The sequence below is a fragment of the Seriola dumerili genome, unplaced genomic scaffold (assembly GCF_002260705.1).
Source record: "Seriola dumerili isolate Sdu_G_001 unplaced genomic scaffold, Sdu_1.0 BDQW01000025.1, whole genome shotgun sequence".
Taxonomy (NCBI): domain Eukaryota; kingdom Metazoa; phylum Chordata; class Actinopteri; order Carangiformes; family Carangidae; genus Seriola; species Seriola dumerili.
The window spans coordinates 1,179,547-1,323,725 of NW_019174280.1; the positions used below are offsets into that span (position 1 = coordinate 1,179,547).

The window sequence follows — 144,179 nt, forward strand, 5'->3', positions numbered from 1 at the left end:
AAAAAAATGTATTGTGTGTATTTGTCCCTTGTGTCCGGTGGGGGGCATCACTGACAAATTGATATTCAGTAGAGATGAGTCCAATGATAGCCTTATTAACAAAGATACACTGTAGTAATGTAGTAAGTGTATTTATTATTTTGATAGCTATGCCTTGAATAGTTCTCTTGCTCTGTGGTCACAATTATGTGGACACTCACATTTACTTAGTATACATTCTAACCCAATGAAGTAAACTCTTTAGACACTGATAAAAAAAAGAGAACATTATGGTCTGTTACTGACCTCCACAAGCATTGACATATATATTCTTTATGCAACCTCATAAAAGATCTACCTATCAGTATCCAGACAGATGAATGGTGCTAAAATTCTCTGCAGGGACAGATTAAGCCACCACAAATGGAGGTAAAATGAGCTGTTTGAGATGATTTGAGTAAACACAGATTTGTCTCAGAAAATGCACCATGTAAGCATTTGTCAACAGTAATATTAATGGTATTAAATCACGATTTGACACAGGGCTTCTAGATTGATTAAGGCCCCTGCTCATGTATGAATTTCACCTGTCTACAGTGGATGGCTTCAAGAGGTGGAATCAGTTGCCTCCTCAGCTGGTTAGGGCTGAAGCCTGACCAGCATCGCATTGAACAGAAGTAAGAAACACCAAAGAGAGTAATCATGATGAGCTGAGGAGGGGATGGAAGAGGCAGGCCGAGGAAGAGTGCTTCCTCGGTCTGCCATTTTAAAAACTCTTAACTATTTACCCAGAATTCATTGGTACAGCAGCAGTCATGGTTTAAATAGTCAAGAACTAAACTGCTTTGTGCAACAGATGAATTTGGACTCAGTCTGTCTGAAGTCTGACTATTTATATCTAAGACTCAGTCAAAGTCTGTCTTTGGCCTTGGTTGGGTCACCCTGGTGAACCAAAACACCTGAGGACCCCATACAATCACTGATGAAGGGCCCCAGTTCATCAAAAGACTTATGTAACAACTGATCATTTTTGCATTCCATCTAATATTTACAACTTATATCTCATAATTTAGACTTAAAGAGTCTAAATGTATAAACGCATATGTATTTTGTATTTGTAATGAGTTACATGTAAATTCACTCCAGACTGTATGGACAGTTACACATTTAAATAAATATAGATGTATAACAAAGAAATAGGTGTGAGTTAAAGCCACTTTAACATATAGGGGCAAAATTGCAAGGGTTCAAAAGTAATTGGACACTTGTCTACTAAATGTTTCTTGATCTGCTGTGTGTTGTTTCACTCTTATTTTGTGCATAAAGAGCTCACCTGTGGCTCACAGCGGACATTTGACAGCTGCCATTTAGATTGAGGCTGTGTTGTCTGTCTGTTTGTAAAGAGACCATGCAAGTGAAGGAGATAATAACCAAGAAATCTCCCACAGAGATAACGAAGGGTTGGTTTGCCAAAATCAACAGTTGCTTACCTTCTAAAAAATGTCTGTACAGAAACTAGAAAATGGCAAACAAATTGGTAGATCAAGCAGCACAAATCCCTTTATGGTTACACTGTAAGTTGAGACTGCTCTCCAGAATGCAGGTGAACATGTTTCTGTATCAGTGACTAAGAGAAGACTTTATTAGCATAACCTCAGAGGATTCACCACAAGGAGCAAACCCCCATGGTAAACCTCAAAAACAGAAAGGCCGGGCTGCAGTTCAGTGCACAAAAAGCAACTGGAGGAGTTCTGGAATAAAGTTCTGTGGACTGATGAAACAAAAACCAACCTTTATCAAATTGATGGAAACTGGAAAGTATAGAGAAAAAAAGCAGCTTATGACCCAAAGCCACCACCTCATCTGTCAAACATGGAGGTTGCTCTGATATGGCTTTAGCATGTAGTGGAACTGACTGGCATTTATTGATGATTTCACGACTGAGATGAGCAACAGATATGTACAGGAGCAGTCTGTGGCTCAGTTTCAGCCAAATGCATCAGACCTCATTGGACTTTTCATCATTCAGCAGGACAACAATCCTAAAAGTACAGTCAAAGCAACCAAGGACCTAAAGGCAGCTGGACCTCAAAACAATGCACTGCACTGCAGGCCTGGAGGGAGCATCACCGAGAGAACACAAAGAGTCTGCTGATGTGACTGCAGGCAATGAGTGCAAAGGATTTTCTTCTATTAAACATGATGATTACCAGCTGCGGCAGCATGGAAGAATCATGGTAAAACATGCTCCTGCAGTACAATGGAGTGTAAAGGCCACATTGAGGAAAAAAAATCTGAAATTCTGAGAATAAAGTCAAAATATTGAGAGAATAAAGTCGTAATTTTGAGAATAAAATCAAAATATTTCAAGAAAAAAAGTCACAATATTATCGGAATAAAGTCATAATTTTACAATAAACAAAGTCTTAATATTATGAGACTAAAGTGTTAATCTTAGGTTTTTTGTTGTTTTAGAGGGAAATATCAGAAGCTTTAAAATGAGGAACATAGAGCATCCTGTGAAGTTCAGTTTCACAAATAAGGAGAAACTTGATCTTTTGGCTCATCATCATCATCATCATCATCGTCGTCGTCGTCGTCATCATCATCATCATCATCATCATCATCATCATCATCAGCATGAGGACCTTGAAAAGACTGTGAAGAAACTGAGTCTAATCTGTTGTTAAACAGACAAACAGAAGCTGCCAGAAGCAGCTCAGGCTGCAACTGACTGTCCTTTCACCTGTTTTATTAGTTGATGTCATATTTTAAAAAAATGTTTTTTTTCTCTCGAAATTTTACATTTTTGTATTCTCGTAATATTACGACTTTATTCTTGTAATATTATGACTTTCTTCTCGCACTTTCAGATATCCCATTTTCCTCAATCTGGCCCTAATACTCCGTCCTACCTACTGTAGCACCAAAAGCATGAAAGTGTCCAAGTACTTATTGTTTATATTCATGACGGGAATGGGATTTCTTATGTTACAGCCCGCTTGTCAAGACTTTTTATTTTGAAAGTTGAAACCGGAAATTACTTCTCCATGCTCTGGCTTGTTGACAGCAGTGGTGCTGATGTGAAGTAGCTACGTTACATGTTTTTATAGCATCATTGCTGCTAGACGAACAACATTAGCACATCCTGATGCTATAAACAGACTCGTTTAGCTTTAAAACGTGTCATCGAAATATACGTGACGTGCCGTAGATAAAATTAAACATTTGCGTTAAGCTTATTAAAAGTCGTCATTGTGCTATTAGCCAGTGAATGCTGTAACAGCGGAAGGCTAATGACATCAGGCTAATGGTGACGTGCTGCGTATCAACCTTGTTTTCTCAGGTAGGATAATTTAAGTCGAGAGGCTGACAAGCTGAAAGTCATCACCGGCAGTCATGGTGGGAGATAAACGAAAGTGGCATCTGTAAGTAACTAACGGTAACGTTAGCTAGAACCGACCTGCGGAGCGAGGAGACATGAACACGCCGCTCGGCAGGAACGGGTTCATCGGGCTCGCAGTCGGAGCTACAGCCGGCTTGGGCTTGATTGCCTTCATCATTTACAGAGAGATCAGTAAGAGAAAATCCCAGAGACTTGTGCTGGAGGCTCGCCCAGCTGCCCGGCTGTTCGACGGGGCGGATGGAGCAGCGCTGCTGCGGGAGGCGCTGGATGCTCAGGGTGGGTTGGCTCGGCTCGGCTCTGCCTCGCACTGACACCAGTTTGTCAGGAAAGATGTGTGTGTTTCTGTCATAGGCTAGGAACAAATGTCATTGTAAAGACCAGTTAACAACTTTGCATTTGTTTTAACAAGATTTCCTTGTTTGCCAGCCAGAAACGGACAAATAGTCAGACAGTACCAACGTTTGAAATCATGCCTCAATTCTCTAGTTACAGTTATTAGTTATTTTGAAACTCTAGACTGGATATAAGTAAATGAGAGAATTCAGTTTTTTTATCAGCATACCATTGCCCCTGCCTTCATATGGCACTCATATAACTATGCACATGATCTTACACCTGGCCCTGTAAGTTGCAGGTGGTTGACCAACAAAGATGAAGCATCACTCCAAGCCACTAGGCCCTGATCAGTGAGTGGACCCTGGTCTCCCTGATCTAGATGAGATGGTTTTGTGCCAAAGTTCCTGTCTAAGAGTTTTGAATCACTCTCTGTTTGACTCCTCACCTGGGACTAGTTTGCCTTGGTTTAGCTTCCATAGCCCCCAGGACAACCCCACCCCTCATTCCCAACCCCGCAGCCATTTTTAAGTGGCAGTTCTCAGAGGCCACAGTTGAGTAGCCGATCTCCCAGGAAAAGGTGGAAGATGAAGATGGGGTGAATGATGCTGCCACAGTGACCTGGACCTGGACCAGCAGGAGAAAATAGATGGATGGATAAGAAGCCCATATGTCTAACCCTGTGTCTCCCTGTCTCCTCCTCCAGAGGCAGAGGCCCAGCAGCAGGCTCTGGCAGCGGTGGAGGCGGTGGTGCAGGGCCTGTCTCCAGAGCAGCAGCTGGAGCTCAGGAACCAGCTGGACCAGGTGCTGAGCTGCGTGGCCTCACTGCGCTCAGAGGTGGCAGAGTTGAGGGGCGGCCTGCAGGACATCGCCCTGCAAATCATCCAGGATGTCAAGTGAGTGACAGTGTGGTGAGCTGTAAAGAAACTACCCCACTGTGTATGATACTAAAGAGTAATTTAATTGGCTGGACCTTCATAACAAATTGTGGAGACAATACACAGTTCAAATCCAGAGTGGCTTCCTTTAAACTGAATACCCTGCTGCTCTGGTTCAAAATGGATCAGGCAATGAAAGGTAATGATGTATCTTTAATGCAGATACATAGAGTGTGATATGCTCAAACTGCGTGAAGTCTTTCTTTTAGTATGAAACTGAAGCTGTGAGGAGAATACTGCACTGTTTATGTATTCAGTAGGGAAGTAGTTTATTTCTTCTGGTTACTTTTTACAGATGTCTCTAAGTAAACACACCATGCAGCATGATCACAATAACAAATGATGATAGCAAAAGTGAAAATTACAGCAAATAAAAATACAGTGAATTGAAGAAAGCACCAAAATCTGATGGTAGAGAAGGTTTCTACTGACTAATGACAGAAAGACACTTGAATGAAGAGAGTAGTTTCATGTGAACCAGCTTACATATGCTAATTAGAATACAATTTATTATATTGTTGTACATGCATGTTTTTATAAAGGTGCATCACACATACTTCTATCCATAGAAATGATAAAAGCGGATGTCTCAAGTCTCATCTCAAGTGAATGTTGCATGAAATCACACAGTACTTATGCTCTCGTTAACCAATCTTAATTAGATGTAGTGGAACTTCCTCACTGAATTCAAACAAAACTACTTTTGAACTGCAGGATTTTAAATACATTTCGGTCCATGTTACATTCCACACGTCTACTGGAGCACCTTAAAGTGTGACTGGGGATTAGACAGTCGTAGTGTTTTGGTTGTTGTGAGGCTCGAGCTGCTGCAGGATGTTACAGTAATGGAAGGGAAACGTCACAGTAGTCGTGGGGTTGCGAGTTGTTGGAGTTGTGATGACCTGTTCCCCTTCCTTCACTTTCAGAAAGGGAGTGGAGGACAGTCAGCGGCTGCGTCGGCGCCGTCATGTCGTCCACAGAGAGCGCACTGACTCCACCAGCTCCAGCTCCATCTATTTCACAGCCAGCCAGGGCATGGCCAGTGCGTATGACGAGACCAGTGAGGGAGGGTATGTGTCTTCACTTGTTTTTGTGTATTCTTCTTTTCTGGTGTCCCTCTCTCATACGATACTAATGCTAGTAGCATACTGCATTGATTGTTATTCCTCTGCGCCCGCGACACACAACGCCTGGACAGAACTGCTTCAAATTTGGCACAAACATTCACTAGGACTCAAGGACAAACTGATTCGATTTTGTTGGTTAAAGGTCAAGGTCACGGTGACCTTGCAAAACACTTTTTAGCCCTAACTCAAGACTTTACACAGCAATTATGACATTTCAAACCAATGGTTCATATTTGATATGACTCTGGAGAAAAGTGAAGGAGGCAGACAACCACCAGGAGGTGATTCTAGTTTGTCCAGTAGTCGGTATACATTTGCTCTTTCATACTCATTGGATGCATTGACACTTTTTTTTGACAAAATTGATGAGTGCAGCTTTAAAGTGTTGAGCTGTCTTTTCTTAGTGTCTTTGCTGTGTGGGTCAGACTAAGAGGCAAAAATCTTCTTCCTCCTTGACACCTGAAAAGACTCAAGCAGTGATGGTGTGTGTTCAGTAGTGCTCTGTGTAGGACCATGTCAGGCTGAGATCCAGGTCTGATCCAGCTTGTGGGCGCTGTTGATTGGCTTTTTAAGCTTAATCAGCTAATTCGTCAGAGACAATTACAGATAGTTAAATGGTGCCCTATTTGCACTAACTTACTTAACACTAAGTCACTGACTGACTGACTGACATTTATTCTTATGGAGAGTTTAGAATGGAAATGGCACAGTGTTGAAAACATGCCAGGTGTGGCATAATACTGGTCTTACTCTCAAACTGATGGTTCAGTCTTTTTAATTTCAAACCTTCTTTGTACTGTAGTTCACTTAATACACAGTGAACACACTGTAAGAGCTAACAGAAAGAGCAAACAAACATAAAAACATTACCATCTTTTCATATATATATCTTCTCTTATAACATTCAATTATTCAATTTTACATTTGCTGCAAAGAATGAATTAGTATTTATTATCTCCATTCATGAAATACTCCATTTAAACGGTATTTAATAATCTTTTTTAATCAAATTAAATATTTAAATGTCCATGTTTTCTGTTCTTGCCGTTAATGATAATAATTAAGCTATCTTACACTGCCTAATTTATAACTCCACTGCACAGCTATAAAAACGCACTGTCAAAACAAAAGTTAAAATGAAACACACATGTAGCTTGCGCCTCTATCAGCCAGGTGCAGAACGAACTAAAGATATCAAAGTGTCCCTTTAGAAAACACCATGTCACCATGTTGACGTAACTTTTTTTTTTTTTACTTTCGTTTTTCTCGCTGACGTCATTGTATTTCAAAATAAAAGCATGACCTTTGCAATAAAACCATCGGCACAAATAAAAACCACAGGCTTTAGTAAATATGTATAAAATGATTAAACATAAGGCTAACGCATTATGAAATTATATTTGACCATCCTAAAGGTCATTTGCACAAGGGGCTTCTTTGGTGGGGGTTTGTGGTTTCCATTACACAGGAGATAATGAAATACAATCCAGGACGGTCGGTGTGAGTAATAGATCCAAGAGCTTGAAGGCCTATTAGATGCAGAGAGCTGGACAGTTATCACAGTGACAATCATTTTATCTCCTCTGATGGTAAATGGTAGAAATACATTATTCAGTACAAGGTAATCTACTAGGAATGTACTTCCTGCATGTATTTGGCCAACACAGCACTTTGCTGGATTATGCTGCATGGTGTTGCAGCAAAAACTGACCCAGGTTAAAGTGTTTCAGTGCACAGGCTGAAGTGTTTTTTTCCAGAGTCCCCTGCATCAGCAGCATGTGTGTCGATGCCAAATATGATTTTTTGACACTCGCTAATGTTGGTTTTTCTTGTTTTCTGACCTCTGTGGTATTTAGACAGATAAAACAAAAACTGTCTTATGAACAAATACCACATTAATTATGGTGAATTAACTCTCAAAGGTAATCATCAATCAATACACTGTAGTGTGAAATTCAAGTGTTGTTTCTTTCTCTACATTGACATCATTTTGCAGATAAATGAATACTGAATAAGTAACAGAGGACCCCCCCCCCAATATGTCCCAGGTACTCCACAGCCTACGCTGAGTCAGACTACACAGACCGTGATACAGACAAAGAGGAGGGGGAGCAGCAGCCGGAGCAGGAGTCTGAGGAGGAGGAAGATAGGAGCTGTGCCACAGTCCTCACCCTTCGCCAGGAAGACTCACAGGAAGAGGAGGTGGAGGAAGATAGGGAGCTAGAGGAGGAGGAGGAGAAGGACGAGGACAATGATGAGGGGAGGCTGCAGCTGGTGACTGAAGTTCCCAGTGGGGAGCTGGCTCTCCTCCTGGCTCAGAGTGACATCCTCCACACAGGAGACGCCAGTCTGAAGGCAGAGGGCTTTCGCCTGCTGGTGGACAACAGAGCCGAGGTGAGTGACCAAATACCATGTTGTATTCTCATCGTCATGCGATATGAACATGTGCAATAAACACATTGGGAACGACTGAAAAATCATGATGAATTAGAAAGAAATCATTTGATTTACATGCAACATGCAGTCAAAGGGTTTTCAAAGTGCAGCACCTGAGCCAAATGAACCGGAAAACTCTACTGCATTTTGGTGTCGGGCTGCAGCCTCTCCTTTCTGAGACACACACAGTGGACAGCACAGAGGTGGCGATGGAGACCAGTGAGATGTAAACATTTTACTGGAGCTCACAACAACTACAGTCGTAGCTCTGTGGGTGTCATCAAAACGAGAGTTAAACATGTAGAAACGCTACACTTTCAACTTCTCTCATCTACCACAGTTTGTTTTCCACGAGCGCAGGGCACTAACGTTAAGCTAACAGCAAACTATTTAGAACAAGGAAAAGTTTCTGTATGTAAAGTGCAGCTTCACCCCCCCGGCAGTGTTACATGCCGCAGAGGGAGGAGGACGGAGGAGACAGTGACTGATATGACCTTTGTCTGTGTTCTTCATTCAGCTCCACTCAGTTTCAGCTTCAGTGTTTTCATGTCAGGAATATTATTTAGTAGTGTATTGACATTTTACATTATTATTTATATAGTTTATATACAGGGACACAATTTTTTTTTCATTTCAATCTTGTTGAAAATTTGATCCTTTTTAAAAATAAGAGGAAGACTCAATAGAAGTATCAACAAAGAGCCTGATAAGCTGTACTGTATTGATGAGATAAACATAACATTATATCATTTCACCTGATGAGAGAACCTCCACTGTCTCACCACTGTAACCTCAACATGAACCTCCAGACACAAAATCTGCAGTTACACTCTGCATGTGAACATGTGACTTGTCAGATGGATAGCTGGTTAACAACACAAAGAATTGAAAGGAAAGAGTCAGAGACAGTGATCTCTCCTCTGTAAAGCAAAAAAGAAAAATTGACCTTCCTACATGTTTCCTCTGCTTCAGTTCAGTCCTGGATGTTCTGTTGTCATCATTACAATAAAAAGTGCTCTGAGAAAGTGTTATTTAGCCTCCATATTGTTACGGGGGTTGGATGTGGGCCGCCATCATTTTCGAGATTTTCAAGTGGGCCATGAGTTGGAAAAGGTTGGGAACCACTGATCGAAAATATTCTCATGGAATATCAAACCTTCAGTGAAAAATGAGTAGTTTCACTTGTACAGACACTGTGTAAATCTCTGAGGGATCACCAGAAGTGTGGTGCAGCTGTGCAGCCGTGCCTGTAGATGTCAGTGCAGTCAGCTGAGCTGTCAGTCAGAGGTCACTAGCACAAACATACTATATGTTTTACAGACAACATGCCACACACTTCTGTGGATTGGATTAATATTTGGCAACAAGCCTGGCATCAGCAGTCTGCATGAATTCTACTATTTATTAAAGTTGTTGTATTAGTTACATTTTTAAGTGAGCGTGTTCACTGTGCTGTCTGGTGCACAATGATTGATTTTCATAAATCTGTAGCTGCATCTATAAGGAAACAGTAACAGACTTTGCAGGTGTTTTGTTCAGATTGTTTTAGCTGTTCGGACATGATGTTTCTGTGGTGATGATAACAGTGGTCAGTTGTCTTCTGACAGCAGTGGCTGCTACACAGCAACCAGGATGATCTAAGTGTGTGGTGTGATCATGTTCTTCAGTAATGAATCCCCCTAAACGCTGACGGGTGGGTTTCTGTGTCTGAGTCTGCAGTATGGAGACAGCAGGGAGTTTCTATGGCGACTGGCTCGGGCCTACAGTGACATGTATGAGTCAACTGAGGACAAACAGGAAAAGAAGACCTATGCACAGCAAGGTAATGGACACACACACACACACACACACACACACACACACACACATTCAATCAAAATAAAACAAATAAGATTGTCAGTGGAGCCTAAATGAAAATAAATTGTACTCTCAGTTTTTAAAAAAGTTAACTGGAGAAAAAGAGAGAAGACATTTGGAAGTGCTGCTTGGAGACAGGAATCTCACTAAAGATTAACACCAGAGATCAAATGCATAAAATTAAAACTGTGAACAAAAAGAACAATTTCACTGATAGTGAAACTGAGGGAAAAACATGCATCAGTTTACTTTAGCACAATCACTCTGATGTAAAGTCCTGTTTTACTCTGAGCTTCATTTATTGGGACCAGAGAGTCTTAATGAGGCTCCAGAGGCTCCAACACTGTGATTAGTAAATATTCAAATAGTATCAAACAGTTACAGAATGACTCACAATAAATAATTAGGATATTAAACGATGATGAATGAGCACAAACACAATTATTTCTGTTTATTAACTGTAGATTTGTTATTGCTGTGTAAATGGTAAAACTGAATGAATGAAGCTCTGTGAAGTCGGTTATTTTATTTTATGTTAAATTAAGTGTCTCTTATTTTGGATTTTCACTGTAACTTGGATCACTTTGGGAAACTGTGTGTACACATGGTCAAAGGATTGTGTGAGGTGACACAGCCTGTGTTTATGAATACCAAGTTATGTGTGGGGAAATGGCGCACGCATGGTTTTTGTGTGTATGCATCATTTTGAATCTGGCCACTGGAGTTTGCATCTTGAGGTTTTTGGGATTACCCTGTGAGCTGCTGTTGCAGGATGTGAGGAGGCAGAGCGCGCCCTGAAGAAGAACGGCCTGAACGCTGAGTGTCACAAATGGTAAGAACACGAGAGTCACTGAGCTTTTAACATCTGGGTTTCACCTCTACATAGATATTTTTCCCACCACTCATATTCTGATGTCACAGTTACTGTGTGTTTGTGGCTCCAGGTTTGCTGTGCTGACAGGACTGACGTCCCAGCATGAGAGCATGCACGGCAAACTGAAGAGCGGCCACATACTGAAGGTACTGCAGGAACACTTGTAGCTGACTCAGATAGACGCAGTGATGCAGGTTAAACCTGTGTCAGGTCTGTTTGAATAGGTAAACCCTGCTCTACACAGGTCAAATGATGGCCAGCTTTACTGAACTGGTGTCACTACCAGGAATAGAAATAAGGACAGAGAGAGAGAGAATATTAAAATGTAACATGATCAGAGAAATTCATAAGAAACTAGCTTTCACAGAGCTGGATGACAGTGGGAAGCAACAAATGAGGAGAGGGACATGCAGCAAACTGAGCTGCACTATATGTGACTCTATGTCACAAAGTGAGGGACACAAGTTTAAAGCTCCATATTTTCCTCTTCTTCTGTGTTTTATTTGAAGTGTCGATCCATAAGAAGATATATTTGTGGTTTTAAGAACTCAAAAACCATCTCAGTGTAGTTTTACATCTCCTCTCTCAGGCTTCTCTCTGGAGCTCTAGTAACAACAGGTTGGTGAACCAATCAGGAGAGAGGAGGCTCTGAGCCTCTCTTCTGATTGGCTGACTGTTTTCTGAGTGATCCAATAAAAATATAGCAGATTTCAGGTAAACACTCAGAAACCAAATCCTGTTAGGTTTGGATAGAGGGTCCAGGTGGGGGGGGCTTGGGGCATGGCTGAGGGTGGTGACTGTTTTGTTGTGACATCACAAAGTTCCAGAAGTCCTGACGGCTGGTTTTAAGGCTCAGTTTCTGAATCCAGATCTGTATTCTGAAACTGAGCCTTAGTGAGTGAGACAGAGAGAGAGAAAAGAGAAAGACACAGTGAGAAAGAAGGAGAGAGAGTGAGACAGAGAGAGATACATTGAGAGAGAGTGGAGTCTCTGCTGACAGTGAGCAGCGGGGACAGCTGTCGGCATGGATCATGGACCCAGAGTATGAAGGTGTCTGGATTCATCTCTACCCTTTAGAGTTGTTCAGAGAACTTGTGTGATATCTTTCCTCCACCCAGGAGCACCTGGACCGTGCCATTGCCCTCAGAGACGACGACCCCATGTGTTTCTACCTGCTGGGCAGATGGTGCTATGAGGTGAGAGTGCCTGTGTTGTGTGTTGTGCTGCTTATTGTTGACTAAAGGCAATCGCGTCTAAAGTCAGTGTTTCCTGGTTTGTCTGTGTCTCTGCAGGTAGCCACTCTGGATTGGCTGGAGAAGAAGGCGGCTGCAGCCCTATACCAGAGCCCCCCCTCCTCCACCCTGCATGACGCCCTGGAGAACTTCCTGAAGGTAGAAGTCCACAGACCACAGGCTGAGGGTGTTTTCACACTTATATTTGGTCTGCTCTGGTTCAAGTTGGTAGACGAGTTGTTGACTTGAAAAAATGTGAAGTAAACTAAAATGCATCACTGACAGCCATGTGAGACTGTTCACTGCTCTGCTTGGACAGATGTGTGTCAAACAGGAAGAGGGTCGTAAGGAAGGTTCTGCACAAATATCAAGAAGCAACAGACATAAGTGTCAGTCCAGCTCCTGACATCCTGGTGCACAAAGCACACCCGCCTACAGGAGCTGTGTTTTGTAGTTCAGATGTAGGTCAGATTGAGGTCTGATCATGTTCCCGCCACAAATGAACCACTCCAGACCTAGACCACCTCCTCTGAAGGGCTTTGGTGCGGTTGGTGCAGAGTGTGAGGGGCTGCGCTCACGTCTGTGATGCATTTAACTCAGTCACAGTTCACCAGAGGTCGTGCGCTGAAACAAACAGAACACACATCGTGTCCACCACGTCTCGTATATCTTTTGCTTTGCTCTTTAATAAACACTGTGTGAATCAACTTGCTCCAGAGTGAATGTGACTGAGCCAAGATCTGTGGTGTTGGAGGTGAGAGACATTAAGTACCTTAGGTGTCCCAGAGTCTACAGTAATGCTCCTCTCCTGTATAGACATTTATCTACAGCTGGTTCAATGTCCAGCCACTGCATAACTCTTGTTTTGTCGATTAGTTAGTTTGTTTAAAAGGGACCAGTATTGTAAGTATTGTATTATTAAATATTTTTGTCTGTATTGATAGTATGACAGTGACAGTGAATGGTTTTCATTCTTAATTAATATTCTACATGGACATGTGACTGTTGACACTTTGTCTTGTGTGTTGTGTGAACCTGCAGGCAGAGGAACTCAGTCCAGGTTTCTCCAAGACTGTGAGACTTTACATCGCCAAGGTAAACACTGAGCAGAGTCATTCTACACATGACACAGTGGTGTCACTGCAGAGACACTTTCACTGTGTGATTATTACATACACCGACCATCTGAACATGACTGACGCAGTTTGCATCAAAACTGGTCAGACCATGTGGCCTGAACACTGCAGGAGTAAGTGTGACGTCTGTCAAGAACAGCTATTTTTAAGTAGAAAAACCTCACAGTCATCTGATACAGACACTTACTTCAGTACTCGAGTACTCACTCATTCCCTCCAAAAAACAAGGAAGATATCGTGTGGGAGGTAAGAGTAGAAAGTAACTTCATGAATATGAGCTTTTTGTTTTCCACCGTCTACACATTTTTTGACTTCACTAAGGCTCAGAATATAGATATAAATATATTAGATAGACAAAACCTGTTGGATGCAAAAAACCAGAAAGATTTCACCTTGGATAAAAGAGTGAAGAAACAGGAGGGGTTATAGGGAAATGATAATCAATGAATTATACTAGAGACTGGGAATCATTTTCAACAATAACACATCAGGGTGTATTTTCTATCTTTTTCTTCCCTCTTCATCAGTGTGTTTTGATGAAAGCTAATCACCATGTTGTTTGACTTGTAGTGTCACCAGGAGCTTGGAAACATCTCTGAGGCCACAAACTGGACCGAGCTGGCTCTGAAGATGTCCACAAACACTAATGATGTAAGAGGTCACACACGTCACCCTCACACCTGAAATCCTCTCCATTGCATGTCAAAGCTATATGGAACGCAGACTGGTCCAAAACCTGTTTATTTATGTCTTAAGACATAAAGACAGAAAATGCTGCGCTAACACACAAATTCTGAACGTCTTAAGACGTTTAAATTGTGTTGGTGTTACCACTTGATCAATTTCTGAGGCCTTATAGACCTGAAGCATTTCAAGAGAAGAAACAATTCCCTATCAACCCATGAATTGAGGTTAGGAATATTGACATATATATATAATACCGATATTATTAACATCAGCTTTTTTTTAATAATCTATCTCTTATTGAGAAAAATTTAACTCCAATATCATATTGACATATTTATTTCATGTGATGTGTTTGTCTAAGTGCCACTAGATGGCAGTATTAGAGCACAAATGGCTATCTGTTGAATTTGGGTTCTGTAATCGATTTTAATAAAAATAAATAAATAAATAAATAAAATTCTACATTTGTCCTTTCATGAACAGACTGTGGATCAGGAAGGTCTCCTGTTAAATGCCACATTTGTGTTTCAGTGATTTAGTCAAGAGTTTTAACTAATTCCTGACCCCCCCTTCCCCCTTCACACAAATGGACTGTCCCAAATACTGATTCACAGTTGCATATCAGACACATGATAGGTATGTAGCCCAAACATACTCAATAGCAAGAACCCACATGACCACAACGTAGGCATACATACAGCCCAATGTATATGAAATGTAGCCCCTCTTTCAAAAAGGGGTGGGTATATGTAGACGCCGACCAATAGCATGGAAGTATCGATGGTCCAAGCATCTATCTTAAGACGCTTGGACCATCAATACTTCCAACATCTTAGTTCAAAATTAGCGTGTTAACACAGCACTTTCTGTCATCTTTAGATGTGCAAATTTGATGCCTAAATGCTGACGTCAGTATAGACGTTTCTGACCCGCGTTCCATAAAGCCACATGATGTTCAGCCATACAGTGGAAATGTTAGTGTTTATAGCTTTGAATACTGAAGCAGTATTCATAAAATGAAGCAAAAGCAAATAATGAATTCATCAGATGTGTCAGGATAATAAAAATAAAAAAGACTAACTGTACACACACACGACACAATTACTCCTATTCATTGTTTCCTTCTTTTCATTTCAAAGGATGAGCAAATGTCTAAACTGGAGACTCAGCTTCGCGTCTTGACTGACAGAAAAATCTGAAACAGTAATTTCTTCTGAGGTCCAGCAGATGGAGCCACTCAGCTGGTGGCACCGATTGGCCAATGAGTGACCATCCAATCAGATGTGCAGTACAAATGGCACACTAATTTTTCTTTCCCTCTATTAGTGGATATGTTTGTTTTGCTGTCACTGTGAAATGAAATGCAGTTTATTGATGTTTATTTATTTTCTGCAAACTTTATTCTGGCTGAGCCGAGTTGGTGACTAATACAGATTGTAGTGTATGTGGTATCTTTAATATTTTTTTTAACATTTTGCTTTTTTTTAACTGAGAATTAGTGAATAAACATAAACAGTGAATAAACAGTTTTATTTGTGAGCAGGATTAGGTCACCTAAATTAATTTTATTGTTATTATTGTTTAACATGATTACATGAGTACCATGATGTCACACACACAAGGTTAAAACAATACTGGCCCTGGTGTCGCAGCTGGTTTTCATCCTTCCCTCTAGTGCAGCCTTTCTCAAAGTGTGGTCATGTCAATATCATGTTTTAAATTTAGTTTTTGTCAAACTGTCTCAGTGACTATAAAGTCTATAGCAAGCATTGTATGTGTTGTTTTCAATATTCAACCCACTCATGTAAATTCAAACATTGCTCATGTTCATTGTTGTGTGATAATTCTGTGGCTACATAAATAGGAACACATGTTGCTGGTTAGAGTGTGAGCTGCAGGGTTTGCTGATAAGCAAAACTCTAGACCTAGTTAGGGAGACCAGGTAGCTGAGTGGGGTTAAGTGCATGTTTTGTTAAGTCTCCAGTTTGATTCCCAGCTGGTTGGACTTGTCAGTCCCCCACTCCCTTCACTGTCTTATCCAATAAAGGCATTAGAATCCAACCCCCCCCCCCCAATCACGTATCCTCAACCTCGATGGAAAACGCCATGAGGTCAAAGATGTGAAGAAGTCTTAAGGATTTAGGAAAATAATCTGACTGCGCTTTTTCTTCTTTCTTCATGACGACTCCTGACTGATTTAAAGAGGATGAATCTGTATTTATGGATTCAGGCTTCAGTGGATCACACAAGGATTTCCATCAGTTCTGGATGGTCTCACAAACATAAAACAGCTGCTCTGATGTTTCTACATTTATTTGGCTCTGCTGTGGTGAAACTACTTTAAATGTTGCTGCAGCAAGGAATTGTGGGACGGCATTTCTCCTCTCCTCTCATTAAGGAAGGACCAGTGTTTCCTCTCCTAAAGGAGATAAGATAGGAAGCACTGAAGCTCCTTTCCTCATCACTTAGAGAAGTGGAGCAGCTGTGATCATGGCTGCTGCTCAGATACTTCAGCTCCTTTCACTCAGTGAGGAGCCTTCATAAGAAGAAAGAACACACCACCACACTGAAGATATTCTGACATTTAGAATAAATGTGACAGAGGGAAAATGATGTGGAAGCTAAAAGCAGTATGTTCAGGGATGTTTGAAGATCTTATTTTTTTGGGGGGGGAGGGGGAGGGTTAATGACACTTTATTAATGTAGATGTAGTGATAACACTAGTATTTTGATCTGAGTATCTGTTTTAAAACTCGATTGGCTTTTTTTCACTTAAGGACCCCCCCAGCAGATGGTGCAGTATAAAGCAGCTGTACTGGACCATGTGCAGCCCTCAGTAAACTAACACATGGAGTTTCCTGTTTGGTTGTGACTGTGAAAAGTGTCCTAATATTTTTGTCCCCTTATGTTTTTACATCTGTTATTTTCTGAAGTGAAAGTAAAGCTGCAGTTTTCTCTCAGGTCATTGGTGATCTAACATCACTTTAATGGCTCTTTGTGTTTTCTATTCTCTTGCAGTCACTGCTGTGATATTACGATGAATGAACATGTCATTTCCCAATATTCTGACTCCTCAATGAAAAGCTTATATGCACTGAAGAGACTCATGGATTACTACAGTGGTCCCGAGAGCTCAACACACAGCATCTTAAGAAAACGTATGCAAATAGACAAAACACAAACATTCAGAAAACATCATCAGTTTGACAACACCTGCTGCTAATACAACACAACAGAAGTGTTTCCAGGGGACACTAAAAAGTGATGAACCTGCTGGGACTTGTTCAATGCTTTGAGACTTTTGACATTGAACAGGTGTGTCCCAGATAGGTGCATTACTTTTTCTTTTAAGTTATTTTTAGAGTGTTGCATTCGCAGCACGTGTGAAGTTGTTTGTGTTTTGTCCGTTTGCATTGCTTTTCTCAAGTTGCAGTGTGTTGAGCTTCCAGGGCCACCGTACATTACAAACCCTGACACCACCCTTCCTCAGTAATGCATATGTGTAGCCAACCCTCCATAAGAACATGGTAACAGCTGACACAGTATAGAATCCTTCCATGATGACGATGCTAACACGTGGATTTAATAGTAAAAGAAATTTAATTTAGCTATTAATCACACATACAGAATACGCAAGGTTCTGGTGAAGAGAAAATGAAAACATCACTTTACAGAAATGTAAGGAGATCTTTGTAGGAAATCATTGTTTCAAATGCATCCTAGAAAATAAAAGCTTCACTGTTAGACATCCAGAGAAGACAACACTCAACAGAAAGATACAGAAGAAAAAATCCCACAAAATATTTAAGTTTTTTACAATAGTTTTTTCAAACCCACTCTTGATGAAACTGCAGGAGTGCACTGCGTTGAACAAAGACAAAAAAAAACTGCAGCCATTTTCTGTAATTATGACTTAGCATTTCATAATTATGAGATCTCACACATTAAAGGTCTAATAAGTGACGAAGAACTCACAATTACCTAATAAATGTCATGTTGATATTTTATGAATGTCATGAGATTTCTTGTAATTAAAGGGATGCTAAATCATGAGCTACCAATCAGGTAATTATAGAGTTTATCTCATCATAGTGTAACAGATCTCATAATTATGAAATACTACGTCAGTTTCTTTTTCCTTTGAGTGCAGAAAACTAAACTTTTCATCCTGCTGTTGCATCACTGGGCTGCATGAAGCCAGATGTGCAGCTGGACCGTCTCATCCACTCAGTGAAGACAACTCATAATCCCATCAGTCTGAGGCCTCGTGTGACAGCAGTAGTATGGGGCACTATAGTCCAAGAGACAGTATGTTTCCCAGCACCCTCTGGTTCCTGCCTCTCTGCCCGCTCAGTCCTTGGCATCGCCCACTCCGTCAGCATTAATGGCGAACATGGCTTCAGCCTCTGGCAGGCAGGGTGAGTCGTAGATTTTACAGATCCTCGTCTCTCCTCGGCCTTTCCTCAGGTACAGACTGTGAGAATAAGACCAGTGTTAGGAGTAGTGTTACGAGGGATGAGACCACACTGTCATTAAGCTGCAGTTGTCAAAGCATTTCAGCACCTGTAGTTCACCTTTCCATGTACACACACTTCATTCTGAACAGACATTTAGAAAAATTGGACACATTGAACATTACAAAGCACAGATAAGAATGGGGATAAAATGGTAGCACAAGCATCCTGCCGACACATTCAAACACGTCAAAATCAAGCAGAGCCAACACGACACTTTAATCGGAAAAAAAAGATGAGGACAAAATAGGAGGATCTGTGCTATAAAGCCAAACCAGGATTCTCCACTCAGATGTGTCTGTAGCATGTGCAGCTGTAGTCAGTGGAGGACTCACTGAAATCAGTTGATCCATGTTCAGATCCTGCTGCTGTGTATCTATCTGAGAGGAGCTGTGACACACAACATCCACTGACTGAACAGTAGAAGGAGGAGCATGGATATGAAGAAAATCACCATAGTGCAGTACACATGGCTGACTGTACTGCTGTGTAATGTTTCACACGGAACATTCAGAATTGGCGCAGGAGAGGACGATCATAGTGCAGCTTATGTTACTGTATCTTTAAATCAGTAAATAGCAAAGCTGTTTATTCATGTCACGCAAATGTACGAAAGTCAATTACATGTTAATCTGCATGAGAAATAAAGAACAAGGACTAGATTTCCTGCCTTGTGGTTGTCGCCTCTGCCAACCAGCCAAGTTACAGGAAACTTGGAATCTCTCCTTCCTGAGTTACAGTGTTGAATAATGACCAGATTTTTTTTATAGAACATTATGATGTCACAGTGAAGTTGATGTTCGACCTTTTAGATATAAAATGTCATCGCTTCATTTTGTCCAATTCGACATTTGAGTTAAATTGTGTCACAATTAGTGAATGAATTTGTGAGTTATGGCCAAACATGTTTTGAGGTCACAGTGACCTTTGACCACTAAATTTCCTTTCATCCTTTCCATTCAAGTGAATGTTTGTACTAGGGCTGGGCAATATGGTCTAGAAGTAATATCGGGATATTTTTAGGCTATATTTGGATATTTTGAAATCTCCTGTATGGAACTTGTTCGCAATATTGTCATTTACTACATCCCAGGTGGAACAAGCAGCGATACATCGAGTATATTCCATATTTTACAAATTTAAAGAAATTCCCTCAAGATGTTACTCAGATATTGTGTTCACGAGAATGAGACGGACTGACGACGTGTCTCAGTCTGATGAAGAGAAACACTTTTTCTTCACTGCATCACTCACCGTGTAGTGGAAGCATGAGCCATGATGTTGCCACCGATTGGTTTCTTGGGATCTGCAGAGAACATGGCTGCCCCGTCCACCTGTGCTACGACCTGGTTGGTTATCACCACAGCAACACCAAACTGTGACACAGATCAGATAAAAATATGAAACATCCTGGGTCAGTATGCATCATATGTGGACTGTGTAGATTCAGTCCGTTAAATTGGACTGTGAACATGACTAAACTAGAATAAAACACATCACAGTATCCTGGATACATGATGACACCACCAGACAACCAGGACAAACCCCCCTTCCTACCCTACCTCATCTGCCAGCCTGAGCAGCATGCGGAGGAAACGTCCCAGGTGTCCCTGTCTGGCTGACAGCTCTCCTCTACCTGAGTAGTCTGTTCTGTACAGAGCAGTGGCACTGTCCACTATCAGCAGAGCATACCTGACACATAGGGAGAGAGAGAGCGTGTGTGTGTGTGTGTTAGCTGCAGGGATACACACAAGACAAGACAGTCACATTGAAACGTCACAACAGATACAAACATCCATGGAAAAGCAGAATGGCTAATGCTGCAGCAAGTGTTCAGTTAGCGCTGCAGTGGTTACATTTATTAAGTTTCAAAAAACAAACTCATTGTGGAGATAGAAAGTGTAAACTGTAATATAGACAGCTGTTGTCCTTCTGAAAGTTTCTCTAGAGCTCAGACAGACCATCAGGTTCTTGGTCTCCTCTCTTCTCTCTGATGTCTCAGTTAGTCCAGGTCCAGCTCTAAAGAGTCCTGGTTGTTTATGTTCATATGGTTGTTTACAATAGGGCTGTCCCAAACGATTATTCTTTAAACGATTAATCTAGCGATTATTTTTTCGATTATTCAACTAATCTAACGATTATTTTTTTTATTAACCTAACAGTAATTTTATTGCAATTATTTTCCAGTTAGTCATTTAATATAACAATTTGCCCCGTTCAACACACACACACAGACAAATGAAGATGCACTTTGCAGAGTCTGCAGACTACCGCACTGTTGGTGTCAAGATTAAAGTATTCCCAAACTCTGGAGGACCGTGTGTGAGCCTTTTTTGCCGCGTGTTGCTCCACACGCTCCGTCTTACTGCTGGTAGACGCCGCCATGTTGTTCAAATAGATTACACAGACGCAAATCATTCACGTAGTCAATGACTTCAATTACGTCACCGCGTTGTCCCAGCCCTTGTGCTGCGCTTGTATCCAGGTAAACCAAAGACGATGGATATAAACTCTAAATTCTATAATTAGAAAGTTCCGGTTTTGTTCTATGAACATTTACCCTGTGTGGTTTTACACGACGCGTCAACACTAAAATTCCACGTCGAATAATTTTTATAATCGACAACGTCCATTACGTCGGATAATGGTCCCAGCCCTAGTTTACAATGAATGATGGAGACCACTGTTCTTCTCAGGAACCTTCAGCAGAAATGTTTTTGAGCCTTGACACAGTCCTGTCTCTGAGCTCTGCAGCATCCTTCCTCCTCATGGTTTCTGCTCTGATCTGCATCGTCAGCTGTGAGACTTTATATAGACAGGTGTGTGTCTTTCACATCATGTCCAATCAGCTGAGTTCACCACAGGTGGACTCCAGTCAGGGTGTAGAAACATCTCAGAGATGATCCAGAGAAATGGAGGAGCCTGAGCTAAACTTAGAGTCAGAGTAAAGTGTCTGAATACTTTTATCAATGTGAGATTTCAATTAATACTTTTTAATATATACTTGCAAAACTTTCTAAAATCCTGTTTTCACTTTATCAGTATGGGATACTGGGTGAAGACTAATAAATGATTTTTATCATAAAACTGCAACAGAAAGTGAGAAAAAGGTGAAGGGGTCTGAAGACTTTCTGAATGAACTGTATGGTTATACACAACAGCATGTCAAGCACAAGGTAATACTCTGAAAGCACAAGCATTTTGTACTCACTGACCTGGACTCAGCCATCATGGCAGAAGCTTGATACAGCAGCTGGGTCTGATGATCTGTGTTGAAAGCTCGAGCGTAGGCCACGTTGTCTAGAACATCACTCCCTACCAGCCCATACCTGATGACAGAGAAATGACATCACATGAAACATCAGGCATGGAGGGGGTCAAAACTCCAACAACAACTTTATTGTGAGACCAATGTGCTTGAGCTTGTGGCCTTCATCAGCTGATGAGTGATGACTCACCTCTCAGCTACAGCAAGGAGTCTCTCTGGTCTGAAGGTTCCCTCTGTGTCAATGTACATGGCTTTACCTTCTCCGCCCCCCTGATCAATGGGCAGCTGTGGACAAAAAGGACAGTGCCATCGTTTTGAAATTTTAAGCACCTGATACTGTGTAGACATTAAGAACTGTAGACACACCTTCTTCATGATTTGATTTTTTCTTCTTTAAAATTAAAGGATAAAGTTTCTGTGATTTTCCTTTGTCATCTGATCGTTACACAACGCTCTGACTGCATCACAACTTTTTGTGACAGCACTGAGGCTTTCTCAGCAGAATAACTTTGGACTGTACCTGACACGTGACAGCGAGTGTGTGGCACAGCTGGGTCTTTCCCGTGCGAAACTCTCCAAACATCTCTGTGATGGAGCCCGTCTCAATCCCACCTGCAGGGGAAGCAGGAATCAAATGAACATAGTTTTGCTGCCGTATGTAATTACCGTGTTCACACAACACAACCTGGGTCTAATGAACATCTCAAAACAGGACTTTGAGATAGTGGTTGGCCCAGTATGTGCCAGATGGTGTTGTTCCACAAATTCAGCATTGACAATCAGGGTGAACGTCACGATAGATAGACAGACCTTGTAGTAGTTTGTCGAGCTCCTTGGAGCCTGTGGAGATCTGGATGATTTCTGCTCTCCTCTGGTGGAACTCAGTGGCTGTGGTGAAGCCCATAGGCACCAGTTTGGCTGCTTCAGTCTGGCATTGAAGAAATAATAAAACAAAAAAAAAAATTAGAATATAATAAACTTTTTTGGTTTGGCACCTTTCATACAAGAAATGCAGCAGGAGGTGCTTTAAGAAATTACATGCACCAAGTGCTTCACATGAAAAGACATATGAACACATGAACATGAAAACATGGTAAAAACATTAAAGATGGAATAATAATAAAATAACAGAAAAAATTAAACAAATAAATAATTAAAATAAGTTAAAAATGGATTACATAGAATATATCACATCAGTAAGACACAAGTCCAACATTTCAGAGCTGGTTAAAGGTCATGTGTTCCATAGCTTTGGACCATAACTGACAAAGGCTGCATCCCTCCAACTGTCACTGGGAACCTTCAATAAAGCAGCAGATGATCTCAGTGTTCTTGGAGGTCTATAGTTAACATGGAAGTTAGAGATGTAGCTTGGTCGTCACCCATTAAGGGCTTCATACATAAGGAGGAGGAGCTTAAAAGCAATTCTAAATGTAACAGGAAGTTAAACTGGCCTGATGTGGTCTCCGCTCTTGGTTCTGGTTTACAGCTGAGCTGCAGAGTTTTGAGTGAGCTCAAGTCTCAGGGTTTCTTTTGATTTATAAATGGCCATACTTCAGCTGTTTCTAAGGTGGAGAGATGATGTTTTCTTCACCTTGATAATGTGGGAATTGAAGCTCAGATATGAATCTAAGATAGTCTCAAATCACAGAGACTTGTAACCTCAGGTTTAACCTAAAATACAGTATTTAAAAATCCCAGCACAAGTCCAGACATTGTAGGTGTAGTGCAACACAGTATCTACTGCACAGCCTGTTTCTCAGCTTCATTCCTGAGTGAAGGAGAGAACTGAGCTTATGTCTGTTTCAATCAAATTCATCCATGGCCCTGCCAGACCATAATGAGAGTGAGCCACTAATATACAAACTTGGCTTTGAATACTGCTCATTTTCTCTCATTCTCATTTCACTAATTGTAGAATCTGCACAAGAAACAAGGTTGTCACTTCAAAAAATCTCCACCACTATCAAAGATATGTGCATGTGTGGTGCCAGCAGAAAAAATGAAATGCTGCATCAGGACTGTGCAGCCAGAACTCATGAATTACTGTTGTTTCTTACAAGAATTTTGTCAGCTTTGGCCTCACTGATGCCCTTGATGTTGAGCAGCTCCTTCTTGGGTGCATAGGCCACTGCCTCAATAGTGTGGAAACCTGCATCCTCCATCTTCTTGATGTCACTGGCACTTATCCCACATTGCTGCAATGGGAGAAGTTGGAATGAGAGACAGCCACATGCAAACTCACTAGGAGATAGAAGAACGAGAATTAATATATGTTTCACAAGTATGATGGAAAACCAGTTAGGACAATAATGCTTGAAATTAATACAATATCTTATTTTTCAGTTCTTCCCAGCAGCATGACAATAAATTCTATTGATATAATTAATTACATGAACACGAACTGGACCCGGGTGAGCAGCAGAAAATGGAGGGATGGACAAACCAAATGAAAATGATTAATTGTTCAACACTTCAACACCGTTCTGAGCTGCTGACTGTAGCAGAGGCAGTGACGGTATTTGCTGCAGTACAATGGTGCAGAATCAAACTCCAAAAAAAGCCTCCTGCAGCACAATGAACTGTCACCATAGTCCCACTTTTAGATTAGAGGTGTAGAACAGTGGTCACAAAAGTTTTTTGCACCATGGACAGGTTTCAGAAAGACAAATTTCTCATGGACTGGTTGTTGGGCCATAATAATTCACTATTAGCGAAACCAGCGTGATGCTGTGGTGTAAAAGACACCGGGAGACAACAGACAAAATAATGAAAATATCTCTTCTCTGTTTGTTGCTTGTTGAACAGGTGGTTTGATAAAGTTCTTATTGGCCTTTTACTTTTTATTGCACTTAAGGTAACATAAAGGTCAGTGATGGTTGTCATCAACTGCAGTAATCTTCAGTTATCTCTACTTCACCTGGTTCTGTGTCCAGTGCAGTGTGTGTACTGCAGCCCCACCTCTCCCAGAGAGCAGAGAGCAGAGGACAAAGAAACAGTGCGACCATAAATGATGAATAAAAAATAAATATATGGCAGTTAATAGTGACTGGGCGCACAGAGACTAATCAAAGCTGCCTTAAACAGCCTATTATCAGGCAATTGTTGCATTTTACGAATTAAAAAAAATTAATTAATTCGTCCTCTCTGTGCAGCCTTGTAGCAAATATGCTGCGGCCCGGTACCGGTCCACAGCCCGGTGGTTGGGGACCACTGTTGTAGAACATCTCTTGAGAGCTGCAATCACAACTAACTTTACTAGCTACAGCAGCTAACACACAAGATATAACAACTGTAAATGAAGACTTCTTCGGCCATTTTTAAAAGGAAACTAAATTACATTTTCAAGACTTTAAGACCCTGCAGATTCCTTACTAGGTGATTTTGGTATTACATATGGTATTACAAAGCAGTGACGTCTAAACCACTAAATTGGAGCTTGCCCCATAAACACAGAAACGCATGTACAGATTAGGTATAATATTATATATATCATAATGATACTATTTCTGACACAGTATGTCAGAAACCCTTAGTGCTTCAGAAAGTTAAATTTTCGGTAGAGGCAAAATTCGCCTCTGAGCTGTCATTGGTGCCCAGGTGCTCCTTAATAGTTAGGACGGGTCAAACGCAGCAGCAGAAGGTCCTCACAGGAAAGTAAAGAAAAGGTCACAATTCACACGTCCGTCTGCTGCTAGCTCAAGCTGGGAGAAGGGCAGTCTCCCTATTCACTACAACTCTGGACCTGCAGAAGGTCCCTGATCAGCTTCATGGAGTTACATAAAGACTAAAAGGTGAAAAGGGTAATCCCACCCACTTCCCTTTCATTTCAAACAAGGTACATCTGTTAAAGGAAGGGGTCGTATCCATGTTTATAGATGTCAGCTTGAGTTGCTCTCTTGGAAAGGAAAATTGGAAATTACATTTATTCGAGTGCAGTACATTTAAGAAACTGTCCAAAAGGAACAAAGTGAACTCAGACTAGTACCTCCAATCTGGATAGAGGTTGTGGTCCGAAGTTTTCTTCCTCCTCCACCTCTGCCTCCACCCTGGCCTCGCTCCTCATAGCCATGGTCCGAGTATGGAAATCTGGTCAACAGAGAGGAAGAGGATTCATAATTCTGTCCCTTTGCTTTCCTGATCTTGCAGACTGGGTAACCACCAGAGGGAAACATGTTTCTAAACAGTGACCGTCTTCGCTGAATGTAATAGGCAGTGATGCCTTTGTTTACCTGGTTTCTCTATGCTACCGCTCTAGGACTGTAAACACAGTATGACAATATCGTTAGTTAGTTGTTGTCAGAATGGAAATATGAACGTGACCTTCTGATTTGTCACACTTTGCAAAATGAGGCTATTCAGTCAAAGCCCTAGTAAGTTAACAGACTAACCTTTTACATCAGAAAACATTTGCTTATAACGTTTCGTACCGCTACAACAATAAAACAAGGTCAACCGATGTATCTTCTGTTGTGAACCAGCTTAAGTAGAAGTATCATTAGCATTTAACACATTTGATAACGCTCTTAGCTTGTTAGCATTGGCGCTGTTTTCTCATCAGTTCGCTACATTTCAGCCGTGGAGCTAGTGTTAGCCGTTGACAACACTCCTGGACGGCCAGCTAACGAGTTCAACACAAATTAACACTTATGTCTTAACTCTGTGCTGTAATCATATGTCGTGCGGGCGGGCTTTACTCTGACTTTAGTCTACAGACGGTACCTACCTGATGCTTCTTGTTTCCCTTCGAACTCCGCCGTTTGATAACCAAAGGTCCCGCGCTCCACACTCAGTACGCACCAATGACACGCAATGACGTTAGACGTAAAGACCAAGTGGTAACGCACCATGACGTCACTCATTGGTTTGTGAACTGCACAAACAGGACACAAAATGTAATGCAAGGAATTGGCATGATGTCTGATATGAAGTCACAATTCAAAAGTAGCATTATGTTAGATGGTGTATGCTTCACAGACAAAACATGTAATAGTAGTCATATTAGGAGACTTTGCCAGTGTTTCACAACTCCTCCTATCAAGCTGTTTTGGAACTCTAGATTTGAAAATATTAATTATCTTTAATTAAAAGAGAAATACTGTGTAAACAAAATTCATTTAATTCATTTAAAGTTCTACACTTGATTTATCCTGTAAACCAGGTAATTTACAGATTAAGAGACAATATTGATGGAAAATGTGTACTTTGCAGTTACAAAGCTGAGAGTATTTATCAGTTGACAGGGAGAAGCTCAGGTGTGTGCAACAAGGTTAAATGCAAAGAAGGACTACAGAAGGAAAGTAGAGAGGAAGCTGCAGCACAACAACACCAGAGAGGTTTGGAGGGGGATGAGGACCATCACTGGCTATAAAGAGAAGAACAGCCAGGCAACATCAGGTGATGTGGACAAGGCCAATGAGTTCAACCTGTTCTACAACAGGTGTGACACAGCCTCACCTGTTCTCTCTCCCACTGCAACTCCCTCCACACTGGGGTCAAGTCTCCTGTCCTTCAGCCAGTCAACATTAGAGGGAAGGACATTGAGGTGGCTGCACGCTTATAAATACCTAGGTGTGCACCTGGACAGTAAACTGGACTGGTCCCTGAACAGGGATGCCATCTACCTGAAGGGGCAGAGCCAGCTCTTTTTCCTCAGGAGGCTCAGGTCCTTTGACCTCTGCAGTGAAAAGCTGCACGTTTTATCAGTCAGTGGTGGCCAGTGTACTCTTTAATGCTGCAGTCTGCTGGGGCAGCAGCATGTCCAACATGAACACAAAGAGACTGGACAAGCTGGTAAAAGAGGCTGAATCTGTGCTTGGCAGGAGTCTGGACTCACTCAGGACTGTTGTGGAGAGATGCATGCAATGTAAGATGGAGGCCATCTTGGACAATACCAACCATCCTCTCCACAACATTCTGGCAGGACAGAGAAGCAGCTACAGCTGCAGCAAACCTCTCATCTCACTGCGCTGCAGAACAGAGAGGTTCAACTGTTATTATTATTATCAACAATGAGTTAATGGACACATGAATTTTCCCTAGGGGATAAATAAAGTATCTATCTATCTATCTATCTATCTATCTATCTATCTATCTATCTATCTATCTATCTATCTATCTATCTATCTATCTATCTATCTATCTATCTATTTTTTGAATGCCTATCTATTCAATTGTTTTGGTTAGATATAGAATATTTCTTATAGATGCTGACTGGTTCAACTATTCATTTAGAAAAAATATATTTTTTTATGATAATAATGACATTAACTGAAAAAAACTATTTATTTTGAATCTTTATTTTATATGGAAAATACTTCAGCCACTAATGCAAATAGTTCAAAAGAAACCACACATACAACAATTCCAAATAATATTTTGACACTATATTGATTCATTACATGACTGAAGAACAGTAAAGCTACAAAAACAGTAGAAACTTGTAAAGCCTTAAATCATTTAAAAAAAAAATTATTATCTTTGTTTCATCATCCTTATATATATGTTGTAATTATTTCCTTTGTTGTATTTATTTTAACATAAATTGTGGCAAGATGTTTCTAAGTTTATCTTGGACAATATTACTTGCAGCTTTAAGCTTCTACTGGAAAATGTGTTTTTTAGCTTCTTAATGATCAACAAAAAATATCAAAAAGTATATTTTATAATAAATCTCATTATATTATTTGCAAAGTTTTACATTCATAAATGTTAATTGGTTAAAAATGAAACCGAACTTGTGTTTTCAATTGTTTTCAGTTAAGAAATTGAACTGTATATTAAGACAATAACCTCGTCAAAAAAAGCTTTTAAAACTGTGAAATTGTGCTCCCATTTTAATGTTTTCACTAAAGTCACTTTCTATTTATTTATGTTTACCCCTGGCATATACACTTTTTTATGACATTATTATTTTTATCTCATTATCAAGACATATATAATTTTATGTTTGTATGTTTTTGAATTGCTGCTGTTATTTGTCTTATGGATTTTGGGGATTTTCTGATATAAAAGGAGAAGAAAAAAATAAAACCATGTATTATACAAACCATGACTCTGAGCCATGGATGTACTTATATACAGGTGCATCTCAAGAAATTAGAATATCATGGAAAAGTTCATTTATTTCAGTAATTCAATTCTAAAAGTGAAACTCATATTATATAGATTCATGACACACACGGTGAAATATTTCAAGCCTTTATTTCTTTTAATTTGAATGATTACGGCTTACAGTTAATGAAAACCCAAAATTCAGTATTTCAGAAAATTAGAATATTACATAAGACCAATAAAAAAAAAGATTTTTAATACAGAAATGTTGGCCTACTGAAAAGTATGTTCATGTATATGCACTCAATACTTGGTCGGGGCTCCTTTTGCATGAATTACTGCATCAATGCAGTGTGGCATGGAGGCGATCAGCCTGTGGCACTGCTGAGGTGTTATGGAAGCCCAGGTGTCTTTGATAGTGGCTTTCAGCTTGTCTGCATTGTTGGGTCTGGTGTCTCTTATCTTCCTCTTGACAATACCCCATAGATTCTCTATGGGGTTCAGGTCAGGTGAGTTTGCTGGCCAATCAAGCACAGTGATACCATGGTCATTAAACCAGTGTGGGCAGGTACCAAGTCCTGCTGGAAAATGACATCAGCATCTCCATAAAGCTTGTCAGCAGAAGGAAACATGAAGTGCTCTAAAAATTTCTTGGTAGACGGCTGCGTTGACTTGGGACTTGATAGAACACAGTGGACCAACACAGGCAGATGACATGGCTCCCCAAATCATCACTGACTGTGGAAACTTCACACTGGACTTCAAGCAACTTGGATTCTGTGCCTCTCCATTCTTCCTCCAGACTCTGGGACCTTGATTTCCAAATGAAGTGCAAAATTTACTTTCATCTGAAAAGAGTACTTTGGACCACTGAGCAACAGTCCAGTCCTTTTTCTCCTCAGCCCAAGTAAGACACTTCTGACATTGTCTCTGGTTCAGGAGTGGCTTGACACGAGGAATGCGACAGTTGTAGCCTATGGCCTGGATACATCTGTGCGTGGTGGCTCTTGATGCACTGACTTCAAACTTGGAGTAAATGTGGAGAGGGAATCAATCTGCAAATCATATGCATATATTTTGGAGGTGCCCTGTCACAGAGTTAGTATTTGAGAATACATTTTCCCACAGGAGATGAACAACACTCAGTGGTGTCAGAAGAAAAAGACAGACTAGGATGGCTCCAAAAAACAAGCAGTCATGGCAGCAGCAGCAGCAGCAGCAGCAAGTAAAACCTTTAGAGGTTTAGGATGGTAGCTGCCAGTGTCTTGGTCCAGTAGGGTGCCACTGGAAGAATCAAAGCTGGAGTGAAATGATACTGAATTTTCTTACGACTTAACGACAATTTTATCCAACTGGCTGCAACAAAACTGGTCCATCTGACTAATTCCCTTGCTGACTGGCAAAGCAAGAAGTACTTTTGTAGCTATGGACCCTGCCCACACTCAACACTGACAAACTGAAGGAGGCACTTTTTTAAGAAGCATGAGGTCAAAAGAGACTTACGGTCAGCACTTCCGTGCCCTCGACACTCCTGCAGACTCCTCAGGAGCTGTTTGCCCGCCTCAAGGACTTGTTCTGCAAGTGGGTAAACTTCTTCTGACATTCTGGAGACTATGGTCCTGGAGCAGTACCTCAGGGTTCTCGATCCTGAAGAGAGGAATTAGGTTAGAGAACACAATCCTGAGACATCAGTAGAGACAACATAGCTGGTTGACATCTGTCTCGGCACACATGGGTCAAGGGGCCACTACGCTGAACAGCGCCAAGCAAGGGGTAAGGCTGACAGGATGGTTAAGGGGGTGGTCCAGTCAGTAGCTCTCCTAGCCACCCTAGACCAAACAGACCAGTGTTTCAGGAGAACTCTACGATCAATTCTCAGCCAATGGACAAGGCACAGGTTGTTTTTATACAACTGTGGTGAGCCAGGCCATACATGTCCGGTTTGCCCCATTAGAAAGCACAAAGCCATCAGTCTCTGTTATGTCCCTTAACCTGAGTTCATTGTTACCCATGAAGGGCAGACAGACTTCCCTGTGGCCACTGTGCAGTTAAATGATAAGCCCCATACAGCCCTGTTGAGACACCAGTTGTTCCTAGGCCCTTGTTAAGTCTTCAGCTGGTTCCCAGTGAGTTATGGAGTGAGGGAAAAACAGTCCCAGTCATTTGTCTCCATGGACACGAGGAACAGGCCCCCAAAGCTGAAGTTTAGACTGAGGCTAAAGGACAGGTTACCTTATGGAAGTTGGTGTTTCCCCAGAACTGCACCACCCCATCATGCTAGGGAAGTCCTGCATGACCTCATCAGACAGCAGGGAAGGGTTTTTTGGTGTAGTTACATGTTCCAAAGCAAATCATGTTGCTGTTGCTCCAGTCCCTGAAGCAGGGACAACAGTGGTTACAGCTATACAGCACACAAAGCCACCCATTACACCTAAAGCAGCGTCAGTTACAACACCCATACATACCATACCAGACCCTCAGAGAGATACACTGCAGCTAATGCCATTCTATGGGAAAGATTATGTGACAGGGCCCACAGTCACACAGGAGGATGCAGACAGAAAGTGGGTGAATTTATGCTACAGCCAACAGAGCAGACAGAGCAAGAGTAACTTTCAGAGCAAATTTCTGCTCCAGAGCTGCAAATAGATTAATTGCCCCTTGACCTTGCTAAGCAGCAGCATGAAGGATCCACCCTATGGCACTGTTTTAAGCACGCTGAGGAACTGCTCACCAAGGGAAGTAAGTTCCCTTGGTGAGCAGTTCCTTATTGAAAAATACCATGTCCTGTGGGGAGGAAGTTTTGAGGGCAGGTCACATAATCCCTAGGGCAGGTCACCTAGGTTTAATGAAAACCTGCAGCACATTTCTAAAAGGTTTTACTCACCAGGGATGTGCAGCCATGTTAAGGAATACTGCAGGAAAAGCTACTCCACCTCTTGCTCCACTTCCTGTCATCAGTACTCTGAGTGCATCAGAGTAGACATAGTGGGCCCAGTGGAGAGGAGCCAGGCAGGGAACAACTTTATACTGGTCATTAGTGACTATGCCAAGATACCCTGATGATTTCCTTTTAAGAAAGGTGACAGCTAAGGCGGTAGTTTGATCCTTGCTGAAATTTTGTCTCAAAGGGATCACCAGAGATATGTTGACAGACCAGGGTCTGAATTTCATGAGTTGCACGCTCTCACAGGCCTATCAACTGTAAGGGATTAGGAGAGTGAGGACTACCCCCTGCAACCAACAGACAGATGACTTAGTTGAGCATTTCAGCGAGACTCTGAAAGGAATGCTGTGAAAGTTTGTCAGAGACTGAAAGCTGGCCACATCCCACCCTTTCAGCACCAGCAATTCACTCTCTGTTCATCAAGCTGTGGAGCAGTATTTGCCAGGACACATCTGGATCTGAGCCACCTGGAAGAGGAGATGAGGAAAGAGCTTCTACAAATCTTGCCCCTGCACCTGCTCCGAGAAACCCTAGGTCGCACAGAGGTCATCCAATCCCACATCACCTGAAAGGATCCCAAGCCACTTTGCTAGCCTATTTCCAGGATCCCAGAACGCTTGCTGCTGGTGTTGAAGAGGGAGCCAGAAGTGATGAGAGGACTGGGGGTTACTGAGCTGTCCTCCAGCCAATGGAACAGCCCTTGGTCCCCAAGAAGGATGGAACCATGAGCTTTCCACCGATCTACAGCAACAGCTGGTGGGAAAGGGAAAAGAGTTCATCGTGTACTCCTTAGCTGTGAGAGCAGCGACACTTCAGATATTGCCCAACTGTCAATTTTTATCCGCGGAGTGGACTCAAGTCTGTGCGTAACAGAAGAACTTTTGGGATTAAGATCAGTGCATGGCACAACTATGGGGAAAGATGTGTTTGAAGAGGTATCCAGGTGTGTTAGTGAAATGGGGCTGCCTTGGGATAAACTTGTGGGATTGACGACAGATGGAGTGCCCGCGATGTGCGGTCAAAAGAGTGGTTTGGTGGGGAGGGTCCAGGAGAAGATGCGGGAGGAAAACGGCGCAGGTGAGCTGACAGCGTATCATTGCATCATACACCAGGAGTCATTGTGTGGAAAAGCCTTGAGAATGGAACATGTAATGAGCACCATAACACGAACAGTTAATTTCATAAGAGCCAGAGGATTAAATCACCGACAGTTCAAATCTTTTCTGGAGGACTTAAATTCAGAATATGGTGACTTGCCATATCACACAGAGGTGCGATGGCTAAGCCAAGGAAGAGTGTTGAAAAGATGTTTTGAGTTGCGTGAGGAGATCTGCCAAGTTCATGGAAAGCAAAGGAAAAGACACAAGAGACCTCTGGGATAAAAAGTTGCTGTGTGAAGTGGCTTTTCTGTGTGACATCACGAGCCATCTTAATGCGCTCAACCTGCAGCTTCAGGGGCGGGGCCGTGTCATCACGGACATGTACACTGCAGTGAAGGCTTTTAAAACCAAGCTGCACCTGTGGGAGACGCAGATGCTGCAAGAAAACCTGAGCCATTTCCCATGCTGTCAAACTATGAAAGAGCAGGTCTCTACCTCTGTGTTCCCAAGTACACAGTTTGCAGAAAAACTCAGCATACTTGGTGCCGACTTCACACGGCGATTTGCCGACTTTGAAGCCCAAAAAAGCAGGTTTGAACTGCTCAGTAATCCATTTGCAGCTGACGTGGAAAGCGCACCACCAAACCTCCAAATGGATCTGATTGAGCTCCAGTGTAGTGACACACTCAAGGCAAAGTATGAGTCTGTGTGCGCTGCACAGTTTCCACGTTTCATCCCCGACACAATGCCCCAGCTGCGAACCCATGCTGCTCAAATGCTGTCTATGTTTGGCAGCACATACCTCTGTGAACAGCTGTTCTCTTTGATGAAGATAAACAAAACATCACACAGGAGTCGTCTTACTGGTGAACACCTTCACTCAGTCCTGAGGATTTCCTCAGCTCAAAGCCTGACGCCTAACATTGATGAACTTGCATCCAAGATGAGACACCAAGTATCTGGCTCAGACAAGTGAGCATCCACCAGAGCAGTAAACTGAGCTTTAATGCATGTTTCTTTCTTTATTGCTGCTACAGGACATTTTGATTTTTCTTACAAGGAAATTATTTTTTGGCTGTTGTTGGCCTGTAGAAAAATGTTGTCAGTTAAAAATTATCCAGAAAAGCTGCAGAAAGAGCTTTAGAAAATAAATGTAAGTGATTTTTCTTGTATTTAATGTTTAATGTTGTTGTTGTTTTTAGGTACAAAATGTCTTATAAGCTTTGTCAGTTCCAGGTTCAATTATCGACTACTGTGCATCACAGAGTGGCAAACTGAGCTTTAATGCATGTTTCATTTTTGCACTTTTTTTCTTGCTGCTACAGACACTGCATTTTTCTTTGAATTATTTTTTTGCCTGTTGTTGGCCTGTGGGGAAATGTTTTCATTAGAAATTACTATGGAAAGCTCCAGATAAAAAGTGAATACACCTGATTTTTAAAATTTATTTTATGATTAATGTTGTTATATGCTTTACAGGCTTTGTTAATTTCAGGTTCAATTCATGCAACAAGGTCATCGCAAGTTCTCAATAAACATTGAACCAGTCCGGCCCTCGACTTGTACCATTTTTTTTTTTAAATTTTGGCCCACTGTGTATTTGAGTTTGACACCCCTGCTTTAGAGCAATGTTGCTGCGAGGGGAGCCAGATAACGTCCAGCCTTGGAGGTATTGATGTTGTAGTGCAAATGCTGCGTGACTGTGCCATCTGTTTGTTATGTCGGATGGCATGCCAACAAAGCATTATTTCTTTATTTTTCTTTCCAGTCGAGTAATATTGTAACAAAACACACAATATATTATAAAATAAGATACCTAGACAGGAGCCATACAGGAGGGTGCCATTGGCTTATGAACAGGGGGTTCCCAGGTGAAGGCACCATGTATTGTTGAGTTGGTGGGGTGTTGAATTGTTTCATATAAGCAGTGCTATTTTTAATTGCCTTTTAAATGAGTATTTGCTTAAAAATGTACTTTAGTATGTTTTGCAACTGTAGAGTAGATATGAGGATATTGTGTGAATCAGCTATTAATTTGCTGTGGCAAAATTTGACTATCAAATACTAATCAATGTCTCTTAATAGGACCCATGATTTTTATTTTTGGCCAGGCCTGCACTGTACATAGTGCTGCACAGGAATGTCTGTTGCCACTGCTGAATAAATACACCTGGATTTTGTCTTTGTGTCACTTGGCCAAAACTTACATCCCTGCAAACTGGTTGGTCAAGAAAACGAATGAAAGACTGTATTGGAGTTGTTGATGGGGAAATGACAGAAAATGAGGACAGGGCAGTAAAGGAAATTTATACAAATTACAGATTTTTATTTAGTAGAGTTTAAAAGTAAAAATGTAAAAACATGTTTAATCTTGCCCAATAAACATAAAGTTGAAAAAAGAAGCTAATTCTTGCATTTCAAGTAATGGAAAGTCTAAACCACTTCTTTGTGTTTTACCTGTCCCTACACTGGATGCACTAATAAATAAGTTCTGTGAACAGACTCTTTTAGTTGACTCAACATCATTTGACGCAATTATTCATTATCATTATTATTATTTTTAATGTTTTCTGAGATTCCTTAACTTTATCCCCTTTTTCACACCATGGGAGTAAAAGGAGGGACATGAACATGACATTGTTCTCTACCTGCTGTAAAAGTTGAATACATTTATTTTTCTGAATGTTTTCTTTATTATTACAATTTATACGAAACAGGTAACTGTTGCCTTACCTTGGCTTTAATATTCACATTGTTGTAAATGTAATGGTGCAGTTCTTGGTGCTTTTTGGTGACTTACTTGTGATTTATTGTCTAGCTATTCAAATTGTCTTTATCTTTCAATTTCTTGATGCCAGTGCTTTGAGAGACAATGAGAAGCACAAAGACTTATTCTTGTTTGCAAAGCATTATAAAGCAGATTTCTTCTTTTTCCAAGAAACTCATTCTACAGCTAGTGAGGTTAGTTTGTGGGGGTAATGAAAAATGGCTTTCACATGAGTCAGAATGTTCAGCAGGTGTTCAACACGAATTTTGACCACCTCATCAACAAATCACAAAGCTATTTATATTTATATTCCTTTATTCCCTTCCTTTTGTCAAAGTGTACACTTCAACTGATATTGGGTTTTTTCTGTGGGCATTTTGTAAAGTCACTTAAACATGTTTTCAGCTGACCCCGCCCACAGCAGCTCATCTTTCAGCTTTTGAGTCGTACTCTTGTCTGACCTTGTAGGCTGATCCAACTTTGCAAAGTGAACTGATGGTTTGGGAAAAAAAAAAAGAAAAAGAAATGCACAATCCATCCAAGTTTTTTTCTTGTGACGTTTTAGAGAATGTTTTGTTTAAAAAAAAATAAATAAATAAATAAATTAATTTACAACTTTTTTGGCCGTCGTAGACTTGCATCACAAAAATGAAATCCTGTATCTTTATCATGTTGGTGTGCTCTCTGTAGTTATGTTTTTTCAGTTTTGACTTTTCAACCAACTTGTTGAAATGATATTTGTCTGAGCCAATAAGAAACTACTGCTTGGGCCATTGCAAACAATCTGATACTTGACTGCTCAGATATGTTCAGTGAAGTCACTGTAGTACTGGAGTAAGAGCAGATTCATCAGTCATTCCTGTAGAGGACATCTTAGTCCTGGGACCTGTGTACAGGACGCACACCTCCACATTATGACAGGCTGAACACAGAACATGGACTTGGACATCTTTTGACTGAACTAGGCCTTCAATAAACATGAGTTTATATTTTGGAAAAAAAAAAAAGGTTCACAATATTATTCCTGAATATGCTGGATTATTCTTTCATTCCTCGTACAAAAACTAAGACAACAAATCCTTCCTCATGTTTCAGGTGACTGGACAGAAATGTTGAGATAGTCAATAACTTTATCAAGAAAATCTTCTTGTCCAACACGGTTTATCAAGAAAATCTTTATTACTTATTAAAATGTAAGACAGAATGAAAAGACAAAACACCAGAAAACAGTGAAAGCCAAAGACGGTGAAAAGAGACATTTAAAAACTATTGCACTAGTTTATTTTACTGGGTTTTACACATTTCTTCTTGGTTTGGGGACTGAGGCCACCACTCCTCCTTTCTGGCTGCACCTGCAGCTGCATCTGCAAAACACCACACTTTATTCAGACAAATGAATATTTAAGTAACATACAGAATGAAGTGAATCGTACTGGTGTCTGTCCTTCAATTGCTGTGACATTCATAAAAGTCTCAAAGCAGATGTGAGCCTGAGTCAGATTAGTTTTCCGGCCATTATTCTTGAGCTAAGTCAAAATAATAAGAATTAAGAGGGATCAAAAAACACTTTGGATTCATTAAATCAAAAATAATTAGAAAGTATCTTAAGACATTCCAACTCACTTGAGATGGTCAGAGTTTTACTGTGGTACTTTAATGCAGTTGATTTTGAACAGATGACTTTTGACTTACATTTATTTTATCCAAACTGTTTACATTAATAAGGGCAGAGTATAAGACACACTTCTCCTTTACAGTTCAAAGGGGGTTTATAATAAAAAAACCTTTCATGTTTTTTTTTTAATAACCTACTGTAGGTTCTACTCTAGAGCAGGTTGTATTGTTTAAAATATATATAGTCCACTGCAAAACCTGAGATTTAAACGGAAGCTCAAAGAATTGACGACAGATTGCCCAGGTTAATAGAAAAAAAGAAAAGTGAATTCATCAGTTGTGGAAGAAGTGCTGAGTCAAGTTTAAGTGTCAGTGGCAGACAACTTAAGTACCATCACCCCTTGCTTCTATTCATACAGCCCCAGTGATCCCTCAAACAGTATGATATTGCAGCAGTTACCCGTCTCTGCAGCTACTGCAGTTGGTGCATCAGGAACATGGAAAACCTCTGGCAGAACAAACAACTTGGGTCTTTAAGGTGTTCAGATAGTCTTATGGGAGAGTGACAGAGAAGCTTCACTACAATGTAGCCGAACTGTGCAGGTCACTTACCTGGAATGGTGCCGAGGCTGGAGTTGTCAAAGAACTGCTTGGGGCAGTTTCTGGATAAGATCTCAGAGCTCCCGTCCATGTCAAAGAATCTGCTTTTAGGGGAGTTGAGCAGAGAGGCCTTTGGAGAGTCCAGCAGCTTCTTGGGAGATTCCAGCAGCTTCTTGGGAGTAACCAGAAGCCTCTTAGGTGAGCTGAAGAAGTTGGAGGTGTCTGAGGTTGTCAGAAAGCCCCTCTTGGTGGGAGTGCAGGGTGATGAAGGCTTGTCCACTTCAGGTTTGCCCTTCCCCTTTAGCTTGATGGCTCTGCTCTTCCATTTGCTGATCTCTGCCTGCTGCGTGGACACCAAGCTGTAGAGACACAGGGACAGATATGAGAGCAGGACGAAAAGATGCAACTGTCCCAGTAGTTTTACACTCAAACGGGTTAATCTTACCTTTCTAGCTCAATGATTTTCACTTGGAGCTGTTTCACCTCCTCCTCCAGCTTGGTCTTCTCCAGCTGAATGCTGCTCTTGATCACCAAACCTCTGGGGTTGGTCAACTTAGCATGAAGGTCCTCGCCCTGCAGGACTAATTTCAACATAACTACATTAGTGTTATCCTCAGACAGTCAGACACTGTGCTCTGCTGATCAGAGCTGGAGCTGGTAAAAAACCTGCGACCACTGCAGAGTCATGTGACCAGGGAGCCAAAGCTGATTGTTCCCTGTCACATAACACCAAAAGCCAGATGTTAGCTGGTGTTTTGCCTGGTATAAAAGGGGCTAAAGAGGAACGGTGACAAAAACACATGGTCATTATGTTGATCTGTGTAGAAATAAACAGCTGTTTACCATATCAGCTTAAAGGTGATATGTTGATGTTTGCACTGCCCCCAGGTCAAAAAAAGTTTTTGCACCTTTCAGTAAACTGAACCAAACTAAGACGCAGATTGTTTTCATGCTGTGTTTTCATTCCTTCATTCATTCATTCATTCCTTCATTCATTCAGGGAATTTGTTGAGATTAACATGGAGAACCAGAGTTTTGATGGAATTAAAGTATTAATTAACATGAAGCAGTCACTATGTTACCACCTGAAGCTGACAGCTGCTCTGAATACAAATACAGACTTACATGACTCCTCTCCTTGCTGCTGTGATCTTCTCAGGGTCTCCTTCAGCTTCCTCAGTGAATCTTCCTTTTCGTTCAGCACTGTGGTCATCCTCTGGATCCTGAGAGGAGAAAACCAGTCAACAAACCACAAATAAACCCCTTTGTGTTTTTTCCTAGTGTGAGGAAAGAGGACAGCTGATGAGGTCGTCTCATGACCTTTTTTTTTGTGTCCCATGACCGTTATCTCTCAGAGGTTCAAAATACAGCTGAATTGACACAGTCAACACGACAGAGGAACTCCTTCACCATCTGCTCACACATTCTGAGCAGCCGACAGTTCAACAATCCACTAGTTACAGACAATGAATGAGACCCATGAGAAGAAGAAGAAAACACAGGGTTAAAATGGCTCTTACTCTTGTTGATGTTCATCAGTTGCTGAACTCAACTCCACCTCCACTTTGAACAGCTTAGCTTTTAGTCGTTCCAGCTCAGCTGCACTGGGTGATGCATTTTTCTGATATAGAAAAGGACAAAAATTACAACATAAGCTTCTCAATGTAAGTTAAAAAAAACAAACTAAATCAAACTGTTTCAACAACAACAAACACATAATGACCAGAGTAAATGAGCTCAGAGTATGTCAGATCATGTCAGCAAGCCTCTGTATAAGCGGCTGCTCTGAAGTCCTTCACAACAGGCCCTGAGATCTTTAGACAAACCTCAGATTCTCGCAGTTTGCTCCTGAGGGTCTGGATCGCGTTCTCTCTCTCCTCAACTTGTGCACGGCTGTCCTGCAGCTCTGTCTGCAGCAGCTGGGTGGCCTGTTTATGGTTGGACACCCTGTTGTTGGCGTTGATGTGAGCCACCTCCAACTGCTCATTCTGTAAACTCAGAGCCTGGAAAACAGAAATATCTGTCACCAGCTGTTGGTAGACGGGTCTCCCAGTCATGCTGTTTTAAGGTGAGACTGGAACCGATTGCTGAACAAAGACAGGTTAGGGAGAGATGAAATACATAGGCCTGTTCAAGTTACATGATAGACCAAACCCAACAATGTGTTCATCCTTCTCTCAGTGCTGTGACTCATCTTGCGTGTTTGTGGCTGAGACCTGAGCTCACTGCTTCCTGCTGAACGTGTCAAACTTTAACACCTCAAACAGTGTAGGTACTCAGGCAGGGGGGACAGTACATCTGTTGGGGACTATGTTCACTGGTGGTTGATGGCCTGAGTATTTGGGGTGGCAGGACAGTGTGTGTGTATGACTGAGTAAAAAAAAAAAACTAGTGTGTGTTCATGTTGAAGAAGGAACATGTCACCCAGAGCAACAGTGTGACTCACTAAGGTGATTTTATTTGTTGCTGGACAACAATGGATCTCAATGGCACAAAGAAATGAGACCTGAGATAGACTTTGGATACACACAGTTTGTTGACAAGAAAAAAAATGTAAATATCAGCTTCATTCTTTAATGTATTTTAATTAGCCACTAACTCTTATTGTTCAGCAGATAACTGCATATTTCAGGAGAAATCTTTCAAATGTGTTAAACTTACTACTTTAGTAGTACTAAAGTACTAAACTCGGCACAAATCCTCCTTCTGTGTCAAGTCGTACATTTAAAATTCATTCAAATGAATGGCCTCAGAGGCATAAACATACCAATTTTGGTCTTGTATCCACATTTGAAAGATTATTATAGTTATCTGCTGCACTATTAGTGATCTTGTGTAAACGATGTGCTGACCCACCATGAAGAGAGAGAAAGGATTTCTTTTCTAAGTTCGGTCTAAATCGAGTATAGACCGAAGAATCACGATGAGACGAGTGCACTGGTCTAACAACCGGTTTACACTACACTACACTACAACTAGATAAAACAGTGTTTCCTTTCAATAGCGACGACACGTGGCTTTCAGGCTTTTTTGTGGCTGATACTTTGTTGCGTCTTACAGTATAGAGGTGATAGAGATCAGGGGTTGATTGGGAACGAATAATAATAATAATAAAAATTAAAAAAATCGGGCCCAGACAGATGACCTGCCTCCTGTTCTAAAACCAGCTGTGGCGACTTGAGTTGAGTTGAGACGGAGCTAGTTTACACTGCTGCCACTTCTCCCTACACTGGTCTGAAACGATTTTGTCTCATGAATCTAATGAATCAGGTTTCTCATCTCCGTGGGGTTCAGTCATCTCATCCGAGAAGTGCCTGGTGCTAACTGATGTTAGACAGTCCTAAGCTCATTTCAAGCAGATATAAAAACAGACATACTTTGACTTGTTCTTGCGTTTGCTGGAGCTGAAGAACAAGTTGCTGGTTGTCCTTCAGCAGCGAGAGCTCTGTCTTCAGAGGAGCTCCCTCCAGCGCCTGCAGCAGTGTGGAACTTTTGCTCCTCTCCTCTGTGAGCTGAGAACAAGCCTGAGCCTCCAGCAGCTTCAGCTCTTCAAACACACCACTGTGTTCACCAATGATGCCCTGCATGAAGTGCACAGACAACATCACGATTGAAAGACAAGCAACGCTGCAATAAACACCCTAACTATAGCGGTCTGTTATTAAGGATATGTAGAAAAACAGGCAAGATGCTGAATCTCTAGATCACACAAAGCAGCAGTGAAGCATGAGAGTGTGTCTCTTTATGCATCAAAGGGTTAAATCATGTATTTATCAAGTTCCATAGAGGAGATTTCAAAATGTCCAGATATAGCCTACAAATACCCCAATATTACTTACAGACCATATTGCCCAGCCCTAATCTGGGGTCTTTCTGATTCAGTATTTAAAAACTTTTTTTTTTCTTCATCAGTCAAAACTAATCCAATTTAATTTATGACAAAGTAAAAATAACTGTTGGATCTGAGCTCAATCAGTGTTATATTGCGACTGATTCATGGACCTGGATCATTTGTGTGTCTGATTAAAAACCCTTCTATAGCATCTTTAGGTAACATCTCATGGGGAAAGACACACACCCCTAGTGATAAAGTACACAGTGACAGTCCACCATTGGTGTGTGTCAGATCTTTTCACATTTAGGTTTAGTAGTTTAAGACGTAGGTAAACCTTTGCAAAAAAAAAATCCTCAATCACATCAAAACACTGCTAACAGACAAATCCAGACACAACCTCCTCCTGCCTGTGGAGGAGGTGAATGTTACACACTACCTGCAGAGAGGTCTTCTTGCTGTGAACCACTGCAGACCTGCGCTCCAGCTCACAGCTCAGGATGTTGTCGAGCCTGCTGAAGCTGATTGGCTGGGTGGTGAAGAAGGCCTGCAGCTGCTCTTTGAACCTCTCCCTCTCTCTGGTCTCAGCAGACAGCTCACTGGGATAAGAAGCCATGTTGACCCAGAGCTTCTCCAGAACACCGGACATTTTCTACAAAGTCAGTAGAGTCGTCAGAAAGTTTGAGTGCAGTGATGTTGGACAGGTGTATATACTGTAATGTAGAAGTCGCAGGTTTGACAAACATGATCTGAGTGAGCTGTAGGACTGTACAAATAATCCAAATCTCAATATGGCCAAGTGCAAAATCCAAATCGAAGGAGCTGCAATTTTTCTGACGAGGGTAAAATGTGTCACAACATTGCTGTGCACTGTTAGCACTGTAAGTGCTGCGGTGCTACAGAGACGCTCTGGTCTGCAAATCATATTCTCCAGACATAAAGGAACACGATTGTTTGGTACAAGACCAACAAAAATCACATTATCATCATTTATTTTATATATTTTATATTTTTTGTCATTGAATCCTCCTCCTGCTCTGGATAAAGTCATTGACTATATAACTGTGGAAAAGGCTGAGGCACATTCTCACCTGATGGTAGAGCTGCCTCTTGTCCAGCAGCTCAGTCAGTCTGTGCTGCCACAGTGTGTTAAAGTCCTCGTCTTTGACAGAGTAGCTGGGAGCCTGCTCTCGGCACAACAGCACATCCAGCAGCCGCCTCTCCTCGAACACAGCTAGGTCTTTCTTCACCAACTCCTCAAACAGACACCTGTAGCTCTGGGCTCGTGCCCGCAGGTGAACCTGCGGAACAGACAGCACAAGTTTCTAGGTTACCACCTGATCAGAAGCATAAGACCTCTATGAAATTTCAAACAGGAAAAATATTGATATTTACCATAATGTTTCCCAGACTCTGAACAGTCTGTAGTCCCAGGTGACAGACAGTGTTATAGGAATTCATGGTGGGTTTTGGAAGAGAGGCCAGATGGTTAGGCTTCAGGGAACACTGCACTCTCAGGACCTTCGGCATGGACTGATATCTGGAACAGTTGTCAATAAAGTGCTGGAAACCTCTGAAGGACTCCTGCAATAACATCAGTTCAGTGGTGTCAGATTTAAGATTCCTTTAACATCATGTGCTTGAGTTCAATCAGTTCACAGGTGACGTTACCTGGAGCTGCTCAGTGGAGCTGTGCATCCTGGATGAGAGCGTCTCCTTGACTCCGGTGGTGCCCTGATCCAAACTACTCAGCTGCTCTCTGAGGGCAGACACGGTCGTGTTGGCTTCACTGAGTGACTGAGAGGAGGAGAGAAAAATAAAAGGTCAAACTTACAACATCCATGTTCATGTAGACCACACAGTCTTGTATGCAAATGGCTCCTCTGTCTCATGCTGCTCATCCCATCTTAAAACAACCTGATGCAGTTTACTAATGTGCCCTGTGTTTCATTATGGGAGATCAATATCCTCATCACTGTGAATGATATGGAAAGGTAGACGAGTCTTCACCAACATCGGAAAGAAACACTGAACCAGCTTTAAATGAGAGACGAAATGAGATGCACTGAGTCGGAGTAAATTCCAGGACCAACTCTGACCAGTAAACGCACGACTTAGGAAGACCACCTACTAGTGAGGCGTGGATCAGCTCTGATGTCATCCAAAGCCACATGGGTGAATAAATAATCGCCCCGCAAAATGTTCATTTCAAGATCTATAAATATTGATGACAAACTTACTTTCTGTATGTGTGTGTGTATCATCTGTTCTACTGTACTATTGTATTACATTCTGGAAAGATTTTGAAAGTTACATATTATGGAAAACATGTGATTAACATTGAACTGAAAATTATTATGACTCATTTTGAATGTAAGGAAAACAATTTATGCAATACTGTTAGCCTCCTGATATTACTACTGAACTTCCATATTCATAAAGTGAAATTTCTTAAATCAAATCCCTCATTTAAGTTGTTTCAAATGCGTGTCTGAAGAAGTAAGTCACTTAAAATTATGTAATTGTCTTTTTTATTTATTTATTTTTGATTATTGTTTTTCATGACACCTTGTTGGAATTTTTATTTATTTATTTTTGTCTCATTGTTTATACTTTTAAAATGGGAATAAAATGGAAATTAAGAAAATAACTAAATGGGAAATTAACTAAAGTAAATAAATAAAAAGAAATTATTCCATCGGCCTGAACTAATTATTTTCCCAATTTGGAGACTCGCCCCCGGTCACACATTACCATTATTTCTCAGTGATGATGATGATACAGTAACATGTTACACTGACGTCAGATTTATTTAAATTAAGTTATTTTTGGTAAAATAAAAATGGCAGCACATATTTCTACATTAGCCTGAACATGAAGTCATGAAATTCTCTGCTGCTCCCTGAACAAACTATTTAAAAAGCTAAAAATACCATTTGGCTACTGCTTAGAATAATAAATAAAATATAACAAGTTCAGTGTCTAATTTGTGACTGATGAAAAATGAAGCTTAGAAACACGTATGTGTTGTATGCAATTAATATTTTTCTCACACATCATATATTTTATTTCTCCCACCCACAACCCATCCTCTGTTAATCAGGTTAGTTTTAATGACCTGTCACTGCTGCCTTTCACTATTTCACACCATATAAACTGGAATGAATGACAAAGGGACTTTAAAACTTGAAGGCCTCATCTCAAATCAGAAACACATTTGTTAAGAGGTGAGCAGCTGCTTGCTTGTGTGTGACTCCCTGTGTTTTATCTGTACTGAGGTCTCCAATGGGAATACCTGATTAAATAAAGGTTCAAAATTTCCACTCATGACTGGTGTGGGACTGGAGACAAACCTGTTGTAAGGCATCTGCTTCAGCTTGAGTCTGAGTTTGTCTCTCCCCGTTCACTTGGAGCTGCTCCTTGAGCTGCTGCACCTGACAGCAACAAGAGAGAGACAGAGACAGCTTCGTCAGAACAGGTTCAGTTAGAATGAACACAGTTAACACGTGTTAGGCATCAGCTCAGTGGCCTCCTCAGCCTCATCCCTTTGATAGTTACTGTTCACATACAACATCACTCAGGACAGATAACAGACACATTCATGGCACAAAAAATCTATCTCTGAATGTTTACTATGAAAACTGCATGTTTTGTTCTCAGGTAACTCGGTCATCATATCCATTTACTTTCCAAAGCATATCTCAAGACTAAAGTCAGGCTCACAGGGTATGACATGACGTCATACTTTTGATGTGGGTTATAAATAGATGTTGATCATGAAAACTTGTACGTGTCTGCTGTTTGGGCTTCAACAGAAGTGAATGGGAGATAGAGCAAATCCTGGAAATGTGACATGCCTTAGAGTCTCATCCTTCAGAGGCAGCATTCGAAAACTTATTTAGTCACAGTGGTGCAACGAGACTGTCCCATTTCAAAGGCTCCTTCAAACACGTCCTTAATTTAATTAATGAGCTTTATACTGGCAGCAGGTGGGGTTTTGCCCACTTTGGACAGAGGTCCCCCATTTCCAGTCTTTAAGCTAAGCTAACTGTAGCTTTGTATTAACCAGACAGACATGAGAGTGGCACCAGTCTTCTCATCTATCTCGTGATGGAAAGCCAATAGGCTTGCCGTCCAAAAATGTCAAAATATTCCTTGAACCCTTTGGCAGTAAATGTTTTGGACCTACTTCCTGCTGCAGCCTGGCCTCTTGTTTTTCTCTCTCTGACTGCTGCTGCACGTTCAACTGCTGCTGCTCACTCAGTTCCTTAGAGATGGCTGACGTCTGTAGTTGGAGGAGAGCATAAATTAAATGACAACATAGAAGTGCTAGATTAAGTTACTACTGTTGGATTATCAAGGACTGTAACAGCACAAATGTACCATCTCCATCCTGTCCTCCAGCTCTGCTCTGAGCTGCTGCTTCTCCTGTCTCAGTCCCTCCAGTGTCTCCTGCAGCTGATCTCTCTCCTCACTGAGAGACGTCACTCTGCACAGCAGCTTCTCCGTCTCCTCTGAGGAGCTCTGAGTGCTGTTCTCCTTCTCAAACAACAGACTGTCTCTCTCTGCCTTAGTGTTCTTCAGTTTTTCTGTTAGAGTCTTTATCTGTGAAGAATGAAGCAGTTAAAGTGTCATCCTGCTCTGAAAACAAGCGTTTCATAAAAAGTAAATTCTTGCTGTTTATAACAAAGTGAGGTGTTAGACACTAACCTGTTGATCTGAAGAGCACTCCTTCTCCTGACACATCGTCTGCAGGTAAGAGTTCATCTTTTTCTGTTCACACAGCTCCTCTTGGACTGACTTCAGAAGATTTTGTGTTGTGGAAGCCTTAAACAAAACGTTAACTCACGTCAGCCTAATATACAAACGTCATATGAAGCAAATTTTTTTTTAATGTATTAAGTACAAAAAAAATGTACAAAACCACTAAAAAATGTATTATCATAGTTGAGTTGAAAGCACTTGTGACCAATTTCCCACCTTTTGCTGCAGATCATCTTCAAGCTGTTTCTTCTGCTCAGTAACGATGTGTAAAGATGTATTCAGCCGTGTCACCTGTTGAAACCGAAAAAACATTTTTGACAGCGAATTGATATGAGAAAGAAAATTAAACTAGAAATTATCAGTCTATTTCATATGAGCCCCAAAATGTATCTCACTGATGGATAAAACCAGTGCTCCATCACTGCTTGGTGCCAAACAGACATCAACCTCCAGCCACTGAAGTGATAAAACCTGCAGTTCCTCTAATGACCACTAGAGTCTGGCTCCAACAGTGAGTCAGTCCCCATAGACTCCCATGTTAAAATGTCCAACTTCAGAGCAGAAATAAACATGTTTACAGCCTGGTACAAAAACTGTTTTGGTCTCTATAGTTAATTTCCTCCTTCATGACACCTGTTTATATAACTCACCTGTTCACATTTTATTAAGGCTTAAAGTTATGTAGAATTGAGGGCTGCTTTGAGTGACAGGTCAGTGCTTTCACTGGTGTCTAGCTGTTCTGTGTCACCTCAGACATGTTTGTGGCGCTTTTGGAGGATTTTTCATGTAAACATCAGACAGATAATTTGACTTGTACAGTTAACGCTCCTGTTGAGTGAAATTCTAGTATTATTCTATTATATGTTAGCACTAACTTGCAGGAATCAGTGTCTGCACTCACCATACCTGACTTATCTTAGCTTTTTAACTATTAAATTAGCCAGCAAATGAATTAGCATTTGATTAGCCTTTGAGCTCGGATTTTATGTTATTTTGGCCTTTTAATACATTTATCAGGTTTGATGCTCAAAGTGAAAGGCTAAAAAAAAAAAAAAATAGATTTCACATCAATGTGCATGTGCAGATGTGGAAGTTGGTTCAATTAAGCTTTGAATCAAAATGTTCAATCACAACTGCACATTATGTGAACAAAAATACACTGCTCAAAAAAATGAAGGGAACACTTAATCATCACACTATAACACCAAGTCAATTAAACTTCAGGGATATCAATCTGTCCATTTAGGAAGAACAAGTGATTGTGTATCAGTTTCAGCTGCTTTGGTGCAAATGAAAGTGACAACAGGTGCAATGGAGAAGCAACAGCAAGACAACCCCCAAAAAGGGAATGGTTTTATGTGGTGGCCACAGCCAGTTGCTCTCTCCTGATCCTTCCTGACTGATTCTTCTCTAGTTCTGTGTTTTGCTGGTGTCCTTGTTACTACTGGTAGCATGAGGCGGTACCTGCAGCTCAATCAGGTTGCACAGGTATTCCAGCTCCTCCAGGATGGCACATCCATACGTGCGGTTGCAAGAAGGTTTGCTGTGTCTCCCAGCACAGTCTCAAGAGCATGGAGGAGATACCAGGAGACCGGCTGTTACACGAGGAGAGCTGGACAGGGATGTAGAAGGGCATCAACCCAGCAGCAGGACCGGTACCTGCTCCTTTGCGAAGAGGAACAGGAGGAGCACTGCCAGAGCCCTACAACATGACCTCCAGCAGGCTACTGGTGTGCGTGTTTCTGACCAAACTGTCAGAAACAGACTCCATGACAGTGGCATGAGGGCCCCACGTCCTCTAGTGGGACCTGTGCTCACAGCCCAGCACCCTGTGGCATTCGTCAGAGAATACTAGAATTGGCAGGTCTTTCATTGGCGCCCCATTCTCTTCACAGATGAGAGCAGGTTCACACTGAGCACATGTGACAATGGTCTGGAGACGCCGTGGTGAACATTATGCTGCCTGTAACATCATCCAGCATGACCAGTTTGGCGGTGGGTCAGTGATGGTCTGGGGAGGCATAGCCAGCAATACCCTGACTGCTGTTAGGTACCGGGATGAAATCCTCAGAGTGATTGTCAGACCACACACTGGTGCAGTGGCCCTGGGTTCCTCCTGGTGCAGGACAATGCCCGGCCTCATGTGGCCAGAGTGTGTAGGCAGTTCCATGATGACAGGCATTGATGCCATTGACTGGCCCTCACGTTCCCCTGACCTAAATCCAATTGAGCACCTATGGGACGTTATGTATCGGTGCATCCAACGCTGCCAAGTACTGCCACAGACCGTCCAGGAGCTCACTGATGCCCTGATCCAGACCTGGGAGGAGATCCCTCAGGACACCATCCGCCGACTCATCAGGAGCATGCCCAGATGTTGTCAGGAGTGCGTACAGGCACATGGGGGCCACACACACTACTGAGTCACATTATGAGTTGCCGTGATGAAAAGTCACACAAGTTGGATCAGCCTGTGATTTCAATTTTTTACTTTGATTCTGGGTGTGATTGTGAATCCAGCCCTCAGTGGGTTGATCATTTTGGTTTCCTTCGACCGTTGTTACGTCATTTTGTTCTCAACAAATTATACAATGTACATCAGTAAAGATTTTCAACTTGAATAATTCGTTCAAGATCCCAAGTGTGATTGAAGTGTTCCCTTAATTTTATTGAGCAGTGTACATGGTGCTGAGTGACATACCTCAGTCTGTACCATCTCCATCCTGTCCTCCAGCTCTGCTCTGAGCTGCTGCTTCTCCTGTCTCAGTCCCTCCAGTGTCTCCTGCAGCTGATCTCTCTCCTCACTGAGAGACGTCACTCTGCACAGCAGCTTCTCCGTCTCCTCTGAGGAGCTCTGAGTGCTGTTCTCCTTCTCAAACAACAGATTGTCTCTCTGTGCTTGAACCTTCTCAAGCTCCTCCATTAGAGTCTTTGTCTGTTTTAATGGAAGCATAACCATGTAAGAACACCAACAATAAAGGATCTGTTTTAAAAATATCTCTCCTTAACCTTTGAGCTCACCTGCTGCTGTGAGTCAGATTCCTTCTGCTCACACAGTTTCACCAGATCTGAGTTCTTTTGCTTCTGCTGTTGCAGGTCGTCTTGAAGAGAATGTAGAAGACACAGAGTCTCTGCAGACTGAGAATAAGAGAACGTTTGGAAACTTTGAAAAAGATCAGAAGGGCCACAGTACTTCTGAAAAGGCATGTCCATGTGCAGCTTTAGTGAAATATGCTGGAAGGAACAAACCTCTTGTTGTAGCCGAGCTTGGCTCTCTTGGCTTTGTCTCTCCAGGTCAAGGTTTCTTTGGTTCTGCTCTTGTAGAGCTGTGGCCTAAAATTAAAGAGACACTTAAACAGTTGCATTCGCCCATATAAGAGGGAAGCTCTTTAACATCACTGACATTGTGGTCACACTGTGACGCCAAAACATTAGATCTCAGTTTGACCAAAAACAGCTTCCCCTCACCATCTCCTTATTTTGCTGCAGATCACTTTCCAACTGGCTCTTCTGCTCACTGACGACCTGGAGAGAAGCCTGCAGTTGCTCCACCTATGGAGGGAAATGGTCAAACTCCAGAATTAAAATATTTCCAACCAAGGACCAGAGCTTTGAAGGATCCCATCAACAAATCCCATGAAATGACCCAAATAAACGATGTGAGTCCATCTGTGAAAATGGTTCGACTTCCCTGTCCTTTCTGTGGCTCTCAGCTGAGCCCATTTGTTCCTCCTGATGACCTGTATCTTTAGAAACAGCTCACAGATATATATAGTTCCATTTTTCAAAAAGCAATTTATTTTCTAAAAGCAGCTGGCAACTATGGCCTTTAGCAAATGTGACTCAAACAGCAGGAAACAGTGCATTCATGGGGACTATTTTCAGTGGTGGATGAATCTGTATTTGGGGCAGCATGATGACCCTTGTAGGACTGAATCAAAGTGAACTACAGTGTGTAATTGTGTGGTTTTAATAGCTTTTGAACAACAGTGGAGCTCCATGGCTCAGAGGAATAAGATACATCAGGCTGTGGACATACAAACACTTCTTGTTTGTGGGACACATTCAGTGTTGCTTTGAGTCTTTTGTGGGATTTGTTGACAATAAGGAGGAAGTAAAGTCAATTTTTATTTATATAGCCAAATATCACAAATTTGCTTCTAAGGCCTTAACAATCTTTACAGCTTTAAGACCCCACCTGTCCTTAGACCCTCAAGTCAGACAAGGAAAATAATCACTTTCCTTTCTCAGCAGATTGAGATTCAATAGATATGAAAAAAAATCAGTCACATATAAAAGCAATGTAAACATACCATCTCCATCCTGTCCTCCAGCTCTGCTCTGAGCTGCTGCGTCTCCTGTCTCAGTCCCTCCAGTGTCTCCTGCAGCTGATCTCTCTCCTCACTGAGAGACGTCACTCTGCACAGCAGCTTCTCCGTCTCCTCTGAGGAGCTCTGAGTGCTGGCTGTCCTCTCTGACAGTAGATTGTCTCTCTCTGCCCGCACACGCTCATACTCCTCAGTCAGACTCTGAATCTGTGAGGAAAGAGCCAATGCTAATTTGACATATTGGGAACATCACAAATGTAATACCTGTACTTGAATAAGGTTTTTAAAAAAAGTTTAGATGTAATCATCTAAAAAAAAGTCAATTCTGTCCCTCTGTATTTTCATGTGTAAGAGTCTTGCCTGATTCTGAACCGCTTGTATCTGGAGCGTGCTCTCTGCACCCCCCCCACTGTGTGGGCTGCTCTGCAGCTCTGCCTTCTGACTCCTCAGCATGCTGATCTCATTCTGGAGAACTTTGATCTTCTCCTGCGATGCTCTCAGATCCTCCTGGTTCTCGATCATCTGAAACACATGAGCATCACACCAGTTTACAAGTGAAGATCTTTTCTGTACAAAAGGAGTGTACAATAACCACCTGCAGTGTCTCATTACTAATGCTGCAGCAGTTGGCAGGTCAATTGGTCAGTGGATCAATTTGCTGTTTTTGCTATATATAAAATACATGCTGCAAAAATCATCACCTATGCACGCCAGCAGCCCTGCGCTTCACTTTTTTCAGATCATCAGTGTCTGATCCAAACGTTCCCTGAGGTCACTTCATGCTGGCTTATTAAAAGTTCCATAAATAAACTGCAAAAACTACAGGGAAGCAACCTCTTGATATATTCAAGAAGCAGCTCCAAACTTATTACTATGCTTTTGCTTCTGATTAAATCAAACTTTATATTAGATTTCTTTCATTTCGTTTTATGGTTTTCATATCTTAAAATTGCTTGTACTACTATCAGTATCCTCTTATCTCATCTCTTACTTTCTCAGGATGTCATTGCTTCATTGTCTTTTATTGCTTTAACGTGTCCTGTCTATGTGTCTGTTGTCTTGTTATAACACCTCTTCTTGTAAAGCGCTTTGAGCTTAATTTCATCTTATTTAAGGTGCTATAGAAATAAAGTTTAGTATCATTATGTAGAAGGCCTCAATGTGTAGTAATTAAAGGAATGAGAAAAGAAAACTCACCAGTTCTACATTCTCTTGGAGGTCAGACTTCAACTGGCTCACTTCTTCCTTCCTTTCCTCCAGCTGCTTTTCCAGCTGTTGGACCTGAGGCACGATGGAGGGATCATTAACATTTTCAACATTATTCTCTTGTGAGACTTTTATCTGCTGAAGAAAACAGCAGAATGCATAAGCAATGACAAACAGGAATCATTAACCTCCAAAGGAACAATGTAGCCCTGTGCCAGTTTCTTCTTGTTCAACATTCGAGCAAAACGAAATAAAATAAAAATGTCAATGTGGTGTAACAAGGAGAAGATGTGGATCTGACCTGTTCAAGCTGTTGAGCCTCCTGCTCCTCTTTCAGTGACAGTGGCTCAGAGCCGAGATGCTGCTGTAACTCACATTGCATCTACATGGTAGGGAGGGAGGACATGTTAGTTTGGTCTGGGGTTTTTAAATTATGACTTTCTACATCACTCTTTTCACCGGTTTGATAACAATGTTCTACACTTTTTTTTTTTTTATATTTGATTATTTCATATGTGAAGAGAATGGGAGCAGTATTGTTGGACTATGGCTGAATTCAACATTAAGGTGATCTGAGTTCTGTTGAACAGCACTGTGCAGCTGACCCCACTGTTCAGGTTCAGGCAAATCTGGTTAAGCCACTCGTTGAACTTTGTATATTTTGTACATGATTTAGTTCAGTTAATCTAAAGAATACAAACAATGACGAACTGTAAACTGAATATTAACATTAAAGTGAGTTTTATTACCGTAACAAACTGCAATTTCAGATATGACTTCTTTATTTAGGTAAAACATGAAGAGCCAATATGGTTTGAGGGAAGCGTTTCTCTCTGTGTAACTGATATTCTCCCGTATTTGAACACAGACAGAACTCAGGGCCAGATTTTAGCAAAAATGAACAGGAAGTAACAGAATCTCAATTTACAACTTTCAGCCTGTGTTTTTACCATCTCCATCCTGTCCTCCAGCTCTGCTCTGAGCTGCTGCTTCTCCTGTCTCAGTCCCTCCAGTGTCTCCTGCAGCTGATCTCTCTCCTCACTGAGAGACGTCACTCTGCACAGCAGCTTCTCCGTCTCCTCTGAGGAGCTCTGAGTGCTGTTCTCCTTCTCAAACAACAGATTGTCTCTCTGTGCTTGAACCTTCTCAAGCTCCTCCATTAGAGTCTTTGTCTGTTTTAATGGAAGCATAACCATGTAAGAACAGCAACAATAAAGGATCTGTTTTAAAAATATCTCTCCTTAACCTTTGAGCTCACCTGCTGCTGTGAGTCAGATTCCTTCTGCTCACACAGTTTCACCAGATCTGAGTTCTTTTGCTTCTGCTGTTGCAGGTCGTCTTGAAGAGAATGTAGAAGACACAGAGTCTCTGCAGACTGAGAATAAGAGAACGTTTGGAAACTTTGAAAAAGATCAGAGGGGCCACAGTACTTCTGAAAAGGCATGTCCATGTGCAGCTTTAGTGAAATATGCTGGAAAGAACAAACCTCTTGTTGTAGCCGAGCTTGGCTCTCTTGGCTTTGTCTCTCCAGGTCAAGGTTTCTTTGGTTCTGCTCTTGTAGAGCTGTGGCCTAAAATTAAAGAGACACTTAAACAGTTGCATTCGCCCATATAAGAGGGAAGCTCTTTAACATCACTGACATTGTGGTCACACTTGGACAAGGAATGATTAGTTCAGCTGATGTAACAAGCTACAAAGAATATCTAAGATACAGAAACAAACTCATTCATGTCAGTTATGAGAGAGTATAGTCAACGTCATAAAATGTTGAGGAGATAAACAGATTTGCCTTGTGATTTTAAGAAAAGAAGAACAGTCACTCACCATCTCCTTGTTTTGCTGCAGGTCCAGTCTGAGCTGGTCTCTCTCTGCAGTCACTAATGTAACAGTAGAGAGCAGCTTCTCCGTCTCCTCCGCAGAGCTCTGAGCTCCAGACCGGACAGCGTCTCTCTCAGCCTGCAGTGCCTCCAGCTCCTCACCCAGCTGGCTCAGCTAGAAATATCCAAGGGGTTACATTCATTATGTTAATGTACGTGTGGCATATAACAATAATCACCTTCATGACTGTTGATTAGACTTCATAAGTTATAGCTAGGCGTTCCTAATAAACTGTATATTAAAAGCATATTCATGTATATGTAAACTGATGTTAGAAATTATATACAAAAATCTTAAGCATGCTCTTGCATCTATTATTTATATTATGTAGCTTACCTTCAAGGCTCTCTCTTCATTGATAGCCATGAGCTGGCTCCTCTCAGAATCCAAGCGCTGCAGGTCTGAGTGGAGTGACTCCAGCTGCTGTGTCACATCAGCACACTGGTGGCTCAGCTCCGTCTCCCTCTGAGCAGCGGCTCTAAGGTCTGCTTCGATTTTCTGGATCTCATCCTGAGACGTCTGCAGGGAGCCTCTGAGCTGCTGAGCCTCCTCTTGACAATGAGAGTGAGCTGACAGCAGGCTGTCCCTTTCAGTTTTAACAGTACACAACTCCTCGGTCAACTCACAAACCTGAGATAACACACAACCAAGTCACATGATTACTGTACTGTTATCCTCTGACACTACCATTAGAGGATGTCTGAAGGATTTACCTGCTTCATCAAGTTGCCCACCTTATTTGGAAGAGTCTGAAGTGAGGCCAACTCCTCCAGCCTTGCTCTGTGAGCTGCCTCAGTTTTGCGACTCGCTGTCAGCTCTTTATTCAGATTGCCCACCGCCCGCTCAAGCTCCACATTATCAATCAGACCTGAGACAGAAAACATCTTTCAACTCTCATCGACGTGCACGGCACACTGAGAGGAATGAATACGACAAAGGGAGTGTCTGTGCTCACAACCTGATCAGCAGAGTTACATTATATAAACACTCCCGCTTGAACACCTACTTTTTGGGACTTTGCCGTCTAGCAGAGCATTGAGCTTGGTGTTCTCATCGAACGCAACGTTCAGTTCTTTTTGGAGGTCGCTCTGCATCTTTTTGTAGTGTGACTTCTCCGTCTCCAGTTGGAAACGCAGGCTGTTCACCTCAGCCTCCATCTTGTTGTGGTTGGCAGTCAGGGTGACCTGGAGAGGAGACAAGACACTCTACATAAAAAAGATGCAGATATTTGTCTTGGTGTCACTAGTACATCTATAACAAAACACAGAAACACATGGTTCCAAAGAGCCGACCATGTACTGCATGCGTGTCACCATTTTACTTGATCATCAACCACACAGGTTAAATTTTTGCCTCTCTCTCCTCATGTCTCAGAGTCTTTGAATTCTGTTTGGCAAACTGTCAACCGTCATGTCTTTTACTCAGCGTGAACACCAGGCCAAGCTGGTTAAGGCAATTCCTGGTGGTGGCAGCATTAGTCTGTGGGACAGCTTCTAAGCAGCAGGGACAGGGAGACTGGTCAGACATGAGGGAACAGGTCCTTGAAGAAAACCTGCTCAAGAGGGGTGGGGTGGGGTGGGGTGACTCATTTGCAATTGGTAATTTATTTGCAAAGATATCTAAAAATCTGTTTTCACTTCGTCATTATGGCTTATTGAGTGGGGATTGATAAAATGAAAACTACAACACAATGAAGTGTGCAAAAAGTGAACTTTCTGAACTGAAAATGCATTTACTTGCTCCACATGCTGATTATGGGAGCAGTCAAGGAAGTGATCTGCTGCAAGATCATTTGGCAACCATGGTAACCTGCATGTGTCAGCATGTGGACTAGCTATTTTCCTTGATAAAGTTCAGATGGGACTGATGTCTCAGGATATTTGTTTCATTATATCTGTATGATAGTATTAACTGTTTCATCAAAATGATGACGTCAACTAACGTTCATTTCCTCCAGAGCGATGTTTTGACTGCGCAGAACAGCCCAATCCTTCTTTGTGTCTCTGCTGACTCCTTCTGCATCATCCAGAGAGCGACGGAGTTTGGCCACCTCCTGCACCAGGTCCTTGTTGTCCTGGAGGGAGATGACAGGATAGAGTTGGCCCACTTAACAACAGAAGTCACCTGCTTAATTACTGACCAATTCAACCGATCTAAGCTCTTAAACTTTACAGCCTGTCTTCAGAATACTGGGCCTTCACTACCTCACTGCTTTAATCATTACCAGGATTAGTGTGAAGATGCTTGTTAGTGATGGAGTAGTGTTTCAAAGTGTATAAGGTTCAACATGACACTTGTGTTGATTGAATGTCAGCACACAGACCCAACAGGGTTGTTATGGTGTTTGGCTGGTGTATACCCGGGTAGTGAGGATTTTTAGGGAATCCTCTGTAGGGTTTGACTGGGTTTCATAAATTTGTCAGACTGAGACTGACTGGCACCCCTACTCCCCAGAAAAACGCCACAACATGCTGTGGACCGAGGTCAGAGCTCACACCAGACATCCAGAGAATCTGTCTGAGGTGAAGCAGCTGAATAAGGACGAATGGTCCAAAACTCCTTCAACCAGTTATTAGATTCAGGGGTCACTTTTTTTTCTGGCTACTGTACATTGTAAATATTGAACAACCTGCTTTTGCAAAACTGAACTTAGTCATGTATTTAAACTGATTTGAATTTATTATATTTTTAACCAATGTAAACAAAAAAGAAATGCTTTAGTACAAATACATCACTAACTCCTCCCCAGATATCTATCATCTAGGACAGGGGTTTTCAAAGTGTGGGAAAGTGAGCCCCCCTCTATTTTTATTTTTAAATGTCTTTTGGACACACCTTTTGAACTAATTTCCATATTATTTAACACATCACACTAAGTCAGGCAATGAACGAAACCTTGACTGCGCACCAGTCACAACGCTGCTTTTCAAATCACTGTCTCAACATTGTGCGAAAATCCTTTCTATATATGCTCTCAGCAAGAAACTGATTTTGCCTCCTTATTATGTGGCTGAGAGGCAAGGAATGGCTGTAGTAGTAGTTCTCTGCTGAAACTCATTCTGTCATTTCATTGACGGCTTTATGTTGCACGTTTGATATTTACAGGTGACAAGAAAACACATACCAAATTCTGAAGTTCCTCTGCAAATTCAGTTTTCCTCTTTAGCTCCTCAGAGAGAGTTTCTATTTTGTTCTGGAAAAACAAACAAACAACAAACAAAGTTTCCATAATTTGAAGGTTTAGCTTGTAAATGATCTTAGGACTAATTTCAGAATTTAACACTAAAAGGTGAAAAACCAAGTTGAAACGTTGTACACATTAAAGCCAGATGTGTGACTTGGGTCCACACTGACGAAGCAGACAGGTGAGTTTGTACCAACTCTGTGAACCAACAGTGTGTTGGGGCTTAAAGACCGTTTCACTCGGTAAACGCTGTGATACATGTGATATTAGTATATTGTATGTATGTGGACTGTTACTGACAGTATTCTCACTCAAAATAAACTCCCACTCTGTTCAAGATTTAATAAACCTGAGCATGCAAGCTCACCTGAAGCTCCTGGCATTGCAGTTCAAAGGATTCATTGATCTTCTTCAAGCTGGAGATTTCATTTCGGAACTCGTCCTGCAAGTTTGTACAAGCAAAATGAACACAGCGTAAATAAATAGTTTTTTCACAAAAATCTAAGAAAAAAACATATTTAGTAATGGAAATTTTTGCAGTGAAAAATAAAAAAATATATTTAAAAGAACAAAGCCAAACCCTGGACATCTAACTCTTCACTGGTAGTGGAGTCTGAATGAATGAATGAATGGATGGATAACTTCACCTCTAACTCCATCCTGCACTCCTCCTCCAGAGATTGGAACTCATCCAGCTTTCCCTTCTCCTCCAGCTCTTGTGACAGAGCAGCTTTCTCAGTCTCCAGAATCTCAGTCTGCTCTATGAACATGCCCAGTTCCTGCTTCATATAGTCTCGCTCAGCAATCACCGCATCCTAGAAACATTTCATCAGACAGAAAGCATTTACAGTTGAAATGAATTTTCATCATAGTAGTTTGAATAACTGCTTGTACTTTTATTGTTGAGATAATTTTATGTGATTCCAAATGTAAAATCACTAGTCAACTTCATAACTTAATAAGCCCCCTGTGAAACAATTTCTGAATCACAACACTGAAAATTCATACAATAGGATAACAGGATTTTCCCTTCTGTCATGTGCAAAGCAGGCTGCTGAGTTGTGAGATTAGTTGGTCACAGCAGTTACCTTCTCTGAAGCTAGAGTTTCACACAGCTGGATGGTTTCTGCAAACTCTCTTCTCATCTGGAAAACAAGGTATAACAGTTTTCAAACGGTGCTGTACGTGTGTTGTGGTCATTGAGTATTTATTCTGTCACCTGTAAGGTAAAGAGCAGGTACATTCAAACTCATCACACCTGTTCGCTTTCAGTCTGAGCATGGCTCTGGTCTTCCAGCTGTCTCTCAAGGTCTGCAGTTCTCAACTGGAACATCTCTGCCCGCTCCACAGCCTCCATCTTCTGCTGGGCCTCTGCTTCCAGCTTCAGCTCCAGGGCGGACACTTTCTCTGAAAGCTCACGCATCTGATCTGGACACGCACAGACTTTGGGACTGGCAATGAGATAAAACACACAGATGAAGAATACGTCCAACAACTGTGAACTACCTACAAACACTCCCAGACCTGGGCTTTATTCCACATACTGTTACCTCAAGCCGGAGCTTGAGTTTGCTGGAGCATAAATGTACAGTATAAAAGCCACACAGTGAAAAGCCAGAAGTTTCTTTTTCAGTTTCAGTATGTGACAATGTGAGCTGGTGTGTGAGAGCACTGGGGTGAGGGAATTCTAGAGGATTAAACCTTTGACCCATTCACCATGTTAGCGTTGGTTATATCATATATACCTGGAGATAATAGAAACTGGCCAAACCATTAATACTGAGGTATCTGTCCCTTTGATTAGACTGGTTGTAATAGAGCAGGGCTTTTCAAAGTCAGACAACTCAAAAAACTAAAAATCAACACATTTAGTCACTTATAAAACACACAATAATCCTATACAAACTATATTTCTTACTTGTACTGTATGTGGAGGATAAACACGCTCCAAGCTTTGGAACTGCAGTTCCCATAATGCTCTGGGAGATTTAAAGAGGAAGTGTAAAGTTGAGATGAATTCAGTGAGTTACACTGTGGTCAACAACTTGAGCCGTTTTTTTTTTTTAAAGCTATACGAGTTTCCAGTTTAGTTAACTAGTATCTTTAAAAGTATCTGAATCATAGCATGTGTTACCCATGTGTGTACAGACAACCATCACTGGATCACTGATACTGAGGAAACCTTAAAACCCTGATGATTCTCTGCAGTTATAAAGAACGAAAACAATAGATTTAATTAGCTTCCTGTTGGTTTTACAACACTAGCATACACCTGTCCCTTTCGCCTAACATTGTATCTTTACCTCACATCCCTCCCTACCTACGACAGCAATGTTGCAAATCAATGTGCAGAACTGCAGTGACACAACACTGGACTTACAAGACTTCTGTATCAGTGTGATAAACTACCTTCACTTGTCAGGTTTTACATTTACTGGGTCAGGCAAAAACAAACACCCTCCTTTTATTTCATTCTATTAAGAAACATTTTCCAAATTAACTTCCAGAACATTTAATATAACACAATAATATTGATATCGTCATATAAAATTACATATACTGTTATATAAGACTTTATCCATATCACCTCTAATATATGTCCATGAAACAGAATATAACAAAACTTGATTCATGACATAGCTGCCATCTTGAGAATGACAACTAATGTAACCATTAGTAGAAAGACATTCACCTGTCGCCAAAGTTTTGAGCAGTCACAGAGCTCCGACTCATCTCCATGTCGTCTGGCTCGTCAGGAATCTCCCAGTGAGAGTAAAAGATCTCCTCATCTATTGAGACAAACCATGTATGCATTAAACCAACAATCACATGCAGTGCAGCTCATGTGTGAAAAGGGAATAATAGTGTCACCCATGATTTGCAGTGTGCATATCTTACCTTCAGCCAGCTCCGTCAGACAGGAGTGGTCAGCTTTCCTCTTCTGAGCAAAAGACCCTGCAAAGCTGAGGTCTGATGGACCACCATCAGAGTCCGGCAGATTGGAAAGTCTGAGCATCTTTCCTCCCCACGTAACTCTGCGCTTAGGCATCTTAAAAACAGAACAAGAGTTATTATGAGTATGAGAATAAATAGAAAGCTGGAGTCTGACCACAGCTGCATTTTGTGACAGATACCTTTTTAACGGGAACCAGGTTGGAGCTGGTGACGATCAGTTTGGTCAGGTTTCTGATCCTGTCCTGCTGTTCTCTCTGGAGCTGGTCCCTCTCTTGGAGCAGCTGGGAGAGCACCTCCTTCTCAGTTGCGGTGGTCTGTGTGATTGAAGAAACCTGTAGGAGGTGGTCCTCAGGTTAGTGCTGCCATGATGGGCCAAACAGAACATGACGGAAGAAAAGCAGAATGACAACACTTGCCTCTTGAAGTCGTCGCTTGAGGTCTACAATTTCATTGCGATACCTTTTGAGCAGAGCCCCATCATCAGACACCTCTGTCACATGGGGGTCATTCTTCATTTTCTTTGCAGTGCTGGCAAACTAATAAAGAAACATTTTGTGAAACATGAGCTGCTTTGATCAGTCTTATGCTTTCACCCATAACTGTGATGTTTGGAGGTTAAGGACAGATCCAACCCAGATATCCCAACGCAAAGCTGCAGAGCTTCATCTCACATAAATGTACAGCAAAGGATCAAACCCAAATGTCAACGTGGGGGTACGGAGGTGTGCAGCACAGTAGTCCACCAACCTGCAGAGTGCTGAGTGTCTCATCTAGAGCAACAGGAGTGATGGTACAGATGATGACTGTTTTAGCGTTCCCACCAAGAGAGTTCTGCAGGATGCGGGTTAGTTTACTGTCTCTGTAGTTGGTGAAACCCCTGAAGAGAGACAATGGGATTCAGCACATGTCAGCAGCTTGAATTTAATGATGAAGACAATACAAAGACGCTGTTAATAACTGCTTTTAAAATTAGAGCCCAACTGATTTATCAGTCTGCCAATTTTATCGGCTGATATTGGCCTATCACAGATATATTGGTATCTGTGCATATATTCTCCGATATGCGTTGATATGAATATTAGAGGCAATAATGCAGTGGAAATGCTCGGGTCAAGTCAAGTTATAGAGACAGCATTTTATGTATGTTTGATCCTTCGTTTTCATTCACATTAAATGCGTATATATATCATCATTTTATCATTTTATGAAGTTAAGTCATCAGATACATGACTCGAGTCCAAGTTATGTGACCCAAGTCCACACCTCTGATTGAAACCATTATCAGCATTCAATTTATTGCTAAGGTAAATGTGTCGGCAACCATCCAAGCATGCACTGGGGCAATGGGTTCATGGGCATAAGGCTCATTTTGTTTATTCTTGCTGTTGGTTCCGTAATGTTTCCACAGTTAAACAGATATTACCAGTGACTGAGCTGAGACTTTGAGTGATGCTGGTGAATGAATGTGTGTTCACCCCAGTGTACATGCAGGAGATTTTTTTGCGGATAATCATGAACATGCCACGAAAAGGCAATCCAAGTGATCAAATTATTTGGATTTTCTTAGTTTCTAATGTACACAAAGACAGGGCCCTGGAGTCAGGATGTAGTTAGCCTAGCTTAGCATAAAGACTGGAAGCACAGGGAAACTGCTAACCTGGCTACGGCCCTCTAGTTGGCTAGTTAAAAAATAACTAGCCAACTAGCCCTTCGTCTGGAGCAATGTCCTGCCCACAGCACTGATTTGATCGATTACACGTCACAAGTAATAGCCTATCAACACTGAAGGTCAGACTGGAGCAGCTCCAGTGAGCGAGCAGAAGTGTGTTGAAGGTAGGCAGCAGATGTGGCCTAAAGCAGGGTTCAGATGACAAATCTGGTCCTAGACCCTGATTCGTACCAGATTATCTGGTAACGTGAGTTTCACAGACCCAGTCTTAAATCTCCTGAACTCTTCGGTGCCATGCCAATAATACCATACATGTTTCACGATTACATCAGTCCTGTAGCAACCCACAGTGTTGCCAAGCAAAGGTAAAATAACGTAGACTAACATACTACTGCTGACACATAATAAAACTTACAATTAAAATCCCACCTCCAGTTCTCACTAAAGAAATCTGTGTTGACTGTGATAATCAGTATCAGAATCAGCCCTGAAAAGACATATTGGTCAAGCCCTTCTACCAACACTTCTAAAGGTGACTAATGAGCATGCATCTCCATTATTTAATCTCTAAACAGACAAATATAAACATGACAGGTGGTGGTTTTTGGGAGTTATGTTCTAACAACCTAATGTGCATAGCTGGAGAAAGAAGAAATCGTTCTGGCTTCAAATGAAGCAACTAAGCGTTTGTAAAATGTTGAACTGTTACTTTAAGATGACAGCTTAATGAGGTGTAGGAGAATCATGGCCAGTGAAAATATATCTGGACCTGTAAGACTCGACCAAACTGGATGTGTCAATGGTATAATTCAGATTACACTAAATGATAAATTATGTTAGTAATATAATAAATCCATTGAATGTCCACTGTTTACTCACTTCTGGCTTTCATCAGTCACTTTCTTGATCACTTGGCCGAGTGTGAACAGACTGCGATTGATATTGCAACCTTCTTTCAAACGTGCACCTTAGATAAAAACAAAGCAAACTCACTATACTCTGTGGTGTATTCACAGTAAATGCGAACACAACATCAGGCCTGGTACAGCATGCATTTCATATTTCATGGATTTATGTCTCTTACCTTCAGCTCCTGTTTGACTTGCTCTCTCAGATCCAGCTAGATCAACTAAATTCTACAAGATTAAACCAGTGAACAAAACATTACAACAAAAGTATGACACAGAGAACAAGATAGAAAGCAAAGTTAACAGAAAAATAGAATATAAGCCATAAAAAAAAAAGAAAGAAAAGCAGCTAGTTACCAAATGAGACACAAGAATGGCTCCATCCACATTTTCACCTGATGCTGGATCGCTCCTTTCACGACTCTCCAGGATCTAAGGAAAGCAAAATCATGACAAATCCCCACTTCCTATGAATCCTACATGTTACTGAATGTTGTAGTTTTGCTTACCATTCGGAAAATGGTGTGTGAGCGGCTGCTCCGCTGGTTCATTTTTGTTTTTCCATAGTGGCGGTTCTCTACAAAAGGCAGATAGTGTAGAAAATGTGTTGGTTGTCACACACAGCGTCACTCTGATGTTCAGTAATAACCTCAGATCTTACTTTCTCCTTTCCGAATCCAGGCTAGGGCTTGTGCTGAAGATACAACCATTTCCTCAGTCAGGTCAGCCACATAGATGTTTTTCTGCACACAGTAATTATCAAGACAGAATCATGATCATGTAAAACAAGAAAGTGTATATTTTTATGGGTTCTGCCTTTGAGTACTATACTCTGAAACATGTTCCTAAGGAGCATAGACCACTATATTTTAAGTCACCTCTTAAAAAGAGTTCTCCAGTGATTAAATAGACTGGATCCCACACTCCCTACAACACAACTCCATATCATGTTATTAGACAGATGCACATAATGAAACAGCTGGATTCTAAGCTGCCACCATAAACTGTAAATAAAGATGGACATAGCCTCTGTGACGTCACCCACAGGTTTCTGAAGAGTTGTTTTGAAGCTCAGAGTGAGCTGCGCCACTGTTGCCATCTAGGCAGTGTCTTGACAAAAGAGGAGGGTGTGTGTGGAGCTGAGACTTCGGTGCATGTTGGTTTGTGGCCACACCCTCAATTATTCATAACTTTAAGCCTTAATAAAATGGAGTCTATGGGGACTGACTCACTGTTGGAGCCAGACTCTGGTGGTCATTAGAGAAACTACGGTTTTTGGTAATTCAGTGTTGGCTTCATTTTTCGGCCTCAGAGGTTGATGCTTGGCTGCCACTCATCCTTGATGCTACCAGTGGTCACTCACAATACTGCACCAAAAAAAAAAAATCCCTGCAGCGCAAAACACATTTTCCCCCATAGACTGCCACTATAGAAGGAGATGTCTGTAAAACTGTTGACAGAACAAGGTTGGTTAATACTCTTACTATTTTGAGTTTTTAAACCACTGAGGTTTGAGCACAAAAGAGGCGTAAATGTAAAGTCTATGGGCCAAGGGGTAATGAGTGATGAATGGGCGGGGCCAGCATGGAAACACTAATGTGTATGTAGAGTGTAGAGTAAGCGGTGCAGCGTGGAGGCAAACTTTCTGGCTCATGCACAAGGTGAGCAATTTTGAGTGGTATAGATAGATAGTTCCAAAAAAAATGAATCCAAAGTTGTAAGCCCTGCCTCAATGGGCCATGTATGTATGTATATATATATATGCAAAATCATATCAATTGAGCTGATCAGTGTCACATTTCTGAATTGGGAACTCCAGAGAAGGCCTGCTGCTTATTTCATTTTCAAGTTGTAGCTACAGGTTGGGAACATTAGTAGGGCTGCCTCTCAGCCAACAAGAGGTGATCACAGATCCAGACTGAGTCTTTGCATGATATGTGATCCAGATTTGATGAAAAGTCATTGATCTCCAAATTTCTAAATGGCTCACTTACATTGATTGTCTCTCGGACTTCCAGTGGTCTTCTTTTCCAGCTGTCAACAAGCAGATCAGTCACTGTCTCATTGTAGATTTCCATGTAAGACACCCTGAGAAGGAACTCCTTCTTTGGAAACTTTGGGCAAAAGAAAACCATTGTTAGAATAAACAGTGATTACACAACAAACTGAGGCATGTTTTAAACATCTGATTCAATTCTTACATTTTTAATGGTTTGGAAGACATCCTCCACAGCCAGTGGTATCACTCCGGGAGTTTGGTCACTCCCCATCATAGTGAAAGTCTTTCCAGAGGAAGTCTGCCCATAAGCAAATATGGTTCCTGTGGAGCAGACACAGAACAGATATATTAACAAAATATACGCCATGCAGCTACAGTGAGTTGGATAGAACATCATAACACCACAAGACAGGAGGTCTCAGTTTCCATTACAAACCATTGTATCCCTCGACAGTGGAAACAACCAGAGGCTTTGCAATGTCTTGGTACAGCTGATTTGTTGTTTCTTCAGCAATAAACACTCGGTCTGCGAACAGAGGAGTAAAATGAATGTATGTACATTTCCATTACTAAGACTCTATACTGAATGGCTCAAAGGAATCACAATATCGAGTAAACATGTTTCTTAATTCTGTTGATGCTGCAAAACATACCAAAACTAAAGCTCTTGGTGGAATTCCCATCATCGATCTGATGAATTGATTTCTTATCACTTTTCCAAAACAGCTGGGGAGGCTCTGCATTCTCCGATGCAGCACTCTCTTCCCTGTAACAAGGACATTCATTCATTCAAGATATCTGGGGAAACATTTACAGACTTTCTCCACAAAATCTTAAAGAGACAATGTTTGGTGTCACTCTGTGAGATTAATTTGTGGCCAACGCACAAAAACATCCTTGAAAATTTTGTGAGAAAATGTTGGGAGGTATCAGATTCAACAAAATTTTAAATTTGGAGGACAAATTAAGCGTCCTATCGACCACAATATAATCTTCAATGATTATGTTACAAAAAGTCCCTGGGTTATATACTGTCCGTCAGTAATATTACAGACAACAGTGTTGATTTGCAAATGTGTCTGGAAAAGATGAGAATATTTTACTAGAGACATGCAAGACAAAATCATGAATGTTAATTTTGTGAGAGATAAGCCATGTGTAAATCAGGGCACAAGGAACATATTGATATGCAAGCTTGCCCAAACAACCATTTACTCCTTTTCCTTAAAATCTTTTCACCTGTAAATCCGAGGCATCTTTAGGAAACAGTAGCAGCATGGCAGTAGGGATAGCAATAACTGTTCATCAAACAGTGCACCTCTATGATCCTGGCTAAAATATCTCTTTATCCATTGGATGGATTGCTACATTTGGTATAGACATTCATACCCCCTGCAGGATGAATTGTAATAACTTTGTTGGCCTTCCAACTAGGCCACTGTGAACAAAAGAACAAGTATAATAGAAGAACACTTCTGGAGAAATTTTGAGTGTGCCTACTGCTTGGTGCAACTCAATGAGCTGTCAGTTTGTACAAGTGGATGTGAGCAAAGCATTGTAGCCACACTTTGGATGTGATGGAAGCATTCATTCAGAAAAACGTGAAGAAGTGCTGGTGACAGTATTTGTGGCACTGACAGTCCTACTACCACCTCAGGCACTATCACTATGTCAGCAATTGCACAATAATAATTAAGAGCTCCATAGTGAAGTATATGAATAATAATAATATGTGCCTATTTGTCATTTTGTTGACTTAAGTGTTCAATGCAAGTTAATGTATTGTTTGATCTTCTTTGTAAATGAAACTGAATTAGTCTTTTTAGTTGTAATTTGTATATGAAATTAAGCTTTGTACTTTATAAAACTGAAAGGTCACATCTCTGTTGTCTTCTGGGATACCAAGATGGGACTTATCCACCTTAATTGCAATCATTAATCATATATGTTATCTTAATTGTCTCGAACTGATATAAAGACAATATATGTTAAGAATAAGCTAACGTTAGCGTCGTATTTACCAGTGACGCTCAGACATAGCGCCTTGCTCCGGTGAGCGCTTAATGGTTAAGTAGATCTGGTGCCAAAGGCGCCATCTCCAGTCCCTTCAGTGATTATATTACTGCATGACAAATCCTAACGTTAATTACAGTCATGTGTGGAGCCAACACAAATAAACACCAGCCCAAAAAGTCTTTAGCATTGTCGATTTGGTAAAGCATCATTCAGACACAAAAAACAGAGACAACACCGCCAAACGCTTGCAGCTCCACAGCGATAACTTAGCTTAGGTTAGGTCATATTAAATAAAATAAAGGTGTATGCAATGTGTTTTACCACTGAACTTAATTACACAGTTATTATTAGCTGAAAAACGACTCGCCAGTAACGCCCGATTTTAATAAAACGACTGACATTACTTCGGTCAGTAACGTTAACAGTCAGTGTTAGCATCAGGTAAATGAACGTTAGCTCCTTAACTTGTAACTCACTGCTCAAAACTTACCTCGCGATAAGCGGACGGACTCGAACACAAACCTTCACAGCAGACTCTTCCGTCATCTTTCTTTTTGATAGTCACCTACGAAACAACACTACCAGGCAAACTAACACATTTTTTATGAACGACAATAAACTAGCGAGACCCAAAGCGCTGGTGTGGGCGCATCAGAACCAACTCCCTTTGCTGTTTAAACTTGTGCCACTTAGTTGTGATTGGTCAACGTCATCGGTGGACAGTTCCATTAGGAAGAGGCGGAGGGGGGAGGGGGGTTCAAACGACTGCTGGGATACGTTTTGGTTGTGACTGTGCTTTTATAATGTATTTTAACGAAATTTGTAATATGATAGTGTGGGAAAATTTACTTTGTTTTAAATTTTGTTTTATCACCGAAAATCTGTTTTTTTTTTCATGGAAAATGTTCTGAACTGTGTACATATGAACAATATTTGACATTGTCAACAGCTCAGCTGACCAAACTGAAATACAAACAGTTTAACAACCAACATAAAACAAAAAAAATATATGAAAAAATAAAATAAAATAAAAATATCTGAAAAATAAAAATAAAATAAAAATAAAAAATAAAAATAAATAAATACTACTAGTAATAATACTAATAATAATAAATAAGAATTGCCAGGGGAAAAATTAAAAGTGTATGTAAAACGGAAATATTTTAATGTAAGCAAGCATTATATGTCTTAATAGCTTTTCTTTTTGTACTTGTGGATATGGTGGATATATATATTTCAATTTCTATGATTAAAGTAGGAAAGAATGGCTTATTATTTGAGAATTTACTCTTATGAATGTGAAATTTTGCATAAAAAACAACAACATTGATCAAATAAAACATATCGTCACCTTAAGTAATAGAGTTATGGAAACCAAACAATACATACTCCCATTTAACGGGAATTTTATTACAGACGTTGGATATAATAGAAGCATTCAGTTCCTCACCGAATATCTGGTTAATGTGGCCACGTCCGACTGGTGACGCTAAAAACATGCAGCTGCGTCATCAAACTGCGCGTGGTGAGTGTCGAAAAACGACACACGAGGAAACGGTGGTTTGTGGAGTTCACTAAAGTTTGACCAGAGTTACGATTATGGACGGAGATAATTAATATTCAGTGTTAATATTCCCTTAGTGCGGAGTAGTTGAAAAGAATAAAAAAGGTTTTAGAGGCGTTTCATCTTGCTACTGACATGTCTCTGTTTCTTGTGAACAGGTAGGCTGCTCTGTGCTATTTTACATCGCTGGTTTTTCTTTAAGTCATTTTACTACATGGCCCTGATGTTAGTCTCTGTCTGGCTCTGAGTGGTTTTTCGATAATAAGCTTCAAAAGTTTCCCATTAAAGCTATGTTGCAGTAAAGTCCTCCTTACCTGGCTGTAAACACACATACACATAGGTGTGTGTATGTGTATGTATGTATTCTATCCTCACATTTTTGCATGGTGTATTGCAGATAGAACATTTCCCAGTTTGTTAATGTCCCTCTGTGTGCTGTTATTTTACATGATCTTCTGGTGTCTTTTCTGCCCACCTTCTGGCCTGATTGCTGTCATCTCAAAAGCTGTCACAGTAAATAAGAGTTATGAAAAATAACATGAATGCTTGCCAACAAACGTTAGAATGATGAGCATGGTAGCTAATAGTAAAATCTGATTTTTACCAGGTTCAGACAAAATTAAAACCTAAAAACTTTAATCTTAGATGACATTTTTATCAGCTTCATTCACAGTGGATAAAATAATCAGGTTTGAGGTTTGAAAGCCTCATAGAGCAGCAAGTGAATGGTACTCACAGCAAAGATAGGAAATGATGTTGAGAAATTCTCTGTTTTCAAATGGAGAAGCTCCTGTGCTGTGACTGTGCTGCAGCGGTGGACTGAAGATCCTGTAAAATGTATTAAATTCTGTTGTGTTGCTCACAGGTATCTCGGAGAGGAGGATGATGGGAGCATCTCAATGGAGTCTCGGTCCCAGGCATTACTGGCTAAACTGCAACAGAAGGCGAAAGAGAAGCAGAAACAGAGTTTGACAGAACAGAGACAGCAGACAGTACAGCAGGGTGTCAAAAAGAAAAGAAAGGCCGGCCAGGACAGCACCCTAGAGCCTCAACACCACAAAAAGAGGAAATCATCAGTAGAGCCTTTGGATGTTCTGGACTCTGAAAACAATATTGAGACTGTCAAAGACAAAAAGAAGAAGAAGAAGAAAGGTGCAAATGAAAGACTGAAGCAGAAGAATCAATCAGGTTTGTGTTTGTTCTTATTTATTCCAAACTCTGCAGTTCCTCTCAGCTTTGTGTCTTTCAGCTCATTGGGCCTCATGCAAGAAACACTTGTACAAACAGATTTGTTCTTAAGTGGCATGTACAGTTGATTGATGAGAATCTGCGGCATTCACCTATCTTCTTATACTCATATACTTATACTCATGAGTGGTCCAGACAGTCTGTCTTTCTCCACAGGGTAAAATTACACATCTGACTGAGGAATCCTAATGCCTTAATCTGAATGAATGTGTAATTTCATAAGATACAAAAATGAACTAAAATAAAATATATAACAAAGCCAAAAAAATTAATATGGCTGCAACATTTTTGTTAGATTCTGGTGTTTTTATTTGCACAGGAAGTTTTAATTTCAGTAAGTGTCAGGAAAATGATCTCACTATTACAGCTGCATCAGGGTGTTTCTGCAGGTCCACTACTGTCCACTATCATCCTCTGATGCATCCAACAGTTGTCAAAAAAATTGTCAAATGCCACTGTTTTTTTGTAACTTTCAAGTGTTCATGTTTTTTAAAAAAAAACGTCAGCTGAGATTTTAAAGTATTGTTATTTGTCTGAACCATCCAGTATTGGTCGGTGTGAAAAGGCTGCTCCATTCCCTTTTCACTAGGCCCTGATCCCCCACATTATCATTGTTTTGTCATTATCATTGTTAATGTAATCAGTATTTTAGTTGGATGGTTCTATTAATGTTTCAGCTTCAGTTATTCAATACATTGGTTGATGCAGGTTGTAGTTGATCTTTGTAGGTTTGATATGTTGGAAGGGTCGACCCACCATCTCAGTGAGGGAAAGGGGAAACAGGTGTGTGTCCTTAGGTCCTCTTGGTAGTGAGGGACTGTGCATGAGTATGTGGGGAGATGGGTAGAACTGTTCTGCAGTAGATTACAGTGGGGTGAAACTTGTGCACTTATGAATAATGTCTGGTGCTTATTGTAGAGTGGGAATTGTCAGCAGTAACAGAAGTTAGTATGTAGTGGTTGTGTGGGGTTGGTATGCTTGGACATGCCATACTTACCTGAGCCGGTGGTAGACTCCAGTCAGGTGAATGGAGAAGATAAGATGCCAGGAGAGAGGGACAGAGCAGGTGGCAGCTCGCTGTGAGGCTGAAGGTTTGATCTATTTTATCTCGTTATGGTTTAAGTTATTTTTTGTTGAATTTCACAGGGTTCATTTTTCTTCTGGTTGGTAATATTTTTGATAATAAAATAACATGTTTTGAGCACCTACTCTTGCCTGCTGACCTGCTTTTTCTTTTGGAACATCCCTTTTAAAGTTTCTAGTGCCCAAACAGCATCATCTGCCCTTTTATTGTGGTGGCACTACAGTTGGTATACCATGTGGACAAGGTTGTCCTCATACCGCTGCCCATGTTGTGCAGTTCTTTGCCCAAAAATGTCTTATTGAGAGACACTCACCCTGGAGATTAGGGCTGCAAAGTCATAGCTAAGTTTACAGTGCATTCAAAAAATGTAAGTTAGTCTCTGTCCTTGGATTTTAGGTGGTTCAGTTGAAGGTCTTTCAGACTCTCCTGTGACGGGAAGTGATGGATCAGAGGACACTGGAGGAGAAGAGGAAGCAGAGGCAGACAATGACCCACCAAAACAACCCCCAGAGAAGACTTCTGCTCCCACTGGATTCACAGTTATGGGCGGATTTGAGAACAAACCTGTCCAAAAGGTATAGAGATACGTTGCTAGACGGAGGGGTGATGGGGGTCAGGAGTCACCAATATCAGTAGTATTCATCTTCTGGGGACCATAGATATCCACTGAGTGTTTGTTCCTGTGTTCACAGGTACACAGAGTCCTGCCTCAGTGGCTCGCTCAGCCTGATGTGATTCACAGAGACATTAAAAGCAACCTGGTCCCCGTCTCTGACATCTCAGGACTTTGTGCTGGACTTGTGAAAAAACTGCAAAATAACGGGATTCAACACTTCTTTCCAGGTATTGACACAGTCTGAATGAGTCTGTGTATTCAGCAGGGGGTTTCCCAAGTTCTAAGAGATGAGGAATAAGCCTATATTATTTCACTTATTGTTGATGTTCATATAAAACACATATGTTACAGCTGTGCTATTTATGTTATTTAATTATCTTATTAGTTTGTTCCTGTCTCTTTAGCTCAAAGAGGTGCATGTGTTGTGTGGGTGGGGGTGTGAAATCATTCATTATAATGTTGGGGGATGTTGTGATTTGAAAAAGATTTGGAACCATCACTGTTGTATACTTCCGTATTCATCGGTCTACACTAAGTACCTCCAAATTAACAAAGTGAAAGAAAAACTGAAATCTCACATTGACAAAAGTATTCAGACACTTTACTCTGACTCTAAGTGTAGCTCAGGCTCCTCCATTTCTCTGGATCATCTCTGAGTTGTTTCTACACCCTGACTGGAGTCCACCTGTGGTGAACTCAGATGATTGGACATGATGTGAAAGACACACACCTGTCTATATAAAGTCTCACAGCTGACGATGCAGATCAGAGCAGAAACCATGAGGAGGAAGGATGCTGCAGAGCTCAGAGACAGGACTGTGTCAAGGCTCAAAAACATTTCTGCTGCATTGAAGGTTCCTGAGAAGAACAGTGGTCTCCATCATTCTGACATGAAGAAGTCTGGAACAACCAGGACTCTTTAGAGCTGGACCTGGACTAACTGAGACATCAGAGAGAAGAGAGGAGAAGAGAGGAGACCAAGAACCTGATGGTCTCTCTGAGCTCTAGAGAAACTTCCAGAAGGACAACCATCACTGCAGCTCTCCACTGATCTGGTCTTCATGTGAGTGAGAGTGTCCAGGCGAAGCTTCTCCTCAGTTTCCTCAGTGACAGTTTTTAAAGAAGCAGCTAAAGGACTCTGAGACTGAGAAAAAACAGGTTCTCTGCTCTGATGAGTGGGAGGACAGGGAGACTGGTCAGGACTGAGGGAAAACCTGGTTCAGAGCTCAGGACCTCAGACCGGGCTAAAGGTTCACCAACAGGACCACAACACTAAGCAAACATCCAAGAAGTGTCCAAGAGACAACTCTATGAATGTCCTTGAGTGGACCAGACAGAGTCCTGACTTGAAACCAGTCCAGCATCTGCAGAGACCTGAACATGTCTGTCCACGAACCTGCAGAGAAGAAACGAGAGAAAATCCACAAATCAAGATGTGAAAAGCTTGTGACGTCAGACCCGAGAAGACTGGAGACTGTGATCGCTGCCAAAGCTGCTTCAACTGAGTCCTGAGTGAAGTGTCTGAATACTTATGTCAATGTGATATTTCAGTTGTTAATAAATTTGCAAAACTTTCTAAAATTCAGTTTTCACTTTGTCATCATGGAACATTGAGTGAAGACTGAGGAGGGAAAAATGAATTAAAATGGTTTTACCATAGTTACTTTGACCCTCTCATAGTGCAAGCAGAGGTCATCCCAGCCATCTTAGAGAGCACACAGCAGGGACTACTGATTGGACGTGGTGGCTACAAGCCCAGAGACATCTGTGTGTCTGCACCAACAGGCAGTGGCAAGACTCTTGCCTTTGTCATACCTGTCATACAGGTAAATGTCCTGCCTTCTCTTTAAGTAGCTTTGAGCAGAATATGCATGTAAAATGTATAGGCACTACAGTGTGTGTATGACTGAAGAAGGTGGAATATGCAGAAAGACTCCAGGTTACAGAAAGACATGTCTTCCATCAGGTGCTGACGGAGCGGGTGGTGTGTGAAGTCCGGGCTTTGGCTGTGTTGCCGACCAAAGAGCTCGCTCAGCAGGTCAGAATCTTTCAAAACAAAAGTTCAGTAATGTTTGCTGCCATTTAAACACACAGTCTGTAACTTCATCATGGGAGCCGTTGTGTTCACCACCATTACTGTAAGCTCCTCCCGGTTTGGATTCAGGAAATCAAACAGACCCAGTGATTCTAACTGTTAAAAACACTGAATAAAGCCGTTTCACATTTAAAGTCAGTGTTTGAGCGACGCTGTACGGAGGACAGAGACTCAGGGAAGAGCTGGAGCTGAGATTGATGCTAACCTTTGTTCTGATTGTTTCTCTGATAACTTATGAAGCAGACGTTCAGCAGGTTTTTACCAGCAGCTGAATTCTCCACAGAGGTGTCCTCCTCTCCATAACAAACACACCAGGGGATTCAAACCAGTAGAAACACCCAGAAAGCAGTTTGACTTTCAAAATCAGAGATTCAGCGACGCTCTTCAGTGACACAGGACAGGAAGTCTCCAGCAGCTGAGCTGTCTAACATTTCCTCAGCTTGTTTCTCTGATAACTTCAGATCCAGACGTCCGACGACTAAAATCCTTCATCTGGTTCAAATATAGAGCTGAAAACCACCAAGGTGGAAAAAGTGTATGTGGCTTAAAACTAGATAAAAGTCAATGTTGAGCTTCTGTCAGACAAGCACACTGACACATGATCATAGAGGATATGATGTCACTGACAGGAGACCAATGAAACGTTACCATGATTAAAAATCAGATTTCTCTGGTTTGAGAATTGATGGAAACATTTGGGATAATGTAAGAACACAACTCAACAACATATAGAAGATCGGTCCAGTTGTTTTTACACATTTTAATGTGGAAAAGTTACAGATTAGAACTTTAAAGAATCTCAGCATGTTCTCTTGTACAGGTTTGCAAAGTGTTCACATCATACGCTGAGGGAACGACTCTGAGAGTGGTGATGCTGGCTGGTCAGAGGTCCTTTGCTGCAGAGCAGGCCTCACTCTCAGAACACAGGTGGGGGCTTTTCCATTTAGCAACACTACCATATGACATTTTACTTAGTAAATGCTTTATAGGGCCTGAGTGTTAGAGTTTATTTCTTTATTTTATGCAACTACAGCAACATATTTCTGTTAATCACGATCTTTCCTCCAGAGCGGGCATGAGACGCAGTTTAGCAGACATCGTTGTGGCCACTCCAGGTCGACTGGTTGACCACATCAACAAGAATTCAGGCTTGTGTCTGGAACACCTCCGCTTTCTTGTGAGTTCTGTGTAACGGTGCAGTCAGCTGTTTGCCATCCATCATCTGTGCTCTTTTTGAAAGTGGTTTTCATTCTATCCATCCCAGATCATTGACGAAGCTGACAGGATGATCGACAGCATGCACCAGTCCTGGCTCAGTCAGGTGGTGAAGGCGGTGTACAGATCAGGAAGTGAACCAGAAGCCATGTCCATCTTCAGGAGGACTGAGCCAGCGTATGTCACAGCAGCCAGGTGAGTCAGTCTTGTGAAGCCTCACAGTTTAGATCAACACCAATGATCTTCTGTGGTAAAACTTGCCACCAAAGTGTTTGTCTTGATTTAAACATTTTTTTTCTGAGAATTTAAACAGAATAAAAAAAACAAAACGCTCCCCCTCCTCCACCTTGCGTAAAACTGATATGACATGATTTGGAAAGGCACACACCTATATACCTATCTATATAAGGTGTTAAATGCTCTGAAGTTACGGTGTCGTGCTTCAGACTGGGGTAACCATGTGTCGGTCTGTGTCTCCTCAGTCTGTCTCCACCTCAAGTGCCGCTGCAGAAGCTGCTGTTTTCTGCCACACTCACACAAAACCCAGAGAAGCTGCAGCAGCTGGGCCTCCACCAGCCCAGACTCTTCAGCTCCATCCACAGCCACACCAGCACCACACCAGCAGCCCCCACCCAGAAGCAAGACCGCTTTGACTTCCCCCAAGGCCTGACGGTAAGAGATGACCTTTGACCTTCAGGCCTGGAAGTGGAGTGCAGCAATGTGGAGCACAGACGCAGTCGCACAGTAGATGATGATGATGATGATGAAGAATTATGGAACGCTCGGGTCTTAGTGAACAACTGCACCTTTGTGTTTTTAGGAGTATTATGTTCCCTGTACGTTGAGCAAAAAGCCCCTCCTCATCATCCACTGCATCCTGCGCATGAAGCTCAGCCCCATCCTTTGTTTCACCAACTCCAGAGAGACTGCACACAGGTTAGAGAGAGCTGTTTAAACACATTACATGATGTTTCTTGTGTGTGTTTTAACTTTCAAGCATGTGTAGAATCTGTATCTGCCCTGCTCCTGTCCTCAGGCTCTTCCTGCTGGTGCAGCTGTTTGGTGGAGTTCATGCTGCTGAGTTCTCCTCCCGACTCTCTCCTGGTGAGAGGAAAAAGACGCTGAAGAAATTTGAACAAGGAAAGATCCAACTGTGAGTGTGTGTGTGTGTGTGTGAGAGTGAGTCTGTGTGTGTGTATGTGTGGGGGTGTGGGGGGGTGGGGCGAGTGTACACTGATGGTGTGAGTAACTATGTTTTGGTACAGCATAAACATTAGAGGAACATCAAGCTTCCTCTAAGGAACATACAGTATAAAAATAGTGAGGTTTTGTGGTGTGATTGCAGGAAGCTGTTTATATGACATGATATGTGATATATTTATATTCACAAACAGAGGGGGGCAGTTGCCAGTCCAGTTCACCTGCACTGTGGCTGTTCACATCAGAAGCTTATTTCTCTTAATCAGTCAACAAGCGACTCTGCTCCTCTGCTCTCTCTTCATCACATGTAGAACTGATCTTTATAATAATGGATTTATAACGTATATGTGTTCCTGGATCAGTGGGGCGTCGCTTCTTATGCAACAATGAAGTTAAAAGGACCATTTTACCTGAGACTCCAGACTGTCTGACTGTCCCTGCTCCCTGCCTCTCTGTGCCCAGCTCACCATCATGTTAACAGTTCCATAAACACTTCATTCCTTTCTTATGAAGATTTCATCATATGGCAGTTAATATTTCTGAGGGACTACTGTTTTTTTGCTGCACTGAAGAACGAGTGTATGTCTGTGTTTCTTTTCTCTGAGCCACAACCACTCTTATAGGACCAAACCACTGTGAGGCAGAGGGGGGGACGAAATCATTTGAAACTTAAAATCGCATTGTTTTGCATTTTTTAATTTCACAAGTGCTATATTACTTAAATTTACATAGTTAGGTATACATCCCCACTGTCCCCCCTCATTTCCACCTATGTCCACAATAGAAACCATGTCTCCATTCAAGGCTTTGTCCAGCAGAGAGCACTGACAAGTTGATTTCTACACTGTAAAATGTCCCACTTGCTACATATATCGTGGACACAGTTCTGTAAACAACAGATTAATAACAGACAAACTCATTATCATCATCATCAGACTTTTTGAACTCACGTTTATCAGTCAGGTTCTGGTAGATCGTGCTTCTTCTCTCTTCCTGCCTTATATCATCTTTATGGCACATGTTGAGTTTATATAGAATCATAACAGAGGTTATGTCAGGGCACTTTTCATATGGAGTAGGTCTACACTCTTTATTACATGGACTTTTTAAAGTGAAAACACAACATAGAGTTGACTTTATTTCAGTGCTGTAAATGTTATAATTCTAACAAAAACAATGACCATGAACACTAAATGGAATATTAGAATATTGATTTGTATCTGATTCTTGTAGTTAGCCATTCATAAGCGTCTGAGAGCTTTAAGGTTGAATGAATGGTGTCGTCCTGAAGGTTGATCAGCACAGATGCAGCTGCCAGAGGCATCGACATCAACGGAGTCAAATGTGTTGTGAATTATGATGCGCCACAGTACATCAGGACGTACATTCACAGGTGAGCTGTTAGTTTGCAGAGGAAGTAATACTGCGCACGGTCCAGTGTAGCAGCCCCAACCTGTGTCCTGACAGTCTGTCCTGACTTCTCTGTCCCTGTTCAGGATTGGAAGGACAGCGAGGGCAGGAAAAGCAGGCCTGGCCTTCACCTTTCTGCTTGGAGTACAGGTGAAACACTTAAATACACGAACAATCAGACATTGACAGTCTACAGACATGGTATAAAACTGAGGTTTTTGTTGGCCCCCTCAGGAGAAGAACTTCCTTCAAATGGTGCAGGAGGCAGGCAGTCCTGGGATTCAGAAGCAGATTTTTAAACCTGAGAACCTCAAATGTATGGAAGCCCGATATGAAACAACACTGCAAGAGCTGGCTAATGTGATCAAGGTACCATCTCAAACACGTTTACAATATCCTCTGTTTGAAAGGCCCATTATATCACTACAACGCCTCTTTTATCTTAGACTTAGTGGATAGTGACGATTTTATCCATTTTAATCAGTAGTTACTAGGTCATAAAACTCCAGTGTTTCATTTTCATGCAACAGGTGACTCTCACCTTACGGTTGACTGATGGTGTTTGCCTCTTTGTTTCTCTCTGCAGGATGAGAAAGCCAAATAATGGGAGTAGCACTGACCTCCTCCTCTGAGCTGACATCTGTACCTGTGTTTTCATCACAGCACAACTGTGTTTAGTTGTTTTATTTTGTTGAAACGGGTGTGCGGTGAAGGTGCTGATTTCAGCTCCACTGTGTCAGTTCACATCAACACAGCTGAGGTGCCTGTAAAAATTTCTTTTCCTGTTATCTGAGGCATTGACCTGTGACCTGATACTGGCAGTAGAAAAAAGATCTACATAAACACAGTATGAAGAGAATGAACATATGTATGAATTCAGGAAGTATCATTTAGAAGAGAAGTCATTAATATGAAGTGATATTTCATCATGTGCTCATAATAAAATACATTTTTTTATACTTTATATCTTCTACAAAATCAGTTTGTATGTTATTTAAACTTTTTCCCCACTGGAACTGTGAAAACTAACTGATGTGTTTGCCCGGGATGCTTAACAGCGCAGCTGACCACGATCCAGATGCAGGTTTAGGCTTCAGAGGTGTTTTGGTGCTGTCCAGACAGTCCTCATTTCCTTATAATAAACGCAGACCGCTGCTCAGGTTTGAATTTACAAGAAGCTATGCTGGGAATCCTGTTAAGTCCCAAATTATGGCTGCAAGTAAACTTTTATTATCCATTAATCTGTAATCAATAACATTTTTGATTAATTGGTATCATAAATATTCCCAGAGCTCCAGATGATGTATCCAAATGTTTTCTTTTGTCTAGTCAAAGTGAAAAACACGGCAGCCTGGCAGGTGAACTCACACACTTTAATGTTGGTATTCAGAGAAAACTAGACAGGTGTCTTTGTTTCAGTCCAGTCAGATTTTAATTCACTGTCGTCACAGCACATGAACGAACACACACGAACACACACACACACACACACACACACGTCAGTCCCATTTGGAGGTCTTCCTCCTCATGTATCTCTCCCCCTCACTGTCGATGGCCTCGTACAGCTGCTGGTCGTTTTCTTTCATGGCGTGCAGGTAGCCCAGGTAGCCCACACACAGAGTGATGGTGACCAGTCCAAACACCATCACCGGTTTATTCTGCAAGACAGCACAGCTTCATGTCATGATGACAGGTGATGATGTCATCAGTCATCATGTTGTATGTCAAATGTTTCAATAGTCTGTTTAAAAGCTTCATTATCTTATTATTATTATTATTGTCATCATTTTTATTTTTATTATGATAATAATTATTATTATAATCACTATTACTACAAGACAGAGTGAGACACCATACAAAGAGACATCCGAGGCTCACCCAGACTTCAGAGGCCTGTACTACGAAGCAGGATTTCAGGTTATCAAGGTAACTTCAAGTTTAACTCTGGGTTTTCAGTACTATGACTGTGGTTCACTTGTTGCTGGGGTTAATCACCATGGTAACTGATGCTGAACTCCTGACCTGGTCCAGATCAGATAAAAACCTGTCAACAGCCAAACAACTGACCAACCACATCACATCATTCCTACAGGATCCTGACAGGGACAAAAGAGTTAGAATAAAGTGATCAATAATAAAGAATAATAGATATTTGTTTAGATCAGTGTTTGAGTCTTTCCATGTGTCCACTTTGGTTTTAAAACAGAGCTTCTAACAAACAGAGGAGCGTTTATCACACTAAATAACTACATAACCATTGTAGCTTCATTTGACCTGAACACAGATTCTTTAATCAACAGGATTCCTGACAGTGATGAAGCTTTTACTCTCTTCTTCATCACTGCAGCTCAGAACAACATGAGGAGAAATAACAATTAAACCAACAATGATCCACACACTGTTCAATATTTCCATTTCAGTCAGACTGACTCATCAGACATCAGCTACTCCTCTCCTTTTCTTTCTCTCCTCTCTGCAGCAGAAACATGCTCACATCAACTTTAACTGTTTGATCTGCATCACATGTTCAGAACAGTTTGTTCATCATCAGACTAAAGAAGAAAAGACTGAGCAACTTCATGATAATTCATGCACGTATTTACAATATAGCCTTAGTCTGACCTTAATAGAACTTATATTTAGAAACAGAAATTTAAATTCTAGTCATGTGATCATATTGTTTACAATTCACCTTGTTGAATTTCACTTTATGACGTCACTATAACTGAATGTACTTGCAGGTATCAGCGTTTTTTCTCATATCATATTAATACTTGATTCATGGTTCTGACGATGTTGTTTATGATTAACAACTCTTCCTCTTTCACATGAGCGAGCTCGTACCTGGACAGGTGAACCAGAGTAAAGTGAACCAGTTGATAACCAGCTTCATAGTACAGGTTATCAGGACAGTCAGTGTTGGGTTCAGTGAAGCCAGAAAATGAAAAGTTAACCTGGGTTTGTTGAACCTGCGTCATAGTCCAGGCCTCTGGTGACTCTGTAGGGTCTAACTACTTATCGAAACAAGATCAAACTTTATTTCTTTGCTCGATGTGTGTGTGTGTCTCACAGGTTTGATGAAGAGTTCAGGGTTGACAGCTCGGAACAGTGTGGTGGTCTGAGCCCCCCTCAGACCGGGAGTCCTGTAACCTTTTTCCACGGGACTCTCCTTCTCTTTACCGGCCTCCTGATGTGACATGTCCGCTCAAAACTGTGAACGACGGCTCTTTGGAGAAATATCTGATGATGAAGCTCGAAAAATGAGAATTGCAGACTTTTGGACTAAGCTTCTTTCACTGACGCCGCCATGTTTGGAAGTCAAAGACGAGACCGAGGAGGAGGAGGAGGGTGAAGAATAAACGACCTGAGGGGTCACAGCGCCCCCTCTGGTTATGAGCGACAGGGTGCAAAGCTGTTAGAGCGAAATGTGGCTACTTTGAAGAGTCTTATATCTAAAACATTACTATATAATTCCATATATGTTATTTCATAGTGTTGATGCATTCAGCATTGTTTTACAATGTAGAAAATTCAAAACCATTGAATTAGAAGGTGTGTACAAACTTTTGACTGGTACTGTACATATATATTGTGATGGCCTGGTTTCCTGCAGTGGCTCTGCTTGTCTTCAGGGCTGCAGATCAAAAGAAGACATTAATCAGCAGCATGGGACACCCCTGGGCCCAGTGTGCCCCATGCATATAAGCAGTAGCAGTCAGAAGTTGACAGATCTTCTCACCGCACACACACCTCTGTAGTGTGGGGCTTCTATAGGGTTGTTCCTTTGTTTTTACAGCACAACATCCATGCAGCACATTTTCACTCCCCCACACCCACTGACCTTACAGATTCCTCCCATCTACTTTTTGTGTTTATTTTGATAATTTTGCTGTAAATAAATGAGTTTGTTATATTTAGTGTGTGTGTGTGTGTGTGTGTATATACATACATAGAAAAAGGTGCATTTGTGTGAGGACGTGCCCGTACTGAATATGTGGGCTGTGAAAAGTACATTCTGCCATCGGTGGAACAGAGGTTTTTCACTTTAACCGCCTCCCATTCGGCATTTCTTCCGCACGTGAACACTTTGAGTGCATAGTGGCTGAGGTCACAGAGGGGCTGGAAGTTGTGGTCTGTCACATAGATGACCTGTCTATCCTGAGACAGAGATCCTGAGCCACAGATGTTTGCAGCATTCATAGATCCTTGCAGACCAATTCTGGTCCAGATTCATAAGGGAATACCTACCTGGCCTGCAGACCAGACAAAAATGGCACTCGTCTCCTTCCAAACTCCAAGATAAGTTTGTCGTCATTTCGGTGGACCTGGTTGCCTTGGGCCCCCCTGCAGTATGTTGCAGGTTACAAGTTTATTATATAAACGTATAAAAATTAAAATCAAGGGGAACTCTTAACTAAGGAGGGAGGTTCTGGACTTCAGTTATCAGTGAGGGGGAACAATCAAAATCTTTCAAAGGTCCATGTTCTACTCTCTGGGGACAGAGGGGCTGGCCAGGGTCAAGGCGAGCTGTGCAGCCAGTTGTTTGCTTCCTCAGTGCATGATAGTCGATGGACAGGCTTGTCACACACATACACGCTTCAGCCTTAGAAGTAGAAAGCCAACAATGCCTACAGGCAACGTGCATGGAGGGGACTCTGGAGCTGCACACAGAGAGTTCAAGAGTGAATGAATCAGTACAAACAGAAAACAGAACTTAGGGCCTTTTAAAGAAGTATCTGTTAGCTCCCAGCGAGTCACACAAACACCATAAGTGAGCAGTTGAAGTAGGCCTGGACATTCAACCACAGCCACCATACTTACAAACAGAAAGACTGAGAGTGAATGAGAGACTTCAGTGTTTGCTGCATGTGCCAGCATGCAAGTGTTAAATCCAGCATGCATCACATCAAATCAGTGCTCTGCAGCGGATCTCAAAATGTGGCTTCCCACCCCTTAAACAGCGAATGGACGATTTGCAGTGCTGCCAACTGCACATACATACAAGATTTTTGCCTGGAATGTCACTGACTGACAGATTGATCATATTTCCACCATTGGTCAGCTGAATGTCATGTGACTCGACTGTGTATTAGTGCCAACCGGTGCCAACCGTGGGCGTGTCTTCTTACAGGCAGTCTACTGAGCCGCTCTGGTTTTCTTGGCTGCTCTGACGCTGCAGGGAAGCAGAGGAGCACTTCCAATACACTGAGCCTCACCTCCATTACAGCAAATAAACTACTTTCATTACATGTATTGTTATTACTAAAGGAGGAAGAGGAATAAGTAAGCATAAGACTGAGCAGAGAGAACAGGAGAGAGGGAGGGAGAGAAGTCATCACTAACTGCTAAAGAAATTAGCAAACCTGAATTACATGTAACAGAAACCCCAGCAACCACAGTAGTTAGTGTTGGAAGCTGGTAACGTCTTCACAATGGACTCTAGTGTGGTTTCCCTGAAGACAACATATAACTGCTGGGCAACTGGCTCCACTGTTCCTCTCAGCTGATTGGCGCTTGACAGTCTGCCAGCAGGCAGATACATATTATACGTTTGACTGACTGATTTACTGAACTCCTGTTATTTTTTTCATATCACACATCGTATGTCTGCTCCGTCAGAGGTTTGTCAAGCCAATGGTATAAAATGGGATACACTTCCTGTCTCCTAAGTAGGTGTGGTTGTGATTGCTTCTTCATGACAAAACATAACAACACAATACAACACTAGATACAGTATGAATTTGCGCCTTATTTTGCCGCTCATTTTGATCTGCTATCTTAATATCTGATACATCCAGTACAAGATCATATTAGTCTATTCATTCATTCATTCATTTTCTACCGCTTATCCTCTAGTAGGGTCGCGGGGGGGCTGGAGCCTATCCCAGCATCCTTTCGGGCGAGAGGCGGGGTACACCCTGGACAGGTCGCCAGTCCATCGCAGGGCACACAGAGACAAACAACCATTCACTCTCACATTCATACCTATGGTCAATTTAGAGTAACCAATCAGCCTAGTCCCCATTTGCATGTCTTTGGACTGTGGGAGGAAGCCGGAGTACCCGGAGAGAACCCACACAAGCACGGGGAGAACATGCAAACTCCACACAGAAAGACCCCACGTCCGAGCCGGGACTCGAACCCGGAACCTTCTTGCTGTGAGGCGCCAGCGCCAGCGCTAACCACTGCACCACCGTGCCGCCCATATTAGTCTAGTAATACTCTATTTTCCCTCCAAAAACATTTAAATGATAGTAATAGGAATGGTATTATTAAGCAAAGATATATACAAGTTTTATTTCAGTTTAAACTTTTAATTCATGGTTTCACATAAAAGTCCCTCTGAACTTCTGTGGTTGGAAAGTGACGTCAGCAGTGCTGCAGCAGTGAGACCAGAACCGACAGAGAGAAGAGAGATCTGTGTTTGATGTCAGAATGTTGGGAAGATCTGCGGCTTTAGAAAAATGGATTCAATATTTATTTCGGTGACTGTGGGGGCGAAAGAATCTGTCATAATCTGTGATGTTGTTCTACTTCTCCCATTGGAATGAACAGACTTAGACCTGCTGCTGGTCTCCTAAAGGGGTGGGGAGGTGGAGAAACCCATGTGACACAGTCACGGGAAATAATCGAAAGTGAACTGTCTCCTTTCTCAACTGTCTCTGCTACTACCTTATGCAGTGACTGTTTGCAGGGGTTGTAATGACAGAGCATGTAGTAGAATACTACATTGCCCCCTTGTGGCTTGTTCTGTAATTATTTGGGAGTCCGCCACAGAATGGCATGAAGCTTTATTCCCTGGAGGCTGGAGCACATTTCAGGGGCGGTACCCATCTTCTCCTTTTGTTTCAACTAGAGAGGAGTAACACAATTTTCTATAGAACTTTTGAATTGTTTAACCTGGAGTTTACTTTAATTTAACATAATGCAAGTGTTGAACTGACCAAAACACATAATAAATGTTTTTGTGTGTGTGTGTGTGTGTGTGTGTGAGAGAGAGAGAGACAGAGAGTCCTTAGTGATGATCACAGTCCTTTTGGTGTCACGTTTCCTATATAAGTAACAATCAAATATCAATGTAGAGGAGATGCTATGGGGAGCAATGACCGAGGAGGATGCACCTTGTAGTGGTTCTTGCTGATTTAGAGATAAAACTTCATTTTCATCAAAGTAAGGATGCTTTTATTGAATTTTTTATGACGGCCTTACTTAAGGACCGGACAATGCTGAAGTCAAAGAAGGTAAACAAGCTGAAGAGTGACTCTGCCAACGAAGGCACAGGCGGACCCGCCCCCTTGCCTGTGGATGAAGTCAGTGAAGAGAGCACGTGACCCCCATGTGACCCACGTGAAAATGTTATGTTAGCCATGATATCCTCTCTACATTCACTCTAAAAACTGATATTTGTGACAAGATAGGATTGTGGATGTTTCGCTCACTCTGAGAACTGAAATAACTGCGTTGAGAACTGAAACCAAGGCTAACATCACAATACTCAAAGCTCAAGTCCACACACAAGCTTTGTCACATACAAATATTATACAGGATTATTCAGGTGAAACCAAAGAGAGGGCTGCTGAAACATTTTTTTCTTCTTGGAATGTCAAAGGAATCAATGAACCAGTTAAAGGGAGTAAGGTGCTGGCACATATAAAATATCTTATATCAGATGTTATATTTCTGCAGGAACGCACATGTAAATGGATAAGCCAGGTTTATCTTTTCTCCTTTCCAATTAAGACCAGAGGTGTAGCTGCTTTGATACGCACAGGAGGCATCATTCCACTACTGCTGATAAGGAGGGGAGATACCAGATACTTCCAACACCAATTTGATTATTTTTCAATTATTCTATCATTTGTGTGGGATTATAAAATGCATGAAATAGGGAAAGCGCATCTTTGTAAATTTGGTAGCGCCAGCGTTCCCCTTATTATGACATAGTATTATTGGGCCACTAACATCTGTCCAATTGCCTACTAGTTGGATGATATGGCAGTTGAGATGGAGAGGGAAGACTGTTTCCTTTGACTGCCGGTGCAGACATTTAATCACCAATACCAATGAACAAAGACACGACAGTAACAACCAAATCATTTATAACATCATTTGGAAACAAATTGTGGGACATTTTAAGTTCATGACATTCTCATTCTTACTACCTATATTCTCAAATCCCTCATTTGCTCCTTCCAATTCCACCATTCCACATTAACTATTTAGTTAGCAATAATTTAAGTTGTGTATTTATAGACCCAGTATGAGCAGATGTGCAAGCTGCTTTTCAATCTTCATCTGGAATTTGCAGTTTTCCCTACAGGCTTTCTCAGATGAGTAAGATGTTAACAAGTTGTAAAACTCTGAAGAGAGGAGCTTCTCTGTCTGACTTTGTGAGTGAACATGTAAATGCTAAAGTGAATTTGTATCTTTAGTTTGTTTCTGTGAGAATACTCCTATGAGCATGTGCCTCTATGACAGTACACATACCTGCCTGATAGAAAATTATCTTTTATATGAGATTAGAAATACACTTATTGTGTGTATTGTTCATCTCTCTTGTATCTTGTATTTATGTTCACTATGTTCACTACAAAACTGTAACATTTGTTTCTCAGAATGTTTCTGTTACGCTGGAACTCTGCACAACTTATTTCCAACATTATAAAGAAGATGACATCATGGCCATTCTAACAGAAGCCCTGAGAGGAAGTCAATTTTTTTTCTGTTTGTTTTTGTAATACTCATTTCGGCCACAAGAGGCTGTGTCAAAAAAAGTCTTTCTGAAGTTACACTGATGTTCAGGGCAGCTGGGTTTCCTATCATTTCCCATCTGTCTGTGGATTGCTACAGTGGGGGAAAATGGAATTAGAGAGAAAAGAAAAATCTTATTTAATAAGTTAAATAAGTCAGTAAATATAACAGGGGTTAAACCCCAGCCTCCAGGGTAAAAGTCCCATACATCCAACGTGACCTCCTCATTAGATGTTATGTGATACAATACAGTATATCTACCCTGTATTTAGAGTAATGGAGAAATTTTAAATCACCTGGAAAAAGTCTGGTTTAGACTGGGGTAGTGGTGCACCTCAGCCTCCTGTGGCTGAAATGAGTAATTACAAAAACAGATAATAATAATAATAATAATAATAATAATAATAATAATAATAATAATAATAATAATAATAATAATAATAAAAAAATAAAATAAAAAAATAAAAATAAAATAATGACAAAAAGTTTTTTCACTAGCCTTTCAGGGCTTCCACACATTTAACATGCAGTAAAAAAGACCTCAAAACTAAGTATATATGTAATAATGTAAGTTCATTTTAAATATGATATTATAGCACTCATACTGTTGCTATCTATGTAAGATCAAGTATTGTATGAAAACCCAGATTTTGAATTGAACCCAGTATCTGTATCAATCACATGTGGCATTAGTAACAAACCAAAGTGTTTGAGTATCAGTTGAAAATGCATTGAGTTATGATGAATTGATTTCATTGGACAGACCTTCAGCTGGATACACACACATGCCTCAAAGAACTTACACTGATAAAAAGCAGAACCTACTTCTGTGCAGTTGTTGTTTAATATTGTTGAATACATTTATCAAAAGTTGAAGAAGATTTGTCCCGTCTCCCAGTTTACCCCACATTACCCACATGTATTATTTAGAAGGGAACAGTGCCTCTCTGTGGTTGGAAGACCCTACTGCACAGATCCTCCTGTTGTATACTGTACAAATATAACTCCCACAGACACTCGGGGCATCAGCTTGTAGCACTGCACACAGATATTCTATGACCTGAACAGTAATGTGAAGATCACTGAGCACAAGAGGAGGAGGAGAGCGGCTATAGGCTGTTCCTCAGGATATTAAGAGTACAGGCAAACACCTGATAAAGAAAGAGACACCAGAAAGACACATGATTTATTCATCAGCAGTGACATGTGATCTAACTCTCCTCAAGTTACATGTGTCACTCCAGTCGCCCACACTGAGCCTGAACTGGCAGCACATATTTGCATTAGACATCTCCATGGTGATGTAGTCTGTGTACACACACACACACACACACACACACACACACACACACACACACACACACACACAGGTGAGCTGGAGGGAGACAGGGTGTGGCTCAGAGCTGTCCCCTGCAGGTGTGCAGGCAGGAGGACTCACAGCACAGAGCGACACCAGCTGCTGTTACACAGAGGAGAAACCCTTCAGACAGCGCCGGTAAGTCTCACTTCTGTCTGACAAACGTCTTCCTCTTCTTCAGTGTGAGATGTGCTGTTAACATGTGTGAAGATAAATGTCATCAGAAGAGCACATTACAGCTGGCTAACATCATTCAGAGCATATAGTACACCACATCATAACTACATCAGTCTGAATCTGAATATGGGTTCACCAATAGATGTATTTTTGAAGACATGGTATTCTGTGTTTATGTGGCTCACTATAGCTCATCATCAGACTACAGCAGTATTATAAGTCTCTGTGTGACTATACAATAGAAGTATATTCAGAAGATGAAGAACAACAATCTTTCAGTTCCACTCCTGAAAAACTCTCTATATGGAACATCACCAAACACTTCTAAGGCACTTTCATTTCTCATTTAGTCAAATAACACCAGGAACATGATCAGACCATGTCAACATCTGAGGTCACAAAAAAAACCTCCCTGTCACAGCCGGTGCTGCACCAAATAGTGAGAGCCGTCAGACTGAGTGAGCTGCTGCCAACCTCGTCACAAGGTTTCATCACAGTCTTTATCCTGGTGGCAGCTGTTAGTCTTCAGATATGGTCACAACTCAAACTAATAAATAAATAAATAAATAAATAAATGTAGAGATACTTAAATAAATACATAAAGAAATCTTGAAATGCATAAATAAATAAATGCACAAATAATTAATAAATGCATAAATAAACCAATCAATGCATAAATAAATAAATGTAGAAATGCATAAATAAATACATGTTAAATGTATGCATTTTTTTGCATTTATGTATGTATTTAATTATTTATTCCGTCATTTATTTATTTATTTATTTATTTATACCCATGTCATTTTTTGTCCTTCATAGTCTTGAACCTTGTTCTTTTGAAATGGTCTACAGTCACAGAATCTGCATTCACATCCCATGGCACCATGTTTGTTAAGCAAAGTAAAACATCTGTAGTGGCAGTTTATCCTGCTCATGTCACAGACTTTGGTGTAAGACTAAAGCCTTCACACCACCCCGAGCAGAATCTGTAACCCCCCCCCCTACATTCATGTAAAAGGTGCAGGACAACAACCAACCATTCATCCAGGTGGGAAACCAGTCTGCTGCTGGTGTTTGCTCATTTGAATATTTCCTTGTTTGTTTTCCTCACTTGAGCACGGAATCAGCTGAAGTGACGAGCCCGTAAGACACATCCTACATCACTGCCCGACATGTAGAGGGGTCCTGGTGGATGTTCAAATACATTTGTGTTTCACCAAACTAAGACAAGGAGGTGGTTGATACAGCTCATCCCTTTGCATCAGTACTGTAGATATAAATGATCATCTGTAGTAAAGAGATAGAAACATGTAAAACACTGGAAACAACATTTATCCCAAACATCCTGTGGTTTCTGCGGTGCTACGTTCAACTCCACCTGGTTTATTCCCCCACAGGAGGCTCAGAGGAAGATGAACTGGACCTTTTTGGAGAACGTCCTCAGTGGGGTGAACAAGTACTCTACTGTGATTGGTCGCATTTGGCTGTCCGTGGTCTTCCTCTTCAGGATCCTGGTGTACGTGGCGGCGGCTGAGCAGGTGTGGAAGGACGAGCAGAGGGATTTTGTGTGCAACACGGAGCAGCCCGGCTGTGAGAATGCCTGCTTCGACCACTTCTTCCCCATCTCACAGGTGCGTCTGTGGGCTCTGCAGCTCATCATGGTGTCCACCCCGTCCCTGCTGGTTGCACTGCACGTGGCTTACAGGGAGCACCGGGAGACCAAACACAAGCGCAGATTGTACCGGGACAAAGGGAGTATTGATGGAGGTCTGTTCTGCACCTACACAGTCAGCCTGGTCTTCAAGATAGCCTTGGAGGTGGGCTCTCTGCTCGCCTTCTACTTCCTGTACAACGGCTTTGAGGTGCCCATACTGCTCCGCTGCAGCCAGAGTCCCTGTCCAAACACCGTGGACTGCTACACCGCCAGAGCCAAGGAGAAGAAGATCTTCCTCTACATCATGGGCTGCACATCCATCCTCTGTGTCGCTCTGAATGTTGTGGAGCTCATGTACATTACATGGAAGCAGCTGTGGAAGTGTTTCACCAGGCGCTACATCCCAGTGGAGGAGAGTGCTCTCAGCCACAGCCGGCCTCCTGTTTCCATTGTCAACAAGTTTGTCTCCGCTGAGCCCACAGCAAACACAGAGGACAGCAGCACACAGCCCACATGTGAAAACCAGCCTGTCCAGTCCTCATGTTCCGTCTCACAGTGAGACCACAGTGAGACCTGGTTTCCTTGACAACCAACACTGCTCACAGGAGTCACTCTTCAACACCTGTACTACAAGAGAGGAGCTGTGGTAAAGCTGTGGTATCATCTGTCAGTGTGAACACACTCTAGTTACAGATGATGGAAAATATCATTTGACTCTAACTCCAGAGTGAAATCTCCACTTAAGGACTGGAAGGTTGTGAAGATGTTTGTATCATGTCCTCTGTGAGGAGCTTTGTGAGGTGTGACATAATGACCTTGATGATGTCATACTAATGTGACAACGCTGATGTCATCAGGGTTATCTCAGGTCAGGCGATCCTACAATTTTTGCAGTTTGAAAGATGTGGGTGTTCACCAGGCAGGAAAGGTCCATTGAAAGATGCTATGAAGTTACATCATGGGAAATGTAGTTTTACAATTTGGACAACACTATACAGTCAGGATGTCTTGGCTTCTAGTGCTTTAATTTTGGTGAGGGTTGCCTCACAGCAAGAAGGTTCTGGGTTTGAAGCGGTGGAGTTTGCATGCATGTTAATTTTAATAATCTTTTTAAATTGCTTGTAATAGACCTTTTTCATAGCAGACATTTTGATGTATCACAGCAGGAACAGCACAAGTGAAACATCTTGTTAATGATGGCTCAGTGTCACCAGTAAACTGACACAACCCCAGGAGGCTGGGAGCAGCTCACTCACTTTTTCTGCTATGACAAGCCAAAATGGATCTTGTGAAAAAAGTCTATTAAACATATCTGAATGGTCTATATCTCTCCTCAGAACTGATGAACTGGAGTCATGTGTAGCTATAAATGAAATCAGAATAACTTGAATTATCTTGAGTTGTTATTTGATAAAAATAACCACGAATTAAAGTCCATTTTTCTTTCATTCCACCAGATTTATTTTAAAATGTTGTTTTGTTTATTTCCCACATTTTCCCCAATAATCTTTTTTTATCACAGATACCTTCATGAGCTCTTTCAAGTTAACCTTAGTAACATTTCAATTGACTTCATAATACATTTTATTGTCACGTTGCAGATATCAGTAGTAATTGTCATTGTTGATAACTAGAATGCATTTTCATTTATCTCTAATGTGTTTGTACAAAGTCACATTAAACAAGTTTGTGTAAAAATCCCACAGAAGTGAAAGAAAAAACTACAAAGACTAAACACTAGAAGTGTCTTTCTTAACCTGACTCAGGGTCAGTCAGCAGTTTGTACTAACTTAAGATCAGTCAGTCTTCCTTTAGCTGTAATTAAATATTGAGTGTATTATGGCTGTAGACAGTGTATCCTATAAAGAACTGATTTCAGCTGATACTGTCAAACTACATTAAGTACTGATCACTGTGTGAGAGGCATGAAAAACAAAATGTACTTTCTCTCAATCTAAATGAAGCATAAAATTAAGATTAGTTAGATGCACCTTTTTTTTTGCCATGAACATGTTAAGTGCAATAATAAATGATTAAGTCACCCTGAAGTAAATCGGGTCTTCTTTCTCAGCTACATGGTTGATACATTATTCAGTGGCTTCTCTGTTGGAACTGCTGCTTTGATTGACAGTTCATTTCAAACAAGACCCCAGAAATGAGACCTGACACAGTTGCACTTTTCTGGTCCGTCGTTATCCAGATATGAACACTTCACTCTGCTGTGGTGGAAAAGTCAAAATAATCTCCTCTCTAACCACGTCACCTCAACCTCGATGGAAAACGTCATGAGGTCAAAGATGTGAAGGAGAATTCATCAGGACTTAGGAAAAGAATCTGACTGCACTGACACTAAGATTTAAAAAAAAAAAAAAACTTTATTCATAACACATGGAGGATAAATCCTCCTTTCCTACCCACAGAACAAAGCAAACAGGACTGAAATGTTGAAATAAGATGACATGAAAGAAAAATAAATTAGTGGTAATAAAATAAAGAAAGTAGAGAAAGTTGAGTCATTAAAAATAATAATTAAATAGAAATAAGGAACTCAGGAAATCAGAATAAATTATATTCAGACAGTACATAGTTTCCTGTTGTAGGTGATTTTGACATTTCTATTCATTTGTTAAATAGAAAATAAATGTTTAGGTTTTTACACAATGGGAGGGGATTTAGTGAAACAACATTTATGTACAGACTATAGTATTTAGTTATGATGATGATATTGTTAACTATGAATTCAATCTGCTTGTTCTTCATGACGACTCCTGACTGATTTAAAGAGGATGAATCTATATTTATGGATTCAGGCTTCAGTGGATCAGATAAGGATTTCCATCAGTTCTGGATGGTCTCACAAACATAAAACAGCTGCTCTGATGTTTCTACATTTATTTGGCTCTGCTGTGGTGAAACTACTTTAAATGTTGCTGCAGCAAGGAATTGTGGGACGGCATTTCACCTTTCCTCTCATAAAGGAAGGTCCAGTGTTTCCTCTCCTAAAGGAGATAAGATAGGAAGCACTGAAGCTCCTTTCCTCATCACTTAGAGAAGTGGAGCAGCTGTGATCATGGCTGCTGCTCAGATACTTCAGCTCGTTTCACCCAGTGAGGAGCCTTCACAAGAAGAAAAGATATATCAAATATAATGTGTTAGGATTAAACAAATGAGACAATGCGTTGAGTAGCAGGTTATACAGGTGTTGATAGGTACATTTTGTTTACGAGTGTATTTACCAAAATGTTTAAGGGCAATTCAACATCTATGAGCAGTTGAGGTTGAGATTTTAACTGGTGAGAGTTTAGATATAAAGTCTGTTACTGATAAGGCGTGAAGAATTACATAAATACTAAATACTGATGAGCATTAAATACAAGGAAACCAATGTTCTAGTTGAGAAACCATATCAGTTACAGCACGGCTGCTTTGTTTTGTTTCCACACAGTAATTTTCCAGTCGCTGTGCACACCGTACAAAACTATTCCTGAGCGGCAGTGTGATCTGAACAAAATGGCAAATGATGGAAAACAAATCAGACTGGTAAAAAACAGTTTGTTTAATAGTAAGACTGCTGGTGGCAGTGGGTGATTTCAAACTATATACACAACGCACAAGAATCAACATCTTCAAATCACAAACTACACACAACAATAGAATCCATTTCAAAGTCCATCTGTTTGTATGTCCCACAGGGATAATTAAGACACCCGAAGCTGATGCCAGATTTTAATTATCAGCAAAATCTTTAATGAACATGCTATACACATTTCTATAAAAAGACAAATTGTACAGATCATATTACAGTATAACTCCAAACAACTGTTTTTTTTTAACTCAGTGTGTAAAAAACAAGTCATATATAAGGGCACCAGTCTGCAGCAGAGTTTACTCATTCAAGTCCTGAGATTCTGCTTAACAACAACAACAAAGGAACAAGTTAGTCATTTTTTTCCAACACCACCACAGGCTGCATGGCCTGCAGCTGTTTCAACATAAGGTCAGTGACACCTGAAAAGGCCGCATCTATAATTATCTTAACCTTACTGAGTGATTTCAGATTCTGAGGGTTGCTGAACCTGACACAGGTGTCTTTGGTGTTCACACTGGATGTTTTTCTCCATGTTTCTGGCACATCCACCTTCCTCGTGAAGGTGTGTTCAGATTTATTTGACTGTTCCAGGAATTTTAAGAAAGACATTTCAAATCCCATAGGTTTAAAGGAGGCCAGTGGAGCACTCTGCTCAGTCATCTCCTCCTGCAGCACTGCAGGGCACGAGGAGTCCGATTCATCGTCCTTGCTGTAAACAACGTCCGTCTTTGTTGTGCGTGGAATTTTCTTGCGTTTCACTATTTTTTCAATCAGCTTTCGTGGACGTCCTCGTTTACGTTTGAGCACCACAGAGCCATCAGAACTCTCATCATTTGATAGTTTGCTGTCGAACAACGCTGCAGGGATCCCCGTGGAGGTCCTTTTGCGCAGGACGGGTTTTGAATATCCATATTCTCCTCCTTCCAGGCTGGTGTCTGCTGCCAGCTCTGCTTCTGACAGGTCAGAGGTGTTGTCTGATTTGGAGTCATCACTCCTGATGGACCGACACTTCTGCCTGGGAACCTTTTTACAGAATATGAAGTGACTCCTTTGCTGTTCCAGGTACTTTTCTGACAGCCCATGTCCCATGTAATGTTTTAATATGCTCCGCTCTGATTTCATGACTGACTCACAGCCTTTGATCATGCAGGGGTATTGCAGAGGAAATTTCTTCGTGCACATTGCAGATGCCTCCACTTTAGATTTCAAGGAGGGTTTTCCATATTTTGTCCAGTGATTGTTTTTTGACTTGCTGACTCTCTTCGAGTCATTCGCCCTCTGTATGATCTTTTTATTGCTCTCAATGTTTTCCTTCCCGTTACTCGTCTTGGTAATTTGGTAAAGCAAAGTCTTTGAGTTCTGTTTCATCCCGTCTTCTTTTATCTGTTGATTTTTGAGTTTAGGCTGGTACAGGTCCTGATGCTTTTTCATGACATGTCTGAGCAGGTTTGACTTTGTCGCATATGAGCGGTCACAGCCTTCGATTTCACACTTGAACGAGCCATTGATTTGTTCTGGTTTGGAAAGCCTTATATCTTTGTGCTGTTCTTTGACATGCCCAATATACTTCCAGAGAATAGTGAAGGATACTGTGCAACCTTGGTGGCCACAAGCAAACCTGCCGAGCTTGATGCCAGATAAGAGATTGCCAACCTTATCGAGACTGAATTCATGCAGCTGAAGATAGTGCTGCAAAAGGTTGGGAACCTCTTGGAAAACTCGGGAGCAGTCTTTGACTTGACATCTGAATTCAGAAATTTGGGGGATCTCTGCCTCTGGCTCCTCCCCATCATGTTCCATTATTTCATCCAGTCCCTCACTCTGGTCCTGCTCCTTGTTCACCTCCAGTGCTGACAAAGCAGACTGGTGAACAGCCCTGTAATGGAGGATCAGATTATGCTGGATGGTGAAGGCTGCCACACAGCCTTGATGAACACAGCGATATGGTCTGTAAGGACTCGTGGCATCTTCCGAGTTGGACTTCTTCTCTTTTGTCTTCTTGGTCACATCCATGCTCGGCTTCACGACTGACTGCCTGTTGACGGCACACTGTCTGTCGAGAGACGTAAGCCCGTTAGCCTCAGGTGTGGAGGACGGAGCTTCGGGCAAATGGTCTCCAACTTGTTGACCACTTGTGTGTTGAGTGGGCACCCTGGGCAGGTTTCTTTGCTGTCCATGTGTCCACTGTTGTGTCGCCGTCCCTGCTCGTGCTGACTGAAGTGCTGACGTGGAGGTGTGGGCCTGTACAGGGGGAGACACTGCTTGTTTGTGCATAGGGGCTGTTTGCAAAGGATGAATGACTGTGGAGCGATTGTCATCTTGAAATTTCGGATTAGTTATGTCCATGTTAGTGCCTGGTACAAATGCCTGTGATACGTAATCACATTTTGCTGCGTCTTGGAATGAATAGAGATGTGCTCTGTTCTCCAGTGAAGGAGTCGCTGCTTTGGTCTGAGCTGCTGGAGCCTGGCTTGGCCTGGCAGGCCACTTTTGAATAGCAGCGGATGCAGCAGCTTTGGCCAACCTGCGCTTCATATCTAGATCTGCGATTTCCTCAGCTGATAATTTGTGAGCTGACTGGTAGTGAGTGCGAAGGTTTGAGTTTCGAGTGAATGTTTTACTACACTTTTGACACTTGAATGGAGCATACTGACCATACCTTTTTTTAACCACATTCACCATCTCAAGTGTGTAGTTGTGAGTTTTGGACAGGTGTTTCCAAAGCGCTTCACTTGACATGGAACTAAATGTGCAGTTCTCGTTCTCACAGGCGAACGGCTTGACAGAGGTGGACGAAGGCGAGCTGCGTGACTGGACCTTTGCAAGTGCTGTCTGGCTGGTTGGAACATTGGTATTTTGTTTCATGGAAGCCGACATCTGATCAGACATTTCTCTGACCAAGTTGAGCCTTTCAAATGCACTTTGAATTTCTGTCATGCATTGTTGCTGGCTGGCAGATAACTGCGTGGGTTCAGAATCTGTATCATTCGCTGCAATCCCTGTGGGGCTCAGTACCTCCTGCTGCGGGTCAGAGGTCTCTCTGAAACAAGTAAAGCTGCGTGTGTTCAGTAGCCGTTCGATTTCGCCAGAGGTTCCCGGGATGATTGCACAGTTTTCTTGAATGACTTGTCCTTGACTAGCTGAGTCACTCTTTACATCACGAAACAGCTGATGATGTCCAGAATTATTGGAAGGACTGCACATTAGGCCAAAAGACATCTTTGAGTTGGCATTAGGGTCAGTGTTGCCTGAAAGACACGAGCTGTTTCTACGCTGAAAGTCGCCGGCCAAAATCTGCTCCCGCAGCCTCTTCTTAATATCTTGCTCAGCCGTCTTCCTTTGTGTCTCAGCTTGCTTGCCACTTGTTGTTGCTGGACATATCTGACTATCAGGTAAGACTGTTTGCATCACTGGGTTTGAATCCGTTTCCGGTGTCTGAATGGCTGTTTCAGAGTCATAGCCTTCACTGTGAATTTCCCCGGGAGTCACATGGTTTGTGGAGACACTGCCAGGAACGGCAATGAGGGGGGTTTCTGTGAGGATTTGAGAAAGAAGCGGGTCAGGGAATTCACTTTCAGCAAATGTATGAATGCTTGGCTGAGGATAATGGATTGTACTATATGAACTGTCCTCTCGTCTTTCCCCTCGCTTCAGCTGGACATTTTCTGTATGCTGTATGACTGAGCTCCCTGGCAAACGCTCACCGGCTCCATAGGGAACACATGGGTTTTGAAACAATGGCTGGGGAGCAGGTGTGTGCACAAAAAGATCAGACATATTGGATTCGGCCATTATTTGTTTCAGAATGTCATCATTTGACTCACCATTCCCATATGTTGGCAAATTATCTTGTGGGTAATTGGCAGTGGGGTAATCCTTTGTGGCTGTTGAAACACTTGTTACAGACTCATGAGGCTTTTCCTCATACACCGCAGCAGGATTATAGGACAACTGTGGCTGAGCAACCGGGCCAACAGTTTGCTCTGAATTGAGGAGGTCAAGAAATGATGTTGGCAAATCTGTATTGAGTTCCGACTCTTCATATGGTTTGCAGATGGTGCGCTTGGACAAGTGTCCTCCGAGGGATTTGGGACTATTAAATTGTCTGAAACACCTGCAACAAACAAATTTGCCGTCCCTAAGAATAGCTGGCCATTTGGTTCTTTTGTTTCTTCTGGCCCGCTTTTGATTTTCGGGATTGTTTTCAGAGACAACCGGCGCATTTGGAGGCTGGCTGTTGCTGCTGTTCTGGCCTGCGCTGTCTGGAGAGGGAAAACTGGACTGGGTTTGCATTGTTTTTTCTGGCGCCTTGGAACCTGAGACTAAACTGCTCTGCATCTGCGATGTATATGGCAGAAGAAGGTCTTCTGCTTGCTGTGACACTTCCTTTGCACTGTCCATGCATGAGGGGAAAACTGACTGGGACCCATTTTCCATAAGTGGTGGCTGCAAGGACTCTGTTGGTCTGTTCATTGTTGATCCTATCATAGAGCAGGATGGGACACTGAGTGGGAGAGCAGCACTGCTAGAATCGACTTGAGGCATCACTTGCAAGTTAGATGGATAGACTTGTGAAGAGCCACAATTTTGAATTTGCTCGATACCAGGGGCTGAGTGCCAGTTCTGACCACCTGACACTTGGGAGTGGGGGTTTGTATCACTTCCTAACTGAGAGAGAACAATGGGATTCAAAACATTTTCCATCAGGAGTGAAGCATTGTGGTTGTGGGCCGATGAAGAATGGGAATGCAGAGTATTATAGTTTGAGGTTGTACCCATGTTGGTGTAAGGAGGTGATTGGATAACGTTCTGCCTCTGAACTCCATGAACTGGTACTTTGCTGCTGTTGCAGTGCTGATTCTGAGGTGAGGTGACTGAACTGAGATGTCCCACAGACGGTGCGCTCTGTGCTGAAGTGTAGGTTATCTTGATTTTAGTTCTGGTAACTTTCCATTGCTCATAGAAATCTGGGTGAACCGTTTTCATGTGCTTGGAAACACTTCTGTAGGAGCTGTAGTGCCTCGTACACAATTCAAATGCACAATGAAATCGCTCTCTCTGTCCTGGAGGGGAACCTGTAGTAGTTGAGGACGTCACAGAGTTCTCGGATCTGCTCCCAGCAAACGGCTGCGGGGTTACTGTTGGAGGAAGTGGCTGTGACATTGCTGGCTCTATGGAGTTTTGGGGCGGTGATACTGATAACAGGTTGCTGCTACACATCGGCCGCTGCTGTCCTGGCAATGGTAAGTTGCAGTCAGAGTTGTAACTCATTGATCCAGCATTCACATTAGTGGGGAACACTTGAGTCTGGCGTTGTAAGACATGTGAATTACAGCCGAGTGGCATGTTACCTAAGTTTGATTCAAATGGATGTACTGATTGATTCTGCTGAGGTGGTCTCATGTAATCAAAAGAGTGACCACCTGAACCATCTCTGTGTCTGTTAGGATCAGACATGTGGGAGTTCACAGGCTGAATCACAGAACTACTTAAACTCTGACTGGTGGGGAAAGGCGGATTTTGTGGTTCATGTTTGACTCTGTAATGTCCTAAGGTTTCCACAGGTGCTTGTGAAGATTTGAGCAAATCCTCAATGGACACTGGCAGCCTTCCCTGATCTGGATTAACAGCACTTTCACTGCTCCAGTTCTCTTGGGAATTCTCTAGTTTAACAGGAGTCTGGTCTGAAAGCATTTGCTCGATGAGTGAAGGGCCAGGCTGGATATTTTGTGAGGTCTGCTCAGACGATGGCTTTTCCTCTTGAGTGGCATGTTCCTTTTGGTGCAAATCCAGCTGCTGTTGTGAATGTAATACTTTCCCACAGTCTACAACTTTACAAGTGAAAGTTTTATAATGTTTTGCCTCATGGTCATACAGTTTGAAGGCCTCATTGAAAACCTTTCCACAATTAGGAAACATGCATCTGGCCTTAAAAACAGAATGTGTTTTCCTGTGTATAAGGAGTTCAGTGTTGGATAAGAAACTTGCCTTGCAGTTTAACTGTATACAGATATAAGGCTTCACACCACAGTGGACCTGTAAATGATCGTTCAGATGGGTGACGTTAACAAAGTGGCGGCGGCAGTACTGGCAAACAACCTTTTTGGTCTGCATTTCCAGGAATGTCTTTGCCTCCTCGTCGTCCCCGTGAGCTTTAACGTGTGCAATGAGATTTTTGAAAAATTTGAAGGTTCTTCTGCATTTTCCAACAGGGCAAATATTGTCATCACTACACTCAATGTTACACCTCTCCACTCTGGCCTGAACATTATGAGCCGACCCCCCATTCTGCCCCGGGGAATCACCATTTTCATACAGTTCATTTTCTGTCTTGGCCTTCAACGCTGCAATAACAGGAGCAGCCGTTTTGGGATTAGCCAATTTCTTGTTTGTTTTCATTGCAGTTAGCCTTTCCTTGCACGACTGTTTGACATGTGACGTTACATGAGGAATCAATGTATCTTTTGAGGTAAAGGTCTGAGCACATATAGGACAGCTGTATACTCCTCCGCTCAGGTGAGTCTGTGCATGGCGTACAATCCTGTGGCCAAGGAACTCCTTGTCACACAGCACACAGTACTGCATGTATGCCTGCCAGTTTCTAAACCTGGCAGATATGAAACCTTTTTCTCTCAGTTTCTTCATTTCTCTGTTTTTCTGTTTCTTGTCTGTGATATCTTTTAGTTCGTAAGTGCCACTGACTAAATGGTCTGGGATATTGTTAAACCCCTCCTTACTGAGGGAGTCTTCCTCTTCTTCTGGGCTCTCGGTGTCATTCAGTAAGTCAATGGATGACACTATTGAAGCTTCTTCACCCATTAGTGCTAGACAATGACGCTTAAGTGTTTTCCAGTCCCAGAACTCTGGGTCAAAAGGCCATTGGGTTTTAAAAACCAGCAGGAGCTCACAGCGTAGTGAGTTGGGGACGGGCATATTCTCCTCCTCTAGTTTTTGATCCGGCTCGTTGTAAAGCGTCTCCACAGCGTAGTAAGAGTCCACTGTTGGCTCCAGGAGGAACTCAGTCAGCTGACAGGCCCGCTTGACCTCTAAGTCAGAGGGAAGCAAACAGGAAATCGTTTTACACACAGTGGCCTTGGTGTTTCCATCATCTGAGTCCAATCGCAGAGCTCTTATGCACATTTCTATGCACACTGGTAGTCCAACACTGTCCATCTGTGAAGAAGAGGAGGACGAACCATTTAAAACTGCCAAACACACACAACAACATTATTTTGAAACTCACTTAGGACTTAAACAATAAATAAAGCAAATTCATTTTGAGAAAAGAAAAACACTTTAAATAAACCAGGGTCATTGAAGTAACTATATCTGGCTGCTGGTTCATGTTAATATCTCATATTCATAAAATGCATCTAAGAGTTGAGGCTAGGACACCCCACTGTATATAACACGAACTAAAACAGCTTGAACATGAACAATGCTATCTTAGTGACAGAATTAGACCATGGCCACTGTTGTCTATGCACAAAACCTCCTTTCACACCCCCATGCAGCATTTCATAATAAAAAGATTCTTTTAAACTCGTGCAACCACAGGATAAAGTCAATGTATTGGGAGTGTTATAATAAATGAAAGCTGAAAGGTAAATGGTGTTTTTCAGATTCAGTTTTCTGTTTTCCCACTCATTGATAATATCCAAAGAGCTGACTGTATACTGACCTCTGATTGGATGACCTTGATGAGGAACAGGATGTGATACATGGTTTTGGAAAGTAAGGACATCTGGCGGCATCTGTCGAGGAAGGCCTGCTCTGACGGCTCCAGACGCTTCAACAGCTTGCTCCAAAACAGAGTGAGCTCCCTGCATCGAAAGAAAGGGGAGAGAGGGAATTCATCACCTATTAATTCATCAAGTCAGAAGTGACCGAAACCTCAGCTATTAACAACGTACAACATACAGCGACACAAACAACAAACAGGAAAGTGTCAACTGAGATCAACTGAGGACACTGAGGGGGTGATTCAACGTGTGGTCTGTTTGGACTCGATGATCAGAATCAGACCAATTCTGAACTATGGCAGTTTTTCCCACTATGATGTTCCTTAATGCTTCTTCACATCAGTATACATGGGATAAACATGCTGCCATACTAATTCCATATTAACACAGATTCTGAAACTAAGAGAATCACCATGTTATTTTGTTTTTCCCTGTCAACGATAAATCTTTTTCTCCCTCCATAAAGAAAGGAACTTGTGTCTATGCAGATATGCATGGGGTGGCTTGTGTTTCCTTACCAAGCACAGTATGTGTCTCCTCGGAGAAGCTGTCGGCTCAGGAAGGCTGCGCATAAACTGAAAGCTGCCGTCTCATCTCCATCTGACTCCAGATTGCAGATCATCTCTAATGCATCACGGCAGTCCTCCTTTGAAAGCTGCACAGATTGAGGTCATAGAAACAGTCATTAAGTTTCACTAGAAGCAATGCATGTTCACTTAAGAGAACACCTACAAGCTGAAACACTAAAATGCCTTCAAAGCTGACAGTCTCACAAACTGTGTTTAAGTGTTATCTGTGAAGTTGTGCAGGGCTTGAGACTAACGTCATCCCGTCGACGCTAGAACATGTGTTTGGGACGAACACAGATCAGGCCTGGGACACCTCCAGGATGAAAGGATATATTTAATTTTTCATTAATTTCTTTTAAACTATAGTTTAGGAAATTACAGACTGAAACAAGCTCTGACTGACTACAATGGAGCATGTGTTCTCCTGCTGTTGCTATAGTTACTATCACTCAGCGCAACATCTTTAATGTTCCGGTGCAGACCTCATAACCCCCCAGTCACAGCTCACTGGAAGGATCTCATGAATTTGCTGTGCTAACAAAACAAAACACAGAGTGACCACAGACCAACACATCCTGAGTCTGAGGAAACTAAAGGACACAATTTAATGTTTGTATTTTTTATTAGGCATTGAATTGAAACAGTCACCAGCTGCTTGGTGATTATTTCCTAGCTAACTTAAGCTACCTGTATGCCTACATGGACTGTTACTATGGTTACTATCACTCAGTGTGAGATCTGAAATGTTCCAGTGCAAAACTCATAATTCAACTTACCCATTATTATTCCTACTCCAGCCCTGAATATTAAGAAATACTACGAAATACAGACACTAATATTGGTTTTTAAGAGCAGAAACAGGTCCACAGCATAATTATATAATTATCTACTCTAACTATAAAGCAAGAATCTCTGTCTGTCTGTGTGTGTATGATTTTAGCAAAGTAAAGAAACAAATGTCAGAGTTAGCACACTGGTATTTGTTCTTATTCGTTTCACCCAACACACACACATTTCTAAGGTTACCTAAACACACCACAGGTTAATTGTTAAGTATCAGGTAGAAAAGATGAGACAGATAATAAGCAGACATGATTGTTTCCTTCACAGGAAACACACAACAACAACAACCTTGACCTTTAAGAACTGTTGCGTGTGTGTTATTGTGTATTACAGTAGTTGGTTCAACTAACATGATGCAATGCTGTACTAGGTGTGGTCACATCACTTATCCACCCACATATTGAAGCCAAACAGTCACCGTGTAGCTACACGTACCTCGTCCATGAGCCGATCCTGTTCTGAGGTAGCACAGAGGCAGACCAGGTACATCTGCTTGAAAGGTCCCTTCCCTTGGAGAAGAGGACACTCAGAGCATGTCTTTGCCAGCAGTGCAGCCTTCCCAAGCTGCTTCTCCTTCATCAGTTGCTTCACTCTCATCTCCAACAGGACCTGCCCCTCCTGCACCAGGAACTCCTCAACTGAAACCAGGGGGAGAACAGATAGTGACATTGTGTTCTGACTTCATGAATCATGTTTTAATTGTTTTACATAATATTCCTGTCACTTTATCTTCACAAGCCTACCAGGGCCTGCTGCAGAAAGGAATCCCTACATCATGATGCTAACACCACGCTTCACAGTGGTTACGGTGTGTCTCTGGTGATGTGTAAAAGTATTACTGTATCACGTCATCATCATGTTTTTGGTATCATGGCCAAAAAGGTCAGCTTTCTTCTTCTTTTGTTTCAGTCTCCCACATCAGTGTTTCTGTGGGAGACTAAAACAAAGCAGAAGAAAATTGACCATTTCACATTCGCTGCGACAGAAACTGCCGCTGCTACAATTTCACAAAGTCACACTTCCACGACTCTACTGAGGGCTTTTAATTTGAAACAATGCAGGAAGTGGAGATGTGGCGACACCCGGCCGAGGTGAGAGGGAGGGAGAGAAAGAAGAGAAAAGAAACAGGTAGATTTAACCTGACATGAAGTTAGATACATTACAACACAATCATGGACCAGCAGTAACTTCTTACCGGCCCTCTCTGTGTGCCTGTCTGTCAGGGTGATACACCTGTCTACTTACTCTGAAAACCAGAGCACAACTCACTTTGTTCTGTCTGTGGACTTTCATTGGACAGGAGGCCTTGCAGGACTCTGTTGGTCCAAACCCCATCATACTGAGCCAAAGCAGACAGCAGGGATAGCTGAGTGAGTCCATTCTCCTGTAGCGTACTGTGAGCAAACTACACACAACAGGAAGACAACATTACTCACAAGGTGTGTGACAATGTGATGTTTGAGACTATTTTTCAGCATTTTGAAGGGTGTGAATTTCAAATGAAAAGCAAATGTATGGAAACTTAATCAGTTAAATTAAAGGCTGTGAACCATGAAGATGACGAGTGAATTCTGTTTGAAGTCCTATTTCCTCATTTGAACCTGAAGCCCTAACAACACTGTATAAGCACAGGCTGTGGACATTTTGAAAGCTGACATATTTTGACTCTAAACTTTTAGAAGGACTAGTGCCACGTTCACACTGTGTAACTTGACACAGTGTTAGTCACAAACTAAGTTATAGACATCTTTACCTGCACAGATGACTTGAATTCTTTCCACAGGCCGTCTGGAACATCCTCCTTCAATGAGAGCAAAAGCTCCACAAAACTCCTGCAGAACAAAGAGGAAATAAACAAGAACATGACATTGACTTCGGCTGCACTTTTAAATATAATCACAGAAATGTTGATAGACTTGACAGGAAAGCTGTAATTCAGCTTTTGTTACAGGGCTGCATTCAGCATAATAATGAATGGTTATGGGGGTTAAGTATAACTTATCTGCAGTTATTCGAAAAAAGGTACTTACAGTGACAGCCTTTCAACTACAAGAGGAACATTTTCACACTGCAGGGAGAGGTATGGAGAGGCTTGTGCGTAACTCAGCAGGGCGACTATGTACACTTCCACCAGCGGCAGAGGCTCCTCCTCTATCTTCCAGCGGCCTGCGTACTCCAGCAGTGTCTACAGAGAGGGAACAACAGCCATTTAAAGAGGCCCTGTGTGTACTTACAACCTTTCCCCGGTAGGGTTGCTTGATTATGGCAAAAATCATAATTGCGATTATCTTGATCAATATTAAGATCAATATTTAGTCAATGAATTTGGAAACATCAAACATTTATTGAACTTTAAAAAAAAGTTGTGTTTTTAACATTGTAGCTTGAACTTTAAATACAATTCAACAGAGACGGATATATAGATGGATAGATCGTCGCTAAACAGCACAACAATAATCGTTTTTTCTTGATTATCATGGTTTCATAATCGTTGGAAGCCAAATAAAAAAATAAAAAAATAAAATTTGATTAATGGACCATTTAGCACGAGAACTAATAACGATCAGGGCTGAAAAGACATGAAATGAGCATCACCTAAGGTCTCTACACAGATATTTACACTAGTGTCCCTAAATGAAAAACATTCCATGAAAATGAAGGGGTTCAGTTTTCACTGACTGAAGATTACTAAAGAATTGTGTAACATTAAGATGTACTTGGGACCTAATGATGGATTTAATGAATGCATCCCCTTTCAAACAGCATTAAGTCTGAATTCTTTATAAGCTCTTGGAATAAGGGTTGAGATTTTAGCACTTTAAACAATCTGAATTCAGTATTGAATTTGAATTTTTATTTTTACTGTCCAACTTTTCAAAGTTACTAAAATTACAAACAACACCTTAAAAAGAAATAAGTTTAATTCATTCTCAAATCATTTGTGTTCAGAGGATGCTCAGTATACACAGTATAAATATGTATGTAGTAGCAGATGGCTACTTGCTCCAAATACTGACAGTCAACTAAACATTAATCCTTAATTTACTGATATGATACGAGTTAAGTTTCAACTGGGAGACTGTGGCTGCAGAAAGTGTATTTTATATTTTACAGAAGCCTCCTCCCTCTCTCTCCAGCAGTTGGAACTACAGATACACCCAGAACACCATTGCATAATATTAGGACTGCAAAATTAATTAAATATAATTGAAAGTGCAATATCCAAATTGCAGGAGCTGCAATTTCTTTTTTTGATAAAAGGTAAATGTGTCACAGCAGACCATAAATGAAGCTTTGTGGTGCTACAGAGACACCCTGACCTATAAAAGATATTCTCCAGATGTAAGAAAACATGTGTTTTTGGTACAGCACAACCCAAAAAAAACATCATTTAAAAAAAATTTCAGTAAAAATAAAATGAAAAAATGACAATTCCAGCTGAAACAGTGACTCATTGCAATATCTGCCAAATGAATGGCAATATGACTTTTGTGCACATTTTTCAGCACTACATTATGCTAATGTTTCTATTATTTTGTCCAGGGTAGATAACAGAAACAAATCACTGTATAATCCAATACAGCAACAGGAACACAAACTACAAACAAAATGATCATCAAGTTGAATCAACGCCTCTCTAAAGCTGTTTAAATAAGAGCTGAACATTATAACCTTAATGAAGGAGGATTTATTGCACGACTGATGGATTCAATTTAACCCAATAAACTTCATTCCCATGTTGATTTATTCTGATGAGAACAGATACAACACCTACTCAGTTTTCCTGCCTGTAGCATTCTTAGTCATTGTGACCATTCACGCTCAACTTGGTCAGAAAAAGAAACGCAGGCTTGTCAGGCTGGATACCTGCAGGAGATAGCGGGAGGGGGGAAACAAGCCAAGTGCAAACAGCTCTGTTTACAGAACTCACTCTATACTTCAAGGATGTTTCAACTTCAGCCTACACGCTCATGATCCTCCGCCCACAGCTTCTCCCTCTGGACTCTTTACTCTGCTGCTTACCACTCACAAAAACAAACTGAAACACGGTCAAAACAGAGTATCTGTCTGGACTGCATGTGGTCAATGTGTAAAGATGAGGATGTAGTTAAAAACTGTCGTGGAACCACTGTAAACATTTACTTTCAATGGAAAGTACCAGAAGCTGCTGAAGCTAAATGGAAAGACATTGTTTTTCTTCTTCTGTACATTTTATACTGTTCTCTATTCTCTCTGTCTGAAACACTATGTTAGAGCTCAGGGCTTTAAGGCCCCCCTCCTCCCTCTGAAGCTGACCAATCAGAACCCAGTGTGCTCTGATTGGTCAGCTTGCCAGAAAACATTCTACACACTTGTGTAAACGAACAGTTGTGTTGGCTTCATTGTGGAAGCATCGGTTCTGCCTTATTGTTTTGTGCAAGAGTGCAATTCTGAACCAGAAGATGACAGACCTGATCCACCTTCACAAGCTGGACTGAAGCAGAAAACGAGCGTACCCACTGTCAGGCAGCCGGAGCGAGGGAAGAGGCAGAAATATGGAGATTGCTGCGCATCAAAAATGAAGCTCTAACTGTGCGTGGTTTCTAAAGCAGTCCTCCTTGAAGTGCAGGCTCACACCTTAATGTAGGTATTTTGGAGCAGTGGAGAACCATGGGAAAAATGAAGTAGATTTCTCCAGGCAGTTAAGAACACGCTGTTATTTCAGCATGGCTACAAAACTAAAGAAAACTAAAGCACATAACTAAAGCAAGTAGTTATGTGCTGTGCCTTGTGTGGGGAGTACCAAGCTTGCAGGGGGTGTCCAGGTGGGCAGCACCAACAGATGTATTGACGTCAACAGAACCAGGAAGTAATGTCTGGAACCCCAACGAGGCGTTTCATACAGAGGAGAAAATTGTTTTTTACCCAGACAGAGTTTCTCCCTTTGGTGTAAACTTTGATCCGTGTGACTCTGTAGACCATTTACATGCACAAAAACCTATATAACCCAATAAAAGATGGAGAAAAACTCAGAAAAGCATAATAGGTCCCCTTTAAGACTACATTTTAACCACCATTCACTTTCAAGCTGCTGCTAAAATCCTGATTTTAGGAAGTTAGAAGCTCATTCATGTCTGTCAGAGGCTGTGCAGTCAGCTGAATCACAGTCAGAGGTGTACCTGTGGCGGGAAAGCCTGACCTCGCACTTGAGGGGTGGTACCTGTGCCTCTCTTTGACACCAAGGTTTGTCCAAAATGTTGCTAGATTTGTTGCTAGGGGCAAAAAAAGGTGGGAACAGTTGCTAAAGGTGTCTAAAAAGTCTAGTAAAACAAAAATAAAATTTCATGAGTGTTTTTTAACCTTTCATTCATGACATCGATAATTTATACTCATCAACAACGTTGTTGAACTAAGACCTTGAGTATTTGAATCAAAAGGATTGTGAGAAACGAAGTAAGCGTCATTATCATTATTTGTAGTATCATACATATATTGCCCTGCCACAGTTTCACATATAAGTGCATGTACCCCACTGAAGAGCTGCTGGTTGTGCATGAGAGCTGCACTGTAATTTAAGAGCAGAGGAGATGGACAGACAGACAGAACACATCATTTAGTCTAGGCTACAGCCAACATTAAAAAGGACTTGAAACAGCGTGGGGACCAAAAATGCTTAAAGGGGACATCCATTCCGATTATCCAAAACAAACAATGACCGACTGAGAGCATGCTACATTTGGACTGTGTATTTGCAGGACATTTCCAAATTCCATATAGCACTTTGAAAGTGCTGATATTGATATTGGGGCAAAGGGATTGAAGGGAAATCTTTTTGTGCTCATTGTGGAGGTGTAGTACAACAACATCCCACTCCAGTAATTCTTTCCTGAACAGAGTGGGTATTTTACTCGTCTATGAATGAAATTATGCTGTCTGAACTGTCTTGGGCCTGATGGTTGAAGGTTTGAAGGTTTACTGTTAATATCCAGTCTCAGAGCTTCAGTTAAAAATGCCTGTCTTCATTACAATGACTGCTAGCACCAAATGCAAACTGTTAGCCAAAAATAGCTTGTGCTAGAGCAACAAGGTTGAACTGTAACAGTATAGGTATACATGTCCACAAGAACTGTGCCAGTTCTTGTGGACATGCCAGTTCTTTTCTTCATTCACTGACTCATTGTTTAGTTTATAAAAAGTAAATAAACAGTGAAACATGCCCATGTCAATTTCTATTGGTAAGAAGACCAAGATTTCAATCTTAATGTTAAGAGTTAATTATTACACCATTACTTTGAGTGTGTGTTGTGCTTCTCTCTGCTGTCAAATACGGTTGATTGCCAGGAGCAGTAGGTGATGATTAGAGCCGGGCAATTAACTGAAAAAGGATCAAAACCGACATTTAGACGCCCTCACCAACTTACTCTTGCTCATATCAATTAATATGTTCCCCAATGACATATTCATGAACTGTCCTCTTCAAAAAATACGCCTCCGCCCTGTGAAACTATCATTAATCCAGTCACACAAAGCGAAGCTGGCGATATGAAGGACTCGAGCACCAACACTGAGCCTCAGCCAGCAGCTTCTACCTAAAACGAAGCCGTGTCCGTCGTTTGGCTTCAGTGAAGATGACGCTGAACAAAAAAAGGTCAAAAACAAACACTGCGGAAAAACAGTTTCAACAAGCAAAGGTGACGCCCAATTAGTCGAAATATAATCGAGATCTCAATATTGCCAAGTGCAATATCCAAATCACAGGAGCTGATATTTTTTTGATAAAGGTAAAATGTGTCACAACATTGTTGTGTATTGTTAGCATCATAAGTGTTGTAGGTGAAAATGAAAAAAAGAAAAACATTCCAACTGAAAACGCAATATTTTTTTTTGCATATCAAGCAGCCCTAGCTGGAACACAATCACGTTGCCGAATATGAAGAGTGCATGGCTCAAAAAAAAAAAAAAAAAGAAGAGGCAGATAAGCACCAAAGTGCTTCCACAAAGTATCTGTGTGCTTTGATTTCAACTGTTCAAAATATTCAATAAAAAGCCATAAATAGTTCATCTGTGTGCATTTCTTTAAATGATTTTAAAATCACAAACATGGTCTTTTTGATTAGAAAAAAAGTGTCTGAATGGACTAATGGATTTAATGGATCAATTAATCATGTGATTCAGTCAAATGTCTTCTAAATTGCTAGTTTATTAATGTCTTTTTAGAAATCAGACTCAAGCGTCACCCCTGTTCAGGTTTAAAAACCATGGTACCTGGTTGCTTGTAAGCAAATGCATATAATGAGCATTTTCTCTCACTAAACAACCTCAATGTGGATGACAATCACAGGAAGAACTCTTACTGAATTTTCTGTCCTTTTTAATATTGAATTTAAACGGAAGTTGTTACAATAATCATACCAGACTTGGAACACTCGCCACATCAGGCTGTTCTGCAGTAAGTACTAAAGGATGATTTTTTGTCAGTATATCTGGAATATTTATGTGGCTATTGTCAAAGAACCTTTCAACAATTATCTCACAACAACAAACTCCGCAGTATGAGTCCTTGTGAATCCATTCATCACTATCAATACTATCTCTTAAGCATTCCACATGACCCTACTACTACTACTACTATGTTTAGATATACTAGATGCACACTTTCATGTTAACGGCATAACCCAGTGTCACACTTTATGCGTTCAGCTCCTGGAGACAGTGGACATATTCCCTTTCTCCAAATCCGTCAGCCAAGAAGACCATTATAATGGGAGTCGAGATGCTTGATGCAGATCCGCCCTCCCCGTTCCCTCATATGCTGCTGTCTTACTATTGGGAAACGTCCTGTACGTAAAGAAGACCTGTACGCAAAGACGACTAGAGGACTGGGTTGTTCTAGTGTGCAACTGTGATGGAAAACGGCATGGGTCGTCTGTATAGGCGTGCGTTCCTTTCTGCACGTACATAACTCGAAATCCATCGGGGGACGCTCGCTAATCCTCACCCCTCCACACTACTGCCTTATCAAATTCACTGCACCTTACGCAAATTGGCCGACTCTAAATGACAACGTTTTTGTACATAGCTAAATCTGGGGCACTGGCCACAACAGAAACCGCTGCAACGCTAGACCGATTGGTTTTGCTCGCCGACTTTACAACAGCTCCGTTACCACCGAAGACAATCCGCGAAATTGGTCTCACGAGTACGCGCACGTAGCCAAACATACAATGCTAAAAGCTAACGGCTAACTGCAGGTAGGGCTGGGTGGCTAGTTTTGGGAATTGCCATCACTCTGAGGGAAACTAACAAACACGTTGTTATTAGACTGTTGCAAGTCAGTGATAAATATCTGAAGGATTTTAACGCCAATAACATAACGGTTCACTACCTCCTGCAGACACAGCTATCAGCTAGCGTGTGCTAATAGCTAGCTAGCAGAGCTAGCTATGTCAGCGGTCAGATTGAGTTCAGTTGCTGCGATCTACTACACCGATCAACTTTAGTTACAATTGCACATGCTTTTACCCTGTTAATGGCAAAACTCGAACAACAAACACCCAGTCCCACCAAGCATTGTTGGGCTTTGAGATCAAACCTTTAACTGGATTCTCCAGGAGCCCGGACGTACCATTATTAGTGCAAGACGGCTAGCTTGTTGGCTAAAGATGTGAGGGGAAACTCACCCTACAAAACTCTTGGCAGTACTCAGAAGAGGAGTGGACCGGAGATTCGCTGCTTTCACTACCCACGACTTCTTGCAATTCTTGCAACCGTTGTCTGAGTTCCCAAATCGTTTCACTGATCCCGTTCTCAGGACTACGGTCCTGCTCGGCCTCCTCGTCCGCCATCTTCACACCCAGCTCCAGCGCGTACCACTACCGCGTCGCTACGTAACAGCGTACGTGATGATGCAGGCGCTGTCATGACTACAGAGGTCACGTACGGATTAGTTTTTGGGAATAATTAAGATAGAATAAAAATAGAACATTATTTATTGATAGCTGGATTGAAAATGACATTTTTTGTTGGTGACACAGCTACTAAAGGAAAACAGACTTTTACCGAATTATACATTAAATAAATATAAATATGGAATTCCAGTTATTCCTGAAGAATTTGCAGTTGTCTTTGTATTTGATAGATAGATAGATAGATAGATAGATAGATAGATAGATAGATAGATAGATAGATAGATAGATAGATACTTTATTTATGCCGTAGGGGAAATTCATGTATCCATTAACTCACTAATAGTTAATAATAAATAAACAATAATAATTACATTAGTCCACTGCATTTGGCTGAGTTGTATAGCCTGATGGCAATGGGGACAAAGGATCTCCTGAACCTCTCTGTTCTGTGGAGAGAATGTTTGGTATTATCCAAGGTGGCCTTAATTTTACATTGCATGCATCTCTCCACAACTGTTCTGAATGAGTCCAGACTCCTGCCAAGCACAGACCCAGCTTTTTTGACCAGCTTGTCCAGTCTCCTTCTGTTCATATCTGACAAGCTGCTGCCCCAGCAAACTGCAGCATTAAAGAGTACACTGGCTACCACTGATGGATAAAACATGTGCAGCATTTCACTGCAGACATCAAAGGACCTGAGCCAACCCGATCGGGTATCTTTGGGTCTTTTGAGATTAATGCAAGGAATTGGCAGGATGTCTGATATGAAGTCACAATTAAAAATTAACATTATGTTAGATGGTATGGATAGACTAAAAATGTAATAATAGTCATATTAGGAGACTTTGCCAGGGGTTCATAACTCCAGATTCCGGAGATCCTTTGTCCCCACCTGCATCAGGTTATACAACACCTCAGCCAAAGGAAGTGGACTAATCTAATTATTATTGTTTATTTATCATCAACTGTTATTATTATTATTATATTAATTATTAATTATTATTATCAACAATGAGTTAATGGACACATGAAATTTCCCCTAGGGATAAATAAAGTATCTATCTATCTATTCTATCTATCTATCTATCTATCTATCTATCTATTACGAAGCTGAGAGTATTTGTCATTTATTTTATGAATGCCTATCTATTCAATTGTTTTGGTCAGATATAGAATATTTCTTATAGATGCTGACTGGTTCAACTATTCATTTAGAATTTTTTTTTTTTTAATGATAATAATGACATTGACTGTAAAAAACTATTTATTTGGAATCTCTTTATTTTATATGGAAAACACTTCAGCCACCAATGCAAATGGACTAAAAAGAAACCACACATACAACAATTCAAAATAATATTTTGACACTATATTGATTCATTACATGACTTAGGAACAGAAAGTAGAAACTTGAAAAGCCTTAAATATTTTCCTTTATTACCTTTGTTTTCTTTCACGATACCCCTACGTATATAGTTTGGTTTTGTCCCTTTGATATACATATGTATGTATATATAAAACTGCCCAGCACCACAATCCAGAAAGCTTTTGACAAAGAATCACAGTAGATCCATTTTCTTCAAACAAAAACTAAATTTTACAGCATTTTTCAGAGTCAAAATTGAGAAATTAAGAATTAAAGTTTCCAATTGCACTGAAAGCAAAGGAAGTCCACTTTAAAATTATTAAAATTATTAATGGTTTTTATTCCTCTGGGGAATTTTTAAGACAGCGATTTTCTGTAGATCATAAGAGTTGCTAATTGTTTTCCCTCCAGCTATAATATTAATAATAATTATAATTAGGGAGTGGAGATTAGATTAGATTAGGGTGTGTGGGTAATGCGTGTGTGCATGTTTAGATGTGTGTATGAGAAGCAGTGATATGTAACTGTGCTAATGACAGGTTAGACAGGCAGGGAGTGATGGGATGTGTTGATATTACCATGATAGTAAAAAGACAGATGATAAGATCGTCAGCATGAATGTAGATGATCATAGTGAAGTATAATTATAGATGAGCTGACGTGGAACTATGGGTGACTGACTCTGGGATTTACACATCTTTGTTTGTGTGTGTGTGTGTGTGTGTGTGTGTGTGTGTGTGTGTGTGTGTGTGTGTGTGTGAATCTAATGTATTGAAAGAGACAAAAAAATGTTTCCCAAGACTACATGGATAAGGCACAAACACAACCAAGGCACGTGGACTATATTCACTCAACAGTCTCTCAGGCCAGCTGCCTGTGGAGGTTTCTAACAGTTGTTGAACAGTGATGAATTTAGGCTGCACAACATGACCCCTAACGTTTGTGGCTCCCTGTGACTAATAACAGTGAGAAAATTCACACACATGGCTTGTTGACTTGTGAGGATGTGAAAGAAATGAGGGGATGATTTCATGGTGATTTCAACAGTCCAACAGTCCCTCTGATTAAACTGATGAAACATGAAGATTTTGTTGAGTGCAGCCTACACAGAATGTGACACCAACATGTCTCATCTCAAGAGTCACTCAAGTTCCAACTGTTAAACAGATGTGATTATGTGATAAATGTATTATAAACAATTATTTCATTTTGAAAACCATGGAATACACTGTTGGATGAGATGCAACTTTTTTATCGTGATGCACAACATCACACTGCCAGTAGATAAACTGCAAATAAGATTAAAGTGTATACATTCCCTTTTAACTTCAGACCTATGTATTCTCTTTTCTCTTGAGCAGCTTTTTGAATGCCAGCTTGAAGTCATCATTGAAGCTGGTGTACAGCACAGGATTGATGAGAGAATTGATATAACCCAGCCACGTCAGGAAGTCTGAGACAAGCTGAGAAGGCTGTAAAACCTGCAAACCCACCAGAAGCTCCTTTAAAAAGAAAGGCAGCCAGCAGATGATGAAAGCCCCGAGGATGAGGCCGAGGATTCGTGCTGCTTTCCTCTCACGTGACATACATATCTGGTTCCTGTCATCCTGCCTGTCCATGTCTGTTTGAAAGGATGGGATGTGGACAGTGGTGTTGAGTTTGTCAGTATGCAGCGTGGGGTCTGAGTCAGACAAGTCTGAGACACAAAATGTGTGGGGGACACGGAAATGGTCTGCAGAGTTCTGACTGCCCATGCTGCGACTGCTGAGGTGGCGAGAAGAGCCGCGCTTCTGGTAAAGTGTCTTAGCGGCGTTGTAAATCCTGTAGTATAATATAAGAATGATGATCATGGGGATGTAAAACGCCCCTAAAGTAGAGCATATAGTGTATCCCAGGTGGTCATGCTCTATGATGCAGTGTTGGAGGCTGCCACTGCTGGGCCTCTCAGTCCAGAATAATGGCGGCATGGATATGAAAACTGATATGACCCAGACTATTCCCACCATGATGGCGGTGCGGTGGGGTGACCTCTTGCGAGCATACTCAATAGCCTTGGTAATGGCCCAGTACCGGTCCAGGGCTATGACACACAGGTGCAGGATGGAGCAGGTGCAGCAGGTCATGTCCACGCTCAACCACACCTTGCACATGACCTGACCCAAGGACCACATCTCCATGGTGATGTAGAGGATACTGATGGGCATCACGAGGAGCGCCACCAGGAAGTCTGTGACGGCTAGAGAGCAGATGAGGTAGTTGGCGGGCAGGTGGAGCTTCTTGGTGGTGCAGATGGCGATAATGACGGCGCCATTGATGAGCGCTGTGAGGAGGGTGAAGAGGCCGAGGACAACCACCACCACCATCCTGTTGGTGAAGTGGACCGCCTGCAGGCTGCTAGCAGGTGGGCCAGTGCAGTTTGTGATGTTGAGTCCTGTGGTGCTCCATCCTGGGCTGCTCTCCATGTCTCTGCTGCTGGCTCCGTCTCTCGAGGGTCAAAGATCAGTCTGAAACAACAAAGCAGGTGTAAAGTATATTAGAGACAGACAGAGTACACGCTCCTGGGGCTTCCTGCCTTCCACACAATGCATGCCAATTGCTCTGCAAACTAATGTGACCATGAACAAAGACCTACTGGTAAAGAGAAAGAAAACATAAACTGCCTTATTTTTAATGTTTGAGTATGGTGATGTTGGCTGGTCTGTTGGTTGGATTGATTGTTAATCTGCGCTTTGGTTGCTTTGGTCCATGACTTAAGTATCTTAAAGACCCCTCGATGAACATCTAGTTTTTCACCTTGTTAACATCCCTATGGTGTTTTTATATAATACAGACATATGATGAGAGAAATAATCATCAACACCATGACTGAGTGTTTGCACCTTGAGCTGTAGTGAACCAATGACAGTCTCATAAACACAGATTTAGACAGCCAGGGTTTCATATGTCACAAACCTAAGGAACCAATGCTGTCAACTTGTGGGGACAGGGGGCGGGGCTAAATAAACCTGAAACCTTATCAGTACAGAGAGAGGGAGAGTTAGCATTAGCACAACCACTGACACTGTGTCAGCCACTGCCAGTTACAACCTAACAAACAACATAAAAAAAAAAAAGATGCTAACTATGCTAACCGTTCTGATCCGTCTGCTAGTCTCTGGTTCTGGTCTCAACAGACTCCTCATCTGAGTCTGGGTCTGACTGAGGCTCAAACATGTGGCTGAGTCTCTCTGATGTTTCCTCCTCTAACCATCTTGATACTCTCTGCTCTTTCACCTGTCCACCTGGAGACAGCAGGTGGTGGGCGGGGCACAAGAGTTTAAAACATGTCCAGAGGAACTTTAAAAATAAATCTTCCTAGGATAGTTATGGTCTCCAGTGAGTAAATCCTGATGTCTTGTTATTTTCTTTCTCTTGGACAACAAAAAAGTTGTCGAATGCACAGAGGTGATACAATTAAATATGCTCAATATCTTCACAAATGCAGGCACAAAGGACACATAAAGACTCAGACTGGAAGCTATAGTTATATATCACAATGTGTTTCAGGCTTGGTGTGTTCCTCAGGCAGCATGAAAGGGCTGATGCTGGTGTCTCTCTAGAAGTGGAGAAAATGCTGACATAATAATTACATCCTATCAAAATACAACACAACACAACAATAGTGGGATGAGGGAAGATTGACATACAAATTAATTAATTAATTAAAATAATGAGCTTACACTTCAGACACAGACAGACAGGGAGAGACAGACAGACAGAGACAGAGAGACAGAGGGAGAGACAGACAGACAGAGAGAGAGACAGAGAGTGAGAGAGAGAGACAGACAGAGACAAAAACAAACAGACAGACAGACAGACACACACACACACACACACACACACACACACACACACACACACAAAACTAGGTTTTTACTGGTACGACTCTAAAACAAATAAAATTGTCAGCATTCAGTTCACCTGTATGGTCTGGTCATGTCTCTCACACAGTGGTTTGTAATGAGGGTGTAATGAATACTGTGGCCTCCAGGGGGTGCTAAAATGTCAGAGATCAGACATCATGAAGCAGGCTGAACAGCCACTGCTGCATTGTGTTTTCACTTTTTTGTGAGTAAAAGAGACAACTTTGGGCACACTTCATCAGTTCCATATATGTTTAAGAGTCTTTCAAAAAGTCAATAGTTTTATAATGGAGCTAAATGCCGTTTTGGGACGAGGGCTCTGCCTGCAGGGCTTCTCCCTGGAGTCGCTTCTGGTGCAGTCAAGTGAGAGAGGTCCGGCTGCTGCCTATACCAGTGCAAGCCATGCCTACCTCACAGGTAAGGGTAATGGCTGGTTAACATGTAGTCTTGATGGACCACATTTAAGTCACTGTTTTAAAACTTAATTCATTGTCTGACAACAGAAACAGAAAAACATGTATGAAAATGCTGTGTATGTGAGCACAGAGAGGAGGGGAGAAGCAAATGTTAATGGGCTGAAACCAGCAGATACTAATGCCTCATGAATATGCTTATTGGTGTACTGCATCATCTAGTGACATGTAGCGGCTTTTCCAGCATCTTTAGCTACTTTCCATTGAAAGTAGTTTTCAACTACGTCTGCATTCATTCTACTACGCACATTGACCAAACTCAGTCCAGATATGTTAGGTTTTGACCAAATCTATCATAATTCTATGAGCTATAGACCATGTCAGCACAGTGCTACTTTACATTAATGCTGGCTACAAACATTGTTTTTTTAAACATATGTTATGTGAAAGGCAATTCTACTCTGTAGTAAATAAATGTAAAACAGCTGTTACCTGGAAAGTAAGAGAAACAATCAAATAGAACAGAACAGCGCACTTGTAGTAAATGGACTAAAGCATGAAAGCCACTTAAATGGTTTCAGTGGTCAGGTTATTGCGTGTGAAGCTGTTGTATGCTCTCAAACATTTTTAAATGGGATTTTTATATCAACAATCAAATCTTAAGCCTCTGCTTAAGGTGTCTTGTTAAGTCAAAGGCTCAGTCTAAAGTAAGGATCATGATCATATCCTGATCATATTCTTTTGCTCCTGGTGTTTATTTTCATTTTATTCTATGTTTATTTTCCTACATAACAGAGATGAACTGTACACACTTAGGCAACACTAACCATACATTAACATTTAAACAGCTCACAAAATAATCTTAAATCAAAGTCCATCTTTTTGCTTTTTCCAGAGCTTTCAACTGCATCTCACAGTCTTCAAACTTCAACTGAGCCATTTACACCTGCTGCTTAAAACCAATTATTGAGTTTTTATTCCGCTACGCCAGTGACAGTCAGAGCTGGAGGCATATTGTTTTTGGGTTGTCCACCTGTCCGTCCGTCCCTTTTGTATATGACTTTGGATAAAAAACTAGTTTTTAAACTAGTCTGAGTGGAGGAGGCAGACAGCTGATTCTAGTCGATGATAATTGGGGTAGTGCCCTTTAGTTGTCTGTATATTGTCAGTGTCAGTGTGAATCTGTGAACCTCCAGCATTAACCAAAGACTGACAGTCAGAGCAGCAGCAGCACATTGATCAGCATTGTTGCTAAAAGAGATGTAAAACCACAGGAGGCACTCTTTGTGTTTTTCTGCAACAGTAAAAAGGTTTGCCCTCACTCATGTAAAGAGAAGTACAACCAAACAAAAGAAACCATGTGGTGCAGGGGGAGATCCAGTGATGGCGTGAGAGAGAAATGATCATTAATGCAGTCTGGATGGACTGTCCATGTGCATCCAGGTACACTAATGTAAACTCCGCCTACCAGGACGTGAAGTAGCAGCCAAGGAAAAGACACAACTGCTGAAGCACACTGAGGGAGGGGGGAGGCGTATTGTAGCGGACTGTGTGTGCTGGAGCAGCTACGTGGTGACTGTTACTAACAACAGCAGCTCAGCAGCAGCTGTCTCCATGGACATGGTTGACTGCTGTTCCTGTACAACCTCTAAACACACATCAGCCGAATCAATAATCAGAAACAGGTGGGCCAGGGCAGTGGCATGCTGGGAATACAGTCAGATCCACAGGGACAACACAGCCACAGGAGACTAATTCAGACACAGATAGCTGGAATGAACTCTTTAGTTCCCACTGAAATACCATTTAAATCTTAAATCTCAGGGTACCACTTCATAATGAGTCACACAAGTCTTACATTATCCCAAATGTTTCCATCAATTCTCAAACCAGAGAAATCTGTGATTTTAATCATGGTAACGCTCTGTGTTATTGGTCTCCTGTCAATGACATCATATCCTCTATGATCATGTGTCAGTGTTGTGTTTGTCTGACAGTAGCTCAACATTGACTTTTGTCTAGTTTTAAGCCACATATACTTTTTACAACTTGGTGGTTTTCAGCTCTATATTTGAACCAGATGAAGGATTTTAGTCGTTGGATGTCTGGATCTGAAGTTATCAGAGAAACAAGCTGAGGAAATGTTAGACAGCTCAGCTCCCAGCTGCTGGAGACGTCCTGTCCTGTGTCACTGAAGAACGTCGGTGAATCTCTGATTTTGAAAGTTAAACTGCTTTCTGGGTGTTTCTACTGGTTTGAATCCCCTGGTGTGTTTGTTATGGAGAGGAGGACACCTCTGTGGATAATTCAGCTGCTGGTAAAAACCCGCTGAACATCTGGTTCATAAGTTATCAGAGAAACAATCAGAACAAAGGTTAGCATCAATCTCAGCTCCAACTCTTCCCTGAGTCTCTGTTCTCCGTACAGCGTCGCTCAAACACTGACTTTAAATGTTAAACTGCTTTATTCAGTGTTTTTAACGATTAGAATCACTGGGTCTGTTTGATTTCCTGAACCACTGACACTGAAGGATTCCCAACTGAGAGGAGCTTACGGTAATGGTGGTGAAGACGACAACTCCCATGATCCCATGCTAATTCTTGAAGTCACCCAATGCTGTCTTTTGTTGTTGTTTTCATTGAGAGACCTCTAGAGGCAGAAGTCACAGACTGTGTTTAAGTCTTTATTATGAATGTTAATGAGTTATTAATGAATGGATTTCAGTCCTGATGCTCATTTAGATATTGAATATGTGGTAGACTCATGGTGATACCAGTCGTCTCAACAGCCTGGAAAACAGATCCTGAGCTGACCTCATCAACAGTCTGATCTCTGTGGAGCATCATGTCTCAGCCTCTTGAAGAAATGTGTCACAATCCATTCCGGTCTCCTGCCTGCTTTTCCCATTCACCTGCACCCAGTAATGTTCCACCTACCTCCACTCACCTGTTTGCTCCGCCTCCTCATCAGTCACCATGGTTTTCTCCCACCTTCCACACCTGCTCCTCATCAGTAATCAACCCTGGATATAAGCACCCACCTCCTGACACTCATTGCCAGATTGTTCTTCGCGTCATGCAAGTCTTTCCAGCACTTTTGTCCGGACTGATCTCCCGTTGCTGACTCTGCCTGCCTTTGACCTGCTCGTCTGTCTCAGCCCCGGTAATCACCTCAGCCTTTTGTCCCCGACCACGAGTTCTGCCTGAGCGTCTCTGGTGTCTGTCTGCCTGTTTCCCTGGTTGTTCGGTGATTCCCTCTGGTGATCTGTTTCCCTGCCCCTGCTCACCTGCCTCTGGATCTACTCAGCATTCCTCCACGCTTCCTGCTGGTATCCGCTCGCCTGCCATCCTGAGCGTTACCACAGCTGTGAGTACCTGGCACTTCATTCTGAATGGTGCTGTTCCCTGGTCCCGGTTCTGCCTCCCCGAACCGTGCTCCCCACCACAGACTCTCCCCCTGAACTCTAGACTCATTCACTCCTGCTCATCTGCCATATTGCTTGCTGTGAAGTGTTCAATAAAAACCATTACAAATTATCTCTTGCCGTTGTGCTGCATTTGGGTCCTACACGAGCCCGTTACAGTACAATCTGGCCCCAACATGGACCCAGCACACACCGCGTCACCACAGCAACGCCTGGAGAGGGTGGAGAACGCTCTCCAGCAACATGAGGCCTTGCTCACCTCCACCGCAGCAGAGGTACGCCAGGCTGCTGCCGCCCAACAACAGGCTGCCGCTAACCAGGAGCAGACGCTAGCGGCATTAGCCTCCCAAGTCCAGCAGCTCACCGCCGTGCTATCGCAGACTACGGCCTGGAACCTATCTGCGGTGGCTCCTGCTGCTGTACCCCCACCAATGCTACCTGGTCCAGTTTCCGAACCCCGGGTCGGGGTCCCGGAACGTTATGCGGGGGACCCAGAGAACTGTAATCCGTTTATTACGAACTGCTCAATTCTTTTTGCCCTGCAGCCACACACGTTCGCCTCTGAGGAAGCCAGAGTGGCGTTCACCATTAACCACCTCACGGGGAGGGCTCGTCTGTGAGGGACCTCTGAATGGGAACGCCAAACTTCTGCCTGCAGCTCCTTCAAGGACTTCGCTGCCGAGCGGAGGTTCAATTTCACTTTCTCCTATTGTCCAGGGACCCGCAACGTAAAGCCTGACGCCCTCTCCTGTCAGTTCCTGAAGGGAGAGGAGGAGGTTTCCAGGGCAGCAGACACCATCCTTCCCTCTGCTCGCCTGGCCACCGCCATTGCATGGGGGATTGAAGAGAGAGCTAGGGTGGCGCTGAAAGAGCAACCAGGTCCCAGCACCTGTCCTCCCAATCGGCTCTTCGTCCCGGCCCACCTCTGTTCCGAGGTGCTCCAGTGGGCCCACAGCACGGACCTCACCTGCCATCCAGGGATCCAGAGGACCAAGGAGGTTCTTCAGCGTCGGTTCTGGTGGGACTCCCTGGACCAGGACACCAAGGGGTTTATCAAGGCCTGCCCCGTTTGTAACCAGAATAAAACCTCCCACCAGGCTCCTGCTGGACTCCTGCACCCGCTCCCAGTTCCCCATCGTCCCTGGTCCCACATATCCCTGGACATTGTGATCGGTCTACCATCTCAAGGACACACCACCATCCTTACCGTGGTAGACCGGTTCAGCAAGATGGCCCACTTCATCCCCCTGCCCAAGCTCCCTTCGGCCAAGGAGACTGCTGAACTGGTCCTCCAGCACGTTTTCCGGCTCCATGGCCTCCCAGTCGACGTGGTCTCTGACCGAGGGCCCGCAGTTCTCCTCGGTCTTTTGGAGAGAGTTCTGCTCCCTCATTAGGGCCACGGCCAGCCTGTCAACCGGTTTCCATCCACAATCCAACGGCCAGATGGAGCGGAAGAACCAGGAGATGGAGGTGGCTCTCCGGTGCATGGTCTCCAGTCACCCAACGTCCTGGTCGCAGCAGTTGTTGTGGGTGGAATACTCCCACAACACACTCATCAGCTCCTCCACTGGCCTCTCCCTGTTCCAGTGTGCTTATGGTTACCAGCCACCCCTGTTCCCGGCCCAGGAGAGGGAGGTCTCTTGCCCTTCTGTACAGGCTTTCATCCGCCGATGTCGTCGCACCTGGTCCCGGGCCAGATCCACTCTTCTGCGGTCGATTGGCCGTTACACAGCTTCGGCCAACCGCCGACGCACCACGGCACCCACCTACCAAGTGGGACAGAAGGTGTGGTTGTCGACCCGGGACCTACCGCTCCGGGTCGACTCGAAGAAACTGGCACCCAAGTTCATCAGCCCCTTCGAGATTCAGAAGGTCATCACCCTGCTGCAGTCCACCTCAAGCTTCCCTAGTCTATGCGAGTTCACCCCACATTTGACATCTCTAAAATCAAGCCAGTTCTTGAGAGCCCCTTGATTCCTGCTACCCCGACTCCTCTGCCGCCTCGCCTTATCGATGTAGACCCGGCTTACACAGTATGACGGCTCATCCGCTCTTGTCGCCACGGGAGGGGCATCCAGTACCTGGTCGACTGGGAGGGTTATGGTCCAGAGGAGAGATCCTGGGTCCCCGCCAGTTACATCCTCGACCCTCGGCTCATTACTGACTTCCACCGGCGGCACCCAGACCAGACCTCCAGGACCCTCCCGTCGACCGGAAACCCCCGCCCAAGCACCTCTGCCGCTCCTCCCATCCCCGGCCCAGATGAGGAGGACCCACCATCGTCATCTGAGGACTCCTTGTCTGAGGACGAGGGGTCCCTCCGCCAGACCCCCTCCGCCCACCTGGTTGAAGTCATGGACATGGCCGAGTCTGAGGAGTATTGAGGAGGCTCCTCTGGAGTCCTCCCCTCCCTGCACTTGGGACCTTGTTTTGGGACGTCGGGGGATGTCCCTTTAGGGGGGGGTTCTGTCACAATCCATTCTGGTCTCCTGCCTGCTTTTCCCATTTACCTGCACCCAGTAATTTTCCTCCCCCTGAACTCTAGACTCATTCACTCCTGCTCATCTGCCATATTGCTTGCTGTGAAGTGTTCAATAAAAACCATTACAAATTATCTCTTGCCATTGTGCTGCATTTGGGTCCTACACGAGCCCGTTACAAAATGAGGCTTCTAAAAACGAGGAAAGGGCGACAGTATGATACCCAATTTTTCCCGAAGAAACCGGGGTGTAGTTCGTGAGAGGTAGAAATGAACCTGTTATCTTAGTCCATAGAGGAATAGACGACATCTGTTCCCCTAACATGAGTTACTTATTATTTTCACAGAAAATTCTGTAATAATTTCTCCTCTTTTACCAAACTTAGCAGCTGTTCATACTAAATCGTCCCTGCCTGGTGCCACGTTCAACAGATGCAGCTTCAAGCTCAGCAGCCCTTACCTCAACCAACCCTGCAATCAGCATAATTGCAGGAGGGTCATGGTAAATGGACTGCTCTTATATAGAGCTTTTCTAGTTTTATCAACCACTCAAAGCACTTCACACTACAAGTCACACTCACCCATTCACACACACTTTCATACAGCACTTCTACCATACACACATGATCATACATTGATGGAACAGTCATCAGACCCAATTTAGGGTTCAGTATCTTGCCCAAGGACACTTTGACACACAGACTGGAGGAGCCGTGGATTAAACCACTGACCTTCTGATAAGAGGACGTCCCGCTCTACCTTCTGAGCCACAGCACCCATGGGAATTTCTTCTTTGAAGAAAAGAAAAATTACAAATTTTTTTCCAAGGATAAGAAATTTAGTAAAAAATGCTGCTGATTTGATTCATTTGTTTCTACAGATGACAATTTATTTTCAATGTTAACTTATTTTAGAGGTTAGTGTATATTTAAATTATATTTATGTTAAAGGGGACATATTATGCAAAATGTACTTTTCCATGGTTTTCTATCAGTAATATGTGTCCCCGGCCTGTCTACAAACCCCCCAAACATGAGAAAAGTCCATCCTCTCTGTCTTTTGCTTGCGCCACCTTTCAGAAAATGTGTGCTCACACAGGCCAATGGGAGATTTTCCCTTGATGTCGTCATGAAGAGAGATGCCACCTCCCCCCAGGTAGGTGACACTCCCCGAGCTAGGTGTGTGTTCCGCCTTCTGAGTCCGCCTTGCAGCCGCTATCGTTTACTCCCTCGCATCACGGCTCCGGTAAAACTGTGTCGAAGGTACGAGCGATGCACACTAGTTGCTCGGTTGTTGACAGTACAAACCAACACAGAAGTATTTTTACCCCCTACGTCCGAGGATCTGAAGACCCAGTGGATTTGTTTTATTTTATTTTTGATGGCCACTTTAGGAGTTGTAGCGAGCTAACCATTTCATGTGGGACTGCTTTCTCAACGAGGGCCAGTACAATGCGGGATTCGCTACGAGTCTGAAGATAAAGCTTGGATCAGCACCGACCAAATCCAACTTCAAACTTGGGAGCTGTAAGTTTCACCATTTTATGTTGCTTTACTGTATGCACACGAGAGCCTGTTGCGTGTGTTGTTAGCATGGCAGCTAATGTGGCTAACATTTTGCCTCGTCCACACAGCCGGGTATAGCCGGATGCAGATTGTATGCAATTCTTCTGCTTGGTATCACTGTGTGACGTTGATTAGAGCCACCCTGCTAACTTTATAGGCGTTTAGCTGTCTGTAAAGTCAAGCCGGTAAAATTCAGACTAAACAGGCTTTGCAGCGATTAGCATAGGTGTCTGGGCTTGTTTGTTAGTGCTGTGAAAGTTAGTATTGAGAGTCATGCCTTATGATGTCCGTTTTAACGTTTATATCATGTTTACAGATACAGTGCCTGTGGGGAATATCTAGATAAGCGCAGAGTTACAGGGAATATGTGAAAGGGGATAGTCTGTAATACACATTTCTTGCATTTTGCACATATAGTGAGCTATTTGCAGCATTTACAAGCTATTGACAACCCAATTTACACATAATTGAGTGCATTTGTTGTTATCATTTTTGCACTGCTTGCAGCTGTTGCCATAACTACACATTTGAGGAGATGTTGGTGTAACCTCTGTTTCCTCTGTTCAGGCCAGCACATCAAGTGCATCTATACAGCTTCCTGCAACAAGGGATGTTGCATGCCAGACTGACCCACTGGAGACGCGTACTGTAGGCACACAGTTATCCTTGAGGACTCTTCAGCCTCACATCAGAAGTACAGGTCTGTAGCCATCTGAAGTGCATCTACTTTTGATAAACCTAACAGTCATTTATCAGTCTTGGAATGCTGTGCAGGTAAATGAAGCTGTGGTTACTTAGAACTTGTGAGAGTGTGTAGGCTAAGGTTTCTGTCAACATTAACATCTTTGATTTTCTCTTTACTGTACCTCCAGACTCTACCTGGCTGCCATGTACTACAATGAAAATGCTGACCGACCACAAGCCCAAACAAAAGAAGGTGAACCACTGTTCAAGGTCCAATTTCCAAAGGCCATGAAGGGAGAATGCAGAGCTACACCAGTTAAGACTGAGCCGACATTCTATAAGTGTTATATTATTTTATTTTTCAACCAAAAAATGTTTTGTACACATTGTATTAAGTATTGCACGTATAATGTTATGACAGTTCCACCAACAACAAAATACAGTAAAGAAAATGTCAGGAGGTAGTTAGAAACAGACTTTCAGTCATTGTTTTTAAAAAAAAAACAACAAAAAAGTGAAAAATGTAAACAAAATCTTTTGTGTTTTATCAAACAGGGAATGTGGTGGACCTCATATTTGAAAAAGTCTTTGTTGACCTGGGACCATACACAGAAGCTGCTTTGGCCATCCCCATCCCAGAGGACCTCACTGCACAGTTCGAGCGGCCTGAGAAGGAGTAGGTCATATCCAGCTATGTGTCCCGGTTCTATCATGGGGCAGTCTGAAACCCACGTACTGGCCTGTGGCGTCAGGAAACTCGGCACTGATGCGTAGGACCAGGCAGGCTGGAATGACGACCCAGATTCTGCGACCAAGGAAGCCCCAGCACCAGCCCACAAAGCTCCTATAGGCTAGATACCTGTACCGACTAAAACAACTGGACAGGGCATTTAGTCTTGCAAACATATATCTATGTTGTGTCTCACAATTTTTTTTATGGATCCAGTGAATCCTACAGCTTTTTTATTATCACTGATTATAAGTGCCTCATTTGATGTAAATAAATGCTTGATCGTTACTAAAGAAATGACTCCTCTGAATTCATATATTATATGCACACTATCTGCTGATAGAAAAACTTTACAAATCAAAGAGCAGCTAAACTAATTTATTTGAGGGTGTGTTACTCCATTTGTGGTGTGTTATTACCATTGTAAAATTATGTGCACTGAAGTAAAACAAGACTGCCTAACATCTTTTATTTACATTGAAACTATGTTTTTACAAAGAAGCAAAACGTACTGGTGTATTCCTCTCAACCGTAAAGTACCGTAGTCAGCGCGGTACATGTTGCAGGCATTCTGGAGGGAGTACACATTGAGGCAGAGCGGCTCCAACCCAGGACGGCCTACCATACATGGTAAATCTTCCTCGATCTCCCATAGCCGTCTGGTAACCTACAGTGAATTACAAATGGTAAATGCTATGGTTTATTATAAATGTAATCGAAACAAATTACTGATTAGTTTGTCTAGTGAGAATGCTACCTGTGGTATCTCCTAGCAGCAGATATTCTCAGCTTCTGTGGGCATGGTTGCACAGTTTCCACAGGAGCACCTATCCAAAATATAGAGAAAAATGGTAACATTCACCAAAATATAAAGCTTATGAAATTCAAAAACTGACAGACAGTGGAGCTAAGGTGGGTAAGAAGTAAGTTTGGCTACATATCAAGCGCATATAACATGGGTGATTTATAACATGTCACTTATTGCATATACTGTGGAGCTTGACAACAGTGTAGTGTAGAAAACTGCACAGTTTAGTCTTTGACTAAAGATTAATGTTGCTATTAGACATGTTTATGCTGATTTACAGCTTTCATTGTAATGCACAAAATAAATTTACTACATAAAGGAAGATGTTATGATGAGCATCTCTGCTCAAAACATGGAGAAAAATTAATAAAAATCAAAATGATTTACTTTGTCAGCATCTATTAAAATATCTGACTAGTCTTGACATTGAACACCTGTAGCAGTCCACATACAACAAACATTTTCATAGACTGTAAAAGTATATCTAAGGAGGCATGACAGATAACTACATTACACAATTCACAATAGTGCTTATTTACCAAAAGAGCTCCCAGTAATGACGAGACAGTAACAGTTAGCATTAGCTACCTAGCTACATGTTAGTAACTGTGTGCCAGCACACATCAACAAACTGAAAATGTAAAATCAAAATACACAAAATTGGTTACCAACCATTCAGAAACGTCCTGCTGCAGTTGTAGAGTTTGAACTTCTTCAGCAGCCTCTCCCTCTGGGTCAGATTCTGGATAAAAGTTGTGTGGTTGAACCAAAGCGCTTCCGACACCAGGTCGCCTGTCACGGTCACCATAAACATTAGAGCATGGTGCCAGAAGCCCAAGCCGCACCCCTTTCCGGAGAGGGGCGTGGTCAGGCACAGCTCATTTGCATTTAAAGCTACAGACACAGAAACAGCCTGTTCTGAACAGGGCTGACACAGAGGAGTTTACAGGCATGCTGAAATATAGGATCGGAGTAGATTTTTTAGCAAGAAACTTCAAAGACATGTTTTGGGGACGTCTGAGACTTATTTGAACTTGTTGAAAAGGAGCATAATATGTCCCCTTTAAGTCAAGATTATGCTAAGAGAAGTTTCCCTTCAAGAATTTTTCCATTAAAATGATATTTGAATTGTAAAAGAGGCCTTTAGCACATTTCTTATAGTGAGGATCATGTGCTTTGAATGCTTGTCTGCACAGTGTTATACTCTCAGGGTTGGTGTGGCCTGTGGTGGTGGGGCCCAATGTGATATATTTTCATGGGGTCACTCCAGATTCCCTGGCGGGGCCCCTGTCTTGCAGTAAACACAGCTGAAAGTTCTCTAAAGACCGTGTGGACCTTTGAGCTCAAATTATTTTATCACACAACAGGTGTAGACAGTTATGTTGAAATGTAGTCAGAAGCTGAGCCGTTGATGTGAGCAAGAATGCTGCTTCACCAGTTACAAATGAAACATACACCGTCTCTCTTTACTCCAGGGTTTGGACTCTTGGGTTGAACTTGTTTGAACTCACAAGGATGCAAGTCAGAACTTAACATACTCTGTAATGAGTGAAGCATTTAGTCTTGGGTTTCAGCTGTTCAACACACACAGTACATCAAGTCAGTTAGTGTTAGAGTGGCTGAGATTACTCAGTCATAAAATGAGCTAAACAAATGTACAGTCAATAGTAAAGTCCCACCGGCTGAAAGCAGTACTTGCGATTCAGATCTTGGATCGTGATTCTACCCAAAATGATTGTCATATGATCTTTTGGCCAGATCACACACCCCTATCCTGATGGGTTTCACCTCCTCCCTATTACCCATGCCTCCCTTGTGTATTTAAGTCTCTTGCCATTTCTCAGTCTGCGTCCTCATCTGAACTTGTGTTGTAACTGTGAAACTTCATCAGTCACAGCCCAAGTACTGTTCTAATTCAAAGTCCACATCCAATCAAATATCTGTAAGTGTTCTCACTCCGCAAAATTTATCAGGGATGCATCGGTACGTGACGTGTGTGGACTTCGGACAGCAAAGAATCCCAGAATGAGTTTCACACTAAACAGCGGTAATGCTGGGGATTCAGAGCCGGGTCAAAGCTGTAACAGTTTTAATCCTTGGACTGTTATCATAGTAACCATTTAGATGTCGAATTTGTTATCAGTTTATCCAAATAACGCCTGCTGGGGAATTTGCACTGGTGTTTTTTGTGATGTGAGGACCCTTCCACGCTCTTGCTAAGCATGGAAGTGGTATAGTGATTATAAGGGCCTTCTGTTGTATCTCTTAAGGTGGCAATTACACTTTGCAATTTTAGACTGTACAAAATGGTTGGGCAGCTCACCATGCTGGTCCAGACTGAAATATCTGCCATGTCCCCCTCATGATAAACTGTATTCAGTGATCCCTGCACTTTTACTCTAGCGCCATCATCATGACAAGCCAGAATTCCAGTTTATGCAAAAGGCTACTATTGACAGTTTATTGATCAGCCTCAGTTTGTGGAGTTAATTAGCAAATGACAACATGCTAACATGCTAAACTAACGTCCTTTTTCCACCAAAATTAGCGAGTATACACATACTCTTTTAAACACAGGTAAACCTGCTAATAAAAGTTGATTATCTTCTTTTCCCCAGTCAAGTTTGTCTTTCTGTTCGGACTCAGGACACACACAACTGCAAGGAGTGATGTCATCACATGCACTTACAGACCATGCACACAGACACAGTGGAGAGAGAGTGAGCTACTAGCTGCTGTGTAAACTAGTAAAACAGATGTATTAGTGTCAGAGCCTCTGTGTGAGATGCTTCCATCAGTGTTTGTGTGTTTTTAAAACTTATTTCTGGGCTGCAGCTTCACTCTCAGAGGAAGTTGTAACTGCAGTGTTGCACAGTCTGTAACAGATTGTGGCCAAACAGTCTTTTGAGAACGAATGTCTGCATTGTGATGCTTACAGAATAAAATAATCTTAGTTGTGATGTTTTGACATGTCCACATTTTTAGCTCAAGGCCAAGATGATCAGAAAGCATTAATATTCATCACTGGAGTGACCTTGATCAAGGCTGGTGACTTTTAGCTCAGCAGTTGTTAGAGAAACTATGAAGGTCAAACTCTCATATCCAAAGGGAGTGTTTGAGGTGACAAGACATGTACACAAATGACTAAGAAGGCTGATGATGCCTTCAAGAACACCCACAGATCCAGCCCACTCTTATTGCAATGCTGATCACTACCTTCCAGCAGTAATCCTTCACTTTGAAAATGTGCCTTATTTTCCTGCAGGATACCTTATTGGTTTTCTTCATGTAACAAAATGCTTTTGCATTTATTCATTTGACAGATCCTTTTGTCCAAAGTGATGCACAACTGAGGCACCATCAGAACATCATCTTCTTATCCTGCAGAAAAAAACGCAGTGGAAAAACCAGACATTTGAAAAAGATTTTGTGTAAAAGCTGGAAAAGCCATCAATGTAAAAGTTTATCAATAAAAGCAAAATATGACAAAATGCAATGCAAAACAGAATTAATCATGATGTACATAAAGAAGCATGAAACTTAAATGTCCACTAAGGAGACAAAACACATCTGTGTTGAGCGATAAGGAGATTGTAATGTTACTCAGATTGGTTAAATGAATTGAGAATAAGAGCCACCAGCACTGTCTTTACAAACCAACTACTCAGATTTGAGTGACGGTAGTGGGTGGGAAAATTTCTTGATTTCTGTTAAAATCTGTGCTTTACACATACAGATGGAGTAGGGCTGAGAGGTAAAAAAAAGAGAGAGAGAGCATGTTAGGTGAATAAGTTTTCTCTGTAGGTATTCTGCTGACTAACCACCACTGAGCGAACACACAAGCGGCTTTTAAAGAGAATGGGAGCTGGCACTCTGATTGGTTTACTGGATGTTACGTCCAAAACACTCCCATGATTAATTAAGAGTTTAAGTATAACCCTTTAAATATCAAGTAAAGTACAAGAATTTACTTAGTTACAGTACTTAATTAATTTCAACGACCGTTAATACAAGACTTATTAATAAACCTTAAGTGCACATTGATTTTAATATTGTTCAGTTACCCAGAGGAAATGAGTGTAGCTAACTACTTTCAATGGAAAGTAGCTAAAGCTGCTGGAAAAGTTGCTATATGATGTACTACACAAATTAACCTATTCATGATGTCATTGCATGGTATTTGCATTACGCCTAGTTTCAGCCCTTAAACATTTGCTTATCTCCTCCTCTTCGTGCTCGCATGTACAGTATTTTAATACTGCTGAATTCAAAATAAAGCTGTTCTCATTGACATGTTTTTCTGTTTCTGTTGTCATGACAACACCTGATATTTTATTTGGATACTTATGATCCACACAAGTTGATTACCATGTTTTACCAGTGTTTCAGTTGACTTCCTGATCTTTCCTCTTCACTAGAACATTCACTGTTGTTGTCTGCAGAGAGCATTATGGGGATGGCAGGTTTTTTCACTTGTATTTTTTTTGCAGCTGAGAAATAGTTGCTTGTCACTCCAGTCAATCCATATATAAATCAGAGCAGTGAGCAGTGACAAACCACGGATAGGCACTGACACTGTTAATAAACCATATCCTGAGGATCATTTATATCACCTAAGATATATTTCAACAGTTATCTGTCTGTGAATGTTCTCATTCGTCCAGGTCATAGTTATCTCTCTCTCAAATTAAATCGAAGGCAACTGGACTTGTATTTGTCTGTGGAAGACGTTTCGCCTCTTATCCAAGCGGCTTCATCAGTTCATCATGTATTGGTCTCTCTAGTCCGCACTAGTCAATGTCAAAGACAACCACCTACCTTTCCTTGACTGTGATGTCCACCTTGCTGGGGACAGGAGCCTTCACATTGGAGTATACAGGAAGCCCACGCACACAGACCAATACCTTCTCTTTAACTCACATCATCCACTGGAGCACAAACTGGGTGTTATCAGAACCTTGCAACACAGGGCTGACAACATACCAACCTCCACTCGGGCCCAAGCAGAAGAGCACAAACATCTAAAGGGAGCTCTGAAAACTTGTGGCTATCCGAGTTGGACCTTTGGCAAAACAACAACACGCTCCAGAAAGAATACCAACACGGAGGATGCTGAGAAAATGAAAGATAAACGCAGAAACATCGTCATTCCATACGTGTCTGGGGTCTCAGAGAAACTCCGGAGGATTTTTAACAAACATCAAATCCCTGTATGTTTCAAACCCAGTAACACACTCAGGCAGAAACTGGTACACCCCAAAGACAAAACACCACACAATCAGAAAAGCAACCTGATATATGCGGTCAAATGCAGTGAGGATTGCAATGACCTATATATTGGGGAAACTAAACAACCTTTAAACAAACGTATGGCCCAACACAGAAGGGCAAACTCTTCAGGCCCTGTCTCAGCTGTCTACTCCCACCTAAAGGAAAAGGCACACTCCTTTGAAGACAGCAATGTCAAAATCTTGGACAGGGAGGACAGATGGTTTGAAAGGGGAGTCAAGGAAGCCATCTATGTAAAAGTGGAGAGGCCATCGCTAAACAGGGGAGGGGGTCTGCGACACCATCTATCCCCCATCTACAATGTCGCCCTTTCATCGGTACCCAGGAGGGTCAACAACATAACCTCAGACGACTCTCTACGATCGTCATCCACCAGGGGCTCACCTGACCCTAACGACTGTCGTTCACAGGGGACAACAACAGGGTCACCTGACCCCTAACGACGGTCGTCCACTTGAGACCACAACAATGGTCAGGTGAAACCAGTACTTTCACAGGTACTTTGGTGGACCCACCCACAAGAGGTTAAATACCTGGGTCTTTCTCCATTTTCTTGGTCAGACTAGTGCGGACTAGAGAGACCAATACATAAGAACTGATGAAGCCGCTTGGATAAGAGGCGAAACGTCTTCCACAGACAAATACAAGTCCAGTTGCCTTCGATTTAATTTGAGAGAGAGATTTCAACAGTTGAACATGAATGTTCCCATCATCTCTCAGTATGAGCTCTATAAGACGTGAGAATATTTTAACAGTTAAGTGTGTAGATACTGCCCAATAGTTCCCTTCACTCCTACACTCCTGCTGTCTGCATACAGATGAATTGTACTGATTCTAACTTTTATACCTGTAAATATTATAAATATTGTGAATACAAGTGGTCCTTGGATAGAACCCTCTGCCACACTTGTTAACGCTCATAAAGCTGCATTAATAACCATCAGCCACAACAGCTTGTGTTCTAACACTGAGATAATTTGTAAACCAGTTGCACAATTCCTCATCAAATCCAGTAAATTGTCAGCGTTTCAAAAGAATCTGAAGACCGACGGAATTGAAAGCCTGTGGCAACACAACAAACAACACTATGTCCCGATCTAAGACCTGACAGATAAGAGTTTAAAGACACTGTCCTCCTGTAAAAAACGAGCCCATAGGTTGTCCCATAGTTACCTTTTTTTCCTAGGCCACATCTAGTGGTCATAATAATGATGACAGGAGCAAAGGGAAAAGTGCAGTGACGTAGTATAAAGAGAGACAAAGTCCATGACAGGATGAGGTTGTGGTGGAAGGATGAATATGACACAGGAGGACGATGTTTGATTCCAATGTGAAAATAGCTGTTTATGTTTTTTCTTTTATCCATGACCGTTCAACAAAGTTAACCACGTCATTATTATTCTAACTATGACAACAAATGTTGATGTTCTTATTTTAACCCAAATCACAATCTTTTCCGAAACCTAACCAAGCCATGACCATTATTATAGTTCATATAGTACAGTTTTTTCAAATATACAACCTGATGAAATAGAGTTCATCGAATGCATCACTTATACTCTTTCCAACTGAGCTGGTGGAACAACCTTGAATGAGTTCACTGGGTACAGATGAAGTAGAATTATGTGGTAATGATTTAACTGTTTCCTTCTGGGTTTCATTTACTTCCAGATGGTGCACACACATAAAATGATGATTTGGCATCAGTATAATGCTGATATAATCGCCCATCAGCAGAGATTTAGTAATTCACACTTTGCTCTAGGTAGCATCCAGAGGGAGACAGAGTCCACAGCTCCATTACTGGAGCCAGAGTATAGATCCTCCTGGTCAAATATGACTCTAATACAAGTGAAAGTTGTTCAGTTAGATTTTTTACTGGAGTTAAAGTATGTTAAAAATACTGAAGTATTCGAAAGTACATTTTTTATGTCAACACATTGTTCTATTGTTCCACATTTACAGAACCTAATGACTCTGAAACAACCTACTTTCCGACTGACTGACTGACTGACTGACTGACTGACTGTAGAACCTGTAGAATAAAAAGACTGTAGGATATGATACAAAGACTGTGACATGGACATAAAAACCCAACTGAATCAACTTAAGAAGTCATTGTTGTTTTCATTTTATTTTTTAGTCAGTGATGTAAAAAGTAGTAGTAGTAGAAAGTAAATTAATTTTTCTTTATATCTAAAGCTTTAAACACAGACTTCAGATCAGACCATGGTCTCTGGTGAAGAATCTTCTGCCTCATCTTTATCTAAGGTCGTCATTGTTAGGACACTGACAGGTTCAAACATGACGGACAGTGGAGGAGTTGGCTGTGATTGGTTTTTCTCTTGTGATCCACACAGTGTATGATCTATCATATTTTCAAAATAAAATAAAAATTCATTCACTGAGTAAAAGCTCTGCTTCAAAGTAAGAGTACTTCATAGAAATGTTGTGGAGTCAAAGTACAATATTTGTGTGTAGTGGAGTAAACATAATTCTCAAGTACAGATACTAGAAAAATATACTTAAGTACAGTACTTAAGTCCACCTATGGTAGCATCCCTTTCACGTAACAATACCAGTGATTGTTCCTGTTTCGAAAAATACTTCAGCCCTGAATCATTTGCGGAGCTGACAGTGGGGGCTAATACTCAGCTGTCATCCCACCTGAAAAATGTCATCGTGTCATCTTTAAACACACCTGCAATTTAGGCATTGGGGCACCATTCAGCACACATGCACAGTCTATCCTGACCTGATTCGTCTTTGAAATTCAGTAATGACAGAGTTTAGTGTGGTGAAGTGACAATCCTAAACATATTACTGAAGGACAGAGGAGGAATTAATGCAGAGCAGGTGATAAAGGCAGACAGGGGTCTGACACCGAATAAGGTCGATATGATGGAGTGGTGAAATGACAGGCAAGAGGAAGTGTATCGACAGATTAAAACAGATTAAAGGATGGGTCGCATAGAGCTCCATTTAATTTCACATTCACTTGGACGTTTTGACAAGCAGACTCCATCAGCTCGAGGCGCAGAACAGAACAGCTCTGCTCAGTATAAACGGACAGATAAGAAATCACATGACAAAGAGGACATTAGGTCTGGCATTATCTGAAAAAGTTCTACTTGTGCACAAGAAATATTAAAATCTGGAAACTGGAAAGTGGCCTCAGACTTGAGATTAGGCCTTAAAGAATTCAGGAAAAGAAGAAAAGGCTGTGATGTTTTTGTCTCACCGGGTTGTATTTTGGTGAGCCATGAAGTTTTCTCTTAGAAGATGGTTTCAGACTTGTTTCCTGTTTCATCTCTGGGGGTACAAAGAGACAGAATTTCTTATAAATAACAGTCTAAAGCAAGCGCATTTAGGGCATGTCACTTTTGCTATTTCAACGGCAGAAAAAACAATCTCTGCGCCAGGAGCATGGTTTAAAAGGGTTGTACTTAGTCTCTTAATTATTCATGGGAGTGTTTTGGGTGTAACATCCAATGAACCAATCACAGTGCCATCTCCAATTCTCTTTAAAGGTGTAATGTGTAAGATCAGGGCAGAATTTTAGTTTAAAATGTTCAAAAAATGAACTAACACTATCAATAGTATGTGAAGGAGCCACAGTGATGATGTCATGACCAAGACCTCCATTGTATTTCAGAGATATCTACTGAAATGAGCATGCTAACTAACTAGCTGTGTCCCCGGCTGTGTTGTAATACCACTTTATGACACGAGATGCTGTGTGAGTCAGTGTAGCATCTAGTCTGCCCTCGGTCCCACGAAGAAGAACAGCCTCCTCCGGAGCTTGAAGTTACGCCATAGCCCCAACTAAAAAAAAAGAAAAAAAAAGCTGCCGACGAGCATCATAGACACGCAGAGATGGCTTAAGTGCTTAGAGAGCGATCTTTATCTCCATTCAGAAGGACCGCTCTGAAAAGAAACCACGTTCAACAGCAAATAAGCAAAACACGAGTGAACCCTGGTGTGGCTTCCCAGCACTGGAGACAGCTCTGAGTAAAGAGATGCGGTTTGATGACGAGCTGCAACTTTTCTGTTAAACTGGTTAGTAACATCTAATGTTGGTCTGTAGTGAAAAGTATCATTAGTGCAAATGACGAACCGTCCTGACAAACACTTCAAGTGGCATAAATGTATGATTGATGATGTCGACAGATGTTTTAGTGATTTTGTAGAATTAGCCTGTTCCAGCAGCTGTTGTTAAGACAGTCAGTAAGTTTTCTTTTAAAGTAAGACAAAGAGACTGTTTGTTTGATCCAGAACCAGCATGTTCAGGATTCACTGTCTAATACTGGATTTATTTTAGGATATTCATATCCCCACTATTTGTTATACACACACAACAGACCCAACATGTTTGAATATAAAGAACTTGTATGATCTAAACTAATTGTCCTATCACATGTTTGTCTGTATCAGGACCAGAAGTCCAGTCCAGTCTCCTCAGTGATGGACCAGCACCTGCCTTTTCTTCTGCGTCTGACTGCATCAATCATCAACAACGACATTACAGTAACACCTCAGAGTATTATCCCTGCACAGAACTCATATTGTCTGTACTGTGATCTTTTGCACATCCTGCTCAGCAGGAGTTTGGTCAACATAGTTACAGTAAGTTTGTACATAGTTATAGTATTTTGTGTTGTATCTTTTTCATTGTATCTATGTATATCTTTTTGGCTGTTGCAGTATTTTACCTTTTTATTGTTATTTCCTATAATTAATTGTATACTGCACCAAACACCAAGCCAAATATCTTGTAAGTAAAAACCTACCTGGCAATAAACCTTATTTTCTTTTTCTGCCTTTGTGATGATGTCATCATCCCTTCCTCATGCTGCTGTAGCCTGACACCCATGTGTCATGCAGTATCCCCTTACCTTCATATTTTTATAGGTAAATAAACACATACTGTTTGTATTAGTTAGACAACAGCCACAGGAACAGGATAAATTCCACTAAACTGCTAAAACGTCTGTCGACATCATCATCATCATTTATGCCACTTGAAGTGTTTGTCAGTACTCTTTGTCATTAGTTGCACTAATGATACTTTTCATGACAGACCAACATTAGATGTTACCCACCAGTCTAAAAGAAAAGTTGTGAGCTCGTCATCAAACCTCATCTCTACTCAGAGCTGTCTCCAGTGCTGGGAAGCCACACCAGGATTTACTCGTGTTTTCTTCTTTTCTTTTCTTTGCGGATGAACGTGGTTTCTTGTCGGAGCGGTCCTTTGGGATGGAGATAAAGATAGTTTTCCAGGAGCTTCAGCCATCTCTGCGTCTCTGTGATGCTTGTCGGAAGCTGTAGTGTAACTCCAAGCTCTGGAGGAAACTCTTCTTCATGGGACTGAGGGCAGACTAGACGCTACACTGACTCACACAGCATCTTGTGTCATAAAGTGGTATTACAACACGGGGCAGCACCTTGGTGTACTGCTGTTATAATGGTTCAGTGTTTCACACAGAGTTAGACTCTGTTTGTGATCAGTTGATTACATATTGTCACTACTCAGTGAGCTCAGTCCTGACACAGGTAGCAGCTCTGTGTGAATCAATGCTCTGGTCACAGCTCTACAGAGAAGTCACTGCACAAATCACAATGTTAGAAATCTTTTATGTTACATTATGAGAAGTGTAAAGAAATCTTCTATTTATTATGAAACTGGATGAAAAAAATGAGACTATGAATGATGATGATGATGGAATGGAAACACTGTGGCACACCCTGCCTGTGTGTAACAGGCACATTGTGTGCCCACCTCATTTTAAGACCAACACACCAAAGCCCTTATTTACTAAAGGTTTGCGTGGCACATGCTGCCCATTTAGTACATTTGCCTTAATGAATATGCAAATGGTGATTTTCTGCCCCAGTGTGCAAAATACTGGGAGGAGAAAATGAAAATAGGTTATTTAGCACATGCACTGCAATTTACCAAGAAAGTATATACGTAGGGAAAGTATATACAGTAAATACATTTGAAAGGAAGGTGCTAATCAGCTCAGCTGCTGTTATTGCGGTGAGGAGTAGATATAAGCACAATGAAAGATTACGTAGAGAACAAGTTTTTCTCACTCGTATTAACATTTTTGGAATGACAGACAGAAAAATAATTCAGACCTATCGCCTATCCAGCAATGCCATTTTGGAGCTGTTGGATGAACTAAGGGCTGATTTGGAGCCAGTCACAAGGAGGAGTCACGCGATACCTGCCATGCCAAAACTTCTTGCATCTGTGCATTTCCTCACGTCTGGGTCATTCCAGCGTACTGTAGCTGTTTCTGCTGCAGTTTATCAGGTGTACTGTCCCAAGTCCTTAATGCTATGTTACGCAGGATGAGCAGGTACATAAAGGTCTCCACACACACACGATTGACTGTACTGTGTGCAACTTGTTCCCCCCTCAAACACTGAGCATGTGTACAGGAATCGCAAGCACACATACTCATTAAATGTGCAGGTTGTTTGTGACTCCAAAGGTGTCATAACAAACATGGCCAAATATATTGGGTCAGTACCTGCACGATTCCTTTATTCTGAGGAAGTGTTATTGTTGTTGATTATATAATTAATACTTTGTAAAATCATTCCTTTCATAAAAAAAAAACAAGAAAATGTATGTCATATTTTTTATGTTTTTAAGGTGATAGTGCTTACCCCCTACACCCCTTCCTCCTGAGCTCAACCCGACCACTGCAGGAGAGAATCGATACAATGTGGCCCATGTACGCACGAGGAATATTGTGGAGTTGTGGAGAGCCGGTTTCGTTGTTTGGACTGCATTGGAGGAGCACCACTGAACAGCCCAGAAAAAGTGGCCCAGATTGTAGTTGTTGCACAACATTGCCAAACATCATGATGCCATAGAAATGAAGGAGGAGAATGACCACGGGCCACATGTGGGGCAACAACCCCAACCTTATTGCGAGATTGCAGACACGCATCACTCTGATTCAACGTCATTTCTCATGAGCTGTCTGGGGTATGCTTTTGTTTTTATTTTCATTCAATAATCTTCTTTAACACGGAACATTCACAGCCACCGTAGCCTAAAGAAAATTAAAGATGACATTTATTATGTCTTCCTATTTCCCTGTTTTTACCAACATTACATTTTTAACTGGGGTTTTTCTTTTTTGCAGGCTGCGTGTCTCTCCTCCAGTGTGCTCCTCTCCTCCCTCTCCAGTCCCCAGCTGCTCAGCTCTGGAACCGCTGGGATTGAGAGACCTCACCACCGCCTCTACCCCATCTTCGATTCCCTCTCGCCGGGGCACGTATGGACATTGTCACACCAGATACAGCGCTGGCCAGCTGCTGAGTGTGCGTGGCAATGGCCCGAGTGTCCCGCCTGAGCGCTCGTGCCATAGAGGACCCAGCTCGCACCTCCTGCGCAATGGATAACAATCCATCCTAAAGAGCTGCAGGCTGATTTTTTTTTTACTGTTCCTGCAGCAGCTCCTTATCAGTGTCCTAATAAACAGCGCTCTTGAGGCTCTGTAGGGGTGTCTGTTGATTTGGGCTGATTTGAGGACTGGGGTGGGGATGGCCGAACTTCTGAATTCTCCACATAAAAAAAGGACAAATATTTAGTTTGAAGGTTAAATTGTAAGGACAACTATATTCAGCAAAAGATTGCTGTGGGAGGAACATTTATTTTTGATTTGGTAGATAATATTAAATAAATTACATGTTTTCACGGAGAAAAAGTGTGTTACTTATTGTGCACCTTATTTGTTCTGCAGTTGACTCTCGGGTGTCATATCGTGGTATCCCAGTTACCTGCATCGGCAGAGGGGCATCCCTTCCTCGCCCCCTTACCTGTCTTATTTTTCTGAGGTTTTATTATTTTTTATTGTTCTCCGCCCTATATCTTGACATTTTCTCTAAACTTCATCTGTTCTTCTTGTTTTACCAACTGCATTTACTTTCTCAGATACTCTCCCATATAGCATTTCTTTTGGTAATATTTAGATTTCTTTGCTGCAGCTCAACATTATGTTTATTTGCCTCTTCCACTTATACCTCTAACTCCATCGGATTGAATTTCATATTGCATTTTGCGGCCATCCTGCTTTCCGTCCAAACTCTCTATGGTGGAAACCATTAAAACACACAAAACCATCATTTAAATACTGCTGTTTGCACCTGTTGTCACTTACGCAATTATTCTAAGTTGATCACCCTCAAAACGTACACCAACCAAACGTGCAATATGTTACAATGAACACACAATTTAGTACTCTTCATTTGGGATCTTAGTAAATCAGGCTCCAAGAGTATTTGCTATTCAAACAACGTGGGCGCTGGACGGGAAAATGACAACTGTGTCAGTCTGAAACTAACAAAGACACTTGTGTTGTGCTTTGCGCCAGGTGTGACCAAGTTAACAGAGCCCTTTATGTTAACTTTGACTGGATCTAACCTACTCTAAATAATATTTTCATATTAACAATGGATGAAATGACCAGAGAGAATTATCACCAACTTTTCAGTTCTTCTCACCTCTTTGGAGCTTTCAGCTTATTTTACCTTGTTGTTTTGGTTTTGCAGCCTCTGCTCTCATCAACCCTGTCTAATAAACCCTCTGCACACCGCCTCCCCAACATCAAACAGCAGACACACACAGCTGGAGACGAGCTGGTAAAAGACTCAAAGCAGAAAGGAGAGTGATGTTGGTTTGATGTTTGTCAGCTGACCATAAACACAAAACCAGATTAATAATAATGTTTGTCTGTCTGCTACATGTGCAACTGTTTTCCAACATTTTAAGAAGAAGTCATAACGTGTGTTAGTGTTGTGTTTATAGCAGTGGCGACTGCTCTAAGACTGCAAGGGAAGCTCAGCTTCCCCTAAAATGTCAACAAAATAAGTGGTCAAATATGTGCTGGTGTGTGAACATTTCATTGACTAAATATGCACTAGAACACGTTCATCTTTTGTTCAGAATCAGCTACTTATCACAGGTAACCGACACGACTTCCTTCTCATTCATCCCCGCAGCGCCACAGTGCTTTACACAGTGTAGACGCCGAGCGTCTACTGACTTCAATGGGGAAGCACAGAGTGGGTTGTTCCACTGCAGCGAAACTAGACAGTCATTGGATAAATGCTGGGCTTTGTCCCGCCCATCGGACGCTCAGCGTCTCTGGGGGTCTATGGGGCAGTGGGCTGGCCCGGACGCTCGGCTTCTGCATGATGATTGGATGATCTGTCTGAGGCTGAGTCCCTTTTTGATTGACAGCGAAATGAGCGAATCAGCGATCTTGAAGTATAAGCATCCACCGGAGCATTTTTCAAGTTTTTCATTCCGTTGTTCGGAGTTGATCTGGAGACGTTACTGATCCTCAGCGACTTTGTCTTTGTTAAAAACGACTAGCGTTGTGTTTGGCGACTCTCTTCTGTCACTCTGCGAATTTACATATAAATAAACGGACACATTTTATGATGTAGGCCGAAAATGAGCTTCCCCTCCTTATAAGACCAGCAGCCGCCACTGGTTTATAGCTTGTTCTGCCGCTCTGAAATGGCCAGAAAGCTTTACACCAGGGGTCTCAAACTCAACTTACCTAGGGGCCGCTGGAGGTAGAGTCTGGGTGAGGCTGGGCCGCATCAAGTGTTCCACAAAAAAAGGGTTTCAAGTATTCCAAAAAAAAAGTACAACTGATCCAATCTTCTCAATCTTAACAAGTCAGAACATGCAGAACATGAACAGTTCTTCAGAACATAGGCTTCATTTACTTCCTCCTACTCCTTGCTGCCAGAGACTTGGCAGCGCTTCCTCTCACACAGCTGAGCCACATTTGGCTTGAGGGAGGAAGCAACTGAGACCCTCAGTATGACTTTAAGATGCTCATCTTTAAGTTTGGACCTGAACTTTGACTTATGCCTGTAACATGCACTGTTTGATGAACTCGCCGTCTTTGAATGGCTTTCCTGGCTTAGCAATCATCTCACTCTCCACGTAGCTAGCTTTGACAGCCGCTTCACTCTCTTTGCTTGCTTTCTTGAAAAGATCTTGTTGCCTCAGTAGACATGTTTTAAGTTTGGCGACCCGGTCCTCTCCCTCATCTCCCAGGTATTTTGCATACTCCTCAGCATGTTTAGTTCAGTAATGACGTCTGAAGTTATACTCCTTGTGCACCGCAACTTTATCCGTGCATATTAGACACTTTGGGATGCCCCTCTGCTCAACAAAAAAATATTCCGTCTCCCACTTCTCCTGAAATTGTCTGTGCTCTTCGCCAACTTTTCTCTTCGCGGCAGGTTTTGAAAAAGACATGACTGGGGCTGACAAAAACCGTATTGCACTAGGTGACAGGATATATTTTCCCTCGGTGAGCCAAACATGTTACAAGTGACCAATTGCTAATTCGCGTTGTTGTCACGAGCCTAGAACGCCCAGATGCATGTGAGAAAAAATGCGCAGGCCGCACTAACACAAAGCTTTGATTTCAGGCCGGGGGCCACAAAATATTGTTCCAGGGGCCGCAATTGGCACTAATACATGAAGCCGGGATAATTTAGACACAAATCTTTAATGATTCAATATCTATGAAATATTAGATTGAAAATATTATAATTACAAGAGAGTGGACATTTCTGTTGTAGGTTAAAAGTAACACAATCTGTTCTATTTGCTGTGAAACCGTCTGTGAGGCTGAGTGTAGTTTTCTCATGGTGGGTCCTGGTTCATCTTTTGGCTTCCAGCAGAGGCTAATATCACTCTTTCAGTTTGTCACTCAGACAGACTGACAGTTGCCTTCAGGATGTAATTCTCACTGTGATGGACGGGTCAGTGCTCGGAACTCTCTCAGCACAGTCAGCTGGCAAGGCCAAAATAAATCCACCTATCATTTTTAGTGAAGCAAGAACATCTATATTTTCATTTTAGCATCAAGTTAATCCGTGTTTTCTCTTACAGTCAGTCAAACATTGAGGGAGGTTTTCTGACATGTTTTCACTTTCATTCTGTTGTTGTCTCCCCTCATGTAGTGGAACAGGAAAATTAGTTTTTTACTTTGATTTGTACATTTCTGTTTTGAACAGAGAGACAGAGAGAGTGTGACAGTGAAAGGTTTAATTACTACTACTTCTGCCTCTAGGTGTCTCTCAATCAAAACAATAACAAAAGACGGCGTTGGGTGATGTCATGAAATAGCAGGACAGGACGTCTCCAGCAGCTGGGAGCTGAGCTGTCTAACATTTCCTCAGCTTGTTTCTCTGATAACTTCAGATCCAGACGTCCGACGACTAAAATCCTTCATCTGGGTCAAATATAGAGCTGAAAACCTCCAAGAGCCATACAAGACCATTCAGAACCATGCTCTAAATTCACTGTTTTTGTCCCTGACAGGGGCATAAAAGTGAGCCATGAGAAGGTGCGGAGCAAGAAGAGCAAGAAGAAGGTAAAAAAGAAGCCAACACCAGTGAATCTGCATGTCTGCACACTCTCACTCACACTCACACACACACACGCACATGCACACACACACACACACACGGAGCGAACAGCAGTGCAGAGAGACTGCACAGAAGCAGGTGAGGTAAAAATAACTGAAGATTACTGGAGCTGACACAACTAATACTGAACTTTACTAAGGAAGTGCAATAAAAAGTAAAAGGCCAATATGAGATGCTTTCATCTATTCTGTCCGCTGTCTCCCGGTGTCTTTACACAACAACATCACGCTGGTTAAGCTAAGAGTGAAGTGTGATGAAAAGCTGAAGGAAAGCTGTCTGTGTGTAAGTCTAACTAATTATCTCAGTTCACCACGAATCTTAAAATGTGGCAGATTGTTGTAAATTGAGCAACTGGCTGAGAGAAACCAGAACAATCGATTCACATCCTGTTGTGAATGTATTCTTTTTAAAAAGAGCCAGCAATAGTGTGAGCTGGATCAATACGTGTATGAATAAGATAAAGATAAAATCAGCTGGTTGGTGTCTGACTTTGGGAGGATGAGCACATCACAGTTCAAATCCCTTCAGTCTTGTTTCATCAGTGTTGTTTTGTGATTATTATTTTTCATGGCGCACAGTGAGATCAGTCACAGACGTGTGAAGGATTGCTTCATGTGTAAGTGTCTGTTCACTGGTAGACAGAGCTTTTTAATGCCTTTAGTATAAAGTCATAAAGTCGTCTGTGCTGCCTGAGAATTTACACTGAAGAAGTGTGTGAGAAAATGTTTATGGACTTATTGATCATGCCACAGTGTCATTTAGATTTTCTGGAAGAAAATGAATTGTTTAGATTAATCGACTATTCGATAAAATAGTCCATAGATTGATTGATAGAAAAATAGTTGTTAGTGGCAGCTCTAATGTCCAGTCCACCTGTGCTCTGGTCTGGTCTCTTTCTTTGTCTGAGGCCTTTTTAGATGAAAACCTGGTTTCTTCTTCAGTGGAGGAAATTCTGAAGGTCACTCTCACCTGAACGCTGGCCTGCACTGAGCCATCTCATGGGCGGATATGACACAGGAGAGCAGTGTTCGATTCCCATGTGAAACTAGCTGTTTATATTGTAACCATGACAACAAAGATCGTCTAATGTTGAGGAAGTACTTATTTTAACCTAAATCACCATCTTTTCCTAAACCTAAGCAAGCCATGACCGTTATTATAGTAACCATAGCAACTAAGGTAGGTACGATGCTGCTGCATCTCTGCTAATAAAATGGTTGAAAGTATTTCTTTGCAAACAACCTGGATTTAATGTGCACTTTCGACACCACAGATTTTCTCATCCAACTCATGGAAAATACGTCCAAACACATACTTTTCAAATACTGTGACATTACTGAAACAATGGGCCAGTGTTTTAATAGAATATTTCTCCTACATTAGCTGAGGAATAACCGCTGCGAGGTAAAACACACAGAAAACTATAGGA

At 41.8% G+C, this 144,179-nt stretch overlaps 8 protein-coding genes across 8 annotated transcripts; 3 read left to right on the forward strand and 5 right to left on the reverse strand.

Moving 5' to 3' along the window:
* Nucleotides 1–3,042: 3,042 nt before the first annotated feature.
* Nucleotides 3,043–16,319, forward strand: rmdn3 (regulator of microtubule dynamics 3). The gene is made up of 12 exons (XM_022738027.1): nt 3,043–3,661; nt 4,425–4,614; nt 5,583–5,726; nt 7,832–8,177; nt 9,939–10,041; nt 10,848–10,908; nt 11,021–11,096; nt 12,069–12,146; nt 12,243–12,341; nt 13,224–13,277; nt 13,889–13,969; nt 15,145–16,319. The coding sequence occupies exons 1-12, from the start codon at nt 3,460–3,462 to the stop codon at nt 15,202–15,204; spliced, it is 1,494 nt and encodes a 497-aa protein (XP_022593748.1). The 5' UTR covers nt 3,043–3,459; the 3' UTR covers nt 15,205–16,319.
* A 1,274-nt stretch (nt 16,320–17,593) lies between these two features.
* rad51 (RAD51 recombinase) lies at nt 17,594–26,569 on the reverse strand. Its single transcript, XM_022769121.1, has 10 exons — nt 26,514–26,569; nt 25,776–25,876; nt 23,848–23,985; nt 22,598–22,715; nt 22,308–22,399; nt 21,978–22,072; nt 21,735–21,848; nt 20,082–20,211; nt 19,774–19,895; nt 17,594–18,479 (listed from the first exon to the last, which is right to left on the reverse strand). Exons 2-10 carry the CDS (start codon nt 25,857–25,859, stop codon nt 18,356–18,358), a joined length of 1,017 nt encoding a protein of 338 aa, XP_022624842.1. The 5' UTR covers nt 25,860–25,876; nt 26,514–26,569; the 3' UTR covers nt 17,594–18,355.
* Nucleotides 26,570–36,857: 10,288 nt separating this feature from the next.
* cenpe (centromere protein E) lies at nt 36,858–67,153 on the reverse strand. Its single transcript, XM_022764798.1, has 51 exons — nt 67,098–67,153; nt 65,245–65,348; nt 65,028–65,117; nt 64,794–64,912; nt 64,587–64,706; nt 63,254–63,335; nt 63,102–63,169; nt 62,950–63,024; nt 62,769–62,820; nt 62,564–62,651; nt 60,763–60,892; nt 60,432–60,551; nt 60,195–60,347; nt 59,959–60,109; nt 59,753–59,849; nt 58,319–58,511; nt 58,149–58,205; nt 57,708–57,875; nt 57,428–57,502; nt 55,819–55,950; nt 54,883–55,060; nt 54,590–54,744; nt 54,213–54,506; nt 53,823–53,990; nt 53,485–53,568; nt 53,257–53,373; nt 52,949–53,170; nt 52,300–52,380; nt 51,990–52,133; nt 51,153–51,314; nt 50,778–50,999; nt 49,933–50,016; nt 49,714–49,797; nt 49,486–49,602; nt 49,166–49,399; nt 46,681–46,755; nt 46,411–46,527; nt 46,084–46,305; nt 45,890–45,949; nt 45,054–45,134; nt 43,372–43,497; nt 43,096–43,284; nt 42,792–43,001; nt 42,140–42,352; nt 41,246–41,449; nt 39,695–39,871; nt 39,389–39,489; nt 38,994–39,091; nt 38,314–38,449; nt 37,881–38,227; nt 36,858–37,018 (listed from the first exon to the last, which is right to left on the reverse strand). Exons 1-51 carry the CDS (start codon nt 67,151–67,153, stop codon nt 36,939–36,941), a joined length of 6,912 nt encoding a protein of 2,303 aa, XP_022620519.1. The 3' UTR covers nt 36,858–36,938.
* Nucleotides 67,154–68,144: 991 nt separating this feature from the next.
* Nucleotides 68,145–78,003, forward strand: ddx51 (DEAD-box helicase 51). Its single transcript, XM_022770335.1, has 16 exons — nt 68,145–68,329; nt 69,037–69,359; nt 70,900–71,078; nt 71,196–71,346; nt 72,800–72,945; nt 73,086–73,157; nt 74,035–74,141; nt 74,283–74,391; nt 74,479–74,624; nt 74,912–75,101; nt 75,250–75,365; nt 75,466–75,582; nt 76,921–77,022; nt 77,126–77,189; nt 77,274–77,408; nt 77,626–78,003. The coding sequence occupies exons 1-16, from the start codon at nt 68,307–68,309 to the stop codon at nt 77,641–77,643; spliced, it is 1,998 nt and encodes a 665-aa protein (XP_022626056.1). The 5' UTR covers nt 68,145–68,306; the 3' UTR covers nt 77,644–78,003.
* A 394-nt stretch (nt 78,004–78,397) lies between these two features.
* On the reverse strand, nt 78,398–80,379 carry smim8 (small integral membrane protein 8). The gene is made up of 2 exons (XM_022764770.1): nt 80,110–80,379; nt 78,398–78,697 (listed from the first exon to the last, which is right to left on the reverse strand). The coding sequence occupies exons 1-2, from the start codon at nt 80,236–80,238 to the stop codon at nt 78,539–78,541; spliced, it is 288 nt and encodes a 95-aa protein (XP_022620491.1). The 5' UTR covers nt 80,239–80,379; the 3' UTR covers nt 78,398–78,538.
* A 6,845-nt stretch (nt 80,380–87,224) lies between these two features.
* Nucleotides 87,225–89,630, forward strand: LOC111236138 (gap junction beta-7 protein-like). The gene is made up of 2 exons (XM_022764756.1): nt 87,225–87,285; nt 88,722–89,630. The coding sequence occupies exon 2, from the start codon at nt 88,737–88,739 to the stop codon at nt 89,535–89,537; it is 801 nt and encodes a 266-aa protein (XP_022620477.1). The 5' UTR covers nt 87,225–87,285; nt 88,722–88,736; the 3' UTR covers nt 89,538–89,630.
* Nucleotides 89,631–92,524: 2,894 nt separating this feature from the next.
* znf292 (zinc finger protein 292) lies at nt 92,525–110,546 on the reverse strand. Its single transcript, XM_022764786.1, has 8 exons — nt 110,382–110,546; nt 103,752–103,906; nt 103,475–103,553; nt 102,991–103,126; nt 102,157–102,359; nt 100,828–100,964; nt 100,249–100,390; nt 92,525–99,740 (listed from the first exon to the last, which is right to left on the reverse strand). The coding sequence occupies exons 1-8, from the start codon at nt 110,544–110,546 to the stop codon at nt 92,916–92,918; spliced, it is 7,842 nt and encodes a 2,613-aa protein (XP_022620507.1). The 3' UTR covers nt 92,525–92,915.
* Nucleotides 110,547–113,309: 2,763 nt separating this feature from the next.
* htr1e (5-hydroxytryptamine receptor 1E) lies at nt 113,310–114,437 on the reverse strand. The gene has a single exon (XM_022764811.1). It carries the CDS (start codon nt 114,435–114,437, stop codon nt 113,310–113,312), a length of 1,128 nt encoding a protein of 375 aa, XP_022620532.1.
* Nucleotides 114,438–144,179: the final 29,742 nt, after the last annotated feature.

Bases quoted from the DNA above. Each gene is read 5' to 3' on its own strand.
- LOC111236138 (XM_022764756.1), top strand. From the start codon at position 88,737: ATGAACTGGACCTTTTTGGAGAACGTCCTCAGTGGGGTGAACAAGTAC.
- rad51 (XM_022769121.1), bottom strand. From the start codon at position 25,859: ATGGCTATGAGGAGCGAGGCCAGGGTGGAGGCAGAGGTGGAGGAGGAA. The intron at 21,849-21,977 runs GTGAGTCATCAC...CTCTGTCATCAG, and splicing joins CTCCTTGCTGTAGCTGAGAG to GTATGGGCTGGTAGGGAGTG. The intron at 18,480-19,773 runs GTGAGTGATGCA...TTATTCTCACAG, and splicing joins GCTCATGCTTCCACTACACG to TCTGTACCTGAGGAAAGGCC.
- cenpe (XM_022764798.1), bottom strand. From the start codon at position 67,153: ATGACGGAAGAGTCTGCTGTGAAGGTTTGTGTTCGAGTCCGTCCGCTT. The intron at 62,821-62,949 runs GTAACTAGCTGC...TTAATCTTGTAG, and splicing joins CCATTCTTGTGTCTCATTTG to AATTTAGTTGATCTAGCTGG. The intron at 45,135-45,889 runs GTAGGTCCAAAA...TGTTGCTGTCAG, and splicing joins AGGCCAGGCTGCAGCAGGAA to GTGCAGCAGCTCAAGGAGCA.
- smim8 (XM_022764770.1), bottom strand. From the start codon at position 80,238: ATGTCACATCAGGAGGCCGGTAAAGAGAAGGAGAGTCCCGTGGAAAAA. The intron at 78,698-80,109 runs GTGAGACACACA...GCTGTCTTGCAG, and splicing joins CTGAACTCTTCATCAAACCT to AATAAACCGGTGATGGTGTT.
- rmdn3 (XM_022738027.1), top strand. From the start codon at position 3,460: ATGAACACGCCGCTCGGCAGGAACGGGTTCATCGGGCTCGCAGTCGGA. The intron at 3,662-4,424 runs GTGGGTTGGCTC...CTCCTCCTCCAG, and splicing joins GGAGGCGCTGGATGCTCAGG to AGGCAGAGGCCCAGCAGCAG. The intron at 5,727-7,831 runs GTATGTGTCTTC...AATATGTCCCAG, and splicing joins GACGAGACCAGTGAGGGAGG to GTACTCCACAGCCTACGCTG.
- ddx51 (XM_022770335.1), top strand. From the start codon at position 68,307: ATGTCTCTGTTTCTTGTGAACAG. The intron at 73,158-74,034 runs GTCAGAATCTTT...TCTCTTGTACAG, and splicing joins CCAAAGAGCTCGCTCAGCAG to GTTTGCAAAGTGTTCACATC. The intron at 74,392-74,478 runs GTGAGTTCTGTG...TATCCATCCCAG, and splicing joins TGGAACACCTCCGCTTTCTT to ATCATTGACGAAGCTGACAG.
- znf292 (XM_022764786.1), bottom strand. From the start codon at position 110,546: ATGGCGGACGAGGAGGCCGAGCAGGACCGTAGTCCTGAGAACGGGATC. The intron at 102,360-102,990 runs GTGAGTTGTGCT...CCCTGGTTTCAG, and splicing joins AAGTCCACAGACAGAACAAA to TTGAGGAGTTCCTGGTGCAG. The intron at 100,965-102,156 runs GTACGTGTAGCT...CAATCTGTGCAG, and splicing joins AGGATCGGCTCATGGACGAG to CTTTCAAAGGAGGACTGCCG.
- htr1e (XM_022764811.1), bottom strand. From the start codon at position 114,437: ATGGAGAGCAGCCCAGGATGGAGCACCACAGGACTCAACATCACAAAC.